Source organism: Salvelinus alpinus, chromosome 31 (assembly GCF_045679555.1).
Source record: "Salvelinus alpinus chromosome 31, SLU_Salpinus.1, whole genome shotgun sequence".
In the NCBI taxonomy this organism is placed as follows: domain Eukaryota; kingdom Metazoa; phylum Chordata; class Actinopteri; order Salmoniformes; family Salmonidae; genus Salvelinus; species Salvelinus alpinus.
The window spans coordinates 18,723,130-18,866,871 of record NC_092116.1 but is presented as its reverse complement, the minus strand read 5'-3'; the positions used below and the strand labels follow the sequence as shown (position 1 = coordinate 18,866,871).

General features: G+C 44.5%; 8 protein-coding genes, 2 long non-coding RNA genes and 1 pseudogene across 13 annotated transcripts in view; 7 read left to right on the top strand and 4 right to left on the bottom strand.

Moving 5' to 3' along the window:
- Positions 1-1,294, top strand: part of LOC139561902 (lysine-specific demethylase 6B-like) — a 47,396-nt gene extending 46,102 nt beyond the window's left edge. For both annotated transcript variants that reach the window (XM_071379315.1, XM_071379314.1), the window contains exon 20: positions 1-1,294. This exon is cut by the window's left edge and continues 308 nt beyond it. The gene's annotated coding sequence lies outside the window, so the exon portion shown is untranslated.
- Positions 1,295-5,129: 3,835 nt separating this feature from the next.
- LOC139561348 (transmembrane protein 88-like) lies at positions 5,130-12,647 on the top strand. Its single transcript, XM_071378376.1, has 3 exons — positions 5,130-5,623; positions 8,102-8,503; positions 11,426-12,647. The coding sequence occupies exons 2-3, from the start codon at positions 8,108-8,110 to the stop codon at positions 11,711-11,713; spliced, it is 684 nt and encodes a 227-aa protein (XP_071234477.1). The 5' UTR covers positions 5,130-5,623; positions 8,102-8,107; the 3' UTR covers positions 11,714-12,647.
- Positions 12,648-34,924: 22,277 nt separating this feature from the next.
- tm4sf5 (transmembrane 4 L six family member 5) lies at positions 34,925-43,013 on the top strand. The gene is made up of 6 exons (XM_071378004.1): positions 34,925-35,452; positions 36,719-36,799; positions 37,033-37,175; positions 40,098-40,236; positions 40,766-40,819; positions 41,768-43,013. Exons 1-6 carry the CDS (start codon positions 35,279-35,281, stop codon positions 41,783-41,785), a joined length of 609 nt encoding a protein of 202 aa, XP_071234105.1. The 5' UTR covers positions 34,925-35,278; the 3' UTR covers positions 41,786-43,013.
- A 16,144-nt stretch (positions 43,014-59,157) lies between these two features.
- On the top strand, positions 59,158-68,607 carry LOC139561833 (uncharacterized protein C17orf114-like). The gene is made up of 3 exons (XM_071379134.1): positions 59,158-59,520; positions 65,766-65,868; positions 67,100-68,607. The coding sequence occupies exons 2-3, from the start codon at positions 65,784-65,786 to the stop codon at positions 67,267-67,269; spliced, it is 255 nt and encodes an 84-aa protein (XP_071235235.1). The 5' UTR covers positions 59,158-59,520; positions 65,766-65,783; the 3' UTR covers positions 67,270-68,607.
- LOC139561831 (N(6)-adenosine-methyltransferase subunit METTL3) lies at positions 68,452-75,184 on the bottom strand. Its single transcript, XM_071379129.1, has 11 exons — positions 74,783-75,184; positions 74,312-74,505; positions 73,267-73,722; positions 72,843-73,018; positions 70,574-70,787; positions 70,132-70,319; positions 69,867-69,905; positions 69,661-69,769; positions 69,448-69,513; positions 69,168-69,280; positions 68,452-68,989 (listed from the first exon to the last, which is right to left on the bottom strand). Exons 1-11 carry the CDS (start codon positions 74,883-74,885, stop codon positions 68,878-68,880), a joined length of 1,770 nt encoding a protein of 589 aa, XP_071235230.1. The 5' UTR covers positions 74,886-75,184; the 3' UTR covers positions 68,452-68,877.
- Positions 75,185-75,395: 211 nt separating this feature from the next.
- LOC139561832 (tetratricopeptide repeat protein 5-like) lies at positions 75,396-83,937 on the top strand. 3 transcript variants are annotated; one of them, XM_071379132.1, is made up of 10 exons: positions 75,396-75,549; positions 76,118-76,271; positions 77,127-77,338; positions 77,782-77,932; positions 78,188-78,279; positions 78,417-78,473; positions 78,616-78,762; positions 79,044-79,258; positions 82,596-82,740; positions 83,495-83,937. In XM_071379132.1, exons 1-10 carry the CDS (start codon positions 75,487-75,489, stop codon positions 83,612-83,614), a joined length of 1,356 nt encoding a protein of 451 aa, XP_071235233.1. In that variant the 5' UTR covers positions 75,396-75,486; the 3' UTR covers positions 83,615-83,937. The 3 variants fall into 3 exon arrangements, with proteins under 3 accessions (XP_071235233.1, XP_071235234.1, XP_071235232.1); XM_071379133.1 differs by having other exon boundaries at positions 75,397-75,549; positions 76,118-76,250; XM_071379131.1 differs by having other exon boundaries at positions 75,412-75,549; positions 78,625-78,762.
- Positions 83,938-90,647: 6,710 nt separating this feature from the next.
- On the top strand, positions 90,648-98,568 carry LOC139561222 (sal-like protein 2). Its single transcript, XM_071378183.1, has 3 exons — positions 90,648-91,098; positions 92,893-96,212; positions 96,413-98,568. Exons 1-3 carry the CDS (start codon positions 91,023-91,025, stop codon positions 96,668-96,670), a joined length of 3,654 nt encoding a protein of 1,217 aa, XP_071234284.1. The 5' UTR covers positions 90,648-91,022; the 3' UTR covers positions 96,671-98,568.
- Positions 98,569-100,365: 1,797 nt separating this feature from the next.
- LOC139561263 (Y+L amino acid transporter 2-like) lies at positions 100,366-113,795 on the top strand. Its single transcript, XM_071378248.1, has 10 exons — positions 100,366-100,661; positions 102,395-103,045; positions 108,430-108,555; positions 108,775-108,919; positions 111,157-111,280; positions 111,477-111,580; positions 111,790-111,886; positions 112,313-112,462; positions 112,913-113,096; positions 113,432-113,795. The coding sequence occupies exons 2-10, from the start codon at positions 102,541-102,543 to the stop codon at positions 113,506-113,508; spliced, it is 1,512 nt and encodes a 503-aa protein (XP_071234349.1). The 5' UTR covers positions 100,366-100,661; positions 102,395-102,540; the 3' UTR covers positions 113,509-113,795.
- A 706-nt stretch (positions 113,796-114,501) lies between these two features.
- Positions 114,502-126,331, bottom strand: LOC139561264 (mitochondrial inner membrane protein OXA1L-like; annotated as a pseudogene).
- Positions 126,332-140,643: 14,312 nt separating this feature from the next.
- Positions 140,644-141,426, bottom strand: LOC139561671 (uncharacterized). The gene is made up of 2 exons (XR_011672183.1): positions 141,178-141,426; positions 140,644-141,083 (listed from the first exon to the last, which is right to left on the bottom strand). It is a non-coding gene; the product is annotated as an uncharacterized lncRNA (long non-coding RNA).
- A 106-nt stretch (positions 141,427-141,532) lies between these two features.
- Positions 141,533-143,742, bottom strand: part of LOC139561672 (uncharacterized) — a 4,169-nt gene continuing 1,959 nt past the window's right edge. The window contains exons 2-3 of the long non-coding RNA XR_011672184.1: positions 141,726-141,901; positions 141,533-141,562 (exon numbers count right to left, since the gene is read on the bottom strand). This is a non-coding gene — a long non-coding RNA (uncharacterized lncRNA). The remainder of the gene's footprint in view (positions 141,563-141,725; positions 141,902-143,742) is intronic.

Genomic DNA, 143,742 nt, shown 5'->3' with positions numbered 1-143,742 from the left:
AGCTACCATTGTAAACAAGCAACTGGGTGGACGGTTGTCATCAATGGCATGAATTTGTGTTATTTCCGGATTTCTTAAAACAAATTGTCGTCTTGAATACTGAAATGTGTAAATGCTGTTTGTATTTTTTTGTGGGGTGCTGTTTTTTTTTTTTTATAATTTATTTTCCTTTTTTTTAAGACTAGATCAGCCTAGATATATACCACATTGGCCTTGTGACTTGTATTTAGAAGATAAATAAGATGGAAAATACTAATAATAGAGAGATGACATTTTTCTAAAAGCATTAAGAATAAGAAGACACTTTTTGTTTGGAATGCTTCGAAACATACGGGTTTTAAAGACAATTTTGTTTTTTAGTTCTTGTCTTTCTGACTCTTGTATGTGTTGTAAATTTTGTGTTTTTACAAATGTATAATGTTTATTTCCTTAGGAGAGAGAAAGAAGGCAATTGTCACACCTCTTTAGGAGTACATCAGGTCTTTGTTTTAATGAATTGTTTCCATTTTTCATTGTGATTAATATTTCAGTTGGTGTAATAATTAATTGTGTTGTACCTCTGATTTCATTTTGTTTAGAGTTTTTTTTTTTATATACAGATTTATTCTTTTTTTTGGGGGGGGGGTTGTACATTGTTCTTTTTTTATTTAAAATGTGTCTCGTATTTATTGGATGTCAATGTTCTCCCCTTGTTTTTATTAGGGTTGTACAAGTTTGAAAGGTTTTTTATGGTGATTTCTAAGTCCTCTGTCACAACTGTGTTACAGGAGGACAACGTTTTCTCTGGTGCTTCTTCTGGTTCTATATAATAAATGATATTTCTAATGAATATAACTTACACCTTCCCCTGTAGTTGCTAGGATACACAGCTGAGGTAGAAAATTGACTAACGGAATACTGTCTTTGTAATGCGTGAAAAAAACAAAACTACATTTTCTGTACATTTTTCTTTTCTTTTTTTATCTGAGAAAATGTAATTTAGTTTTTCAACCTTTTTAGGGGCCTTTAGATTACATGAATGATTTAAATAATATCTGTTGGAGTATTGACAGCTCTCTGATGAACAATTTCTTATTTTTATTCCTTAAGATGAGAATTCTATTTTTCCTGTTCCAAAATACCTTTTCTTTTCCTTCTCTTTGTGGTCATTCATTTTAAACTGCACTGTTTAGAGAATTCACAGACACACACACACATACACAACAAACTGAGCCAGACATGTCTTAAACACTTTGTGAATTTATGTGACATTACTATGACTATTATTAATAAATAAATGCTTTTGATGAAGCCACATTTGCATATATTTTTTTGTAACTTTAAAATTAAATTGAGGGTACTCACCTCAGCTGAACCGCTAACAGTCACATGAGTTGTTCTTGTCTGAAACAGACCACATCTCTTACCAGATACCACCACCAATTGGAAATCACCTAATGTAAAGAAATGTAACATCCCAGTTAGTCAATCTGAAAATATACATACTGTAGGCTACTGTGGGCTTGTAACTATAAAATCTAGTGTAGAATCTAGCATTATAAATTAATGAAAAAAGCCCTCAGGGTTACCCATGAGCATTTGGCCTGTCCAATCTGAGAGAAAAAACCCTGCTTGACTGTTTACTTGCCTAGTTAAATAAATTAAAAAATAAAATATATATAATAATAATCCATCTATGGTGTTTTTGAACATCCAGCTCATCATCTTACTTCCTGCCTGCGGCTGATTGGCTGACAGACTGACCACTGACGTGGGTGTGAGGGGATGTGAGACAGAGGAGCGGATATCTTCTATTTACGCTTTGGCCCCATATACAATAACAACCCAAACCCTCATATCGCTCGGCTGTCGCAACATATGCCTGGCACTTGCAGAGGTCGCTTCATTCAAGACAATCACTAACAGTTTTGTTTGACGTGTATGTGTGTGTTGAAAAAATAAAAATCGGTGTTAACACTGGTTTCCATATGGTGAATCTCATCCAAGGTAAACTGAGTGAGGAAGCAGGCCCTAACCAACAGCAGTGTCATACAGATAGCAGACAGGGCAGGAAATAGCAGGGAGCAGCACACAGGACTCAATGACAAAGTAGAGATTTCAGTTTCTCTCCCCTGATCATTTCACTGACAGAGACAACTCTATAGTACGTGTGAATTATTTCAGGGGATAGGAATGGACTACCGCTGAATGGTGGTGAAATAGCCAGTAATTGTTTTGACATCCATGATTACGGATGCTGATTGATCTAATACAATCAGGAGACTTCAACACAGACATATACACAACATTGAGGGAGAACGAAGTAAAAAAAGCAAAGGCCGCTCATATTCAAAATCACCAAACACATAACCACCAATCCAGCACCGATCTGGTCCTGTACCTAATCTTTCTCTATTGGGTCCATCTAATATCAGTTATTTCAGAATAATGATTCATTCTTGCCTCATCAGTGGAAAGCGATGAGAGACAGAATGTCCGTGTGTCCCGTCCTGTGACCCGGGGTGAAGAGATCAACAAGGGGTCAAGGACAGAGGAACGCTGGACAGACCGGAGGATATCCTGCTTCCATAGGAAGTCGCGTCCGGCGTCCACAACGCCCTGATATCGACCGCCATGATGAAGATGTGTGTGGGGTTATTAATAAACATAGCCGATGCTCCGACTATGAAGTAAGCTATTATTAATTTACTGTTATTCAGATGGTATCAATGCAATATATAGATTGTTATGTGGATATATACCTTACTTGAAGACGTTTCTTCAAGGTTTCCCTCAGTGAATAGGTTCAACACGGCACACTCGGAGAGGAGTATTGGCAAATATTGGCAAAGAGTCTCCATAAGACAGTCCAATACGGAGTTGGTTGGACAGACTCACAAAATGCAAACATTACAATTACTCAATCAACCTGTGTGATATCAGAGTTGTGTGGTTTCATGCTTGACTATACTCCTCACCACAGATGCAACAACAGTTCGTTTTGGAAGCTATTTCTTCTTCTCTCACTCCCTCCGTCACTCTCTTTCTCTCAGCAGCACGTCTGATTGCATTGCGTAAAACCACATCCCCGTCTTCCACCCTCCTCCCATCCCATCTACTAATTCATCTTCCACTTCTTGCACAATCCAACATTAACAAAGTAAACCATAGGCCGTGTATGACATAAACACAGATGCAAATCAGGCTCTTGGGTGTACAGTACAGTCGGAGATAGAAGATGGTACGGATGAGGCATTTTTCTTATTTCTTTGCTCTGATAAGCATTATATCATCTAACAAATGACATCAACATGTAAAGATCAGTATCTCTAACTCAGCTATTTCAGCCTGTTTTGATCGCCTCTGTCTCTCTAACCCCATTTATGCCTGTTTCTAACTTGCGTCTTTTGTCCTGATCTCGTCCACATTCTGATTGTGCCTTCATTTTTTATATTTTTTTTGGGGGGGGGGGGGGGTTACCACGGCAACTATTGTAGTTATCTAGTGAACTTGCTAGCTTACACGACCTGTCAAAAGTTTTAGAACACCTACTCATTCAAGGGTTTTTCTTTATTTTTACTATTTTCTACATTGTAGAATAATAGTGAAGACATCAAAACTATACAATTACACATATGGAATCATGTAGTAACCAGAAAAGTGTTAAAAACATTGAAATATATTTTATATTTGAGATTCTTCAAATAGCCACCCTTTGCCTTGATGACAGCTTTGCACACTCTTGGCATTCTCTCAACCAGCTTCATGAGGTAGTCACCTGGAATGCATTTCAATTAACAGGTGTGTCATCTCGAAAACTTTTGACCGGTAGTGTACTTCAATGGATTTGGGAAATAATTGCTGACCAACTCAAAGGAGAGAAGAGAGAAAGAAAACACAGAGAAAAAATACAGAGAGCGGAGAAAATCAGATTAGCCAACAGTCTCTCTGATTCCTGTGATCTGTACTCGCTCTCTTATCAGTTGAGAAATAATTTTTCTGCCCCTCTCTTGCTTATAACCCTTTCTTCCTCCCTTGTTCCACTGATCCCTCTAGTTATCTGTCTGACCCGTGATTCCTAATATTGTTATTTTTCAACATAAGAGAACACCAGGTTGTGACATCACTCTCTAGACCTTGAAACATCTTTTACATCTCTGTGACACGTAACAGTTATGCCATCCATCCTCTGTTCCTTTCATTCTCTATCTGGGGTCTTGACCTTTCTCAGCAGGACCCATCCCTAAACACTATCAGAGCTGAACTGGCCCACCCATCCCCACCCTGTGTGAAGCTGCTCTCTCTCAACACTATCTCCCACTGCTACAGACTCATGGGTTTTGAAGAAAGGGAAAGGGGGATACCTAGTCAGTTGTACAACTGAATGCCTAGGGTTAGGGCTAGGGTACGGCTAGGGTTAGGGTTGGAGCTAGGGTTAGGTTAAGGGTTTAAGCTAGGGTTAGAGTTGGGGTTGAGCTAGGGTTAGGGTTGGGGTTGTGGTTAAGGGTTAGGTTTGGGGTCAGGGTTCAATTAAAGGCTAGGGTTGGGGCTAATAGTGTAAGTAAAGTGTCATACCAAAATGTGTTACAGTGTACTTACAGAAATCTTTGTACAATAACAAAAGCACTGTAATGTAGATCTTTATATAAGTTAGTCTAACCAACCAGGGTTGTGATCCTGTCTGTAACATGGTGGGGATGTCAGGGGCACCGTGTAGCCTCTGCTCCATCCCTGACTGCTGATTAGACCACAGCGACACAGCAGCTCTTTAAATAAACACTCGCTCTCTCTTTCTCCCCGTCTCTCTCTCGCTCCCCCTCTCACTCTCCTTCTCCCCTCTCCCTCTCTCCACATGCTCCATCACTTCTCAGGTTATCAGAGGAGCTCCAACCCCAAAGACCCCCAGAGTGCTACACACAGTTAACAGATGGAACGAGAGAAGAGATGTGGGTGCTCTGCAAGCACTGGGTATAGTAGTTAAAAGGGAGATAGAGGGAGGGGAGTGAGTGTAACGGGCACAAGCACTCGATGTAGTAGTTAAGAAAGGGAGTGGGAAAGAGGGAGGGGAGAGAGGGAGGGAGAAGTGAGTGAGTGAGAGCGGGAGAGAAAGGCATCCCTCTAATTCCTCAAGAGGGGCTCTTGTATCAAACAGAGAAAGAGTGAGAATAGGAGAAGAGGAGGGGCAGACTGACGGTGGGAGGTACAGAAGTTTGGGATGATTCTAAGGAGCTGAGACCCAAAACGTTGAGGCTGAAGTAGTCAAATGCAGTCAGGGAGAGAACAGCGGACGAAAAGCGGACATATCCCTGACGCACCCACGACGAGTGGAAACAGCAGGAGATCACCACTACGGCTACAGAAGGCCAACATACCAGCATACCACTACAATACAAGCTGGTCCCAACTTCATTGACAAGAGTGTGAAGGAATCTGAACTGATGCATAAAGGACTAGAAGCGTGAGAACCGCAAGGGGAGATTTGAGAGAAGACAGGAGAGAGAGAGAGAGAAGTTGTTAAAGTGTGTGAACATTGTCCACCTGCTTGTATACGTGGTTAAGAGAAGGAGGGAGAGTTTCAGTGTAACTTCAAGAAGAGAAGAGAACCACAAGGATCGGAGAGAGGCTCTACCCTGCTCCACGCAATGTGAGTGAGAAACCACAGCCACAGAGAGGTTGAATTAACTAAAACATTCTTTTCAGATGATTTCTAATCTAATATCTATGAAAAACGTTCACAAAAGCATTTTAAAATGACAATTCTTGTTATCATCACTGATAATGAAATGCGTAGATAACGTTTCAGACAGGGGTTACATGTATGCAACTGCCAGCCAAAAGACAATAGAATAATAGAACAAAAGAGCTTCTGAATGTTCTAGATTAGAACGTCAGAATATCTGAAGGACCATCTTGAATGTAGTTCAGTGCTTTATTCGTAACCACAAGCTAGAGAGGAAGCTCATTTGAAAATACCAGTCATTTCTATAGCGTTAAGATCAAGTGTCTCCATGCTTATGAAAAACAATCAACGCCTCATAAAAAGAAAAAAGCAAGCCAAGTACAGTGTGTAAAACAGATGGCCAAGTAATGGCCAAGTGTAGGCCAAGTAACGGCCAAGTGTAGGCCAAGTGTAGGGCCAAGTAACGGCCAAGTGTAGGCCAAGTGTAGGCCAAGTGTAGGCCAAGTCTTGGCCTTATGTCACAATGAGTGAACTAGTTGGACTCTTCCTGCACCCCCGACCTTAGACCTGAACAACAACACTTCACTAACAATGGGAGGTTGACGTAGAACACGGTTGAGGTAACGACGTCTGGCAGCGACACATCTCAAGTGGACCTCTTTCGTAGCGTGGTTGGGGTCAGGGTTAACAGTCGGATGAGGTATGCGGGTGATGTGTATTTGTTGGGTAAAAGTAAGAAGGGGTGGTTAAAAGAAGATGAGTACCCACGTATACCCTATGTCTCTGGCCAGGAGTTTATCATGGTCAGGAAAAACTCGTTCAGATTCCGAGTGTTTAATAGTCACATGTACAGAGTTGCAGGTGTGATTGCAGGGTACAGTGAAAATCTTGGGCTTGGAGCTCCAACATGCAGGACTAGTGAAATAAAATAAAGAAAATGGTTATAAAACAATAGAAATAGAAGTAGCACTATATACATAATGGCAACTGTGGCAGTGATGACTAAATACATGTCCATTGGGGTGGAAGCAGAGTAAAGACTGTTGAGGGGGTGGGTGGAATGACCATAGGGGGAGCAGCAGCATGATCATGGCCCTACCAATACCTAATATGTGGGTGGTTTTGTATCCTGCACCTGTGGAAGTGCTGGATGTGCCCGTACTAAAAGTACTAAGGAGAGGAAGAAGAACAATACCCATACAAACACTGCCTTAATTCTCTTGAGTGTACTTACATACCACCAACACGTATTCTCCTCTTTGCTATGGCATTAGTTTTACCCTGCACTAGTGGAATATTGCTCAATACACTTTTACACAACTTCTGAACTAACATTGTTAAGTTCTAGACCTTTCTGGTCTGCCCTGATAGATTTATCACTTTGGTGTAGAGCGGTGCTGAGCGGTGCTGAAGGTAGGGGTATTTCTGGGAGGAAGGCTGGCAACTGACCCTGGTCCATTGTTCAGGCTGGTTTGGACAACGCTTAGTAAGGGGAGGAGGGGGGGGGGGGGGGTTGCTATCCTGTCACTGTTAATGGGACATGTCAGTTAGGAGTTGTTACTTATAGCTGATTCAGGGAAACTTTCAACTTGGTCTGCGGTGTTTTGGAGTTGTTTTTACCATACTGGAAGAATCAAACAACACTTTTACAGTGTATTGAGCATAAGGCCATGACATTACTTGTACATTTTCTATTTCTGACAAGACATGAACTGCAGTTTGCAACCAGTGCCAAGATAAACAAATGCATTCAGGCACGTGCACAAGCATACACAGATGCACGCACGCACACACACACACACACACACACACACACACACACACACACACACACACACACACACACACACACACACACACACACACACACACACACACACACACACACACACACACACACACACACACACACACACAACACGTGTATGCACACACGCATCCTTTGATTCTGTCTCTTACCCTTCATCTTCATCTTATCCATCATCATCCTCTGTGCACCCTCGCCTGGCAATTAGGTTCCTTTCCTCTGGGCCAATCAGCTTTCAGATAACTATCCTGTTCTGATAGAAGATATAAGAGTTTATAGATTACGCCGTGCAGCCTGCCTTCCTCTTCCTCTAACAGATAAAGTCCTCTAACCTCCCTGTGAACTCCCTGGTTCATTCTACCTTTGAAGACTGAACCTCAGCTATGATATGTCTACGGACCATGTTTGCGATAGACATGAGTTTGAGACAGGGAGAGACTTCTGTTGCACAAATTGGCTATCAAAAAGCATGACACTGACACTATAAAGATCCACTCATGAAAGGCCAAACCATCTCACATTCGCATATGCTTGGAACAGTATTTCCACATCCGAGAAGTAGGGACCATTTTTGCTTAAGCAAACCTGGCTGAACTCTGCCCCTTCTTCCCCTCTCTCCCTCCCCTCCTCCCCAGTTGACCATGAGTATGAGCGGCACATTGGAGAAGGGGGCTCACCACCAGGCCCTTGACCTCTCTGAGGAGCTCTCTCCCCACATGCACCCCCATCATCACCCCCACCACCAGCACCACCACCACCTCCAGCACTCCAACTCCCTGGCCTCCACCGCCCCCGCGGGGACACCCTCCGGCGTGGTGGTGCCTCCCCCGTACTTTGCAGCCGAGAGCGGGGGAGGAGGGAGTGACGCTCCCCTGGAGCTGAGGGGCTCTCTGGACTGCTGGGCGTGCTCGGTGCTGGTGACGGCCCAGAACCTGGTCATAGCGGGGATCAACGCCTGCCTGGCCGGACTGGTGTTCGGACTCATCCTCACCCCGGCTATAGTGATGGTGGTGTTTGGGTTCCTGTGTCATTCTACGGTAAGGAGGGAAAGCGGTGGGGGGTGTATTCTCCTTCTCCTTCTTCTTCTTCTCCTTCTTCTTCTTCTCCTTCTCCTTCTTCTTCTTCTCCTTCTCCTCCTCCTCCTCCTTCTTCTTCTTCTCCTTCTTCTTCTCTTTCTCCTTCCCCTTCTTCTTCTTCTTCTCCTTCTTCTTCTTCTTCTTCTTCTTCTTCTTCTTCTCCTCCTCCTTCTTCTTCTCCTTCTCCTTCTTCTTCTTCTCTTTCTTCTCCTTCTCCTTCTTCTTCTCCTTCTTCTTCTTCTCCTTCTTCTTCTCCTCCTCCTCCTCCCTCTTCTTCTCCTTCTTCTTCTTCTTCTCCTTCTTCTTCTTCTTCTTCCCCTTCTCCTTCTCCTTCTTCTTCTACTATTCAGGCAGAGAGTTGTGACGCTCTCTAATGAATAACCTGAGGGAAAATTCGGTAGAAAGGTTACTCCATCTTCCAAAGTTCCTGAGTGTCATTTCAATTTCACATTCATAACTCATCTACTGTATGTGTCTGAGTGAAGGTGTGTTTGCTAACACACTCATAACATTAGAGCCTTGGGGAGGTATCGTCACGAGAAGCTAACTAGATAATAGATCAGAATAATATTAAATAATCGTATGGTATACAGAGTAGTGATATAGGCTGGCATTTCAGGAAGGACTAACTGTAAATCCTAAAACTCATAACAAAACTTTCACCACCCAGCATGAGTTTGGAAAATTTTAGCAGAAGATGAGGGTGGAGTTTGGCCCTCTGTGATGAGTTTCATAAGCAGATCAGCCAGAGAGTTTCTCAGTATTTCTCAGATGTTTAAGAACAGGGGCTGCATCCCAAATGGCACCCTATTCCCTTTATAGTGCACTACTTTTCACCAGGGACCATAGAGCTCTGGTAAAAAGTACTGCTCTATATAGGGAATATGGAGCCATTTTGGAGAGAATTTTTGAGAATCCGACTGGACAGGTCAGGAGTCAAGGGAAAGACTTTAAAGAATAGAGGGAGGTAGGGATTAGCTTGCCTAGCTGGTCCCACATCTATATGCTTTAACTAACTCCTACAAATCTAGGACAAGGCTATGTCGAAGAAAGCTTTAAACACACACTCACAGATTCACAGCCAGAATAGGAAAACATTAAGTGTGAAATGAATTTGGCACACTTGAGCTCACACACAGACAGACGCACACAGAAGCACGTGCGTGAGCACACACACACACACACACACACACACACACACACACACACACACACACACACACACACACACACACACACACACACACACACACACACACACACACACACACACACACACACACACACACACACACACACAGTCATTAGTAAAGTGGTCAGTATTTCTGTGGCCTTTTTTCCCATTCACACTCTCTGACCCACTATGACCTGTAGGGGTGGCAGGGTGGGACCCTAAAACTAGTGGGGCTAACTGGGGTCAAAGGTGTGTGTGTGTGTGTGTGTGTGTGTGTGTGTGTGTGTGTGTGTGTGTGTGTGTGTGTGTGTGTGTGTGTGTGTGTGTGTGTGTGTGTGTGTGTGTGTGTGTGTGTGTGTGTGTGTGTGTGTTGGTTCACAGGGACATGTTACAGGATTCCCCTCCCCTCTAACCAATTAGGAACCTTGTGGCACCAGATTAAGGAGGGATTAGGGTGGAGAGGGAGAGAGAGGGAGGAATGAAACAAAGGAGAGAGGTGGATGAGAAAGAAAGGAAGGAAGGAAGGAATGTTAAAGCTAGCTAAACAAGTTATCCTGATCTCGCAGTTCGTTGTCACAAAATATTGAATTACTCAAACTCTGAAAAACATTCACCAACAATTTTGAAAAAGGGGAAGGGAATATCTTCACTATTTATTTGTATTTTTCATTTAACCTTTATTTAACTAGGCAAGTCAGTTAAGAACTTAAGAACAAATTCTTATTTACAATGACGGCCTACCCTACTAAGCAGCTGCATTAAACTACATTAACTTTAACTTGCATGATTTCAGAGCTAGACACCCCAAAAAGAGCTATGAATATCAAGTCTTTTCAGAAGGTTGGCTGTGGGACAAAAAAAAACCTGACCCCCTGGCCTCAGAAAGTAGAAATAAGCATGGACATGTAGTGTTATCTGTTCACCTCCCAACCTCTTTCCCGCCATCCCTCCCTCCCTCACCCCTCTGTGCCTCCCCTCTCCCTCCCTTTCTCCCTCCATCCCCCTCCACTTGCGTATTCTGTTCTTACCACATAGAGATAAGGAAGGATGACAGCCCCTCCATTTTCCCTCCTGTGCATTCCTCACATTCTCTCCATTCTCTGCTACCACTTCTCCCTCACACTAACAACATCAGATACCACACCAACAGGCGGACATTTTAAATCTAAAGTTCCATAGATATTATTGTGATGTTTCACAGCTGTGATATAAGAATGGCAATTCATCACATTTCATCTATGGAAGGGCCCCTCCTTCTTCGTGTGTGTGTGTGATCTGCTCTGTGTCTGTCCTGACCTCAGACACACATTCCACCAGGGGCACGTCATCGTCTCCCTGCATCTCCTCCTCTCCTCCATCTGTCTATCCCCATATTCGTCCTTGACTCCTCCATCCTTCACTTCTCTTGAACATGGGTGCTGAAACCAATAACTCTCTCCATCTGTTCTGAGAAGACTCCAACAGAAAACTTTATTTGCTTCATCAGCTTGTCAGAAACTAGCTTTTTATAGCAACATTTGAGATCAATGCATTTCTGTTGCATTGACATTGCATTATTGTCATTATACAGTCATAAGAACATGATGTCAATCTCTTCATTGTTGGTGCAACACATTCTTCTGATCATGTGAAAAACAGCAACATAATCAACCAGAAAAACCAACCCTTGTCACTCTCCTCTCCTGCCCCCTCTGCTCTCCTCTCCCCAGGTGCGCCCTCAGGGGACGACCCACTACTGTTCGGACCTGCTGAGCGACGGGGGCTGTGTGGCCCTCCTGGTGGTCGGGTTCCTCCTGGTTACCCCCCTCCTGGTCCTGGCTCTGGCTGCCTACTGCCGCCTGGCGCGTCACCTCCAGCTGGGACTCTGCTTCATACCTTACTCCAGGGCCGTCTACAAGAACCTGCCCGCTACAAAACACCGTGGCCTGGGAGGGGGCTGCTGTGGAGGCAGCAGGTCTGGAGGGGAGGGAGGCGGGAAGGGAAAGGTCTGGGTGTGAAGGGGGAGAAAGGGGAGGGATTGAGGTTGGAGGAGGGTGCAAGGAGGAGAGAGGGGGGATGGAGGGAAAGAGAGAGGAAGAGGCAGAAAGAGAGAAAGACAAGGGGGTAAGAAAGAGAGAGAGGGAGAAAGGAGGGAGAGAGCGTGGGGGGAGGAAGGGCGAGCCAAGATTAGAGGAGATGGGATGAGAGGAGGGAGATGGGATAAGAGGGAGGAAATGAAAGGAGAGAAGGGAGGAGGAGAAAGAGGACAAAAACTACAGCAGCAAACTAATATCTGGGAAGACTACAGTATAGGCACCATAGTTTAAAGAACAAAGTAAACCATTCCTCTGGCCTGAGTTCAACCGAAGTAACCCCCCTCACACCACCACGCTATATGCTATCCCTTTAATGTAAAAGTTGCCTTTAAACCATTGATATATTGTGCGAAAATGTTATAGCAGACAAAAACGGAGCAGGGATTTTTACACTGTTCTAGAAGTAGAGGCAATAAATCAAGAGCAAGCATCTCAATCACACCGCAGACTACCTTTAGTTTATGCAGTGACACACTGGGCATTAATGAAGAATATATCACTGCCATGTGTCCACATTTTATAAAACATTTGAGTCATTTAGCAGGACGCTCTTTCCAGAGCAACTGGGGTTAAGTGCCTTGCTCAAAGGTACATAGACACATGTTTCACCTATTAAACACTCTGGGATTTAAACCAGCAACCTTTTACTTACCTGTCCAACGCTCTTAACCACTAGGCTACCTACACCTCTTTAAGATGTCAATAACATTGATTCAAGACAATGTCTTTAAGCATTTATACACCATGAAGGACATTTTGTGTTTAGTATAGTTTGTACATTTAATTTACTACGGTTTATGACTACTACTGTTTTTTGTACATTCCCTTTTGTCAAATATAGCCTATTTGGAATCAATTGGAGTCATTTTTCTTTTATAAAAAAAACAGAGTTCATTGTGGTTATGCATTCACACGCACGCACGCACACACACGCAAACACGCACACACACACACACATCATTATGGGTTATACACACTCCTCTACAAAGTGGAGGAGAGGTTATTGCATAAGTAAATCACAAGCAGAGCCAGTGAGTACAACTGCTTGGCACGAGGACTTCATAAACACGTCACATAAACTCGCTCCAGCTGGATATTATCACAAGTTTAAATGTGACTAATGTGTATTAGTGTCTGGATCCACCAACATAACATAACTGGGGGAGTAATGATGACGAGACGAGAGGATACTTGAATGTTATGATATAGTGCCCTCTTGTGCTTTTTCAGTGCATGACACGATGAGTGCAGAAGTGTTCCAGCAATCCTCTTCTGTTTTTGCTTCTATTTTATTTATTTATTTATGTTTGTTTTACGGCACCTGGTATTCCCAAGCAGTCTCCTGTCCCAGTACTAACCCAGTACTATGGCCACAAGCATATTTTTTTTACCCAGTTTTCTCCCCGAATTGTGACCTACTGTAATGGCTTTCGTTGGTGGAAAGAGAGGAGGACCAAAATGCAGCGTGGTACGTATCCATAATAAATGTTTAATCGAGAATGAATACAAAAAAAGAACAAGAGAATCAAATGAAAACCGATACAGTCCCGAATGGTGCAAACACTGAAACGGAAACAAGAAACAATCACCCACAAAACACAATGAAAAACAGGCTACCTAAATATGGCTCCCAATCAGAGACAGCGACTGACACCTGCCTCTGATTGAGAACCATACTAGGCCAAACACATAGAAATAGAAATACAGAACAATACATAGAAAAACAACATAGAATGCCCACTCCAACTCACAACCTGACCAAACTAAAATAAAGACATAAAAAAGAAACTAAGGTCAGAACGTGACACCTACCTGGCTGCCTACTTCTTATCACACTGCTCGCTTAACCCAGGTGTCAGCCGGAGTGACGGAGGAAGCACTGTTCGACTGACGACCGGAGTCAGCTTGCAGGCGCCCGGCCCTGTCACAAGGAGTCGCTAGAGCAGTGGTTCCCAACCCTTTAGTTACTGTACCACCAACTGAATTTACTCTACCTGGAGTACCCCTGAAGTACCCCTCATGTGCATTTTACCAGTAGGACTATCGCCTCATGAGTCTTCTCAAGTACCCCCCTTGTGGATAGACTAAGTACCCCCAGGAGTCCTAGTACCCCTGGTTGGGAACCACTACACTAGAGCACAATGAGCCAAGGAAAACCCCACTGGCCAAACCCTCCCCTACCCCGGACTGCGCTGGGCCATGTGTGCGCCTTCCTATGGGGCTCTCAGTCATGGCCGGTTGTGACACAGTCTGAGAATCGAACCAAAGGCTGTAGTGCTTTTGACCGCTGCGCCACCCAAGACCATCAGCAATTCTCTTCTGGTTTGAAATAAGCACTGGAGTCAGTTTTTTGACATATGTAATTTGTTAAATTGCAATCTAACAAATTACAGTAAGACAAGAACTTAACCACAGACACAATCTTATTGGGGTGCCAGATTCAAAAACTGTTACCACTATTCAATAGCATACAAATATACAACAAACGAGACAATGATTTCACAATATTGTCCACAATCTAGAAATAATATCAATAACAGACTTATACCAGAGTTGTCTGACAGGTCGGCTTCAAAATGAGTGTTTTCATTGAAGAAGAAATCATCGTTTTGACTAGATGGGATACAGCTTTGTCAGATTTGGCTTTTCGTGGCAGGTTAGAGAATTTACGCAGCAGGTTAGGAGAATTAGGTTAGGGTTAGGAAAAGGGTTATGCAGGGCATACACTACACAAGTTCTACAATCTTAACAACTTAGACTTGTCCCAAATCTGTCATTCTGTCCATCCTCAAGCCTAGGACGGTCTTTTTTTTTCATGACCTTATCTCTATTACAGCATATTAGATGACTGTCATTCATATTCCATTCACCCAGTTCAATGTAACATTGATAGGTTTAGGCTACTACATGATACTCATATTTTCTCTATACCCATCATGAGGTTGATACAACCTAGCCTATGAATGGCTGCGCTTGGGTAAAGCGCACTGGGTAAACCTGCCAGGTAAGTATTCTGAACAAAAATATAAACGCAACATGCAACAAACAATTTCAAAGATTTTACTGAGTTACAGTTCATATAAGGAAATCAGTCAATTGAAATAAATTAATTAGTCCCTAATCTATGGATTTTACATGACTGATTTTCAAGATATGCATCTGTTGGTCGCAGATACCTTAAAAAAAGGTAGGGGTGGATCAGAAAACCAGTCAGTATCTGGTGTGACCACCATCTGCCTCATGCAGCGCGACACATCTCCTTCGTTGTCATACACGTCAATCCAGAGCATCCCAAACGTGCTCAATGGGTGACATGTCTGGTGAGTATGCGGGCCATGGAAGAACTGGGGTATTTTCTTGTGCACAGACCCTTGCGATGTGGGGCCGTACATTATCATGCTGAAACATGAGGTGATGGCGAGGGATGAATGACACGACAATGGGCCTCAGTATCTCATCACGATATCTTTGTGCATTCAAATTGCCATCGATAGAATGCAATTGTATTCATTGTCGGTAGCTTATGCCTGCCCATACCATAACCCCACCGCCACCATGGGGCACTCTGTTCACAATGTTGACATGTGCCAACCGCCTGCCCACACACCATACACGTGGTCTCCATTTCCATGAAACATGGAACCAACACTTTACATGTTGTGTTTATATTTTTGTTCAGTATGTTTTGGGTTCCATGTAGAACCCTTTCCAAAAAGGATTCTACATGGAACCCAAAACGGTTCTACATGGAACCCAAAATGGTTCTACTTGGAATCAAAAAGGGTTGTACCTGGAACCAAAAAGGGTTCTCCAATGGGTACAGTCGAAGAACCATTTTGGAACTATTTTTTTAAGAGTGTAGTGTAAGTAGATCCAATTGAAATATCACCACCTTTAATAGTATAAAATTGTAAAGCAAATCAAATCCTATTTTAACTCGCCCTTGTGTCCTGATTCAACAGAACTGATCCCAGCCATGGAAGCTGCCAGAGCGAGGGGGGACATTGCTTACATCCGCTATGACAGGCTCATTGTCCACCCTCCCTCCCAGAATCCTGGAAGGGATGAGAGAGCCAAGCCTATGGGTCCGTAGCTTCAACCCCGCAGCACCACACACACCAATTGATTAATGGACTGCTGAATGCATATTTGTTTTACTTGCTTTGTTTGCTCTTTTCCATATTATGTCTCTCTGATAAGCTACCCAGGAAAGGGCTGAAAATAGCCCATATTAATATATGTAGCCTTAGAAATAAGGTTCATGAAATCAATAACTTGCTAACATCAGATAACATTCATATATTAGCCTTTTCTGAGACTCACTTAGATAATTCATTTGATGATACATCAGTAGCAATACAAGGATATAACATCTATAGAAGAGACAGAAATGTTTATGGGGGAGGTGTTGCTGTATATATTCAGAGCCATATCCCTGTAATGCTTAGAGAAGATCTTATGTCAAGTGTTATTGAAGTGTTGTGGTTGCAGGTTCACTTGAGACATCTAAAGCCTTTTCTTTTGGGGTGTTGCAATAGGCCACCAAGTGCCAACAGTCAGTATCTAAATAATATGTGTAAAATGCTTGATAGTGTATGTGATGTAAACACAGAGGTCTACTTTCTTGGGGACTTGAATATTGACTGGTTTTCATCAAGCTGTCTGCTCAAGAGGATGCTTCTCACTGTAACTATTGCCTGTAATCTGGTTCAGGTTATTAATCAACCTACCAGGGTGTTTACAAACACTACAGGAACAAGATCATCCACATGTAGCAATATATTTTTACTAATGCTGTAGAACTTTGTTCTAAAGCTGTATCCGTACCCATTGGATGCAGTGATCACAATATAGTGACTATATCCAGGAAAGACAAAGTTCCAACAGCTGGGCCTAAAATAATGTATACGAGATCATACAAAAGATTTTGCTGTGACTCGTATGTGGATGATGTTAAAAACATTTGTTGGTCTGATGTGATTAATGAGGAGCATCCAGACGCTGCACTTGATGAATTTATGAAATTGCTTTTCCAGTTATTGATAAACATGCACCTGTTAAGAAACTGACTGATAGAACTGTTACGGCTCCATGGATTGATGAGGAATTGAAAAACTGTATGGTTGAAAGAGATGGGGGCAAAAGGAGTGGCTAATAAGTCTGGCTGTACATCTGACTGGCTGACATACTGCAAATTGAGAAATTATGTGACTAAACTCAACAAAAGAAGAAGAAACTTTATTATGAAGCCAAGATTAATGATATAAAGAATGATGGGAAAAAAACTTTGAAGTACTTTAAATGAAATTATGGGCAGAAAGACAAACTGAACATCTTTCATCGAATCAGATGGCTTATTCATCACAAAACCATTTGATGTTGCCAATTATTTTAATGATTACTTCATTGGCAACGTGGGCAAACTTAGGCAGGAAATGCCAACAACAAACAGTGAGCCATCGTATTCATGCATTTTTTTTAAATAATGAAAAAAAGCATTGCAAGTTTGAATTTTGTAAAGTTAGTGTGGGAGAGGTGGGAAAATGATTGTTAGCGATCAATAATGACAAACCTCTTGTCATTGAAAACTTAGATGGAAAGCTACTGAGGATGGTAGCTGACTCAATAGCCACTCATGTCTGTCATATCTTTAACCTGAGCCTAGAGGAAAGTCTTTGTCCTCAGTCCTGGAGGGAAGCAAAAGTAATTCCGCTACCCAAGAGTGGTAAAGCGGCCTTTACTGGTTCTAACAGCAGACCTATAAGCTTGCTGCAAGCTTTCAGCAAACTTTTTTCAAATTGTCTTTGACCAAATACAATGCTATTTCTCTGTAACCAAATAAACAACAGACTTTCAGCATGCTTATAGAGAAGGAGGGCACTCAACATTCTCGGCACTGACACAAATGATGGATGATTGGTTGAAATAAATTGATAAGAAGATTGTGGGAGCTGTACTGTTCAATTTCAGTACAGCCTTTGACATTACTGACCATAACCTGTTGTTGAAGAAACGTACACTACCGTTCAAAAGTTTGGGGTCACTTAGAAATGTACTTGTTGTTGAAAGAAAAGCACATTTTTGGTCCATTAAAATAACATAAAATTGATAAGAAATACAGTGTAGACATTGTTAATGTTGTAGATGACTATTGTAGCTGGAAACGGCAGATTTTTAATGGAATATCTACAGTACATAGGCGTACAGAGGCCCATTATCAGCAACCATCACTCCTGTGTTCCAATGGCACGTTGTGTTAGCTAATCTAAGTTTATCATTTTAAAAGGCTAATTGATCATTAGAAAACCCTTTTGCAATTATGTTAGCACAGCTGAAAACTGTCGTTCTGATTAAAGAAGCAATAAAACTGCCTTCTTTAGACTAGTTGAGTATCTGGAGCATCAGCATTTGTGGGTTCGATTACAGGCTCAAAATGGCCAGAAACAAAGACCTTTCTTCTGAAACTCTTCAGTCTATTCTTGTTCTGAGAAATGAAGGCTATTCCATGCGAGAAATTGCCAAGAAACTGAAGATCTTGTACAATGCTGTGTACTACTCCCTTCACAGAACAGAGCAATCTGGCTCTAACTAGAATAGAAAGAAGAGTGGGAGGCCCCGGTGCACAACTGAGCAAGAGGACAAGTACATTAGCGTGTCTAGTTTGAGAAACAGACGCCTCACAAGTCCTCAACTGGCAGCTTCATTAAATAGTACCCGTAAAACACCAGTCTCAACATCAACAGTGAAGAGGCGACTCCGGGATGCTGGCCTTCTAGGCAGAGTTGCAAAGAAATAGCCATATCTCAGACTGGCCAATAAAAAGAAAAGATTAAGATGGGCAAAAGAACACAGACACTGGACAGAGATATGGATTTTCTTTTCCAACATGGCTAATTCAGGCAATGCTTCTTGTGAACAGCAAACTCAAATTTTGTGAGTGTTTTTTATAGGGCAAGGCAGCTCCAACCAACATCTGAGCAGCTCACAGATTACTGCACCTGTACATAGCCCATCTATAATTTAGCCCAAACAACTACCTCTCCCCCTACTGTACTTATTTATTTTTCTCCTTTGCACCCCATTATTTCAATCTCTACTTTGCACATTCTTCCACTGCAAATCTACCATTCCAGTGTTTTACTTGCTATATTGTATTTACTTCGCCACCATGGCCTTTTTTTTGCCTTTACCTCAAATATATCTCACCTCATTTGCTCACATTGTATATAGACTTATTTTTCTACTGTATTATTGACTGTATGTTTGTTTTACTCCATGTGTAACTCTGTGTTGTTGTATGTGTCGAACTGCTTTGCTTTATCTTGGCCAGGTCGCAATTGTAAATGAGAACTTGTTCTCAACTTGCCTACCTGGTTAAATAAAGGTGACATAAATAAATAAATAAATAAAAATCTCCAATCTCGTCTCATTGATTGGACTCCAGGTTAGCTGACTCCTGACTCCAATGAGCTTTTGGAGAAGTCATTAGCCTAGGGGTTCACATACTTTCCCAACCTACATTGTGAATGTTTCGATGATGTATTCAATATTGACAAGAAAAATACAATAATTTGTGTGTTATTAGTTTAAGCAGACTGTGTTTGTTTATTGTTATGACCTAGATGAAAATCAGATCAAATTTTATGACCAATTTATGCAGAAATCCAGGTATTTCCAAAGGGTTCACATTTTTTCTTGCCACTGTATATAGCTTCGCTATTGTTATTTATTGTGTTACTATTTTCTATGTTAATTTGGACATTTTCTTAACTCTGCATTGTTTGGAAAGGGCTCATAGGTAGACTAAGTATGTCACGGTAAAGTCTACACCTGTTGTATTTGGTGCATGTGACAAATACAATTGTATTTAGATTTACACACACAGGTCATATGGGCTATTTGAGTCTTGTGAAATGATCATATTAACTATTATAATGAGTTCTAATATTCAAATATTAACCTGTTATGGATCATATGGTAGCAATTTGACAGGGGTTTGAGAGGAACATGACGATGACCAAATCAGGACAAAAGGATAGGCCTTCATGATACTTTGTAGGCCAAACCGTTCAGATCGTTTTTTGGGATGTCTCATGGTCTGACAAACACCGCTCTAGCTCTGCCACCTTTCACCCCAGATGCGGAAGGGCGATATCAGCATATGTGGTGGATTGAGACGCAGCCCATACAAAAAAATATATATCTTTAGCTTAAACACGGATTTTAATGGGAATTTCTTTATTATGTTAATTAGATTTCCGCGGATGCGCGGAAATTGTAGGCTTAGGGGTTAAAAGGATAATAAACATTTTTATAAAAACATACACATGGCCTATACAAAGGGAACTCATAATAAACCTCAGTGTATATCAAATATTTACAAAATACAATTGAAAATACAATTATACATATATATAAAAATAAATTTACAATGAAAGGCATATCCCTTTCCATATACATTTTACACATATGATGCCCCACTTATCTATTTCGAATTGCATTTTTTTTCCTTCCATTTCTTGTTTCATAAATTGAACCAATCCCGTCGGTGACCACTTGATGGTGTCATTGACCGCGCTACATATGGCCTCTCAAAGTTTTGCCTTGATAAGGGATACTAGTTACTAATTGTAATACTTTTCCAAATGTTTTAGTTCTAATTTGGCTACCTCTTCATAATCTTTTTTTTATTTATATATCACAAATCTCTTTTTATTTTCTTGTTAACTAATGGGCTAAAGAAAATTCCCATAAAACATAGGGCATTGTTTCAATTGCAAAACCATTCTCCCTGGGACAAAATGTATTCAGGGCCAAATTATGATTTTATAATGTTGAACGAACTGAAAGACGTCTGTGTAAAACAAGCGAATTAAAATAGTTCAGTCTGTTGTCTAAACATTTTAATTGTATCAGTAGCAATTTAACATATAGCATTCTGTGGTTGATTACATGTTCTTTTACTTTGCAGACAAGCGTTTTCTCTGCCCATTCACTTTTTTCTTAAAATGTAAAGGGATCATTTCAGTTTTTGGCTTACTACTATCCCACTCCACCATGACCCTTAACCGTAAACACATAGGCAAGGTGAAGTAATGAAGGCAGAATGTCCGCTAAAAGATAGTCGCCTCACTTTATTTCCACAGTCCCAATCTTTTATTAATCGAAATGAGTTTGTATTTCCAATTCAACAGGTCACCTTTAATTTCATTTCCGAAAGATATCCCAAGCACTGCCATTGGTCCCGTGCACACATTCAAACCACATAAACAGTTCTCCATTTCCACTGTCCCATATATTTTATTTATGTTTTATTCTTGTTCATCTTCGACCCGGAGGCAACAGAGAACTCATCAATGACGTTGATTGCCTCTTTCATGCTCAGGTCGTCTAAAATATAAAATTGTGACATTTCTTGAATATCTCTTGCATGCGAACATTTCAATATATAACACGTACATAGCTCTGAGAGAGGGTCCCCCTGTCTGACACTTCGTAATTGCGTAATTATACCAATATTTACCAATATTCGTAATATTTACCCTGCTACCAACATCAGTCTACTATAAATCCCTTCTTACCCATATCATAAAAAATAAAAAAACGAAATTGTTCAGAACTCTACATAAAAACGAATGGTTTACCTTGTCAAAAGCCTTTTCATGGTCCACATTTACAGTAATAGCTGGCAGGTGCATCTCGGATGTGTGTTCCTAAATTCAATCTGGAGTGCCAGAGTGCGCTCTGGACGTTCGTAAATTCAGAACATTGTCAGATTGTCTGTTCATATTGTAATGACCCGACTAGATCATAAATGAACAATTGTCCAGACAGAGGCTTGAGTTTGCGAATTGACGGTTTATTAAACCAACTTTACACAGGCTACTGTTTGGGCCGTAGCACACGCCAAATAGATGACAGATAACCCACAAGCCAATCGTGACCTTCTCTTGTGAAGCCCAGACGTAAGAGAGAGAGAACAAAGGCTGAACCTGGTCTTAACTTCCAATGCTCCACCCCCCTGCCCAACCCCCCCTCCACGCCACTCCGCCAACCACCAGGATGCCCGGCATCAGAACATTCCAGGCATTCCCGTGATTGGCAGATAGCAGGTTGATTGACATGTCGGACCCCGCGAACACCGGGTACTGGTCAGTACAACACAACCACCTCCTAGCCTAACACATAACACACAGCTGTCTGTGCGGGTCGCTACACAGCCCCCCCACCACAAAGTCCCTCGTCCCCGAGGGAACAAACAAAGTCTCTGAAGCGACCCGGAGGTCTCCTTTGCCTGCGTGGCCGTGATGGTCGCAGAGTGCCCCTCTGGGAACCAGGGGATGAAGGCAGGGATATGGGGGACAAGGAAGCGGGAACGGGTAATACAGTCCGTGGCTCTGGGGAACCACGCGGTGACACAGGGGGGGAGACAGGGGGAGTGGGCTGTCTGGAGCCTTGTCTGCGGCACCTGAGGGTGGGTGCCTGGAGAATGTCATTGCCAGAGAGGGGAATTGTGGGGGTTCCTGGGGTTTGGGGAGAAGAGGCCCCTCTGTATGGGGCTAACCTGTCCCGGTGCAGTGCCACCTTTCTCCCCCTGGGAGGAAGCTGCACCCGGTACACAACCTCCCCTACCCTCTCCAGGACACTGCAGGGTCCCACCCAGTGACTGTCCAACTTCGGGCATCTGCCTTTTTTCCTTAGGGGGCTGTAGACCCAGACCAGCTCCCCAGCCACAAAGTGCCTTCCCCGGGTGTGCACGTCATAGTTCCTTTTCTGCCTCACACCTGCATTCACCAGCTGCTCTCTGGCGAAGGTGTGGGCTGTCTCCAGGCGGTCCTGGAGTCTCCGGGCATACTCCGGCCCCGGAGGAACATGAGGGCTATCCAGGGGCCGACCAAACGCCATCTCCGCAGGGGTGCGGATCTCTCTCCCCAGCATGAGGAGGGCAGGCGTGCAGGAGGTGGAGTCTTGGACAGCGGAGCGGCATGCCATGAGGACCATAGGCAGGTGCTTGTCCCAGTCACGCTGGTGTTTGGAAGAGACGATGGCCAGCTGCTGTCCAAGCGTTTTGTTGAAGCGCTCCACAAGGCCATCACTTTGAGGATGGAGAGGAGTAGTGCGGGTCTTGTGCATACCCAGCCTCTCACACATGGTGGCGAACACACGGGACTCAAAGTTTCTGCCTTGGTCGCTGTGGATGGACTCTGCAGCTCCAAACCTGCTGAACATCCCCGCTGTCAGGGCGTCGACGATGGTCTCTGCCTCCTGGTCAGGCAGAGCATAGGCCTCGGGCCATTTTGTGAAATAGTCCATGGCCGTGAGCACCCAGCGGTTTCCACTGTCTGTGGTGGGGAACGGCCCAACTACATCCACTCCCACCCTCTCCATGGGAGCCCCCACTGGGAACTGTTGGAGCTGAGCATGAGAGCGGCCTGGGGGGCCCTTTCTCGCTGTGCAGTTGTCACAGCGGCGACAAAAGTCCTCCACATCCCTCTTGTGCTGCCCCCAGTAGAAGCCCTGACGGAGACGGCGCAGTGTTTTTGTGACCCCAAAGTGTCCAGTCCCCACCCCCCCATGAGTACTCTGGAGCACAGCCTCCCGCAATGCTTTTGGGACCACCACCTGCCACCTCTCCTCTCCAGTAGCTGACTCCTTCCATGCCCGCTGTAGCACGCCATCAGCCAGCCGCAGTCTCTCAAACTTCGACCACAACCCTTTGGTCGCGAGTGAGAGCGCTGTCACCTCTTCCCATGGTGGCCTCACCTGCGCCTCTACCCACTGTAGCACTGGCTGTAGGTCTGTGTCCCGTCCCTGCTGCTGCCGCCATTCAGCCACGTCGACAGTCTGCAGCTCACAGCAGACAGGCCCGCTCGCCCGACACACTGTGGCACAGACACCCTCCTCTGCCCGCAGCTCTCTTTCCCGTCCCTCTCTCCGTTCACAGTGGCGGCAGCCGTCTGCAGTACAGGGCCGACGGGACATGGCGTCGGCGTTGGAGTGGCGTGCCCCTGCCCTATGCACCACCGTGAAGTCATACGGCTGAAGCTCCTCCAACCAGCGTGCCACCTGCCCCTCTGGCTCTCTGAAAGACATGAGCCACTGGAGAGCAGAGTGGTCAGTCCTTACAGTAAAGGGCAGACCACCCAGGTAGTACTTGAAGTGTTTGACGGAAGCCACAACAGCCAAGAGCTCCCGCCGGGTGACACAGTAGCGGCGCTCATGTTTGTCAAATGTTTTGCTGAAGTACGCCACCACTCTCTCCCCCTCTGGCCCCACCTGGGCCAGCACCCCACCCATGCCCACATTGCTCGCGTCTGTGTCCAGGATAAAGGGCAAGGTGAGGTCAGGGGGGGCGAGCACGGGGGCCTCGATCAGTGCACGTTTGAGGGTGTTGAACGCCTCCTCACACTCCACTGTCCAAGTGAAAGCCTTGTCCTTCGGCAGCAGGCGGTTCAGTGGAGCAGCAACGCTTGAGAAGCCCCGTACAAACCTCCTGTAGTACGAGGCCAGGCCCAGGAAGCTCTTCAGCTGACGCTGGTCGGTGGGGGTGGGCCAGTCTCTGACAGCCCCTACCTTGTCCTCCATGGTGCTGATCCCCTCCTTCCCCACTCGGTGGCCCAAGAAGGACACCTCTCTCCTCATGAAGTGGCACTTCTCGGGGTGGAGCTTCAGACCTGCGGCAGCCACCCTCTCCAGCACACGCCGTAGCGCCCCCAGGGCTGACTGGAAGGAGCTGCCATGGGCCAGGATGTCATCGAGGTATACCAGACACTGCTGTCGGGGGATGCCATCCAGCACCCTGTCCATCAAACGCTCAAAAGTAGCTGGAGCGTTGCACAGGCCAAAGCACAGGACCTTGAACTGCCAGTGTCCTCTGTTAGTGGAGAACGCAGTTTTGGCTCTGGCCTCTGGGGAGAGGGGCACCTGCCAGTAGCCACTGCGGAGGTCTAGTGAGGAGAACCAGGAGGACCCCCTAACCAGGTCCAGCGACTCATCGATACGTGGTATGGGGTATGAGTCCTTCCTGGTTACCTCATTCAGCCGCCTGTAGTCCGCACAGAACCTCAGCTTGCCCCCCTTCTTCGGAACCATGACGACTGGCGCCGCCCAGGGGCTGTCTGAGGGCTCAATGAAGTCTGCCCGCTGCATCTCCAACACAGCCTTGTCTGCCGCCTCCTGGCGTGCCAGCGGGATACGGCGGGGACGCATCTTGATGGGTCGAGCATCACCTGTGTCGATCTCATGCTGCACCAGATGAGTCTGACCCACCTCTTCCTCACTCAACGCAAAGCTGTCTCTGAATTCAAACAGCAACTGCCACAACCGTTCCTGCTGCTCGGGGTCAAGACCAACACAGTTCCTCCCCCATATCTCCCTCACTGCAGACAGTGTCCTCTCCTCTCCCATCTGGGGTAGCTGGGCTGGGGGGGTGCGGCCCGGGCTCACAGAGGGCTGTGTCATGGAGGTAGCTGGGGGAATGTAACACACCGCCGTAGGTGACAGGGGGACTGGGGAAAAGTCACACACAGCTGTGGGGGAGGGGGCGCAGCCATGAGTCTCTGCTGCTTTAACTGTTGGAGTAAAGGGTTTGTTGGGTTGAGTGAATGTGACATTAGGGGGGGCCATGGTGACTTCCGTCCCTCCCTGGAAGCTCAGTGTGCCCCTATTTAGGTCTAACTGGCAGCCTGTGCTCCTAAGAAAGTCCAACCCCAGGATACAAGGGTCCTGCACAGCCGCCACCCACACAGGATGACGCACAGTCCTGCCCCCTACTGTCAGAGTCATTATTCCCTTCCCTTTCATGGGTGCCAGCTCACCTGTGACTGTGCGGAGCTGCACAGTTGTAGGCTCACACTGAGTCCAACCTGGCACAATATCTGGCCTCACCAGGGTTACTGTGGACCCAGTGTCCACCAGGGCGGAGCAGGGCACCCCCTCCACAGTGACAGGGACATGACAAAAGTCCCCAACACAGGTCCGGCCCACCACAACAACAGGCTCCATCCGCTTGCCCTCGTCTGCTTCTGGGGGAAGTGGAGCCTTGCTTCCCCGTCTGTGCCGGTGGGCTCCTCCTGAAGATGATGGTGGTTGGGATAGAAAGCCAGGGGTCCGCACTACCCGGTCTATGCGGACCCCGAGCCGTTTCCCTGAGCTCTGTGGGACATGGGGCAATCTCGGCGCAGATGGCCTGGCTGGCCACAACCCCAGCAGACCCTGGGACCAGGGCGTGTGTTTCGTGCCGCCTGTAGCGACACAGCACGAATGAGTTTTGTCATTTCGGCCACCCAAGCAGGCTTTTCCGGCTCCGGGCTGCTCTGCCCCCCAGCTCGCACAGAGGGTGTGTCTCCCTGCACCCCCACCAAAGCCCCAGCTGAAGCCCCAGCCCACACCAGCTCCCTCTCCAAAGCCGTCTCCAAGGCTGTCTGCAATGACTCAGGATGAGCCAGCTGGGTCTGTATGCGCAGCTCCGTAGGAGAGAGCGCCTGTATGAACTGGTCCCGTGCTAGCTCGCTCTGCACGGAGGGGGGCATGTGAGCATATGCCCGCCGAGAGAGGCTCTCAATGTCATTAGCTAGCACCCGTAGAGGCTCTCCAGGCTGCCTGCGTCTATTACTCAGTTCGGAGCGCAGTAGCCCGGGCTGTACACACTGTCCATAGCGCCTCCTCAGTGCTCCCACTAAAGCACCATAATCATGCCTGTCCTCGGGGCTAATCAATATCAAACAGGCCAGAGCTTCATCCGTGAGGCATAAAGCCAACTGCAGTGCCCTTTCTTCATCCGACCACCCCCTAAAATGAGCTAACAGTTCAAACTGAGCATGAAAAGCTTCCCAATCCGCCTTACCGGAATACTTCGGGGTCTTAACAGATACGGACGCAGCCGGGAACTGGGCGCCGCCATGTTTGTTTACATCCTGAGCCCCAGATTCCTCGTCACGCCGCGTCGACGTCACCACTTCGGTCCGCCCACCAGAATCCGCGCGAAATACAGTCGACGAAGCACTCATGCCCGCTTCAGCCGCCATCGCTCTAACGTCCTCCCTCAAGCGGCCTCTGCGCTCCGACGCCCTGGCGATCTCCTCAGACAGAACCCCCGACGTCCATTCACACGCACCTCCTTGGCCATAATCGTCCCCTACCTCCACTTTCGGATTCCCTCGAAGCATTTTCAATCCCCGTTCTCACCTACGGTAGCTAGCCACATAAGTCAGCTAGCTAGCTGGCTAACTTGTATCAACGTTTTTACTTCTGACACCAATGTAATGACCCGACTAGATCATAAATGAACAATTGTCCAGACAGAGGCTTGAGTTTGCGAATTGACAGTTTATTAAACCAACTTTACACAGGCTACTGTTTGGGCCGTAGCACACGCCAAATAGATGACAGATAACCCACAAGCCAATCGTGACCTTCTCTTGTGAAGCCCAGACGTAAGAGAGAGAGAACAAAGGCTGAACCTGGTCTTAACTTCCAATGCTCCACCCCCCTGCCCAACCCCCCCTCCACGCCACTCCGCCAACCACCAGGATGCCCGGCATCAGAACATTCCAGGCATTCCCGTGATTGGCAGATAGCAGGTTGATTGACATGTCGGACCCCGCGAACACCGGGTACTGGTCAGTACAACACAACCACCTCCTAGCCTAACACATAACACACAGCTGTCTGTGCGGGTCGCTACACAATATTCAGACAGTTTCGCTCTCGGAGGTTCCGAGCCACACTGGACGCTCTGGCCGAGGAGTAGGGTTGATCCAACGTTCTGACCGCACAACGGCAAACACCCAAGCTAACTGGCTAAATTTGGCTAGCTACTTCCAGACACAAATGAGAGAACACCTCACTCTAACCATTTTACTCGCCCTAGCAGAGCTCGTTAGGCTGTTGTCATGATATCTAGATCCTTGGTGACTGTAACTGTGCTGCTGGCAACAATTTCATTACTTTTTTTGCCGACGTTTACTGACGTAAGGCTCTCCAGAGGGTAGTGAGGTCTGCACAACGCATCACCGGGGACAAACTGCCTGCCCTCCAGGACACCTACACCACCCGATGTCACAGGAAGGCCATAAAGATCATCAAGAACAACAACCACCCGAGCCACTGCCTGTTCACCCCGCTATCATCCAGAAGGCGAGGTCAGTACAGGTGCATCAAAGCAGGGACCGAGAGACTGAAAAACAGCTTCTATCTCAAGGCCATCAGACTGTTAAACAGCCACCACTAACTCAGAGAGGCTGCTGCCTACATGACTCAACTCCAGCCACTTTAATAATGAAAAATTGAATGTGATAAATGTATCACTAGCCACTTTAAACAATGCCATTTTATATAATGTTTACATACCCTACATTACTCATCTCATATGTATATACTGTACTCTATACCATCTTGCCTATGCCTTTCGGCCATCGCTCATCCATATATTTATGTACATATTGTACATTTATGTACAATATGTACATATGCTTATTCATTCCTTTACACTTGTGTGTGTATAAGGTAGTTGTTGTGAAATTGTTAGACTACTTGTTAGATATTACTGCATGGTCGGAACTAGAAGCACAAGCATTTCACTACACTCGCATTAACATCTGCTAACCATGTGTATGTGACCAATGAAATGTGATTTGATTTGACACCGGTCATATTCAACAGGTGTTGCACAGTTATTCTGCGCTCTGGCACACTCAGACGAGAGTGCTCTGAAATCCGAGTAGATAGCCAGGGTGAATTTATGAACGCACCCTATATATCCCTGAACACTCTGTGCAATTGCAAGTTCCAGGTTCATTTTCTCCCTACCACACCACGTTTGGTCTAAATCAACAACATATGGCATGGCAGAAGACATAACATGGTTTCCAAAAAAGGGCTTGTTCATGAAATTTGGCCAGTTTGATGGGTAATTTTGCTGCAGAATAGTTGCACTTTCACAAAAATTTGAAGACCACCCAATTTCATACAAATATCACAGGGAATGAAGTACCATATAGATTCTTAGCTAAGTGTAACAGTATAGCTTCCGTCCCTCTCCTCGCCCCTACCTGGGTTCGAACCAGGGACCCTCTGCACATATCAAAAACTGACACCCACGAAGCATCGTTACCCATCGCGCCACAAAAGCCACGGCCCTTGCAGAGCAAGGGGAAGAACTACTTCAAGGTCTCAGAGCAAGTGATGTCACCGATTGAAACGCTATTAGCGCACACCACCGCTAACTAGCTAGCCATTTCACATTGGTTACATAAGCATACATCTTTTCATCCAGTTAACTTTAAAGGTATTGTTGATATCAATGAAATCTAGTACTTCAAACCCACCATCAGCTCTTTGGTTTCATATTACAGAATCCTTAATTTTGCGTTGTTTATTTTTCCATATAAAGTCTAGGAAAGTTTTGTTGGTATCCTTGCTGGTTTGATCAGCTACAAATAGGGATACAGCAGGGTAGACAAAACGTGACAGACCCTCTGCTTTGGACAATATAACCCTTCCAATAATAGAGAGGTCACGATGGAACCAGTTACAGATGGATTTAGTTTTCTTGAATCTCTGAGAGAAATTGAGATGTTGACAGACAATATGTTTTTCGCCATGTGCACCCCTAAATATTTCACATTATCTTTCACTGGAATATTCTCAATAGATTGGTAAAAAATGATTTACGTATGGATAATATTTCGCATTTATTTAAATTCAGTTCCAGACCAGAAGCTGAAGAGAATGATTTGATGATATTAAGTGCAATAGCAACTTGATCCTTGTCTTTTAGAAACAGAGCGGTATCGTCTGCTAACTGAAATATTTGTATTTATTTTCCAAATATTGGAATACCTTTTAATTCAGGGTTGTTTAAAATGCTAATAGATAGTAATTCTACAACTAAAAGGAATAAGAAATCTGAAATAGGGAGTACACTACGGTGAATATGAAATATTTGAGATGTGTTACAATTAATCATAATATAAATATGAATATCTTTATAAAACATATTGATAACAGAGACAAAGCTATAGTCCCAAAACCAAAAGTGTACAGCGAATGTATAAGAAATGTGTGTTCTATTGTATCAAATTATTTACAAAAGTCGAGGAATAAAATAAAAACGTTGGAGTCAATTGAATCAGCGTCATGAATCAAGTCTAAAACGAACCTAATGTTACAGCTGATGTGGCGACCTTTCATGAAACCACTTCATTAATAAGATGGTTTGGGCCCAATTTAAGTCTATTGGCATATGCTAAAGTTATCCATTTATAATCTGTATTTAATAATGTAATAGGTCTCAAATGATCTATGAAAAAGCGATCTTTATCAGGTTTTGGTATTAAGGAAATAACCCCTTGCTCCATGGTAGTAATCATCTCACCATTAGCTAGGAATTCTTGGAACATGTTGAACACTGGTCCCTCTAAATGTTCCCAAAAGTGTAAATACAATTGTACAGAAAGACCATCTGTTCCAGGTGCTTTGCCTTTCTTCATAGATTTAAGAGCATTTCTAATCTAATATCTACTATTAAAAAACGAATCTTTCCATATGGACGTGAACTCATCAGAAATCATTGGAGCATGAGCATGGACATGTTTCATAAAAAGCTCATATTCAATCCCATTCAAATTAGATTTATACACATTTTCATAGAAAGAATACACAAAGTTAGAGATTAATTCAGGGTCTTTACACAAGGTATTGTTATTATTTAAGGCAGAAATAGAGACAGGCAACTGTGGTCAGTATAGAAGACCGGAGTGACGCGTGCAGAGTCCACACCTGACAAACACAATCTATGCGGCTCCTCTCGCCCCTGCGGTTTCCCCAGATGAACCCGGGATAATTTGCATGCGCCACTATATAAATATCAACCAAATTGTATTTCCCTCCCAGATTACCCACGGTCATCTCCCCCATAAAAACCTGTCTGTTTATCATAAAAATAGCATTTAGTTGGTAAGCGTTTCCCTCCTTTCTTTGGGTGTCGATGGTGCAAGTACAATAATTATTCGAAGAAATGTACCTCTCCAATCGATATCTACTATTAAAATCCTGCCCCGTACTGCCGAAAGACTTCCCACTATTTTTAAATCCCTATTCCCCTACAGAATACCAATCCCAGTAGAATGCACCCTGCCAACACCACCTTAACTCTCCCATCAAGAGCATCCTGACTGGTTAAATCACAGCTTGGTATGGCAACTGCTCGGCATCCGATTGTAAGACCCTACAGAGGGTAGTGCATACCACAGGAGGTTGGTGGAACCTTGGCTGGAGCTGAATAATGTGTTTGATGCCATTCCATTCCATTAGCTCCATTCCAGACAATATTATGAGCCGTCCTCCCCTCAACAGCCTCCACTGGACTGCGTACGTCCCAGTACATCACTGGGGCCAAGCTTCCTGGCATCCAGGATCTCTATACCAGGCGGTGTCAGAGGAAGGCCCTAAAAATTGTCAAAGACTCCAGCCAAGTCATAGACTGTTCTCTCTGCTAGTGCACGGAAAGCAGTATCGGAGTGCCAAGGTTAGGTCCAAAAGGGTCCTTAACAGCTTCTATCCCCAAACCATACACCTGCTAAAAAGTGAATTAATCAAATGGCTACCCGGACTATTTGCATTGACCCCCGTTTTTTACACTGCTGCTACTCACTGTTTATTTACTATGCATAGTCACTTTACACCTACCTACAGTTGAAGTCGGAAGTTTACATACACTTTAGCCAAATATATTAAAACTCAGTTTTTCACAATTTCTGACATTTAATCCCAGTAAGATTCCCTGTTTTAGGTCAGTTAGGATCACCACTTTATTTTAAGAATGTGAAATGTCAGAATAATAGAAGAGTGAATTATTTATTTCAGTTTTTATTTATTTCATCACATTCCCAGTGGGTCAGAAGTTTACATACACTCAATTAGTATTTGGTAACATTGCCTTTAAATTGTTTAACTTGGGTCACATGTTTCGGGTATCCTTCCACAAGCTTCCCACAATAAGTTGGGTGAATTTTGTCCCATTCCTCCTGACAGAGCTTGTGTAACTGAGTCAGGTTTGTAGGCCTCTTTGCTCGCACACACTTTTTCAGTTCTCACACATTTTCTATGGGATTGAGGTCAGGGCTTTGTGATGGCCACTCCAATACCTTGACTGTGTTGTCCTTAAGCCATTTTGCCACAACTTTGGAAGTATGCTTGGGGTCATTGTCCATTTGGAAGACCCATTTGCGACTAAGCTTTAACTTCCTGACTGATGTCTTCAGATGTTGCTTCAATATATCCACATAACTTTCCTGCCTCATGTTGCCATCTATTTTGTGAAGTGCACCAGTCCCTCCTGCAGAAAAATACATGATGCTGCCACCCCTGTGCTTCACGGTTGGGATGGTGATCTTCGGCTTGCAAGCTTCCCCTTTTTCCTCCAAACATAACAATGGTTGTTATGGCCAAACAGTTCTATTTTTGTTTCATCAGACCAGAGGACATTTCTACAAAAAGTACGATCTTTGTCCCCATGTGCAGTAACAAACCGTAGTCTGGCTTTTTTATGGCGGTTTTGGAGTAGTGACTTCTTCCTTGCTGAGCGGCCTTTCAGGTTATGTCGTTTTACTGTGGATATAGCTCATTTTGTACCTGTTTCCTCCAGCATCTTCACAAGGTCCTTTGCTGTTGTTCTGGGATTGATTTGCACTTTTCGCACCAAAGTACGTTCATCTCTAGGAGACAGAACGCGTCTCCTTCCTGAGTGGTATGACAGCTGCGTGGTTCCATGTTGTTTATACTTGCGTACTATTGTTTGTACAGATGAACGTGGTACCTTCAGGCGTTTGGAAATTGCTCCCAAGGATGAACCAGACTTGTGTAGGTCTAGAATCTTTTGATTTTCCCATGATGTTTGAAGGTAGGCCTTGAAATACATCCACAGGTACACCTCCAATTGACTCAAATGATGTCAATTAGCCTATCAGAAGCTTCTAAAGCCATGACATAATTTCTGGAATTTTCCAATCTGTTTAAAGGCACAGTCAACTTAGTGTATGTATACTTCTGACCCACTGAAACTGTGAAACAGTGAATTATAAGTGAAATAATCTGTCTGTAAACAATTGTTGGAAAAATTACTTGTGTCATGCACAAAGTAGATGTCCTAACAGACTTGCCAAAACTAGAGTTTGTTAACAAGACATTTGTGGTGTGGTTGAAAAATGAGTTTTAATGACTCCAACCTAAGTGTATGTAAACTTCCGACTTCAACTGTACATATTACCTCGACTAACCTGTACCCCAGCACATTGTCTCAGTACGGGTACCCCCTGTATATAGCTTCGTTGTTGTTATTGTTAGCTAGAGCCAGTGACACCGGTAGATAGTGTCCTTTGCTAACGCCGGGCGAACACCTGCCCTCACCATCGTTAATAGAACTGCGGGAAATTAGAAATGCGCACACTCCACTGGCTTCCAGTTGAAGCTCACATCCACTACAAGACCATGGTGCTTACCTGCAGAGCAGGAAGAGGAACTGTCCTCCCCACCTTCAGGCTATGCTCAAACCCTACATCCCAACCTGAGCACTCTGTTCTGCCACCTCGGGTCTCTTGGCCCTGCCACCCCTACGGGAGGACACCTCCCGCTCAGCCCAGTCCAAGCTCTTCTCTGTCCTGGCACCCCAATGGTGGAACCAGCTTCCCCCTGAAGCTAGGACAGCAGAATCCCTGCCCATCTTTCGAAAACATCTGAAACCCTACCTCTTCAGTATCTTAAATAATCCTCCTCCTCACCTCGAACCCCCCCCCACTTAACCAGCACTTGCACTTTCTATGCCTGTGATATGTGGTTGTCCCACCTAGTTATCTTAAGATGAATGCACTAACTGTAAGTTGCTCTGGATAAGAGCATCTGCTAAATTACTCAAATGTAAATGTACTCAAGTAGTATTTTACTGGGTGACTTTCAACTTTTACATTTTCTTTGAAGGTATCTTTACTTTTACTCAAGTATGACAATTGGGTACTTTTCCCACCATTGCTAAAAAGTGACACTACACATACTAAAGAGGTGTACGGTTAAGGAGAACTCAACATCCAAGGTCCTACTACCACTTCACTGCAAACCGGGCCTAGCCCAATGAAACGCAATTGTACAAACATGCAAATTCACTGCTCACAGGGTCATAATACACGGTTAATCACAGTAGGTTTTAGCCTGATTAATTAACACTCCATTTAGTATGATATGTTACATTTCATATGGTATGTATGAATTTGTGCATGTCCATCACCAATTTCATAGGATATGTTACGAATTGCAATTTGTATTATATGTTACCAATTTGCAAAACGTGCAAAATATGTTATGAATTTTAGCTAGGTGGCTAAGTGGCTAACGTTAGCTAGCTGGCAAATGTTAGCTAAGATCTGCCTTGTGTCAGTTTCTTAAGCAATTAGTTCATGATTTGGTGACTTCCTCCCTCAGCTGTCCCACGGCTTCACCACCGTATTCATCCTGTACTGTTTGGGATTTTAACATGCCTGCACTCACACCTGTCTGATGTCCACTGTCATTCACTGTAACATCACTGTAATATACAGTGAATGTCAGAGAAGGTCAGTGTATTGGATATCCCATATAGGGGCCACACTCAAGACAGCCTTTCCAGCTAAAGGAGAGCTCCCTGGTCCAGACCACAGCTGGATGTAAGTAGAAAGAGTCTCAACATGTGAGAAATGGTCGGTGTTATTAATACCCTGCACTATGACACTCAGTAATAAAGCCACATCACTGAGAACACTAATCAAACACGTCAATTGATACAACAACCATAAAATGAAAATTCTAAAGGTGACTAGTTTCCATTGATGATGTAACCTGTCAGGCAGATTAAGTTAGTTGGATTCTAGTATTTTAATGTGAATTTTGCTATCTTCTCCTCTGTGTCGTCGTTAGTGTGCTTGTGCTTTCCCCTACACATCCCTGTGAGATTGATCAGCCTCCGTTCAGTGAGGGAGAGACAGAATCCCCCGGCCAGTCCACCAACCCCCCTCTCTGTGTTAACAAACCATAAATGTCACTGATACCAACAGCCAGAGTACACACATGTGCAGGTATCAAAGGGCAATTCTAGAATTGACTCCTGATTTAGTTCTGTTCTGTTTAGTTCCATTCCACAGGCCGGCAAGGGACCTGTGTTCCGCTTCCAGTGGTCTACACCAAGAACTGAAGGGCTGAAGAGAAAGAGACGATTTATTGTCCAGCACAGTGGAATATACTGGACACAGTGGCTCCTGAGACCAACAACAGCCCCGTCATCTCAGCCTCTTCTTCCCTTCTTCCTCCTGCTGTGTGTGTCAGTCTGTCTTGATCGTGAAGTCTTTTCCCCTCCTCTTTTCTATCTACCATCTCTTCTTCAGTCTGGGTCTACTTTCCACTGTCTCTGTCATACCCTACCTGCAGTATCACTGAGCTATCTGGTGACGGAGTAAAGACAGTATGTGTTGCACGGGGAAGTGTTCTCGTCTGGTGGGCCTGATCCTGTTGCCCTCGGCGTTCGCCTGCATCATCTCCAACATCCTCCTGTTCTTCCCCGACGGAAAGCAGCAGGACAGCAGTCATGTCTCCCTGCAGGTCTGGCTCATGGGTGGCCTCATCGGAGGGGGAATATTCGTGAGTATATTGACTGAGCATAGATGGACACCTTGTAATACTCATTCACCTGTACGCTCATGGAGAAAAAAAGGTTCTACAGAGGGTTCGTTCTACATGGGACCCAAAAGGGTTTGACCTGGAATCCAAAAGGGTTCTTCAATGGGTTCTCACATTGGGACAGCCGACGAACACGTTTGGAACCCTTTTTTCTGAGAGTGTACAAAGACGACAGGGCTATAGCTGTCGTCTTGGGACAGGTCTCCCTTGTAAAAGACATGGAAACACCTGTGTAATAATGTATACATCTTTGGCTGGATCAAGGCATTTCCAGAATGTTTATATTCAGTAATAGAAGTACAATTCTGGAAGGATTTGGTATGAATAAAGATGAAAGATTATGGCAGAAAAGGAGGAAGAGGTTCCCGTTTCTACTGTATTATCACCAATGGAGAGTAACTGATTAATGGTTGACTAATTACAGTGGGGAACCTATTGTACTTCCCCACTCTATTTGTCCTCCACTCCCAGGATGCATTCATTGTGATATCAAAAGCATACCTCTCTCAAACACTACACTGAACAGAGCCACACTTGCACCAGTTCGGCAAAGGGAAGTACATGCCAGTAGTGGGAAACAGATAGATAGTCAGTTTCCATCATCACTTTTGATATGCCATGGCCAACAAATCTTTGGTCAGGATACTACCATGTTGCAGCTATCAGAATATCCACTTTGATAGCCTTGTCAGTGGAAACTATGCAATCTGTTTTATGTACCCTGTGATATAATAGTGATGATGTGATGATAAGGACGTTTCGGGGCCGATAACAGGGTGTGTCTTTATTAACAGTGTATTCATTATTACCTGGAGGAAATGTGAACAGCTCTAGTGGTTCAAGCCAACCCACTGCTGTTCTGTACTGTATGTTAGCCCTCCCTCTTACTCCCAGTCCCATCCATCCCAGTCAGTTCTTGCCCTTTGGAACGAGAGAAGGAAAATGGATACAGGATTGACAAATATTTGCGTAGAAGATAAGAGGACTCGCGTGCACTACATTCACAAACACAAATATGCACACGCATTCACGACATGCACACGTGCACGCACTCACACACATACTGGAACGTGAGCAAAGAGCTCAAGAACTACCCATACAATCAAGCGTTTTTTTTCACAGCAATATTTTCTCTGTGTTTTAGTGCATGTTGTGATAGTTGAAGTATGATGATGATATACAGCTTAGTAGAGTTCAAGTTATTCTGTCTGTCTGTGTTCTTTTCAGATGCTGTGCCCCAGCTGTTCGGCTATCAGGGCCGGGGGTAAGGGTTGCTGCGGAAATGGTTGCTGCGGAAACCGTTGCAGAGTGAGTAGGGTTTCCAATAGATAGCACAGCCACAAAGTCAAATTGGCTATATTGTCAAATTTCATGATTTGTTGGGATTGCTTTTTGGTCTTAATTTAAGGTTAGGGTTACGCATAAGGTTATCAGTGTGGAGCAGCTCGGAAGAAGAAAAAAAAGTGAAACTCAGGAAATTGATGTGAGTGAAGGAGAGGTAGAAAAGGAGGATATTAAGTATGTGTGTGTGTCTCCAACAGATGCTGAACTCTGTCTTCTCGGCTGCTTTTGGTTTGGTCGGAGCGATCTACTGCACCAGTGTCTCTTCAGCGGGACTGGCCATTGGACCTAAATGTCAGGTTGCTAGTGGAAAATGGGAATACCCCTTTGAGGACCTACCAGGGTGAGTCGCTCTCTCTTTCTATCGCTCTCTCCCTCCCTCCATCCCTCTCTTAAAGTGGGTATTAACTGCAATATTGACAACAGCCAGTTGATGGCAGAATAGACTAGTGGGTAAGTAGCAGACACCTCAACCCTCAACCCAGATCAAAATCAAATCAAATTGTATTGGTCACATACACATGTTTAGCAGATGTTATTGTGGGTGACAGCAGTGACGGCTCTAGCCTGTATGGCTCCCTGGGCGAACCCCCCTTTCAGCCCCGCCAACCCCCCATAAAAGCACCATTCTGCACTAACTGTCATTTTTATTCAGACATTTGGAACAACACAAATAAATAATCATAACATTTAAAACTAAATAAATATAAAACTATATACAAAAATAAGACTCATAAATATCAAAAAGAAGTAACAAAGACAAATAGAAACCAATTTGTGTTGATTTGGCAATCAAGAATCAGTACATTATCCATCCCCCAACACTGTCAACCAAGAGTCAAGACTAAACCAATTCACCTTGGTGGTGTGCAGACCGGTTTATATTATTCTTTACGATTTCACACAAACCCCCAAAAAATAGCAACAATATGTCTGTGAAACTATATATTCACAGTATTATGAATGAATTGTGGTTAATTTGGTAGCATTTCGTAGTGTGACTGATTTTACTAATTGCATTAGTACTGTACAAAGTTAGAGGTGCGCTTTTTGATAGATTCCCCCGCTCCCTCTACCTCGGGCTTCCAGTAGGGAGACCTGAAGTCAACCTACCCCCTCCCACCTCCCCATCTCGTACTTCTGAGTGGAAGACCTTCCCAGGCAGTAGCCTGCCTAGCTCACAAACTACAATCAGGGCGCCCACTCCGACAAGGTTAATTGACCCACAGTTTTGGTGTCGCCTATACCTACATCCGCCACTGAGTGACAGAGCATTTACCCCAAGACCAATGCAGTGAGATCATTGTAAAGCTTTTGGACATGTTTCAAGTGTTTGCAGAAGGGAGGAGCCGAGATGTCCAAGTTGTGGAAAAGATCATATTATGTGCTATAAAAGTGATGAAAATGTGGCATGTTGCAATTGTGGTGGGAACCATGAAGCCACGTCTTTCGAATGCCCCACATTGGATTTTCTTTTCACCTTGTTTTGGTTTCAACCCGTCCAGTTGGTGGCGGCAATACATCTTTTTGGGATATAGCCGCCATAAAACCCACAGAAGAAGAAGAATTTCCTGTTTGAGTTTCTGCCTATAGCTAGGGAGGATCAAAATGGAGTCGTGGTCAGATTTGCCGAGGGAGGGAGGAAAAATCTGAGTAGCAGTGGTCTAATGTTTTTGTAGAGTGAATGCTACAGTCAAGGTCTTGGTAGAACTTCGGTAGCGTTTTCCTCAAATTTGCTTTGTTAAAATCCCCAGCTACAATAAATGCATCCTCAGGATATGTGGTTTCCAGTTTGCATACAGTCCAGTGAAGTTCTTTGAGGGCCGTCGTGGTATCGGCTTGAGGGGGAGTATACACAGCTGTGACTATAACCGAAGAGAATTCTCTTGTTAGGTAATACGGTCGGCATTTGATTGTGAGGTATTCTAGATCGGGTGAACAAAAGGACATGAGTTCCTGTATGTTATCACAATCACACCATGAGTAGTTAATCATGAAACATACACATCCACCTTGCTTATTCCCGGAGAGTTCTTTATTCGTGTCTGCGCAATGTACTGAGAACCCAGCTGGCTGTATGGACAAAGACAGTATATCCCAGGAAAGCCATATTTCCGTGAAACAGAGTATGATACAATCCCTGATGTCTCTCAGGAAGGAGATTCTCGCCCTGAGCTTTTCTACTTTATTATCCAGAGACTGAACATAAGTGAGTAATATACTCGGAAGCGGGGGATGATGTGCGCGCCTCCTGAGTCAGACTAGAAGTCCACTCCGAATACTTCTTCTCCGCCGGCATGTTTTGGATCAGCCTCTGGAATCAGTTCAATTGCCCTGGAGGGTACGAACAAAGGATCCATATCAGGAAAGTCATATTCCCGGTCTTAATGCTTGTGAGTTACCGCCGCTTTGATATCCAAAAGTTATTTCTGGCAAGATTTAAAAACACAACATTTGCTGGGCTAATAATGTAAGAAATAACACACACAAAACAAAATACTGCAAAGTTGCTTAGGAGCTAGAAGCAGAGCTGCCCTATCTGTCGGCGCTATCTTGCCCTCACCCAGCGTGATGGAGAAGAGGCCAAGGTGCCACAGGGCCACATTGACAGGGGTCACACACAGGTCTCACAGGGAGTGGTCTAACAGAGTCAGTCAGGGAGCACTAGGGCTCTGAATGTTTCTTGACCACCTCAACTAAACCAGGCCCAGGCCCGTCGTTTGTCCTGGTCAGGTCACATAGTTAATAACATATCAAACAGCTAAATGGCATCATGACAGAGTTGCAACACGTTTATGGTGGAAATAATAAACAGAAGGATGTTTCGCGTTTCTGTGGTGTACATGCACGGGCAGTCAGAGTCAAAGATAATGCTGTGGTTGAAGGGAATCACGTTTGACAGCTGATTACTGAATACATGATAATGACAGATGTCTGCATTGTTTTAATTAACCTGTCCTCCCTTTTGCTACTTACTGAATAATATCTCTCTTCTCTGGCCATCTTTTCAACTTCTCCTCTCTTCACTGAACCTGCCTCTTAATCTTTACTTTCCCTCAATACTTTACTTTCTCCCCTCTGTTCATAATGTATCTATGTAAAACACATTGGACTACATCATTGCTCTAACCTTCCTTTGCATTTCCTCTCTACTCTCCCTCTCTTCCCTCTTATCCCTAAACCACTCTCATCCATCCCTGTCCCTTTTCACTCCTTTCTTCCTCCCTCCCCCCATCCCCCTCTCCCCCTTCCCCCTCCTCTATAGTGGGAACAGCAGTTACCTGTTTGACCACTCCCTGTGGGACCTGTGTGTGATCCCTGCCAATGCGGCCCTGTGGCACCTGGTCCTCTTCTCCATCACGCTGGGACTGGGGGGCCTGCAACTCATCCTCTGTGGCATCCAGGTCAGAGAATTGAATAGAACACATAGGCTATGTCCCAAATGGTACCCTATTCCCTATATACTAGTGCACTACTTTTGACCAGAACTCTATGGGCCCTGGTCACAAGTAGTGCACTATAAAGGGAATAAGGTGCATTTTGGGGCATAGACATACTGTCATAATGATGCATGTAATTTTTGCTCCTTTGCACCCCAGCATCTCTACTCGTACACTCACCTTCTGCACATCTATCACTCCAGTGTTTAACTGTTATATTGTAATTATTTTGCCACTATGGCCTATTTATTGCCTTACCTCCGGTATTCTACCTGATTTGCACACACTGTATATAGACTTTTTTCCGACTCTATTATTGACTGTATGTTTGTTTATTCCATGTGTAACTCTGTGTTGTTGTTTGTGCATCACTGCTTTGCTTTATCTTGGCCAGGTCGCAGTTGTAAATGAGAACTTGTTCTCAACTAGCCTACCTGGTTAAATAAAGGTGAAATAAAAAATAAAAAATGTAATGTATCACTGTGGCGTCCAGGTGGTCAACGGCTGCATTGGCTGTTTCTGTGGGGACTGCCGTGATGACAAGGAGGTAATTCAACAAATTCATCTGATTATCAATTGATTTGAAATGATTGTTGATTCATTAGAAGTCATTATATTATATGGCTGACCCAGTGTTTCTGCAGAAGTAATAATGCTGCTGTAACATTTGACAGTTGAGTAGAGGAGTGTTGAGTTTTTGTTCTGAAGTAAAATAATGCCATTTATAAGAAATGTAACATTTACAGTATAGCACAACATGTCTGAATAGTTGGGTAAGGGTCATGTGAAAACATTACACAGAAACCACTCTAACAAGCATACATGAAAGGTTACTATTACCTGAGTAGCATCTGATGACCCAACACAGGTAGCCTAGTGGTTAGAGCGTTGGGCCAGTAAATGAAAGGTTGCTAGATCAAATCCCAGAGCTGACAAGGTAAAAATCTGTCATTCTGCCTCTGAACAAGGCAGTTAACCCACTGTTCCTAGGCTTTCATTGTAAATAAGAATGTGTTCTTAACTGAGTTGCCTAGTTAAATAAAGATAAAAAATAAGCCTAATTTGATGGAAATACAGGCTAAAATGAATAAATCAATGGGTGGTTCAAGATTAAGCTGAGATGTAGTTGCTGAGTGAACATACAGTAAGAGCAGGCCCTGTACGTGATCGTGTTGTGTACCTTTATTCACTCACCTCCCTCGCCCTGCATCCCAAATGGCACCCTATTCCTTATATAGTGCACTATTTTTGACCAGAGTCTATGGCGCCCTAGGGAATAGGATGCCATTTCGGACACTTGCATATATATTCATATCCATTGACTCGTGTTGAATCACTGTGTCAAATCAGTGATGTATAAAATATCAAACATTAACGATGATAACAAGATCTGAATGACTCTTCTTCCAGAAACCACAAAACCCTGAATCTGAGGTTGCCTTTTTAAGAAGGGATTATGAACACATGCATAATTGTTTCTGTTTTATTTTTGCAGGATGATGGTGGATTGTGAGATGGAGAGAGAGAAGAAGTAGAGAGGACTGCCCTGCAATGCCACAGCCTATGTTCATGACAACTAGTGCTGAGCCATTAGTGCTTTTTCAGGTCGGTTCAGTTTCGGTTCGATTATAAAAAATGATGACGTTTTTTGATTTTGCATTCGATTATATAATACACTATACGTTATGTGTGTTGAATGCTGTAACAACACAGAATCAAACAATGAATAGAAGTCCCATGATGGTAGTCCATTACTGCTTATCACTTATTAACTATCATTTATTCACTTAATAAAATATTTCAGTTGTTATGTATATTACATTTGTTTTATTGATGACTTTATTATTTCATTCCAAGTCATCATCTCTGTAGAGCTGCTGTCTGACAAAATCACTATTTGAGTAGTTCTTCAAAGTAAAGAAGGCATACTTTTATGACTGCTGAATACCAACTATCATACTTAGATCATGTATTTTCAGGCTCGCGAAGCAACTGCTTTCTATCCCTCTCGATAGCACGCACGTTCTCTTCTCTGTCTCCCAGTCTTCGTGTCTTGCTCCGCACAGACCGGACAAGTTTAAGCAGGCACGCAATGGATTATGGTCATTGTAATTAATTAAGACGTTTTCTGCGCTAAACTATGTATAATATTGGCCTGTTAAAAACTACAACTCCCTATTACATCGCACAGTTCAGGCTTGATCTGATTTATCTCTACAGAAACTGCACATTGAGCTCACAGAAAAAACCCAAACTAAATGGAATTCAAATCATTTAACCGACGTCGTTCAATAAGTTGTTTAAAAAAACAAAAAAGAACCAACATTTTGGTTATTCGCTCAGTACTACTGATGACATACCAGCACCAGGACTGCCAATCACTTACTACACAACTTTTTTTTTTTTTTTTTACTTCCTATCTGCCAGGAGCTTTCCCTCTTGTGTTTGAAGCATATTGTCTACTTTTGATATGTTCAAATCAATCCAATGTGCCATATCAATCATAGTCATTGTAGTTCTTTAATCTCAAAACTGCCATGTCATAGTTGTAACTCTTGCTTCTGTTTCATGTGTTGCCCATGGAAACATCATACAGTAGTCAGTTTCTCAAGTTATTTTCCATTCTTTATTTAATTTCTTTTATTAAGCAACAATTTCTTTCACATGATATTTTGTATATTTTTTGTATAATCACATAAGTCAAAACAATACAAATAAGCAATAAAACTTTTGGGAAATTAGACATGTTTTTCTCTTATTGATCAAGTAGTCATTGGTCAAGTAGCCTATGAAGTCTTAATGATCTGGGTTCTGGTAATTCAATACTGGCCAACAGTTAATGAAGAAGGCAGACAACTGAGAAGTTCACATGTATCAAAGCCCTAACCCAACTTAACCCAGAGTTACATAATGGAAAGCAATGAAGAATCCCTTGATTAAGCACAAAAACTGTACATCCGGTAAACTCAATAGGAATGATTCACTTTAATAACTGTGATACGTAAGCAGAATCACTGGTCTGTTAAATCTGTAAATAACTGACATTAAGTTTTTGCAAGGCTGTCAGAAGCATAGGGAGAGGAAGATACTGATAGATAGAGAGGAGGGATAAAGAGAGGAGATAGCTTTCATTAGTTGTGTTAGACACAGGCAGCCAGCTCAGATGAGAGGTCACAGTGAGCCCTGTGAGTGACCGTAAGACATACAGATGGAAAACCTGATGTCTGGGGCTGGACTGGACTGGAGTGAGTTGCTGCTTTCGTGTAGTAGTAGAACAAGATCAGTTTAAGCTCATAATCTTTTGTTGCCACCGAGCAGCTTTGTGGTAATTGTTACCTAACTTTCCAGATAAACACCCTTACTAGCACTAGAAGGGGATAAATATAGATTCTTTCCTCAAGAGGAAAACAAGCTGAAAACAAGCTGAAAGAGAGCGAGAAAAACAGAGAGGCTGTTGTATGACGAAGGAATACTGCACATAAGAAAAGTCCATTGGGATGCCTAGTCAGTTGTACAACTGAAATGTGTCTTCTGCATTTAATCCAACCCCTATGAATCAGAGAGGTGCGGGGGACTGCCATAATCGACATCCACGTCTTCGGCGACCGGGGAACAGTGGGTTAACTGCCTTGCTCAGGGGCAGAAGGACAGATCTTTACCTTGTCAGCTCAGGGATTCGATCCAGCAACCTTTCGGTTACTGGCCCAACGCTCTAAACACTAGGCTACCTGCCAGGCTCCTATGTCAGGTAGCTCTGTTATAAAATAAGACTAGGCAGGACAACGTGTGTGGGGGGGAGAGAATGAAGGGAAATGGAAAAACAGAAAGAGTTTACAGAGACAAAAAGGGAAAGAGAGATGGAAAGGGGCATTCTTTGACTGCCACTTCTCATGTGACTTACACACAAACAGAATGAGGCTGAATAAGAGAAAGCCAAGAAAGCTAAAAGAGGACACGAGCTGAAGATGAGAGGGCGAGAGAGGAAGATAGAGAGGAAATGGACAAACAATTAGAAGGCATTGGCCAGTTTGGTAAGTCGATTATGAAGCCAAGACTTCTTGTGATTTATACGCATGCAAGGAGCCCTTATTTACCCATTATTTGGCACTCAACCCCTTATGACCCGAAAACATCTGCCCTACTCCCCTTCTCAATCCCCCCACAGGACCCTGACCCCGTCTGGCACAAAGAGGCAGACAGAGACATATCAGAACCAATTATTTCAACCAAAAAGGGTTATTCGGCTGTCCCCATAGGTGAACCCTTTGAAGAACCCCTTTTGATTCAAGGAATAACCTTTTTGGGTTCCATGTAGAACCCTCACCACAGAAGGTTCTACATGGAACCCAAAATAGTTATACCTGGATCGAAAAGAGTTCACCTGGAACCAAAAAGGGTTCTCCTATGGGGACAACTGCAGAACCCTTTTGGAACCTTCTTCTCTAAGAGTGCACTCCCTCTAGACTCTGATTCCCCATCTGGACTGAGGAGACAGAATGGAACAGAGCAAAACAGAACACAACTGGTTTCAACTGGTCACAACAGCTTATACACAACTCAAAAGTTTTAAAACACCTATTCATTCAAGGGTTTTTCTTTATTTTTACTATTTTCTACATCGTAGAATAATAGTGAAGACATCAAAACTATGAAATAACACATAAGGAATCATGTAGTAACCAATAAAGTGTTAAACAAATCAAAATATACTTTATATTTGAGATTCCTCAAATAGCCACCCTTGCCTTGATGACAGCTTTGCACACTCTTGGCATTCTCTCAACCAGCTTTACCTGGAATGCTTTTCCAACAGTCTTGAAGGAGTTCCCACATGTGCTAAGCACTTGCTGGCTGCTTTTCCTTCACTCTGCGGTCTGACCCATCCCAAACCATCTCAATTTGGACAAGGTCGGGGGATTGTGGAGGCCAGGTCATCTGATGCAGCACTCCATCACTCTCCTTATTGGTCAAATAGCCCTTACACAGCCTGAAGGTGTGTTGGGTCATTGTCCTGTTGAAAAACAAATGATAGTCCCACTAAGCCTAAACCAGATGGGATGGCGTATTGCTGCAGAATGGTGTGGTAGCCATGCTGGTTAAGTGGGCCTTGAATTCTAAATAAATCACAGACAGTGTCACCAGCAAAGCACCCCCACACCATAACACCTCCTCCTCCATGCTTTACGGTGGGAAATACACATGCGGAGATCATCCGTTCACCCACACCGTGTAACACAAAGACACGGCGGTTGGAACCAAAAATCTCAAATTTGGACTCCAGACCAAAGGACAGATTTCCACCGGTCTAATGTCCATTGCTCGTGTTTCTTGGCCCAAGTAAGTCTCTTCTTCTTATTGGTGTCCTTTAGTAGTGGTTTCTTTGCAGCAATTCTACCATGAAGGCCTGATTCACGCAGTCTCCTCTGAACAGTTGATGTTGAGATGTGTCTGTTATTTGAACTCCGTGAAGCATTTATTTGGGCTGCAATTTCTGAGGTCTTCCATTCCTGTGGCGGTCCTCATGAGAGCCAGCTTCATCATAGCGCTTGATGGTTTTTGCGACTGCACTTGAAACTTTCAAAGTTCTTGAAATTTTCCGTACTGACCTTCATGTCTTAAAGTAATGATGGACTATCGTTTCTCTTTGCTTATTTGAGCTGTTCTTGCTACAATATGGACTTGGTCTTTTACCAAATAGGGCTATCTTCTGTATACCAACCCTACCATGTCACAACACAACTGATTGGCTCAAACACATTAAGAAGGAAAGAAATTCCACCAAATAACTTTTAAGAAGGCACACCTGTTAATTGAAATGCATTCCAAGTGACTACCTCATGAAGCTGTTTGAGAGAATGCCAAGGGTGTGCAAAGCTGTCATCAAGGAAAAGGGTGGCTATTTGAAGAATCTCAAATATAAAATATATTTGATTTGTTTAACACTTTTTTGGTTACTATATGATTCCATATGTGTTATTTCATAGTTTTGATGTCTTCACTATTATTCTACAATGTAGAAAATAGTAAAAATAAAGAAAAACCCTTGAATGACTAGGTGTTCTAAAACTTTTGACCGGTAGTGTACATAAATCCTACATAAATCATAGAGTGTATTCGGAAAGTATTCAGACACCTTCCCTTTTTCTACATTTTGTTAAGTTACAGCCTTATTCTAAAATGGATTAAATAAAACATTTTTCTCATCAATCTACACACAATACCCCATAATGACAAAGCAAAAACTGTTTTTTAGATTTTTTCCACATTTATTAAAATTAAAAAACAGAAATAACGTATTTACATAATTATTCAAACCATTTGCGATGAGACTCGAAATTGAGCTCAGGTGCATCCTGTTTCCATTGATCATCCTTGAGATGTTTCTACAACTTGATTGGAGTCCACCTGTGGTAAATTCAATTGGTTGGACATGATTTGGAAAGGCACAAACCTGTCTATATAAGGTCCCACAGTTGACAGTGCATCTCAGAGCAAAAACCAAACCATGAGGTCGAAGGAATTGTCCGTAGAGCTCCGGGACAGGATTGTGTTGAGGCACGGCACTGAGGAAGGGTACCAAAACATTTCTGTAGCATTGAAGGTCCCCAAGAAGAAAATGGAAGAAGTTTGGAACCACCAAGAACCCAATGGTCACTCTGACAGAGCTCCAGAGTTCCTCTGTGGAGATGGGAGAACCTTCCAGAACACAACCATCTCTGCACTCTACCAATCAGGCCTTTAGGGTAGAGTGGCCAGACGAAAGCGACTTCTCAGTAAGGCACATGATAACCCGCTTGGAGTTTGCCAAAAGGCACCTGAAGACTCTCAGACCATGAGAAACAAGATTATCTGGTCTGATGAAACCAAGATTAAACTCTTTGGCCTGAATGCCAAGCGTCACGTCTGGAGGAAACTTGGCACCATCCCTACTTTGAAGCATGGTGGTGGCAACATCATGCTGTGGGGATGTTTTTCAGCAGGAGGGCCTGGGAGACTAGTCAGGATCGAGGAAAGATGAATGGAGCAAAGTAAAGAGAGATCCTTGATGAAAACCTGCTTTAGAGTGCTCTGGACCTCAGACTGGGGCAAAGGTTCACCTTCCAACATGACAATGACCCTGAGCCCACAGCCAAGACAACGCAGGAGTGGCTTTGGGACAAGTCTCTGAATGTGCTTGAGTGGCCCTGCTAAAGCTTGGACTTAAACCCTATCGAACATCTCTGGAGAGACCTGAAAATAGCTGTGCAGCAATGCTCCCCATCCAACCTGACAGAGCTTGAGAGGATCTGTAGAGAAGAATGGGAGTAACTCTCCAAATACAGGTGTGCCAAGCGTGTAGCGTCATACCCAAGATGACTCGATGCTGTAATTACTGCCAAAGGTGCTTCAACTATGTACTGAGTAAAGGGTCTGAATACTTATCTAAATGTGATATTTCTGTTTTTTGTTTTAAATAAATAAACAGTTTTTTCTTTGTCATTATGGGGTATTGTGTGTAGATGGATGAGGGAAAAAAATATTGAATCCATTTTAGAATAAGGCTGTAACGTAACAAAATGTGGAAAAAGTCAAGGGGTCTGAATACTTTCCAAATGCACTGTGTATAGGCTATTCTTGTTCAGAATAACAGCAAATGACAGAATGTTATTCTGCTATTCTTTCAACTGTCTTCCTTTCCCTCGTTTCCTTTTTCCTTGTCTTCTTTCCTTCCCCAGGGATACTATGATGCCAGCAGTCAGCAGATCAGCCACCAAAGAGCTGGTTTGAAACAACAGACCTGGTGCCCAGACCACGGCTGCTGTGGGCTGCTGTACCCAGACACACTAACTCTGACTAAGCATTGACCACCTCTATAATTACATCCATATGATTACACAAACCAGTCCTGACCCATGCCAACCATAGGGTGCCAACCCACAGAGTAGACAAACAGACGGAGGAGAACATAGACACAATGGAGCGGGACGGGACACCACAGGACAGAACAGGACAGGAAAGAGCAGGGCAGGACTATGCTAACAGGTATTATAGTGTATTGTTTTGTGTATTTGTATGCCGACTTCACAAAAGGAATTTTCATTTAATGGACAATAAAGTATATCGTATCGTGCAGAGTATGTATTCTAGATGATTCAAATATGACACTTTGGCCAAAGACAACATTCACAGTATGACCATTGTACAGTACACATCTACTCTCTCTAATATGAAAATGTTCCATTACTTATGTATCTGGGTAGATGATCAAATTCATCCATAACAGATCCTAACATCAAGCTGTTTTGAAATAGACAAGAGTCTAGATTACCTTTCAAAATGTGTTAATGTTCAAACCAACAAGACATTCTGCTTGCTTCTCAAGGATGGGCACCTGTTTTCACCTTACTGTGACTATGACGACATCAGCCAAGCCTCCATATTCTAGACATGTTTGTTAGAGTATGTTGATGCACCATAAACAGAGTTTATACAACAGACATCACATTAGTTTCGCCCCCACAGCAGCTTCATCTAAATGGAGCTCTGAGTACAGAGGAATTTGTAAATAATAAGCAAAAAGCAACAAGAGAGAAAAAGCATGTATGATATTGATCTTTGATATCATAGCTCTGGGAAACATTTCAAGGAATAGGTATTTAGTTTTAGTAAATTGTTATTTGGTTTGCTGGTTGGTTTTTATCATCAACATGTATTTGTGGTGGCTGGTAGGATCCTATATGGAATGGTTGTCTAGTTCTTGTTTTCTGTTCTATTTGTTCCCATGCCACAAAGGAAGAGCGGCGAGGATACAAGAAGAGGGGAGAGAGAGTTGGGGACTCCTAAATGGGAAGAAAGAGGGAACGGGAGGGGAGGGAAGGAAAGGGACATCATGTCCTCAACCTGCTGGACACAAGAACCAGCCGAGGGCGACGTCAACCGGCTTGTCCCCCAGGCCCCCTTATCCCGGCCCCTGCCAAAACCCACAAGAGCCTGGATGTGTGGGAAGTTGGGAACATCTTGAGGTCTGAAGGAGGAGGAGGAGGAGGGGGAGTAGGAGGAGGAGGGGGGGATGAGGAGAAGCGAGTGAGAAGAGTAAACACTTGATAGACACACAGGCCCAGACTTGATCTGACTGGTTTCGTATTTGAATTACTGACTTTGATTAAAATGTTGATAATTTGTTGATCATTGAAATTATTAGTCCCCCCATTTAGTATACTGCATTTGGTATACTGTGTAGATACATAAAAAGGCCCTTATCAGTCATGCAGTGGTGTTAGGTTTGTACAGTAGATGTATTGTAAGACAGCAGGTTGACGATGCTTAGTTGGGACCTCTCCATAGGGTGATAACCCACAGAGTAGACCTACGAGGAAAACAAAGACACTATGGAGCAGGCAGGACAAGACAGAACAGGACGGGACAGGACAGAACAGGACGGGACAAAACAGGACGGGACAGAACAGGACAGGACGGAACAGAACAGGACGGGACAGGACAGACCAGGACGGGACAGAACAGGACAGGACGGAACAGAACAGGACGGGACAGAACAGGACGGGACAGAACAGGACAGGACGGAACAGAACAGGACAGAACAGGACAGGACAGAACAGGGAGGACGGAACAGAACAGGACGGGACAGAACAGGACAGGACAGAACAGGACGGGACAGAACAGGACAGGACGGAACAGAACAGGACAGGACAGAACAGGACAGAACAGGACGGGACAGAACAGGGAGGACGGAACAGAACAGGACAGGACGGAACAGAACAGGGCGGGACAGGACAGAACAGGACGGGACAGAACAGGACGGGACAAAACAGGACAGGACGGAACAGAACAGGGCGGGACAGAACGGGACAGAACAGGACGGGACAGAACAGAACAGGACGGGACAGGACGGGACAGAACAGAACAGGACAGAACAGGACGGGACAGAACAGGACAGGACGGGACAGGACGGGACAGAACAGAACAGGACAGAACAGGACGGGACAGAACAGGACAGAACAGGACAGGACGGGACAGAACAGAACAGGACAGGACAGAACAGGACGGGACAGAACAGGACGGGACAGAACAGGACAGGACAGGGGGGAACAGGACAGAACAGGACAGGGGGGGACAGAACAGGACAGAACAGAACAGAACAGGACAGGACAGAACAGGACAGGACGGGACAGAACAGGACGGGACAGAACAGGACAGAACAGGACGGGACAGAAAAGGACAGAACAGAACAGGACAGGACAGAACAGGACAGGACGGGACAGAACAGGACGGGACAGAACAGGACAGAACAGGCGGGACAGAACAGGACAGGACAGAACAGGATAGGACGGGACAGAACAGGACAAGGTGGGACAGGATGGGACAGAACAGGACAGGGCGGGACAGAACAGGAAAGAACAGGACAGGATGGGACAGAACAGGACGGGACAGGACGGGGCAGAACAGGACAGAATGGGGAAGGACAGGACAGGATGGGACAGGACGGGACAGAACAGGACGGGACAGAACGGGTCGGGACAGAACAGGACAGGATGGGACAGAACAGGACAGGACAGAACAGGACGGGACAGAACAGGACAGGATGGGACAGAACAGGACAGGACGGAACAGGACAGGACAGGATGGGACAGAACAGGATGGGACAGAACGGGACGGGACAGAACAGGACGGGACGGGACAGAACAGGACAGGATGGGACAGAACAGGATGGGACAGAACGGGACGGGACAGAACAGGACGGGACGGGACAGAACAGGACAGGACAGGACAGGACAGGATGGGACAGGACAGGATGGGACAGAACGGGACGGGACAGAACAGGACAGAACAGGACAGGACAGGACAGGACAGGATGGGACAGGATGGGACAGAACAGGACAGGACAGAACGGGACAGGACAGGATGGGACAGAACAGGACAGGACAGAACAGGACAGGACAGGACAGGATGGGACAGAACAGGACAGGACAGAACGGGACGGGACAGAACAGGACGGGACGGGACAGAACAGGACAGAACAGGACAGGATGGGACAGAACAGGACAGAACAGGGCAGGACAGAACAGGACAGAACAGGACAGGATGGGACAGAACAGGACAGGACAGAACAGGACAGGATGGGACAGAACGGGACGGGACGGGACAGAACAGGACAGGACAGAACAGAACAGGACAGGACAGAACAGGACGGGACAGAACAGGACGGGACAGAACAGGACAGGATGGGACAGAACAGGATGGGACAGAACGGGACGGGACAGAACAGGACAGAACAGAACAGGACAGGACAGAACAGGACGGGACAGAACGGGACGGGACAGAACAGGACAGAACAGGACAGGATGGGACAGAACAGGATGGGACAGAACGGGACGGGACAGAACAGGACAGGACAGAACAGGACAGGACAGAACAGAACAGGACAGAACAGGACAGGATGGGACAGAACAGGACAGAACAGGGCAGGACAGAACAGGACAGAACAGGACAGGACAGAACAGGACAGAACAGGACAGGAAAGAGCAGGGCAGGACTATGCTAACAGGTATTATAGTGTATTGTTTTGTGTATTTGTATGCCGACTTCACAAAAGGAATTTTCATTTAATGGACAATAAAGTATATCGTATCGTGCAGAGTATGTATTCTAGATGATTCAAATATGACACTTTGGCCAAAGACAACATTCACAGTATGACCATTGTACAGTACACATCTACTCTCTCTAATATGAAAATGTTCCATTACTTATGTATCTGGGTAGATGATCAAATTCATCCATAACAGATCCTAACATCAAGCTGTTTTGAAATAGAGAGGAGTCTAGATTACCTTTCAAAATGTGTTAATGTCCAAACCAAGAAGACATTCTGCTTGCTTCTCAAGGATGGGCACCTGTTTTCACCATTACTGTGACTATGACGACATCATGAGAGTTTGAGACTAAACGGTTCTATCTGCATTTTTATCAACATGTAGTTATTGACATTTAGTCTTGTTCTGTTGAATGTTCTCTACCTATATAGTACTCTAAATACCCCAATTCATGTTAAGTTCAAAATAATATTAGATGAAAATTGCTGACACCATTTAAATCAATGAGGGTTTGGAAATGTAAAGGCAATTATCTCAGAATCATCTTTTTTTCAGCTAGAACCTTGGAGTCCCAAGCTCTGGATTCAGCCGAGCCTCCACATTCTAGACATGTTTGTTAGAGTATGTTCATGCACCATAAATAGAGTTCATACAACAGACATCACATTAGTGTTGCCGCCACCACAGCTTCATCATTTAAATGGAGCTCTGAGTACAGAGGAATTTGAGCTATGTTGTAAATAATAAGCGAAAAGCGACAAGAGAGAAAAAGCATGTACGATATTGATCTTTGACATCATAGTTCTAGGAAACAGTTCAAGGAATATGTACTTAGTTTTAGCAAATAGTTATTTGGTTTGCTGGTTGCTTAAAAAATAAAACACAATTGTATTGGTCACATGCACTGAATACAACAGGTGTAGAATGGCTACTAACGAGCCACAAAGGAAGAGCGGTGAGGATACAAGAAGAGGGGAGAGAGAGTTGGGGACTCCTAAATGGGAAGAAAGAGGGAACGGGAGGGAAGGGAAGGAAAGGGACATCATGTCCTCAACCTGCTGGACACAAGAACCAGCCGAGGGCGACGTCAACCGGCTTGTCCCCCAGGCCCCCTTATCCCGGCCCCTGCCAAAACCCACAAGAGCCTGGATGTGTGGGAAGTTGGGAACATCTTGAGGTCTGAAGGAGGAGGAGGAGGAGGAGGCGTGGAGAGGAAGAGCAGCAGGTGAGAAGAGTAAACACTTGTTCGACACACAGGCCCAGACTTGATCTGACTGGTTTCGTATTTGAATTACTGACTATGATTCAAATGTTGATAATTTGTTGATCATTGAATAGTATTAGTCCCCCCATTTAGTATACTGCATTTGGTATACTGTGTAGATACATGAAAAGGCCCTTATCAAATAAAAAATTTCATATCAAATTTATTCATATAGCCCTTCTTACATCAGCTGATATTTCAAAGTGCTGTACAGAAACCCAGCCTAAAACCCCAAACAGCAAGCAATGCAGGTGTAGAAGCACGGTGGCTAGGAAAAACTCCCTAGAAAGGCCAAAACCTAGGAAGAAACCTAGAGAGGAACCAGGCTATGAGGGGTGGCCGGTCCTCTTCTGGCTGTGCCGGGTGGAGAGTATAACAGAACATGGCCAAGATGTTCAAATGTTAATAAATGACCAGCAGGGTCAAATAATAATAATCACAGTAGTTGTCGAGGGTGCAGCAAGTCAGCACCTCAGGAGTAAATGTCAGTTGGCTTTTCATAGCCGATCATTAAGAGTATCTCTACCGCTCCTTATCAGTCATGCAGTGGTGTTGGGTATAAACAGCAGATGTATTGTAAGGCAGCAGGTTGAAGTTGCTTAGTTGGGACATCTCTCTATTCCTTATATAGTGCACTACTTTAAAACAGAGTCCTGGTCAAAAGTAGTGCACTACAGAATGAAGGGAATAGGGTGCCATTTGAGACAAGAACACACACACACACACACGCACACACACACACACGCACACGCGCACACACACACACGCGCACACACACGCGCACACGCACGCGCGCGCGCACGCGCGCACACACATTTACATCATTACATTTAAGTCATTTAGCAGACGCTCTTATCCAGAGCGACCTACAAATTGGTGCATTCACCTTATGACATCCAGTGGAACAGCCACTTTACAATAGTGCATCTAAATCTTTTAAGGGGGGGGGGGGGGGGTGAGAAGGATTACTTTATCCTATCCTAGGTATTCCTTAAAGAGGTGGGGTTTCAGGTGTCTCCGGAAGGTGGTGATTGACTCCGCTGTCCTGGCGTCGTGAGGGAGTTTGTTCCACCATTGGGGGGCCAGAGCAGCGAACAGTTTTGACTGGGCTGAGCGGGAACTGTACTTCCTCAGTGGTAGGGAGGCGAGCAGGCCAGAGGTGGATGAACGCAGTGCCCTTGTTTGGGTGTAGGGCCTGATCAGAGCCTGGAGGTACTGAGGTGCCGTTCCCCTCACAGCTCCGTAGGCAAGCACCATGGTCTTGTAGCGGATGCGAGCTTCAACTGGAAGCCAGTGGAGAGAGCGGAGGAGCGGGGTGACGTGAGAGAACTTGGGAAGGTTGAACACCAGACGGGCTGCGGCGTTCTGGATGAGTTGTAGGGGTTTAATGGCACAGGCAGGGAGCCCAGCCAACAGCGAGTTGCAGTAATCCAGACGGGAGATGACAAGTGCCTGGATTAGGACCTGCGCCGCTTCCTGTGTGAGGCAGGGTCGTACTCTGCGGATGTTGTAGAGCATGAACCTACAGGAACGGGCCACCGCCTTGATGTTAGTTGAGAACGACAGGGTGTTGTCCAGGATCACGCCAAGGTTCTTAGCGCTCTGGGAGGAGGACACAATGGAGTTGTCAACCGTGATGGCGAGATCATGGAACGGGCAGTCCTTCCCCGGGAGGAAGAGCAGCTCCGTCTTGCCGAGGTTCAGCTTGAGGTGGTGATCCGTCATCCACACTGATATGTCTGCCAGACATGCAGAGATGCGATTCGCCACCTGGTCATCAGAAGGGGGAAAGGAGAAGATTAGTTGTGTGTCGTCTGCATAGCAATGATAGGAGAGACCATGTGAGGTTATGACAGAGCCAAGTGACTTGGTGTATAGCGAGAATAGGAGAGGGCCTAGAACAGAGCCCTGGGGGACACCAGTGGTGAGAGCACGTGGTGAGGAGACAGATTCTCGCCACGCCACCTGGTAGGAGCGACCTGTCAGGTAGGACGCAATCCAAGCGTGGGCCGCGCCGGAGATGCCCAACTCGGAGAGGGTGGAGAGGAGGATCTGATGGTTCACAGTATCGAAGGCAGCCGATAGGTCTAGAAGGATGAGAGCAGAGGAGAGAGAGTTAGCTTTAGCAGTGCGGAGCGCCTCCGTGATACAGAGAAGAGCAGTCTCAGTTGAATGACTAGTCTTGAAACCTGACTGATTTGGATCAAGAAGGTCATTCTGAGAGAGATAGCGGGAGAGCTGGCCAAGGACGGCACGTTCAAGAGTTTTGGAGAGAAAAGAAAGAAGGGATACTGGTCTGTAGTTGTTGACATCGGAGGGATCGAGTGTAGGTTTTTTCAGAAGGGGTGCAACTCTCGCTCTCTTGAAGACGGAAGGGACGTAGCCAGCGGTCAGGGATGAGTTGATGAGCGAGGTGAGGTAAGGGAGAAGGTCTCCGGAAATGGTCTGGAGAAGAGAGGAGGGGATAGGGTCAAGCGGGCAGGTTGTTGGGCGGCCGGCCGTCACAAGACGCGAGATTTCATCTGGAGAGAGAGGGGAGAAAGAGGTCAGAGCACAGGGTAGGGCAGTGTGAGCAGAACCAGCGGTGTCGTTTGACTTAGCAAACGAGGATCGGATGTCGTCGACCTTCTTTTCAAAATGGTTGACGAAGTCATCTGCAGAGAGGGAGGAGGGGGGGGGGAGGGGGAGGAGGATTCAGGAGGGAGGAGAAGGTGGCAAAGAGCTTCCTAGGGTTAGAGGCAGATGCTTGGAATTTAGAGTGGTAGAAAGTGGCTTTAGCAGCAGAGACAGAAGAGGAAAATGTAGAGAGGAGGGAGTGAAAGGATGCCAGGTCCGCAGGGAGGCGAGTTTTCCTCCATTTCCGCTCGGCTGCCCGGAGCCCTGTTCTGTGAGCTCGCAATGAGTCGTCGAGCCACGGAGCGGGAGGGGAGGACCGAGCCGGCCTGGAGGATAGGGGACATAGAGAGTCAAAGGATGCAGAAAGGGAGGAGAGGAGGGTTGAGGAGGCAGAATCAGGAGATAGGTTGGAGAAGGTTTGAGCAGAGGGAAGAGATGATAGGATGGAAGAGGAGAGGGTAGCGGGGGAGAGAGAGCGAAGGTTGGGACGGCGCGATACCATCCGAGTAGGGGCAGTGTGGGAAGTGTTGGATGAGAGCGAGAGGGAAAAGGATACAAGGTAGTGGTCGGAGACTTGGAGGGGAGTTGCAATGAGGTTAGTGGAAGAACAGCATCTAGTAAAGATGAGGTCGAGCGTATTGCCTGCCTTGAGTCTCACCTCATAAAGTCACTGTGTAAACTATTATAAAACTGTCCATAGCTTAGGTTCATAACCTCTCTATGGAAATGAATCCTGTGTCAAGTAGCACTGCCTTTGTCATTGGCTTGTAACATGTTACCCTCCCTTGTTGCTTTCTGTGCCACATGTTTATGTTACAACAGTGCTATTCTTATCCTGACTGAGCGTAGTGGAATTATGATGCCAGTGCTGGCAGACGTGAAATAAATAGCTGAGGGGTCGAAGATTCACAGTGGATGATGTAAGTATTTATATCCGTTTTTCTTTTCTCCATCTGGCATCCGATATCTGATTGGTCGCCCAGCTGAGTGTATCTGATGTCACAATGAGACTCTGAGCCAATCGCGGTGTGGTTTGAGTGGAGTCCTCTTATCTCAGTTGTAGACATTTTGGATGTAATACACTAACTATAATGACTGCAGTTTGGCCGATACAGAACCTATTCTATTTCATAGATAGTGCACTAGTGTTGACCAGACTCTGTACAAAAGTAGTGCACTATGTAGGGAATATGGTGTCATTTCGGACACCGCTGTGATTACTTCAGATCAATGAAACTACCAATTTAAACAAAAATATCAAATCAAGTTTATTTTATATAGCCCTTCGTACATCAGCTAATATCTCGAAGTGCTGTACAGAAACCCAGCCTAAAACCCCAAACAGCAAGCAATGCAGGTGTAGAAGCACGGTCCATAGCTCTTCTCCTTACAAGGGGAGGAACCTGCAGGGCCAAGGACTCAGTTTACATTTTACAAACGAAAGAGGAGGGGCTTTATTCCTGCACAGAACAATGTAATTCCGGGGAAACATTGCTTGGGGGTGTTTGGAGTTGAAGAGTCTTCAGCTACTGCTTGACTGCCAACTGCCACTCCCTTGTTTGCTTCCATGTGTTATGGTCTGTGTCTCAAATGGCACCCTCATGTATTCCCTACATGCCATAGGGCTCTGGTAAAAAAGTAGTGCACTGTGTAGGGACTAGGGTATCGTTTGGGATGCAGTCCAAACACCATAAAGAGTCCATTTAATTTAGAATAAGAGCATTTTTACCTCCTTCTATGATCAGCAAACAGAGTCTGACTTACTTAGGTGAGCTAATGATTGACTAGGAGCTGGCCCTACCTGGAGACGACGGTCCACTTCACTGACGGCCGACTGCATCACACATACAGAGATAAGGGGGGAGGGAGGGAGGGAGAGAGAGAGAGAGAGAGAGAGAGAGAGAGAGAGGGAGAGGGAGAGAGAGAGAGAGAGAGGGAGAGGGAGAGAGAGAGGGAGAGGGAGAGGGAGAGGGAGAGGGAGAGGGAGAGAGAAAGAGAGAGAGATGAATGATGCTAAGGGTGTGCCATATACGGTAAAGCCACTGTAAAATGTGCAACAGGTATAGATATTACCTCAATAGACAGTGTATTGCTGATCTCAATGTAACCCTGTCTTCCGCTCTATCTGTTGCCATATAAAATAGTCATAGAACTATAGTGTCACTCTGCATGTTGCCCGGGCTACTGCTGTTCACTCTGAATTCTAATCACTCTCCCTCCCTCTGTAGTTTGTCCCAGTAACTTTCCACCAGACAGGGTAAGTCCTTTGGCCATGTCCTCACACAGTGAGACAGAAGCCCTGGCTGGATAAACTATAAGCCTGTTAAAGGTTTGCATGCAAAGCTAATAAACAAGCAATAACATAGAAATATCAACAGGTCACACATAGCTGAACAAAGACCATCTCAATGCATCAATACACTAGAGGTGATGTGGGGCCGTTCCTTTAAAGGTGCGTTTGGTTGAGCGTGACAACCCTTGGAAGATTGGCAACATTGCATCATCACATGTATGTTTTAAACTTTAGCAGCCTTTTAAGTCCCTGTTAGATAGCTGTGTGAGGGTCACGGTGAAAATACACAGCCTCCACTTCTGCATTCCTCCTCTCCTCCTCTCCACCACTCCTCCTCTTCTCCTTCGTTCCCCCTCTCCTCCACTCACTCATGCGCTCCAGAAAATGGAGTGTTTATACAATTCGTTCAGTTAGGTTTTGTTTTGACTTGATGTCCAAGTTTGTTTCCAAATAAACACTGTCACGTCACGACAGGACGCCGCGGATCCAAAGGTACCGACCTGGCTGAGAGAGAGAGATAGAGAGAAAGAGAGAGGGGGGAGGGGAGGGGGGAGGGGACTTGGAGTTGGTTATCTCTCTTTTGCTCCCTCATTCCACTCTTCTCTTTCATTCCCACTTTCTGTAATGTATCTCTCCAGTCATTCATTCACATGCAGATCACCAATTCACTCAATGCACTCATGATTATCTTCTCATCCTTATTTGTTAATTGCTTCAAATATATATAGATTTTTTTTAAATTACCTTTATTTAACTAGCCAAGTCAGTTGAGAACAAATTCTTATTTTCAATGATGGCCTAGGAACAGTGGGTTAACTGCCTTGTTCAGAGGCAGAACGACAGATATCCACTTCGTAATCCCCAATTATCCCCTACTCCCCTAACCACTGCTCTGATTAGTCTATGTGAGTGGGACTTCATAAATGCCATTTGAAAACCACCAATAATTTTTTGTTTCACTACATTTTGATATAATTTCATGGTCATACTCCATACCATGTCAATATATAGGCAGGCCTTATCAAAGACCTATGAAAGGGGAGGTGTGAAAGGAGAGGTGTGTTTGTTTACCTTCTGTTTACCTTCTGGGCTCTCTATAGGCTGTGGAAGACAGAGGAAAGGAGGTAGAAGGAGGGAGAGGGAGATTGGGGGAGCAAGGGAGTGAGGGAGGCGTGTCTCGTGGACGTGCTCCAGGGATTAGCTATTTAAAGTTCAGGCGCTCCATGCGCTCCACAAACCTGTCCATGTTGCCATCCAGTGCACGGACCAACAGCGCATTTGGAACAGAACGCTCGCTCCGCACAGAGTCTTGGGCAGTTCGCGACAGCTGGCCTTTGAACTGACATCAGATAGTCCACCAATCAAAGTTGCAAATGGTGAATTCACCATTGAATTGGAACCAGTAGTCCGATACGATTGTACAGGTAGCCTATTTGAAAATTGCGCAGTGTTCTTCAAGATCTGCAAAGTTGCAGCTACATCAGGTAGGTTATTGTGCTTCTCTTTCCGTTAAAAAGTGCGTTTTTCCAGACGTTCCTACTTTTATCATAAGCAACAATTTAAATTAACGAGAACAGTGTTATTACATTGTTATTTACTTCACTTTAGTGCACTGTTGAGGAGACATTTAATGAATTTACAGCAGAATATACAACACATAGTTAAAGACCAAAAACCAAATGTTGTTGAAAACGAACTTGCCTCTGAGAGAGAGGTAGCTGAGCTGCGGGCTGTGGGGCTATTTACTCTGCTGTTGTCGGTGTGTCTGGGTGGAAGCGTCCCATGAGAGCCGCAATAACGAGTCTGTGCGTTTGTCTGTATATAGCCTGTCTCTAATTGAGAACTGCAAGCATAAACCTTACTCAAGCTTCGGCATAGACTTACCAGTGCACATTGTTGTTCAGTGTTTTTGTTGTCTTCAATATTTGTCTGCATCATTTGGCATTTGGACCCGGGTCCGTATTCATAAAGCTCTCAGAGGAGGATAATCTAAAAATACTGACCGTAGATAAGAACTCCTTCTCTGAGATGATTCATGAATACATGGAGTCTGCATGGATATCAGAAAATACAATCTTAGTTAAAACTGACCCTTTCTACCCAACTCCAGATGACTCCGAACAATGTATTTTATGTACGACATGTTATTGAGACAGAGAATGATTTATGAATGAATAGACTTCCTGTCAGTAGTCTACTGTCAGCACTGTTTCTTCCACGGTGAAGTAAACACACCTACATTTATTATTTACATCCACACGCTCTCCTCTAGGCTTTCAGACAATCAAATTCTGGTACTGCCAGACCTGGGTTCAAATAATGTTTGAAGTATCTCAATCAATCAACCAATAAAATGTATTTATAAAGCCCTTCTTACATCAGCTGATATCACAAAGTGCTGTACAGAAACCCAGCCTAAAACCCCAAACAGCAAGCATCTCATTAATTTCACATACATTTCGAAGTAACTATTCAGATATGTTTAAAAAAAAAAGACAAGTAGTTAAATATTGGAATGTATTTGGAAATATAATTGGAAAGTATTGGCATGTACTTGAAAATACTCAAATACACAGATTAAAATACACTCCCATGCATTTAACCCAGGTATTTGAAAATAGTATTTGAAATAATTATTTGAAAATACTTTCAAATAGGCTATTTATAGGGAATGATTTGAAAATACTTTTAAATACTTCCAACAGAAGCAGCTGACTGAAAATAAGTATTTAAATAACACATAATCACATACACATGGTTACTGCTCAGTGCTCAGCAATCCAGTTGGGCATCTCGTTTTCCATCATGAGAGAGCGAGGTGGGGGGAGAGAGAGAGGTGGGGGGATAGAGAGAGGTGGTGGGAGAGAGAGAGGAGGGGGGAGAGAGCGAGTTGAAGGGAGAGAGAGAAGTGGGGGGAGAGAGAGAGGTGGTGGGAGAGAGGTGGGGGAGAGAGAGAGGTGTGGGGGGGAGAGAGGTGGAGAGAGAGATAGGTGGGGGGAAGTAGGTGGGGAGAGAGAGAGGTGGGGGGAAGTAGGTGGGGAGAGAGAGAGGTGGGGGGAAATTGGTGGGGAGAGAGAGAGGTGGGGGGAGAGAGAGGTGGGGGGAAGTTGGTGGGGAGAGAGAGAGGTGGGGGGAGAGAGAGGTGGGGAGAGAGAGAGGTGGGGGGAAATTGGTGGGGGAGAGAGAGGTGGGGAGAGAGAGAGGTGGGGGGAGAGAGAGAGAGGTGGGGGGAGAGAGAGAGAGGTGGGGGGAGAGAGGTGGGGGGAAGTTGGTGGGGAGAGAGGTTGGGGGAGAGAGAGAGGTTGGGGGAGAGAGAGAGATGGGGGGAAATTGGTGGGGAGAGAGAGGTGATGCACTGTTTAATTGAAAGCTTGGATTAACCCGTCTGGTTCTGTTGTTCTGTCACTTCATTCAACCCTGTCACGTGCACGCGCACGGAGGCCCCCTCTCTATGGCATGCAAATAACGGGGCCCCTCTTCAAGGGTAAATTGCCATTTGCCTCCTGTTATTTTGTAAGTCGCTCTGGATAAGAGCGTCTGCTAAATGACTTAAATGTAAATGTAATTCAACATTGTGAATTGGCCAGAGGGACATTTTCTAAAAAGATCTGACACAACTACAAGACGAGTTGTATTTTGAGTGAGATTGAGAAATGTAATTAGATTTGAATAGTTGTTGTTATTTCTTTCCAATTTCCATTGCTGTTTTGGAGATGGGCAAGGGTTCTAATGTGAGTGGACAGACTGGGCACCAATAGGCCTATATGTGCGTCATAGTCCATGGCAGGGAGGGACTGTACTTGGGCTGGGGCCTGCTTCTTTCAGGGGCATTACAGACCCAGGCTCACTGCCACAAATTCTAAGAATACGTCCCAAATAGCACCCTCTTCCCTACATAGTGCACTACTTTTGACCAGAGCCATATAGGTCCTGGTCAAAAGTAGTGCACTGCGTAGGGAATATGGTGTCATTTTGGACGGGCCTTAGTCTCCCATGGGGCTGAATACTTGGAATGGAGGTAGGAAAGGTTGGAAAACAGACCATCAGATTTCTGTAGAGTTTCCTCACATACTCCTTGACTTTCCTGGTTCTGTTAAATGCTGCTAACCATCAAACAAAACATTCAGGCAGGAACACACATGAATAACCTGTTGTAAAAATGGTTTTGTTGTATACAGTTCAGTTGTATGTAATCTGTCATATGTACAATATACATAATTAACTGTGGATGTGTTGAGAGTAAACTGTGGATAATCATATTGAATACACACACACACTATGAAGAATCAGTGCACGATAAGACAAACCTATGTGTATTTGATTAACATTGAGAAATCATTCAGTAGCAGCCTGAACAAGTCACTGACCAGGCAGTGTGTGAGTAAAACCATGGTTCAGGGCTGCACGTCCCTCACGTCAACACAGTACTCTTCCTTGCCCTGGCCTGGCAGGATCCTGCACTTAGAGGGAACATACACAGGAAAAAGGGACCAAAAGCTAGCTCCAGCTTGCCCCTCTCTCTGTGGTTTAGGTGGCCACTGTTCTCCTTTCTCCCCTGCTCTCTCTCTCCCCCTCTCCTCCCCCTCTCTCTTTTTCCATTTCTACCTTTCTCTCTCCCCATCTCTCTCGCCATCTCCCTCTCTCCCTCCCCCACTGGACTGGGCTGGTTGTTTTCTGTTCTAGGCTCTGTGATTGCTGTTCTCTGCCAGAGACTTGCTGTACTATAGACAGTAATGACCAGGGCCCCAAATTCCTCACCACTGACCAGGCCATCTAGTATCTGTGTGTGTGTGTGCATCTGTGTGAATGTATGTGTATGTGAATGTGTATGTGTGCGTGTGTGCATGCGTTTGTGACCCAGAGAGAGAAAAAAAGTGTGTTTGAGTGGTTTATTAATACACAAAGAATGTATTATCGCTGTGTGACTTTGGCTACACTGCAGGATTGTTATCTTTCCTGCCCAGCCTGCTCTCTTTCCCCCACTCTCCAATGTACACTACTACCCATACAATAACAAGCAAGGTTATGTTCTGTAGTCAGAGCCTCACCAATTACAGTGGTGCCCTAAACACGCATAGGAATTCCTAAGTGACTAAATTGATCAGTGACTGTCGATATGAAGAGCTGAGATTTAGGTGGGCATGGTCCAACTTTCTAAAGTTAGTGCTTGGCCAAGCAACGTGTGACTTAGTATAATGGATTCACTGTGTCTGTCTATGGGATAGGATTGCAGAGCCACACCTGAGAGAGAGGGAGAGATGAGAGAGAGAAGAAGAGAGAGAGAGATGAAAAAGAAAGGGGGGGTGGGGGGTTGGGGAAAGGGAGAGAGAAAGAGAATAGAGAGAGTTGTTTTAAGAAAGCTATTTTCGCACATTGTGACTGACTCTTAACAGAGTGGAATGGGTGTCACACTGAAATAAGTCCTCCTTTGGCCTGACCCCTATGTGTCAAAGGGGCTAACAGAGTGTGTGAGAGAGGTATCACATCTTTATGAAATGACCTCATCCCTGTGAGTTTAGAGAAAGCTGTAGCAGCCAGGAAAACACACACACACACACACACACACACACACACACACACACACACACACACACACACACACACACACACACACACACACACACACACACACACACACACACACACACACACACACACACACACACACACACACACACACACACACACACACACACACACTCCTTAACCAACAATAAGTGATAGCCAGGTCAGAGGGTTTTAGCTACAGATTGCACGTCTGCACAGTACGGTGACAGGCTTCTGTGTGGGCAAGGGTTTGCAAGGAAAGCATCAGTTTGTCAGCAGCCCCGTCACCCTCTCTTGATGTTACCTCAGATCACAGCTAAATGGAGCTCTGTGATGATGGAAGACCTTGTGAGAGGTTTTAGAATAGAAAGTAATTTGCTTGTTTCCACAGAGAGTCATTACATTTCTCTGTTCTATTCTAGGGGCTCCTAACAGTAGGTCAGTGGAACACAGGGTAAATAGCAGGATAAAAGTGTCAGTCAAACAGGGTATTTATTTTGAGATCTCCTGAATGAACAGCTATACACACGACACTGTGCTGAAAGGTTTTTACCAGACAGCTCTTCAGTCTCAGTTGAGTACCACCATTCTCTTTTATTTCTTTAACATTGTAATCAGTTGCATATTTGTTCATTGCTGTGGACAGAGGGGCTCCCCGTTTATCTTTTCTCCAAGGGCCACACAGGTAGAGTACTGACAAGACCTGAGGTTAGAATTGAATAGATGAACCATTGACCCAACAAACATTAATCTAATCAGACACACACACACACACACACACACACACACACACACACACACACACACACACACACACACACACACACACACACACACACACACACACACACACACACACACACACACACACACACACACACACAGTGATCAAAGAGCAGAGCTGTAGGCCAGAGCCGATCAAAGTAGGGTGTGCGTGCGTGCGTGCGTGTTTGACTTCAATGAGAGGTATAGTAGGGTGGGTAGTGTGCGCCAAGCCAAGATAGTCTGTCTATACATGCTAACCCTAAATATACATTGAATCTAAATACATTCAGAGTCATTGACAGACAGACTGCCAGGAGCATAGCCTCGACACATCCAAGGCATAGTCAATCTACTGCATTCAGTGGGCCTGCATACATCAATTGATGTTTGCATTTACTATGCAAATATAATTTATTGCATGAAATCCTTTCAGCGTCACTATAACTGCCTGGCTACATGACGAGAGGATGAGATCCATGGAGCTAAAGTTCTCTGACTTTCACATAGTATGCATCTTAATGCCAATTAGACATGACTTGGGTAACAGACTTGACATGACATGAGCATTATATCTCTCTATGCACATATAATCTCTCTAAGCACCTACGATGCTATATGGTATGATGGGCCAGGCATGTCTTATCCTGCCTGAGTTGTATGTGTCGTGTGACCTCTGTGTAATTCAAGCCAAGGCTTTTAATCAGCTGCTCTATCCGTCTCCCATTGACTGGATTATGTGTGTGAATGCTCGCCTGCGTCTACTGACAAGCGACACAACAGAGATTAGCTAAGCCTCATCAGTCATCATCGTGTCATGTCATTGAACACTTTGTCCCCTCATAGACTGGACCAATTCCATTATTAATTCCACTGTCCTAGTGGACTGGACGGGACTAATTCCATTATAGTTCGACCCTGTGAGTGATGATGAGGTAAAGACCCATCAGACTCATCATCTCAGTAACATCTGGTTGATAGAGGTTCATTCAGTCGGTGGCCATATACGCTTTGTGGGAGTTAATGTGTGTTTGTTTTGTTGGGTAGTTGTTGTGTTAACTGTTATCAAGGCCAGGTTAAACAGTTGGTAGTCTCTCGAGACGGCCTTAACAATCGACTAGCTGATTTGGCTCTTGTGATGAGGTTTTAATCAATTAGCTATGAATTTGCGGTTGTGGTTTAATATGTTTTGGTTTGATATGATATGCAGAAGTCAATCCAATCCACACAAACGTCTAGGGCTTTGATGTGTAATGATGTGTAAAACAAATGATGTGTAAAAGCGTTGGAACTACAAGTCAAGATAACAGAAACAGATAAACACACAAAAATCTACAGGAGAAGACTGTTTTCAATTTTTTTCTCCCCTCACTCCTCCATTCATATCTCTCTCTCTCCTCCCCCCCCCCCCCCCCCTCAGTGGTCCTCAGCTCCAGACATGGGTGTGAAGGTGCTCCAGTGCTTCCCCTGGTACAGACGCTGTAAAGAGCGATGCAAGGCTAAACAGTGCCCCCCACCTGCAGGTGAGAGAACTACAGGCTGCCAGTTACATTACATGGTAGTGCATTACATATTAGAGTTGTACATGACATTACGTAGTTAGTTACATGCAATATCATTATCACTGTCAGCCGTTACATAGTGAAAAGGGCAGACAGTGCCCCCTACCTGCAGGTGAGAGAACTACAACCTTCCACATATAGTACTTACAGTATTATATACATTAGCATTCTCAATATGTCAGAACTCCCCAGCCATTACATAGTTAATTACATACAGTATCATTATGTCAGAACTCCCCAGCCATTACATAGTTAATTACATACAGTATCATTATGTCAGAACTCCCCAGCCATTACATAGTTAATTACATACAGTATCATTATGTCAGAACTCCCCAGCCATTACATAGTTAATTACATACAGTATCATTATGTCAGAACTCCCCAGCCATTACATAGTTAATTACATACAGTATCATTATGTCAGAACTCCCCAGCCATTACATAGTTAATTACATACAGTATCATTATGTCAGAACTCCCCAGCCATTACATAGTTAATTACATACAGTATCATTATGTCAGAACTCCCCAGCCATTACATAGTTAATTACATACAGTATCATTATGTCAGAACTCCCCAGCCATTACATAGTTAATTACATACAGTATCATTATGTCAGAACTCTTCGGGGCTGTCTGTGCAGTAATAATATGCTGCACACATAATCTATGATTATCAAAAACACACATATTTGGAAGACATGTTGAAACAAGTGCTATGATATAACCAGGTATGTCAGAGTTAGCTACAGTGAAGGTCTTGCTCCGGGCTCCGCTTATGAAAGTCAATAATGAGTTTTATGTCACTCTGTTCTTCTTTTCCCGTCCACTTCCCAGTATTATAACTGTCCGTCAATCATTTAGTCATTCTTTATTCGTTCATTCCACCTACACCTTTGTAATGAAGATCCTGCTCTATTAGATTTACATCATTCGAATGTCAACGAAGTTGATATCATGTCACATTTAAGTTACGAAAAGACACGAGGGATGACGCATACCATTATGTATTTTAAATAGCATGATCAAATCATCCCTCACTATGTAGACACGTAGAGACATGGCAACAACAACAACAACATCATGAAGAAAGATGCTACAATGTTGCGTGCTACTGGTTCAATAACTCCTCTCTCCCTCCATTCCTCTGTTCCTCTGCCCGTCCTTCCTCCCTTCCTCCTCCCTTCAGTCCCCAGTGAGGAGATGAAGCCCCGCCTGTCATCCACGGTGTCGTGTGGTAGCGAGGGCGAGAGCAGCAGCAGTCTGAGTGGCTCCCAGATCTACTTCTCCACCAAGGCTCGCCTCTCCTTCAGACACCAGATGGACAGCAACTTCAACGCAGTGGACGCCACCTGCTGAATAGATCAGCCCCGATGTGCCGAGTAGTGTTCATTAAGCATCAAACGGAAGAAAAAGGACTGGAATAGGGAGGGAATACCTGGGCTTGTCTGATAAGAAACGCTCATTTTTGGTTTCCGTTGTGAAACATTTTTGCTACGGTGTACCCCAATGAATACGACCCTGGTTTACAGTGCTGGGAATGACACTTTAGTATCTACTGAGGCATCCCTCCTGTCATCATCACCATGGCCCAAAAATGAACTCTCGCCCCTCCACTATGACATCCATTATTATAGATCAACAGAACATAGAATGTAAAGGACTGAGACTTGATCTACTCAGTGGTACCTATATACTCGACGTTCGTTCTCAACTCCCCCTTCAGAAGTGACTGTGAAAGGATGGATATATCACAGTAGATTAAGTTCTTCACTAGAGAAATGCTGAATGCACTGCTGGTGTGGCTAGTAGAGATGGAAAAATGTTTACTCCATCATTACCAACCAAGTGCATCATTTTCCTTTTCTTTTTGCAGGTAAAAGACAACTGCAAATTCAAGTCTTTAAAATACTAGCTGTTGAATACAACAAGTAAATTATGCACTCCCAACTTTAAATACAGGCTTTTTTGTTTTTATCCTAACACTATCCTAACTTGCTGAGAAAAACATGGTAACTCGATTTTGATTGGTTTGGCTGATGAAGATACTAATGAGTTTGTGCCTTTTTACCTCTTTTGAACATTTCCTCAATTAAATTCAGTTTTGGTGCTGGCTGTCTTCTTCTAGTGCCCTTTTCAACTGACTGCTTGGAACGCTTCTACACTGTATTCATATCTAGAAATGTTACGTGCAGCTCTTACCTTTACTTCTGATGGCATCTTATGGGGAACAACAGTGAATGGAGGAGAAAGTCAACAGATTGTTCTGGAAGACATTTCAACAGTGTTTTGATGCTTTAGTTGGGTTCTACAACCCACCCTCTCTAACATTGAAATATTTTTCCTGCTTCACCTACTAGTTTAAGGATAATAAATACTCATGTTATTCCACTTCTAACTCGGTTTAATATATTTTTGTACAAATTGTGAAAATTATTGTACGAGAACGTAGTAGCATACATCTTGTGCTACTGTGGAAAGTTTGGAATGATGAGAAAAATGTATGTGATTTCTAATTACTGTGAAGAAAATATTGATACATTTCCAAAGTCAATGTTTTTCTTTTAATCAAAGTAAATGTAAATCAATCAAGATCCCCAAACTAGCCAGTCCTCGCTTTGTATACTGTAGTGCTGTTGTCATGGAAATGGACAAAATGTACTAACAAAGTAATACAAAAAAAAGTATATACTGAAATGTTTTTGGTGGACTCATTGTGCAGTATGTCTGATCCGCATCATAGAGATCCATAAATATTCCTTCAACCATATTTATTACAAAATGTTGTAATTGGTACAAAAAAATACATAAAAAACAGAAGGCAGTCCATCAGACACTTACTGAGCATTGATCAGTGTTTTCCCTCGGCGTCGAAGTTCATAACGTGACATAACATGACATAACATGTTTATAACAGGACAAGTAGTTGACAACGATGACCCCATGGAAGGCGTTTAGGACCACTCTCTACATGTTCTTGGGTTTGGAGATGACTCCATCTGGGTAACGTTTCTTGAAGCGAGCCACGACATCAGGGTCCAAGAGGTGAATGCCATCTAACTGATTACCAAGAGTTACCCTGAGAGAGAAAAAAGAAGGCTTAGAAAAAGAAAGAATACCCACATACCTCCTTTACAAATTCAATGAACACACACACACACACACACACACACACACACACACACACACACACACACACACACACACACACACACACACACACACACACACACACACACACACACACACACACACACCAGTTGGGTTGGACATTGTGAGGTCTGCCAAAGAGCTCAATCTTCCTGGTACCAGGTGAGAGTCTCTCAATCATTCCATAAATCTCATCTGGCTTGTGGCTGGTGGAACGCACCTGGAGAGAGAGAGGTGGTGAGGAGAGAAAGAGGTAGAGACAAAAGACAAGAATGAGAGAGAGAGCGGGAGAGGGAGAGAGAACAGATAGGGTTGAGTTGAAACATTCTAGGCTCTCGTAGGATTGGAACGGAACATCAAATAGATGAATTGTGTTTGACCCCTGACCTCTGCCACGATGACATCACAGTCCAGCCCTCTGTTGAATCCCTGGGGCTGTCCCTTCACGCCCACCTGAGAAGCACATACACATCAATACAACTGTACACACACACACAACTATACCACAATAACAGTAAATATACACAACTGACCGCACTACACTGCCCAGAGCCCACAGAGTCAGATAAGAGGTATGATGGCACACAACATCACACTCACCAAGCAGTGCTCCTTCCCATGATTTAGCCAGTGACCAGTCCTCCCGGTACGGATGATTCTCTGTAACTGGTTGGTCTTCACCCAAATGATCTCATCAACACGCTCATAGCTACGAGGGGGGAAAAGCATGGGTAAGACCAACGGTCAGATTACGACAGTTGACTTACTTACTTATTGGTCCCAAAGGTTGATGAATAAAGACGTACCCCCAAAGACTCAGACATTCTCTACCCAACTCCATAGCCCTAAAAGAAATAGAGATAGGAATGAAGACTGAACAGCATATTGAAAAAAGTGAAATATGTCAATCACAGCAACAATCAACGTAAATAAATCAAGAGTTTATGGCTTGTTATCATATAATTAACCTCTGTCAGACCCTGCATGTCCATTAGCATGCACTGTTCTTCTGGCAGCTGATTGGTCGAGTAGAAACACACTATTCCACTCATATCTGATTGGTGGAGGTACCTGCCAGTCACCCAGAGGAAGAGGAAGCCGTCGTCCTGGAGGACGGGGATGTGGAGCTTCCTCATCTCATCGTCCGTCAGAGTTCCGTAGGGCAGCTCCATGTGGATGTCCCAGGGAGGGTCAGCCATCACCACAGAGAACTTCCCCAGAATCGAAACGTCCAGGACCCGGATGTCACAACAGATCCACTGTGACGGGGGACAAAATCAGATCAGACTGGATTGAACTGCAGCGTCAGTCTGACCACTTCTGGAGGTAACTGACATAACCTATGTAGACAGATTCATTTACCTAATTTCTCCCTTTGGGGAATTACACCATTAGAGACATGTACCAAAATAAAAGCTTAGTCTTCCTCCTCCTCCTTCATTTTTATAGGCCTCCCCCTTTTCCCTTCATGTCCCTCTCCCTCCTCTCTCACTTTATTCCTCCTCTTCCTCACCTGAGAGGGGAACAGTTTCCCCACGTTGCTGTCTTCCTCCCCCTGGTGTAGTCCCACCTCCATGCCCCCAGCCTGGGGCCCCATCAGGCCCCCCTCTGCCTCTGGAGGGGCGTCGATCTCATAGTGCACGTATTTACAGGTGTCCATGTGGAAACAGGTGTTGAGGAAGGAGCAGTCTCCAAGACTCTCGTCTGTGTGCTTGTTGATGATGCGTCTGAGGGGAGAGACGACAGGGCCCAGCCAAAACAGCGGGACCAGATAAGATGCTTCAGCCAATTAAAATAGACTGTAAGTGATTAAATGGAGACATACAGCCAATCACAAGGCTGCGGGGCCAGACGGATTACCAGGACGTGTACTCCGGGCATGTGCTGACCGACTGGCAGGTGTCTTCACTGACATTTTCAACATGTCCCTGTCTGAGTCTGTAATACCAACATGTTTCAAGCAGACCACCATAGTCCCTGTGCCCAAGAACACAAAGGCAACCTACCTAAATGACTACAGACCCGTAACACTCACGTACGTAGCTATGAAGTGCTTTGAAAGGTTGGTAATGGCTCACATCAACACCATTATCCCAGAAACCCTAGACCCACTCCAATTTGCATACCGCCCAAACAGATCCACAGATGATGCAATCTCTATTGCACTCCACACTGCCCTTTCCCACCTGGACAAAAGGAACATCTACGTGAGAATGCTATTCATTGACTACAGCTCAGCGTTCAACACCATAGTGCCCTCAAAGCTCATCACTAAGCTAAGGATCCTGGGACTAAACACCTCCCTCTGCAACTATATCCTGGACTTCCTGACGGGCCGCCCCCAGGTGATGAGGGTAGTAGCAACACATCTGCCACGCTGATCCTCAACACTGGAGCCCCTCAGGGGTGCATGCTCAGTCCCCTCCTGTACTCCCTGTTCACCCACGACTGCATGGCCAGGCACAACTCCAACACCATCATTAAGTTTGCAGACGACACAACAGTGGTAGGCCTGATCACCGACGACGACGAGACAGCCTATAGGGAGGTCAGAGACCTGGCCGGGTGGTACCAGAATAACAACCTATCCCTCAACCTAACCAAGAATAAGGAGATGATTGTGGACTACAGGAAAAGGAGGACCGAGCACGCCCCCATTCTCATCGATGGGGCTGTAGTGGAGCAGGTTGAGAGCTTCAAGTTCCTTGGTGTCCACATCACCAACAAACTAGAATGGTCCAAACACACCAAGACAGTCGTGAAGAGGGCACGACAAAGCCTATTCCCCCTCAGGAGACTGAAAAGATTTGGCATGTGTCCTCAGATCCTCAAAAGGTTCTATGGCTGCAACATCGAGAGAATCCTGACTGGTTGCATCACTGCCTGGAACGGCAACTGCTCATAGTGCGTACGGCCCAGTACATCACTGGAGCTAAGCTGCCTGCCATCCAGGACCTCAACACCAGGCGGTGTCAGAGGAAGGCCCTAAAAATTGTCAAAGACCCCAGCCAGACTGTTCTCTCTAATACCGCATGGCAAGAAATTGTTTTTATTTCTTTACTTATCGATTGTCACCTAATAACTTTTTTTTTTACTTAAAAATTGCACTGTTGGTTAGAGCCTGTAAGTAAGCATTTCACTGTAAGGTATTGGTATTTCACTCTAAGGTATTGGGAACATGTGACAAACTTTGATTTGATAAGGGATGCGATCAGCACAACAACAAAATCAGGAAAAAGGAGATTTGGGGTTAAATTAAATGATGCAAAAAAGTCAGCAGGAATACGCCTCCCAAGTGGCGCAGCGGTCTAAGACACTGCATCACAGTGCTAGAGGCGTCACCACAGACCCGGGTTTGTTCCCGGGCTGTGTCACAACCGGCCGTGATCGGGAGTCTCATAGGGCGGCGCACAATTGGCTAAGCGCCGTCCGTGTTAGGGCAGGGTTTGGCCGGATGGGCTTTACACATCTCATCGCACACTAGGGATTCCTTGAGGCGGACCGGACACCAGCAGGCTGACCTCGGTGGTCAGTTGAACAGTGTTTCCTCCGACACATTGGTGCGGCTGGCTTCCGGGTTAATCGGGCAGGTGTTAAGTGCGGTTTGGCTGGTCATGTTTCGGAAGACTCATGACTCGACCTTCGCCTCGTGAGCCCGTTGGGGAGTTGCAGCGATGAGACAATATTGAAATTGGGAAGAAAAAGGGTGTAAAAAATAGTTATCAAGAATAAAACATATTTGGGAGTGTACTCTTATGGTTGTGTGTGGCAGTAGTACTGACCGGAAGTGCAGCTTGGTGCAGGGCTGGGGTGTGAACCCAGACCGCGTACACTCCTCTTTGGTCCCGTGGTCACAGAACTCCTGGACCTGAGCACGACCGCGTGAGCGGAACTTCTCAACGATGGACTGCTCTTTAGCTGTGCTGGTGTTCAGAAGCTCCAGGATTTCTCTGCTCATCTACACACACACACACACACACACACACACACACACACACACACACACACACACACACACACACACACACACACACACACACACACACACACACACACACACACACACACTTTGATTTCGCCATTGACAGTGTGGTTGAAAATGGTTTGAACATTGGGCAGTATAATAAGGTTTGTACTGATATGGTTCAAACTACCCCCAGGGTATCTCCATCTCTATCCCCTCCCTCTACCAAGGTGTGAATGTACCTTCTTGCTCTGCTGCTCCTTGGTGGACTGCTGGTTCAGGAGGCTCTCTATCTCCATGTCCAGGTGAGACGTCTGCCCTTTACTGGTCCTGCCCTGTTTATCTGCCCCGCCCCTTCCTCCTCCAGCCTTCCAATCAGAGGGCCCGGTCAGCTGGGAGGAGGAAGCCGGTGCCAGGGAGATGGAGGAAGTGGGCGGAGGGGAGGGCGGGCTCTGGAGAGCAGGGGATGAACCTGGCGGACGTTTATGGTGGGCTTGGTCCTCTGCTTTCCTCTTCCTCTGGCCTAAGGCCCCGCCCCCAATCATGGCCCAGAGTTTTGTGTGGTCCACGGAGATGACGAGTGTTGAGGAAGAAGAGGGGGAGGTGGCCACGGATGGCTGCCGGACTTCGATGAGCTCCTGGGCAGAGAACTTGAGCAGCAGACTCTGGATGCAGCCATGGGTGACAGGCACTTCAGACTGTGGAGGAGAAAATAGAAGTGGAATGAGAGAGGAAGGTGAGGAAAGAGAAAGGATAGGAAAAAGAATGTGATGCAGTTATGGGAACAGTGGCTTATGAGTGACAAAGTGATTATTCATATCCGTAGTCTTCATAAAATTTGCAATAGCGGTCAGCACACACACATACACTATCCAGACTAGGTTCATATACTATTTTAGGCATTTCAATTACTTTTCAAAACAAGTATTCAGATATTGTTTTTTCAAATAAAGGTTTAGTCGAATATTGGAATGTAGCCTATTTGAAAATACTAAAATACACTCCCATGCATTTAACCCAGGTGTGAACCCAGACCGCGTACACTCCTCTTTGGTCCCGTGGTCATAGGATTCTAACTAACTAGATGAAAATACTTTCAAATACTATTTGTTTTTTTACAAATAAACATTAAAATACTCAAATAAAAGTAGTTGTTTTGGGCTGTGTATTTGAAAATACTCAAATAAATAAATAACAAATACTCAACTCAAATACACATGTATTTGAACCCTGGTCTGATTTTTTTTTAGCAAATATTAGATCTTGGTCACAAGGATACACACTCACAGTATTGAGCTCATCGGTGATGGTCAAGGAGTCAGTGGGCAGTGAGAGGCTCAGGTCCGACAGATAACCCAGGAGTCTCTTCTCTAGTTCAGGGTCCGGGGGACGTTCAGCCTCCTCCTGTGGGGGACTCTGGAGGGCTGGTCCGGGACTCTCACTCCGCGCTGCAGCCCCTTCAGTACTGCTGCCTCCCACCTCTGCGATAAAAGAAAAGTATCAGTTGTAAATCCCATTAGCAGTAACAGTGCTTATGCAGATTAAGAACTTTGGTCACTAGTTAACGTTATTCGTTAGTATCTGGACCATATAGTTAGGTGTCCACAGACAATGCAAGCATTGACATTTGCTGGACTTTTTCAACTTTAACCATCAGCATAGAATCAAATACATCTGTGTGTTGAAATCCCTATTGTCTAATCTTATTTTCCCCATCCCGCCTTTCTAGCTAGCTAACGCGTTAGCATAAAGACACACCTGCAGCGAGTTGCGTGGGGTCTTTCCGTCGCCTCTGCAGTCTCTCTCGCAGCGAGTCCAGCTGCTTCTTGTGTGCCTGGATGTTGCTCCATGTATCCGACATTTAGAGTAGGAGCTACCGCGAAAATGAATCGAAAACGGGGCATGCAAGATCACTTAGTTTAGCGGGATAATGTGACTCCGCTCGCACTGTGTCGGACTAACAACAACAACGAATGACTGGTTCCCCCTTGTTGTTGGAGGAAACCACCAAGACAGACAAATCCAAAATCTAACAGCTAACTTTTCTATTGCAAGTAGAATTTGTCACCTCTCAGAACTCGTTCAAATAAATGTTTTACATAATGTTAGGTCGTGACAACTTTAAAGCAATCGATATGTTAAAATGAGCACAAGACGGATGTTTTTTGAAAACGGACACATTTCCGGTTTAAAAAGATCTACTTCCGGTTCAGTCTGTTCAACAACAATATGACATTTGTTGTTAGTTCATTAGCTAGCAATATGCGGTAAAAAAAAATAAAAAAAATAAACTTGAGTTTATTACTTTAAGTAAATAAGAATGGTTTAGCAAATAATAGTTTAATATTATCCAGCTACTGCATACCCCTCCAGGCCAGCAGGTGCCGTGTTGTCAATGTACTCTTCTCGAATCTCTTCTCGAATCTCTTCTCGAATTCTTCTTCCAACAACCACTGGAAAAGATGGCGGAAGTGGAGAAGGATGGTGATCCTGCGACTGACAAAGATGATTTACAGATTTTAAAAGTATTGCAAAATATTATATTATTATCACTGCATGGAATATATTGCCATAATTAAACTCGCAATTGTAATGGACGTCTTATTTAAACAGTTACATCCCACCTGTCCTTTGTTGCTAGCTAGCTCTCCAGACTCGTTACTATAACAACTGATACCAACTGTCATATTAATCGACCAAAATCTTGTGGTTGATTGTACTATCTTCTATCCGAGTTGGTTGTCTCTAAATCTGACGAGCCGTCAGCTGATTGTCGGTTAGTTAACTGTCTAACGTTAGCTTGGCTTGACTGACAGTGTCTCTCAATCTTGGCTAGCCAGCTAAATTGGCGCCTGACACGTCTAGCCATATGCAGCGATAGCTAGCTATCTTGCTGTGTCATCATCCCTCAATGCCAGTGAGCATGCATGCACTTATGCAAGGAAATCAACAGCATCAAGTGTATTTGCTGCATAGCAACACTTTTCAAAATTACATTATTGTAACCTGATCTGGCTCATCATGATTGCATGCCACGCACCTAGCTAATGTCCTTAACAGGTATCAATAACAATTTATCTCTTTCTGGATCAGGAACGAGTGGATGAGTTGTATCATTTTCGGGATCATTACTTTGAGACTCACTGTGTGGAGGATGCAAAGAGGAAACCGAGTGATGTGGCACAGGAGATGGAGAAGACACTAAAGAAGCTGGAGGAGAAAGAAGGTGAGATAACAGAAAAGAAAGGTGTGTTCTGATTTGGTAACCACACATGTAAAAATAATATACTGAGATTTTGCATGATAGCTTTGTATCCATTTGGAATTTTTTGTGTAGTTACAAATCTTTTACCACACGATTCAGTGCTCACAAAGCCTGCCTGACTAGAGAGTGATCTTTTTATGCATTATTTAATCATCAAAGACTTACATAACTAAGACTTATGGTGTCCCTCCATCTCTTCCAATCCAGAGTCATATAAGCACAGTTGTCGTCCACCAGCCTGCTGTCTCATGCGGTAGCAATTGAGCCTGGGGACGAGGTAACATAAGCACAGTGCTGACTGAGCTTAGCTTGGCATCCATTTGGCATCTAATATGTGGGGTTACATCTTTAAACAAACAGCAAAAGTCAGTTGACCAAAGCAGTGGTTCCCGCTCCCTCCCAGGGGGCAGGGGTCACCCCCTCCCCCCAAAAACGACAGAAGTAACTCAATTTCTAAATTGGGTAGTGCATCATCCGTTTTTCTCTTGTCATGTTAGTCATTGCATACCTTACAGTGCTACTTATAACTTGTCAGAAATGTACAGATCAACTAGCCCATGTCAGATAATGTTTTTCAGCTCGGTTTTTTAGCCAATAGATTTTGTTGGAGTATTCGAGTCACTCAAATATCACATGAATACACATTAGACATGGGAAAATGTATGTTAAGCTTTAAAACTGCAACATTTTCTCTATGCCAACAAGAGGGATGTGAACCGTGCTTGTGCCCATAGAAATAGACGTATGTTCTCCAATGCTGGAAGGGGGACCTGAGTGAAAAAGTTTGGGAACCCCTAGACTAGAGAATCATCTTTGTCGTCCCTTCGTCTCCTCCAGAGTCGTATAAGCACAGTGCTGAGTTCCTGCTGCTGCGGGGCCGATCCCTGGGGGTGGCTCCGGAGTTTAGCACCACCGCTGGGGAGTGCCTGTCCCGGGCCGTGAAGCTGGAGCCTGGACTAGTGGAGGGCTGGAACACACTGGGGGAGCAGTACTGGAAGAAAGGAGACCTGACCACCGCTAAGACCTGCTTCACTGGAGCCCTGCAGCAGGTTAGCAATAAGAACACAGTAATCGTGTGTTTTATTTGCATAGCTGGGCTTTTAATTCACAGACAGCATGAGTCACAAAGCTCTTCAGGTTAACTGGAGAGTGATGCCGTGCTACTGTTGTTGTGTTGAGATCAAGGTATGCAGTAGAACCTTACTGATCAAGAACAGAATGCATGTAAAGTGTTCATCACTGGTTATAGCCCTAGTTATAGGCCTACATAAACAACAGCTGTTTATCACAACCTTTCAAGCCATAACTCTACCTCTCATTGTGTGCACCTTCCTTTGTCTCTACCTTTATTTCTGTTTACTCTGGTCTGTTTTATTCTTTATTGCTACATCATTGAAATTGAACTACCCCCAAAGCAATTTCCAATTATTATTATTTTTAATGAGTGGGGCATTCTCTGGCACACATGGTTGCTTTTCTCTCTCCGTCCCAGAGTAAGAACAAAGTATCTCTGCGTAGTCTGTCCATGGTGCTGAGGCAGCTGCCAGGAGGGGGCGGTGATGAGCAGGGGAAGAGGGTGCTGGAGAGCGTGGCCATGGCCAGGCAGGCTGTACAGCTGGACGTCACCGACGGCACCTCCTGGTGTGAGTATGATGGATAGTCTCATAACAGATTCACATTTTACAGTGGTTAGGAGTTCAGAGAATTAAAGTGTGGGGGACACGGCCGGGGTTAGTGGGGGTGCATATGCATACATATGTTGTGTGAATAGGTTTGGCTGTAATTCAGGATCTCCAAAGAGAGGATAAAAGAACGTACATGTTGGTATTAGAAAACGTCCTCTAGTACTGAGTGGATAGTGGATGATGTATTGATGATGTATTGGTGTATGTTGACAGACATCCTGGGGAATGCCTATATCTCCCTGTTCTTCACCTGCAGACAGAATCCACAGATGTCTCAGCAGGCTCTGAGTGCCTATGCACAGGCTGTGAGTACACACACAAACCAAACTCAGTTGTATTTACAAAGCCTGACAGAATAGTATGAGTGGGTCAATTAGAACGTTGTGCAATAATCATTGTTAAGCACTATATAATTCCTTCCCTCCTCTGTTCTCTCTCTCAGGAGAAAGTGGACCGAACAGCAACCTCCAACCCCGATCTGCACTTCAATAGAGCCACGGTAAAACATTATTGTTGGCATGTTCTGATATGATTCTTATAATATGCGTGTGGTAAATTACTTCAATAATTCCATTACACAGAAAAATGCATAGAAAAGTTAACTGAAGCTAATGATCCATGCCTGTGTCTAACCCCTCCAGCTGTTTCAGTATGAGGAGATGTTTGGGTCTGCCCTGGGCGGGTACAGTCGCGCTGCGGCCCTGGACCCTGCGTGGGAGGAGCCTCCAGAGAGGGAGAGGCAGCTACTGGAATACCTGGAGAAACTCACAGCACTCACAGAGAACAAGGTAGAAACAGGAGAACCCCACACATACACACACATACATTTACACACATTCATATAGATGAACTGGACAGGGCACATTAGTCTCCAATCTACATCTATCAGCAGTTCATGTGATCTGTATAGGATATAAACTTAATAAAATATACAAACACATTTCTTGTCAACTCCAGCACTAATGCAAATGTGTATCAGATATAATTATAAATCACCAGTAGGTGGCAGCAGAGTCCTATGCTTTTCCACTGATAACAGTGTCCTACTCTTTTTCTTTCACCCCTTCAGGGGAAGGTGAAGGCCCGGCGCCTGCGAACAATGCTCTCCAACCTCAGCCCGTTGGCCCTGGGGCCGTGCTCCTCCCCTCAGTTCCGCTCCCCCGCAGGCCGCGTTGGGAGCCTGGAGCCCCGGACCCTGTCTGCCCTGACACACGGCCACAATGCTGGGGTGGCTGCCCTGGGAAAGGTGGTGTTCAGTCTGGCCTCAGAGGGACGCATGGCCTTGTGAGTTCCCCTTCCTCTAATGTTGGACTACTATCTGTAATATGGAGTCTGCTGTGTACTTTATGCGTGTGGATCTCTGTGTGTGAGATGTACAGTTGAAGTCAGAAGTTTACATACACCTTTGCCAATTACATTTAAACTCAGTTTTTCCACAATTACTGACATTTAATCCTAGTAAAAATTCCCTGTCTTAGGTCAGTTAGGATCACCACTTTATTTTAAGAACGTGAAATGTCAGAATAATAGTAGAGAGAATTATTTATTTCAGCTTTTATTTCTTTCATCACATTCCCAGTGGGTCAGAAGTTTACATACACTCAATTAGTATTTGGTAGCATTGCCTTTAAATTGTTTAATTTGGGTCAAACGTTTTGGGTATCCTTCCAACAGCTTCCCACAATAAGTTGGGTGAATTTCGACCCATTCCTCCTGACAGAGCTGGTGTAACTGAGTCGGGTTTGTAGGTCTCCTTGCTCGCACACGCTTTTTCAGTTCTGCCCACACATTTTCTACAGGATTGTGGTCAGGGCTTTGTGATGGCCACTCCAATACCTTAACTTTGTTGTCCTTAAGCCATTTTGCCACAACTTTGGAAGTATGCTTGGGGTCATTGTCCATTTGGAAGACCCATTTGCGACCAAGCTTTATCTTCCTGACTGATGTCTTGAGATGTTGCTTCAATATATCCACATAATTTTCCTGCCTCATGATGCCATCTATTTTGTGAAGTGCACCAGTCCCTCCCGTAGCAAAGCACCCCCACAACATGATGCTGCCACCCCCGTGCTTCACGGTTGGGATGGTGTTCTTCGGCTTGCAAGCCTCCCCCTTTTTCCTCCAAACATAACGATGGTCATTATGGCCAAACTGTTCTATTTTTGTTTCATCAGACCAGAGGACATTTCTACAAAAAGTACGATCTTTGTCCCCATGTGCAGTTGCAAACCGTAGTCTGGCTTTTTTATGGCGGTTTTGGAGCAGTGGCTTCTTCCTTGCTGAGCGGCCTTTCAGGTTATGTCGATATAGGACTCATTTTACTATGGATGTAGATACTTTTGTACCAGTTTCCTCCAGCATCTTCACAAGGTCCTTTGCTGTTCTGGGATTGATTTGCACTTTTCGCACCAAAGTACGTTCATCTCTAGGAGACAGAACGCGTCTCCTTCCTGAGCAGTATTTATTTATTTATTTCACCTTTATTTAACCAGGTAGGCTAGTTGAGAACAAGTTCTCATTTACAACTGCGACCTGGCCAAGATAAAGCAAAGCAGTGCGACACGAACAAGAACACAGAGTTACACTTGGAATAAACAAACATACAGTCAATAACACAATAGAAAAAAGTCTATATACTGTGCAAATGAGGTAAGATAAGGGAGGTAAGGCTTATTGCCATAGTGGAGAAATAATTACAATTTAGCAATTAAACACTGGAGTGATAGATGTGCAGAAGTTGAATGTGCAAGTAGAGATACTGGGGTGCAAAAGAGCAAAAACATAAATAAGGGTATGGGGATGAGGTAGTTGGATGGGCTATGTACAGGTGCAGTGATCTGTGAGCTGCTTAAAGTTAGTGAGGGAAATATGAGTCTCCAGCTTCAGTGATTTTTGCAATTCGTTCCAGTCATTGGCAGCAGAGAACTGGAAGGAAAGGCGGCCAAAGGAGGAATTGGCTCAATTTCACATTGACCAGTGAAATATACCTGCTGGAGCGCATGCTACGGGTGGGTGCTGCTATGGTGACCAGTGAGCTGAGATAAGGTGAGGCTTTACCTAGCAAAGACTTATGGATGACCTGGAGCCAGTGGGTTTGGCGACGAGTATGAAGCAAGGGCCAGCCAACGAGAGGATACAGGTTGCAATGGTGGGTAGTAAATGGGGCTTTGGTGACAAAACGGGTGGCACTGTGATAGACTGCATCCAATTTGCCAAGTAGAGTGTTGGAGTCTATTTTGTAAATGACATCGCCGAAGTCAAGGATCGGTTGGATAGGCAGTTTTACGAGGATATGTTTGGCAGCATGAGTGAAGGATGTTTTGTTGCGAAATAGGAAGCTGATTCTAGATTTAATTTTGGATTGGAGATGCTTAATGTGAGTCTGGAAGGAGAGTTTACAGTCTAACGAGACACCTAGGAATTTGTAGATGTCCACATATTCTAAGTCAGAACCGTCCAGAGTAGTGATGCTGGACGGGCGGGCAGGTGCTGGTAGCGATCGGTTGAAGAGCATGCACTTAGTTTTACTTGCATTTAAGAGCAGTTGGAGGCCACGGAAGGAGAGTTGTATGGCATTGAAGCTCATCTGGAGGTTAGTTAACACAGTGTCCAAAGAAGGGCCAGAAGTATACAGAATGGTGTCGTCTGCGTAGAGGTGGATCAGCGAATCACCAGCAGCAAGAGCGACATCATTGATGTATACAGAGAAGAGAGTCGGTCCAAGAATTGAACCCTGTGGCACCCCCATAGAGACTGCCAGAGGTCCGGACAACAGGCCCTCCGATTTGACACACTAAACTCTGAGAAGTAGTTGGTGAACCAGGCGAGGCAATCATTTGAGAAACCAAGGCTGTTGAGTCTGCCGATAAGAATGTGGAGATTGACAGAGTCGAAAGCCGGTATGACGGATGCATGGTCCCATGGTGTTTATACTTGCGTACTGTTGTTTGTACAGATGAACGTGGTACCTTCAGGAGTTTGGAAATTGCTCCTAAGGATGAACCAGACTTGTGGAGGTCAATTTTATTTCTGAGGTCTTGGCTGATTTCTTTTGATTTTCCCATGATGTCATGCAAAGAGGCACTGAGTTTGAAAGCAGGCCTTGAAATACATCCACAGGTACACCTCCAATTGACTCATGATGTCAATTAGCCTATCAGAAGCTTCTAAAGCCATGACATAATTTTCTGGAATTTTCCAAGCTGTTTAAAGGCACAGTCAACTTAGTGTATGTAAACTTCTGACCCACAGGAATTGTGATAGAGTAAATTATAAGTGAAATAATCTGTCTGTAAACAATTGTTGGAAAATGTACTTGTGTCGTGCACAAAGTAGATGTTCTAACCGACTTGCCAAAACTATAGTTTGTTAACAAGAAATGTGTGGAGTGGTTGAAAAACAAATTTTAATGACTTCAACCTAAGTGTATGTACACTTCCGACTTCAACTGTACCTTTTTCTGCATGTTTGGGGTGATGGAAGTAAGTTGCTGTCTACATGCCCCTTTGTTTGAAGGTGTATGAACTGAAGGGCTATAATACTGTATGTTTTGCCTTGCTGGGGTACATTTGCTATGGTGGATAGACAGTGATATGATACTGTGTCTCTCTCTGTCTCCCAGTACGTTCGGCATGGTGGACAGTGAGGAAACATGCTGCGTGGTCATGGTCTATAACACAGCAGACAACTGGGGAGTTCTGATTGGAGACTCTGTGGTCATCCCGGAGCCCCAGGTCAAACACCACAGTGTAGCACACAACGACCAGGTTAGTGTGTCTTTCTCTACAGCTTACATCTTTACACACTTTTTACTTACACTGATTGTGATGTAATTCTATCTACTTTAGCTGAATGCACTGATTTTAGGTGTCTCTGAATTTGAGTGTCCTCCTTCCTCATAACTCGAATTAGATTTTTTTTAAATGGCATACAATGAGCTCTACTGTGATTTTGGCAGTGCATGGCCTGACGGTCTAAGTCTCAGGCCCTGGGAAGGAACATTTTAAAGGCCCATCTCCTGGCTTCGGAGGGGAAATGGGGAAGTTTAAGCTAATATCCTGTAATTCTACATATTTTGCCATGAGGCAGAGAGAACTTTGCAGTTTTAAAGCTTAAATGACTGTGCATTTAATAAATTTTTATTTTGGGGGGGCAATTCAAGAAGTACTGAGTTGAAAAATGTATAATTGGGGGAGTACTGTAGATACCAATATCCCTGTGAGCCTTCCAAACCCGTGTTAGCCAGGGTTAAGAACGAAAATTGGAGATTAATAATATTACATAATCTAAACTTATTCCAAGGATCCCTTGGCCAAAATGTTTAAACTGTTGTTTTTCATCATATTCATAAAAAAATAAAAAAATATATATCATGTGTGCATACATAGCCAAAGACAGACTCCCCCTGTTAGACTTAATTATAAAAACTGACATCACTTGAACTCCACCAAGGCTACTACAGATCTAGGTGGTCTCTTCATTTCTGATTTTCCAATCTCCTCTCTCCTGGCCCTGCTGTAGACGTTTGACTTCCGCAGTATACGAGTGGACTCCCCTCTGCTCCTCATCGTCAACGGCAAGAGACAGAACGTCCAGGCTCAGACTGCAGCCTCAGTCAGCTACAAGCCCCAGAGCGAATGAGAGAAGGTGGGATGATAGAGGGGGGGGCAGACAGGAAGGAGCGTGAAGAGCCTGTGTGCCTTTTTTTTATTTATTTTTTTATATCTTAGTTTTGTAAATAGTAGATCCTTGTTTGTTAAATAGTCTTTAGGAATACACTGTTTGTACATATTTATAAATATTTTTGTTTGTATTTTGTTAAAGTGGGAGGGAGGCTGGGGGATTTTGTAAATTACTGACTACTAATATGATAATTAATTGTGGTGAAAATGATGTCAGACATGGGTTCAAGACATTAAAACAAACATGTCTCCAATGTGGACATGATTTAAACTTTTGCTTTATCATTAGCTTATGTAGTTGATCATCTTTCACCGTGATGTTAGTCAAACCTGCCATAGTGAAAAGTAACACTGTCATGCTGTATTTTATTGAAAAAGAAGTGCAAACATTAAGTTGTGAATCAAAGTAACTTCTGGTAACAAAAATGCAACCACTAAACTACAATATCAAACTGTTTTGTTGGATGCTGATTGGCCGTCACAGACACACCTATGCCTGCTAACATGATCACCTAATCTCCATAAGAATATCATGTTTATGTTGTTTTCCGAATCATCTCGTATTTATATCAACCCCCACACGATTTCCCCTTACTTCTAGTCTACTATTTAGAATGGTACAGCGGGGGTTAATATAAGCCTCGATGTCTGCCTATCCGAACTCGGAAACAACGTTTCACTTTTGAATGTCGATCTCTGTAGCTTGCCAGTACCATACATAGTGAACGGTGCCCAGACGGGGCAACTTTTTCTGAGCCCGTCGAAATCACGCATCAACGTCATTATTATTTTTTATTTTATTTAACTGGACATACTGTATCATATCCAAGTAAATGCCAATAGAAAAAAGCTCAAACAAAGGAAAATGCAGCTATTGTACTGTCATTCCCGGTTTAATGTTTGACGTGACTGAGGTAGTTGAAGTTGGCTAGCTAGCTAGCAAGTGACAACAACGTTATCTAGCCTGCATAGCAACCATTTTCTTTAAAAATTAAGACCAGTCGTTTTGCATAGCAACTTTGCAAAAAGAATTACGTTTAAACGACTGGTTTGCGTCTGTCGCAATATGACCAACATAACTAACAACCACATTTTTGTCCGGACTATATCTCTTCTGCTGGAAGAATTAAATTCTATGAATTGATTTACACCATTTACCTGTGACTGTATTCATGATACAGCACTGCTTCTTGTGCCTTATTGCTTAGATGCAGACAGGTACCAAACCAGCATTGTCTCAGTATTAGAATAAGAATGAGTCTATTCTATTAATTCTAATCCTGGAATTCTAATTCAAGTCCCAGTAATTTTTGAGGAAGGTCCCTGTCTCTGGCAGGAGAGCTCAACTGGAAGGTCTTGGCTCCAGGGAGAAGAGGTGCATGTCTCCCTCGGGCTCATGCCCAAGAATGGAGGACTCCTCCGGGGAGAGGGCTTTCTGATCACCCCTGGGAAACAGGTGGGAGGTGGTGAACTGAAGCTATTTTTGTAAAGTTGATTTTCCCCTTTCATAGACAGTACACTAATTATGCCCTGTTTTGTCTCAAATACCGCTCAAAATGCTTTCTCTGTCTCTTACTCTTTGTATTGTGTACCCACTCTTCTCTATACATCCTCCACTATGTCTTCATTACAAATCCTAACTTGAGATCCGCTTGCACAAGTTCTGTCAACTCTTATAAGGACATCAGTGCCTGAATTCATGTGAAAGCCTGAGTGTTTGTACATACTGGTTTCTAGTTATGTTTCAGGCCTATAGTATATCACTAGATCTCTCTCTTGATTCCCCCCCCCCCCCCCCCTCCCTAACCTGTGTTGAACTCTGTGGGTCTCTGTCCCCCACCACCATGTTACGCAGTCTCAGCGAGTCATTGAGGCCCTGTAGCTTCTGGTACAGCCTGTTCCTCTCCATCAGATGCTCTGACACCTCACTGTTCTTCCTCTTGTACTCCTCCATCACCTGGAAAAGACAAGGGAACTGAGGGATACCAGGGAGGTGGAGGGAGGAGACTGCGTGAATCAGGCCTTCATGTTTGAATTGCTGCAAAGAAACCACTACTAAAGGACATCAATAATAAGAGGAGACTTGCTTGGGCCAAGAAACACGAGCAATGGACATTAGAACGGTGGAAATCTGTCATTTGGTCTGATGAGTCCAAATGTGAGATTTTTGGTTTCAACCGCTGTGGCTTTGTGAGACGCAGAGTAGGTGAACGGATGATCTCCACCGTGGAGGAGGAGGTGGGATGAGGTGCTTTGCTGGTGACACTGTGATTTGTTTAGAATTCAAGGCACACTTCACCAGCATGACTACCACAGCATTCTGCAGCGATGCGCCATCCCATCTGGTTTGCACTTAATTGGGACTATCATTTGTTTATCAACAGGACAATGACCCAAAACACACCTCCAGGCTGGGCCTCTCGAGTTGCGCAGCGGTCTAAGGCACTGCATCGCAGTGTTGGCGGCGTCACTACAGACCCGGGTTGTATCACAACCGGCCGTGATCGGGAGTCCCATAGGGCGGCGCACAATTGGCCCAGTGGCGTCTGGGTTAGGGAAGGGTTTGGCCGAGGTAGGCCATCATTGTAAATAAGAATTTGTTCTTAATTGACTTCAAATGTATTTATAAAGCCCTTCTTACATCAGCTGATATCTCAAAGTGCTGTACAGAAACCCAGCCTAAAACCCCAAACAGCAAGCAATGCAGGTGTAGAAGCACGGTGGCTAGGAAAAACTCCCTAGAAAGGCCAAAACCTAGGAAGAAACCTAGAGAGGAACCAGGCTATGAGGGGTGGCCAGTCCTCTTCTGGCTGTTCTGGGTGGAGATTATAACAGAACATGGCCAAGATGTTCAAATGTTCATAGATGACCAACAGGGTCAAATAATAATAATAATCACAGTGGTTGTCGAGGGTGCAACAGGTCAGCACCTCAGGAGTAAATGTCAGTTGGCTTTTCGTAGCCGATCACGTTCAGAGTATCTCTACCATTCCTGCTGTCTCTAGAGAGTTGAAAACAGCAGGTCTGGGACAGGTAGCACGTCCGGTGAACAGGTCAGTGTTCCATAGCCGCAGGCAGAACAGTTGAAACTGGAGCAGCAGCACGGCCAGGTGGACTGGGGACAGAAGGGGTCACCAGGCCAGGTAGTCCTGAGGCATGGTCCTAGGGCTCAGGTCGAGAGAGTGAGAGAGAGAATACTTAAATTCACCCAGGACACCGGATAAGACAGGAGAAATACTCCAGATATAACAGACTGACCCTAGCCCCCCGACACATAAACTACTGCAGCATAAATACTGGAGGCTGAGACAGGAGGGGGTCGGGAGATACTGTGGCCCCATCCGACGATACCCCCGGACATGGCCAAACCGGCAGGATATAACCACACCAACTTTGCCAAAGCACAGCCCCCACACCACTAGAGGGATACCTCCAACCACCAACTTACCATCCTGAGACAAGGCCGAGCATAGCCCCCAATGATCTCCACCACAGCTCAATCCAAGGGGGGGGGCACCAACCCAGACAGGAAGATCACGTCAGTGACTTGCCTAGTTTTACAAAAATAAAGGCTGTGTAAGGGCTATTTGAACAAGGAGAGTGATGGAGGGCTGCATCAGATGATCTGAACTCCACAATCACCCGACCTCAACCCATTTGAGATGGTTTGGGATGAGTTTGACTGCAGAGTGAAGGAAAAGCAGCCAACAAGTGCTCAGCATATGTGGGAACTCCTTCAAGACTATTGGAAAAGCATTCCTCATGAAGCTGGTTGAGAGAATGCAAAGCTGTCATCAAGGCAAGGGTGGCTGCTTTGAAGAAAATATATTTTGTTTTGTTTTAACACTTTTTTTGGTTACTACATGATTCCGTATGCATTATTTCAAAGTTTTGATGTCTTCACTAGAAAAACCCTTGAATGAGTAGGTGTGTCCAAACTTTTGACTGGTACTGTATATACATTCCTTTGAATTCATGGCTTGGTTTTTGCTCTGACATGCACTGTCAACTGTGGGACCTTTATATAGACAGGTGTGTGCCTTTCCAAATCATGTCCAATCAATTGAATTTACCACAGGTGGACTCCAATCAAGTTGTAGAAACATCTCAAGTATGATCAATGGAAACAGGATGCACCTGAGCTCAATTTCGAATCTCATAACAAAGCTTCTGAATGCTAATGTAAATAAGGTATTTCTGTGGGTAATGTTTTTTATACATTTGCAAAAATTGATTTGTCATTATGTGGTATTGTGTATAGATTGATGATAATTTTTTATTTATTTAATCTATTTTAGAATAATGCTGTAATTTAACAAAATGTGGATTAAGTCAAGGGGGTCTGAATACTTTCTGAATGCACTGTATATATGGGGGATTTGAAATGATGCAGACAATTACATTTTTTTATTTTGTATTTTATTTAACCTTTATTTAACTAGGCAAGTCAGTTAAGAACCAATTCTTATTTACAATGACGGCCTGGGACGGGGGCCTGGGGTTAAAAAATACTATATAAATATAGGACAAAACACACATCACAACAAGAGAGTCAACACAACACTACATAAAGAGAGACCTAAGACAACAACATAGCAAGGCAGCAACACATAACAACACAGCATGGTAGCAACACAACATTATCAACAACATGGTAGCAGCACAAAACATGGTACAAACATTATTGGGCACAGTCAACAGCAAAACGGGCAAGAAGGGAGAGACAACAATACATCACACAAAGCAGCCACAACTGTCAGTTAGAGTGTCAATGATTGAGTCTTTGAACGAAGAGATTGAGATAAAACTGTCCAGTTTGAGTGTTTGTTGCAGCTCGTTCCAGTCGCTAGCTGCAGTGAACTGAAAGAGGAGCGACCCAGGGATGTGTGTGCTCTGGGGACCTTTAACAGAATGTTACTGGCAGAACGGGTGTTGTATGTGGAGGATGAGGGCTGCAGTAGATATATCAGATAAGGGGGAGTGAGGCCTAAGAGGGTTTTTATAAATAAACAACATTGATGGAAGCTACAAGCTATCTGCAGGATTAAAGCTGATCTACCCCCTAAAAAATAAATAAATAAAAAGCTACAACTCTATAAAACTCTCGTTGTGCACGGCAGTCAATAGGTTTAGCTATCTTACCTGTTTCAATGGCTGAAAGTCGAACCTTTGAGAAATGTTTTGATGCTGAAAGTTTACTAGCTAGTTAGCTACACATCTTGCAATGGGCTTAATGAAAATTCTGATTGGCTAGCTAGTCATTTTAAGGGACCAGTCAAATAGGCCCTTTATATAAGAAAATGCATATTTCTTTCATACAAAAGTTTTTAGACTTTTATGTAGTAGTACTAAATGAACAAAAAGCAATACCATTGTATTAATAATAAAAAGGATTAGCTTTGTGAAGGAAAATGTTATGTTTGTGCTCTTCTAATAACCAATTCGACTGGGTTCATGCAAGTGACTGATTGATTGTGCTTCGGAGGAATCCTCACTCTCAGTATAAGCAATTTGGCAGTATGCCCAGAACATTGCTTTGAGAATAAATAGGGATATCTCAGTTTCAAGGTCTCAGCTTGGAGAGAACAAGCCTCATGAGGTATTGGTCGATCACATGCAGGAACCAAACGTTAATGATGAATTAATGATGAATAATGAATCATGTAAATCATGCTAATATAACTTGTCTGTGTAAGCGGTATATCAGAGAACTAATGGGACTGCCCCGGCAGAGCTCCCGACTGACTTGTACTATGGTGCATTTAAGTTTGTTGGAACCTGTCCAGCTTGCTGATAATAAAGAATGATTAATTTAATATTGACTTCAGGTGTCCCTGGTGGTAATTTCCACGACAGTGTTCAATGGTGTTATTGTTTTTTTTTGCATTCATTTTTACTAGTTGTATTTTTTTGGTAGATTTTTACACACTTAATTTATTTAATCGACAGGTGATACTACCCTTTTGGTGCATTGGTTTAATGCAGGCAAATCTTTGTGCACTCATTGTTTTAATGCAATTAATACAGGCAATCATTTTCTTTCCATTTAATTAACCATTTGCCTTTCTTTCCTGTCCTCATGCATTGAATAGGACATGTCATGTACAGTATGGGAGACACCTCCTTAATTGTTTTTCCTTTTCTCCCTCTCTGTCTCTTTTTGTATCCCTCCTCCACATGTTACGGGACTAACATCAGGGGGAGGAAGAGGGGCATTGTGCCAGAGCAGCACTGGATCCAGGAGTTCAAATTGAGAGAGAAGAGATGCTCACTCAACTGTGTCCAGTGCGCCATTGTCGCAGATTCCCATCTCTGCTTTTTAAGTAGAGCTCTGCCTGCGCACAAGAACACTGGCAGAAGGATGGGTCAGTGTGTAGGATCACATGTAATGGAACACATGCATGTTCTGATGCGGAATGGATGGAAACGCCTCAACATTCTCACACCACCTCTTTGTTGATATTTAGCCATATGTAAATCAGTGTGCAAATGGGAACCATTCATTCGGCAATGGTGGACATATAGACAGTCATGAACCCCCTTGCCCTCCATGTGAATATTTAGCATATAATGATCATATATATTGCAAGCAATGATAAGGCTATTATTATTTCCTTGTCTCTTGACCACTTGTTGAGTATTAAAGGATAAATTACCCAAAATAAAAATAGCAATTCATGTATGTAGGCCTATTTGTTTAATATTCAGAATTTGTTATTTATTAATTTATGCTAAACTTTTTTTCTATCACTTAATTCCCCAAATGGTATGCTTAAAATAATTCATTATCGGCAAAATCTCAGAAAGCTCGTCAACAAATTCTAGTTGAATGGGTTCAAACAGCATGTACCAAGTAAAGTCATATGCTACTTTGATTTATTCATGTGGATTTTAACACCCAGGATGATCTTTGATTGAGAGTTTAGTGATGGCGTGGAGAAAATACGCAAAACACAGAGAAAGGGGAGAACCAGGGAGTCTGTGTTCCGCGCCATTGAAATGCAAATATCATTGAGGAACAAGAAGAGGTTGTGTGTCTGTGTGTCTCTGTTTGTGTGTGCCTGCGTAGGGGAGCGGGGGAGGTGTGGCGCAAGTTTTGGACAGCGAGAGAGACTACTTTAGGAAAACAGCCACACACGCACTCTCCGCAGCTCATATGACGGCGCATTTATAGGGATTTCTGCCCCTCTTTGATTTCTTCCATGCAAGGGACCAACGAGCTATACCGTTGTCTAGATGCCATTTAGAAATTCAAAATTTCCTGAAATGTGAGTTTGGATTCTGGAACGTGAAGCCTACAAGTGCGTAAAGTGGCCAGTGTTATTTATTCGGCGAATGCCCCCCTTCTCTCAGTCTCCTCGTGAATCATGTCACGCCGGAAGCAGAAACGACCGCAGCAGCTCGTTAACTCGGACCAGGGGGGCACGCGGATACTATCGCACGGTGAGAAAAGTTTATTATGCTTATTCTAAGGCATGCGTCTGTTTTTTCCCCCTAGGATATTTCCCATAGTTCTATGAATGAATCAACAAGCAAAGTTACAGGTCGGAATTTACAACTATGATGGCGTGCAATAGGGTTATCAAGGTAACGTTATACGATGGCTTTGTTTGCAGTAACTGCAGTTAAAATCCTGCTAGGTAGTAGGCCTTAAGTCAAAGTTAGTTTATTTTGTTACATTTTATATGTAAATACCTCAAATGTTTCCTTTCACATCTAAAAAGTAATTTTACTCCGGTGACCAATCATCAGTATATATTGATATGTGTATCTCTGTGCTTTGTTTGCATATTTTTTTTAATTGCAAAAAGTAATTTGCTCTTGCAATAAGTTCGTTTAGTGGACTGCAATCTGGTGTAGCTCTGCAATGGGCCCGTAGTGGAGTCCCAGGTACTTGAGGGTTGGCCCTGTAAACTTTTTCCTGTGGCCTGGATAATAATATCCATCTGTGACCATTTTCCTGTGATGTTTAGTCCTCTAGGAAACTAACAGGCTGCTCAGGGCTGACAACTGGAGGTCTTTCATTACTTAGACGACAGTCTCCCTATTCATCAACAATAAGGCTGGATCAGTGGGGGGGGGGGGGGGGGGGAGCTGGAGGGGGTACTTTTGGTAAAGATCTCTCATTCTCTCTGCTTCTATTCTCTTTTCTCTATGCTTTTCTCCCTCATGTTTCCTTTCCTCCTTGTTCTCCCCACTTTTCTACACTCTCAATGCTCACTGAATGCTTCCCTCTCTACCCTCCTACTCTATTGACTTGATGTGTTAAATGCATTTTAGAGGGGGGATGCAGAATGTTTGCACCTTCACTTGCATATAACATTTTCCACACCTTAGAAAATACAAATGACTTTCATAGAAGTTCTACAGGTACATTTCCATAGAGGTGAACTTGTTTTAAATAAACTTGTTTTGCACACTTTGATGTCTGTGAAGAGAACCAAGCTGGACTATTTAGCAGCAGCTACTAGTACAGTCATCCATTCCATCACCATGTCCCTCTGGGAGGGAACAGTTAGTCTTCCATTGTCCATACTCCCCTCCCCCTTCTTTTCTCTCGCTCACTCTGTGCTCAAGATTCTGAAAGAATTTGACCCCAGAGCTCTAAAGGTCAGATGAGTAGACCAATCACAAGCCTCTGGACAGTGCCCAGTACCCTTAGTATGTCCTGACCTCTGACCCCTGATGTGACGTCAGGGGGGGGAAGGGAGAATAGGTAGATGAAAGAAGTGAACTGCTGCAGTGAGGGGCGGGTTAAGAGGGGTTATGGGTTGTCTCGAAAATGGCCATTGTCCGTTTAAACATGTCATAGCAGCAAGGTGGTCTGCAAGCTTTTGTGTGGTAAGAATACATTTGGAGAGTTATGCTCAGGGAAGAGGATGTGGACAGAAGACAAGATAATATCATAAAGAGGGAAAGACTCTGTATGTTTCTAGACTATTAATCAATATCTGCTAATGCATTGCTTTACAAGAGAAGACTGCAACTTTAAGCTTGGGATTTAAATATGAAACAATTGTTGTAATCAATGATTACAGTTAAAGGTTTGGACTTTGGGACTTACTTTGACCCCCACTTCAATCCAATAGAGCATGTAGCCTTGCACCAAGCCTTTCATGGTTCTTATGGGGACTTAACAGCAATGAATTTGGTCATGAAACTGAACTTTCCATTTGGTGGAATAGAGTGATGAAGGTGCACTAGTCTTAATTCTTATTTTTCTCTCTCTGTCCATAGACGACCAGCTGTTAGCCAAGTCACCTTCCACGTCTCTGGGCTCTGAACTGACCTTCTCTGGGTCCTCATCGTCGTCCCCCACCTCCCTCGAAGATCACCAGCCCCCCCTGGCCCCTCGGTCGTCACCTGGGGGTCTCCACGGACCCTCCCTCCCCAGTGAGAGCTCTTCGCCCCCCCACTGGCCCAGCCACATCGCCCCCTATACCACCACCTCCCTCCCCAACACCCATTCATCCCTCTCTCCAGACTTCCCTCACCCCTCCTTATCCTCGCAGACGCAATCCCTGCCACTCAACCTCAATCAGACATCAGGCCACTGCCTCTCCCACCAGGCCCACTCCCACGCCACTATGACCTCACCACAGATGGGCAGCTCTGCCACCACCACCACTACTTCCTCCTTGTCTTCCTCCCTCCCTCCCCGCCAGGAGAGCACCAGTCCTGGGCATCAGAATGGCTCCAGCCCACTGGTGCCGGGGCTAGGCCAGATCCAGGTGCCCCTGACCCTGGCTGTGGTCCTGGAGGAGCTGAGGGTGCTGCAGCAGAGGCAGATCCACCAGATGCAGATGACTGAGGAGATCTGTAGGCATGTTCTCCGGCTAGGAGGTGCCATCTATACCCAAGACACCTCCCAGGCTGGTAGTGGAGAGAACCACCAAAGACCCACAGCAGGATCCCCCTCCCCAACACACCATTCCTATTCAGTACCTGTCCCATCCTCGGCCTCCCCTCTCCTGGCCTGCCTCCCCTCCCTCCTCCCTCAGCCCACCGTCTCCAAGCCCAGCCTCTCCTCTCACAGTAATGGGACCAGAGCATCACAATCTACCTCGCCCTCCACCACTTGGAGCTCCTCGATAGCATCCTCCGTGCATCCTCTGTCCCTGGGTCTGCCCCCGCGCTACCTCCATGAGAAATCCTCCAACACCTCCCCGTTCGGCCACAGTAACGGGGTCAGCTTCCCCACCCCGCCCCTCCCCACCACCAGCCACTCCCAAGACCACCTGCTGCTGTCCAGCTCCTCCTCGGCTGGGTCCTCATCTGCAGTGCGTCCACAGCATGCTTGTAAGTTTTGTGGTAAGGTCCTGAGCAGTGATTCCTCGCTACAAATCCACCTACGCTCCCACACGGGGGAGAGGCCCTACCTTTGTCCGGTCTGCCTCAGCCGTTTTACCACCCGCGGGAACCTCAAGGCCCACTTCCTCCGCCACCGTGAACAGAACCCGGAACTGTCGCTCTCGCTGCTCCCTCCGGCTCTGGAGCAGCCCGCCCCCGTTGCCACCACCGCAGGCCAGAGACGCAGGAAGCGCCGGGCGGAAGACGAGGAGCCGCCATTCGGTGGCGTGAAAGGAATGACCGAAGGAATGGCGCTCAGTTTCCTGTCCGGGGCGTCTCCTCGGCTTTCCCCTTCATCTATGCCTATGCCACCCAGTATGGACATGGCGCTGTTGTCCACGGCTCACTCCCTGCTACAGCTGAACAGGGCCTCCGCTGCAGCAGCCAGTGCCTCGAGTAGTGTGTTACCTTCATCATCATCCTCATCCTCCATGGGTGGCCAGTTCAAAGGGGTGAAGCAGCAGAGGTTTGATGAGAACACACCTCCACACTCCACCATACATCCAGGCTCTCCCTACTCCCAGCTGGCCCACTTCCCCAAGATTCTCTTCCCCGGAGGACCCTCACCCCACCACCTCGCCCTCCTCTGTCCCCCAGGGTCCCACACCACTGCCTCTCATCTCACCTCCCCCCACACCCAGCTCCCCTACCCTCCCTACTCCAAACCCCAGACGTCCTCGTCCTCCACAACCTCCTTCACCCAAACCTCCGACACCTCAAAGTTGCAGCGGCTGGTCATGAAACTGGAGAAGCAGCACCAGGGAGGGGGCCAGTCGTCCTCCTTTGGCCCAGCAGACGGCTTTTTCTCAAACAGGGACACCCACGGCCACGACCTGACCACCAACTCCTACCGCAGGGAGATGATGGCAGCCCTGGGCCTCAACCCCAACCCTGGGGCCATGGTGAGCAGCAACAGCCAGGCACAGGATCTCCCTGGATCCACCAATCCCGCCCTGTCTCCTAATCAGTGTGGGGTGTGCCTGAGGGTGCTCTCCTGCCCCAGGGCCCTGAGTCTCCACCAGGCCACCCACCTGGGTGAACGCCCCTTCCCCTGTAAGCTGTGTGGACGCTCCTTCTCCACTAAAGGAAGCCTGAGGGCCCACCTCGCCACCCACCGCGCCCGCCCGGCCAACTCCCGCACCCAGAACTCCTGCCCTCTGTGCCCGCGCAAGTTCACCAACGCCCTGGTGCTGCAGCAACACATCCGCATGCACCTGGGGGGTCAGATACCCCCGGGGGGAGAGGGGGAGGAAGGTACAAATATGGCCCAAGAAGATCCCACCGATCTGAGCCAGATGACCACAGACTCTCGATCCAAACCCTGCCTCCAAGGCCTCCACCCCCTGGCCTTAACAATGACCAGCTCCATCTCTAACCCACTGGTCAGCAACATGGACTCAGGGGGTCCAGCGACCAAGGAACCCCATGCAGCTGACCCGAGCCCCCATATAGAGGGGGAGTCTGAACCCTCCCCCTTCACGGCCAGCATTAGCCCACCTCTGACCCATAATCCCTCCCCAGAAGACCCCATGCTCCTGGGGGAAAGATCTGAGTCTGACGACGGCCCTGCTGGAGCCTCCATAGAAAACTCGCAAGACTCCCCAGCTGACCTCTCTAACACCAGCCCAAGTAGGCGACCATCCTTGACCAGCTCCCAGCCCACCTCAGCGGTGGAGGGTGATGTAGAGGTGAAGGAAAACGTCCCTCTCGCCCTCTGTGTCCACAGACCGGGTGTGGATACTGATAGTAGTAGGTCAGGAAGGCTCACTAACAGCTCTAGGTCGACCACAGAGAACCAGACCAACTCTCCAGATGGACTCCTCCTCAGCCTTGAATCTGAATCCAGCCCGAACTCCCCTGCCACCCTCAACCCCTCCCCCACGCTCACCCTCCCTGCCAGCCATAAAGCAGCCCAAGAGCCAGCTGCAGCCCAAGAGCCAGCCCCCCAGGCCTCCAGTATTACCCCACAGGAGCCCAATCCTGAAGGGGAAATGGCCCCATCTGAAGGGGAGAGCGAGGGCACAGCACCCAGTGATACCTCATCAGTAATGGTGCCTGAGAGTGAGAAAGTGACTCCTAGCTCCACAGAGGAGAGTGATAGGGCTCCAGAGGAGGCCTCCCAGCTAGCCACCCCAGCATCAACGCCCTCCAAACCCTACTCCTGCACTCTGTGTGGGAAGGCATACGCCAGCCGCAGTGGATTAAAGGTAAGCATAAGAATAAGGATGGATCGTAATTAGAACCATACGTTCCAATGGATATACAGAACACTTGACGGAAGCTAAATTGTGATTCTTGAGCTTTGTCTATCCCTCATGTTTTACTGTGTTTTCATGCTAGCAAATGTATTCTAGTTAAAGTAATTGATCACTTAACCAATACCATTTTTCTGTGTTTCCATCAACAGGGACACATGAAGACACACCCTGTGTTGACCAACGTCCCCGCCGAGACCAACGTCCCCGCCGAGACTTCTCCTTCCGCCACCCTGACCAATGACACTGTGGAGGATCAGAGTTCTTTCTCAGCCAATGGGAACAGTGGGGAGCAGGATGAAAAGGAACGGCTGGCCAAATCTCCTGAGAAACTCGTTACCTTAGAAGATCAGCCAATCACTGCTGGTTCTGGGGAGGAAGCAGAGCAACCTGCGGACACTACTGAGTAAAATGGCATATGATTGGCTGCTGAATGGTGTCAGCCAATTTTTTTTTATTTTATTAAAGGCCCTGACAAGGGAATGTATTTTCATCACAGAATTAGAATTGATTCCATAAAGATTGATTCTTATTCTGTGTAATTTTGCTACTAGTCAGTTGGGTCTATTTTGTCTATAATAAAATGTTAGATTGTTGTGAAGTACTAATTCAGTCAGCATCTCGGCATGGTTACGATACCACCATCTCAAAGAACACGAAGAGGCCTTATTTGACGATACGATGTCACAGAATTCTCTTGTAGTGTAACGGCACACAATGAAGTTTGTGTGTTGGATCACAATAGAATAGATAAGCAGGGATGTATGTTTTAGAGAGCAGCTAGTTCTAGTCAAACATATGAATGAAATGTCTATTTGGAATGGGAAGGAAGTGAAGGAGAAATAGGTGAAATATCACTCTAGGATATATGGTACGAACGCCATACCAAGACAGGCCAGTGTAGTAGTGGCAGTTTTCTTGTATACTGAACAGAAATATAAATGCACCGTGTAAAGTGTTGGTCCCATCTTTCATGAGCTGAAATAAAATATCGTGGAAATGTTTCATATGCACAAAAAACCTTGTGCACCTTGTGCTGGGGACAAAAGTCCACTTCAAAATGTGCAGTTTAGTCACAACACAATGCCACAGATATCTGAAGTTTTGAGGGAGCGTGCAATTGGCGTGCCGACTGCAGGAATGTCCACCAGATCTGTTGCCAGATAATTTAATGTTCATTTCTCTACCATACGTTGTTTTAGAGAATTTGGCAGCATGTCTAACCGCAGAACACGTGTAACCATGCCAGCCCAGGACCTCCACATCTGTCCTATTCACCTGTGGGATTGTCTGAGAACAGCCATCCGGGCAGCTGATTAAACAGGAGTATTTCTGTCTGGAGCAAAGCCCTTTTGTGGGGAAAAATAAATTCAAATTTGCTGGGCCTGGCTCCCAAGTGGATGGGCCTATGCCCAGTCATGTGAAATCCATAGATTAGGGCCTAATTTATTTCAATTGACTGATTTCCTTATATGAACTGTAACTCAGTAAAATTGTTGGATGATGTGTTTATATTTTTGTTCAGTATATATATTAACTGTGGTTGCTATGTGTATGTTTATTTACATTATTTTTTTTTACAGACTTTTCACTTTTTAAACTGTCTTGCTGCTGGACTGTTTCAATGGAGTTGCACTGGCTTTGTACATTGCTGTCCATACATCCATTGAAACAGTGATGATGAAAGTGCGGATGATACTGACGATGATTGTTACACTGACCAGTCTGTATATACAATGTATGTTGGCAATCCTGGTTCCTGCTGTTATGATTGACCATACAGCAGCAACTTTTAGACATGAACAACAATGCGCTATATTGGTGATTGTAATCGGTTTATCCATAATTGATTGGATGTCTCTGCACAGGGACGTATTGAAGTAGCCTGGAATTCAAACAGATGGTGCTATGCTTCACTGTTGTGAAGTTTGGGTACCAGGCTATAATAAACCAACTGAACTTCCCAAAGACCAGAATGAATTATGTCTGATAGATTTACATCCTCCCTCCATGTCTTTTGTCTCTCTACCTCTAACATCTCTTTTTCTCCCTCGCTCTCCTCCTTTTCCCTTTCTCCTTGTCTCTGTCCTCCACTTCCCTTTCTCTCCTCCTACCATCTCTCTCCCTCTCTCAAAGCACTTGAGAGTTCAAGTTTTTGGCTGCGTCCTACATTAGATTGGTTTAGTTTTTGTACTTTTTTTTAGCCTTTGTATGGTTTTTCCCAACCATTGTTTTTGTAGTTATGATAACACGTGCTTCCCAATTTTTGATGTAAAAAATAATAAAATGATGGTGATGGAGGAAAGAATTGCTTTTTGGTTGTTGTCAGTGTGTCTGGCTTTGTGTATTGTTTGTCACAGTCTGTCTGGTCTCAGTCCATTCATTGGTCTGTTTATGTATTCTGCTTCCATGTCAACATGTTCTGTATGTCTGAGTGTACTCTCGCTGTTTGCCTTGGTGCTCTGTGTCTGACTGTCTGCCTCACAGATCCTTTGTCTGGGCGCTATAGCCGTCTACTTATTCTGCCTTTTTTTTGGCTTCACTTTCTTTTTATATGTACCAGTTCCTTGGTTCTGTGGTGTGTGTCTGTTTGCTTGCATGCATGCATGTGTGTGATATGGATAATCAGTGCTTGTGTGATTGAGAGTGCAGCTGTAGAGCCCCCCCCCCACCCCACATCTTACTCTGTCATACTCGCTCTCTTTCATTTTCTCTTTCATTTTCCCTCTCTCTGTCCTCCCCCTCCTAGTGTAATAGTCCGACACACAGGAAGCTCTAATCCTCACACAATGATAGCCCTCATCCCCCCTATGCGACTGCGAGCGGGACAGGGGACAGCACACACAGAGACCTGGGCCAGCTGTCTCCAAAATGGCCGCCCTAATCCTCCAACCACCCTTCTCACTAGCTAGGGCTCCCAAAACCATGACAACCAGTAACCAAGGAGAAGAATTTGGGAGCAGAAAGGGGAAAGAGACAAAGGGCTGAAAAGCCATGCCATGTGTGAGAAGTTCATCCATGTGTTGGAGTGAGACAGAGACATCAAAAAAGGGTAGTTAGAAAGTGAGGCAGGGATGATTGTTGGGTGGCTGGATTTGAGAGGGAAGGATGGGGGTGTATGGAGTGATTACAGGTGTGGATTAGGGTAGTGTACTTGATCATCAAGCTGTCGATGGCATACCTAAAGATATTCATCAGGTGCTTCATTAGTATCTTCACAGGAACGTCACAGTGTGTTAATGGGAAGCCTTTTAATATAATCCATTTACGATCAATGATCCTGAACAATGTGAAGTGTCAAAATCAAATGTTCCAAAACGAATGTTAATTGATTGATTGTCTAGATGCTGAAATTGGTAATTTAATTGTACGTTTAGAACAAACTCTGCCAATCAGGAACACTGAACACAAAAGCAAAATACCACAATAAGCATAATGACGTAATGAAGCGCTCAAACCGTTCATTTGCCAACGTTGGAGGCGTGAAGCAAATAATGACCACAGGAGGGGGCTGTGTAACAGATTTTGGGATTCTTCATCAATTCCAACTATTCAATGCAGAGATCTCCTTATGTGTCGTAACTCATGAGGTACTCATACGTCAAGATTGTTGACCATAACATGATATCATCGGTGTTTAAAAACAACTATATTATCAATAATAATACAACAATAACTTAGGATAGTGATGCAATTCTAAGTGACTTCGAGTCCTCAAGATCCTTTAAATCATTTCTCAGTGATTAATCATGCATTCGAATCCCACTGTTTCCCTCCGCGCCAGATGATTAAACGAGGAAGAAGAATCGTCATCAACAACAATGCCTAACATAATAGCCCAAAACTAAAGCAATCACCACCAACAACAGGTAGGCTAAAACAACAACCAAAGGGCCATGTTGATTTGAATTGCCACAAAAGAAAGAATGTGTGAACTTGTGAATAGCCCAGCGTAAACGTGATCAGGCCTGTTAATGCATTAATCAAAGTGTTAAGAAGCAATTCATTTGACAGCGAAACCCATTGTCAGAGCCCAGACAGTGGTATAAAGTCAGTCCATCCCTCTCTCCCTCTCTATCCCTCCTCCTCTTCCACCTGTCTCCTTGGTAGCTGCTGGGTCAAAAAGCAGAAGTTCATCAGCTGATCGGCCTGTGCACCTTCAGACTCCGACAGGAAGGCGAGCCATATCAGAGCAGAGAACGCGGCGTGACGGGCAGAGAGGGAAGGTCATCAGTGGAGAGCGACAACGCGCACAGAGAGCAATAGTGAGTAAAACAATGAGGGATGCGCAATTGACATGAACGTTCTATAAAAACCTGCGACTCAAAGGCTTTAGAGAAGAAGTGCAAGAAGACCCCCAAGGGAAGGAATCCAAGTTCACCTATAGCGCATCTGGAGAAGGTAAGACCCCTGAATTAAATTGGCGTCTATCCTAACATACAGTAACAATGCGAGGTTTTACATTTGTATTATATATTTCAAATATAGAGACTGTCGTTTGGCTGTAGTAACTGTACATTTGACTCTCTGTTCAACATGTGTTTTTCTCTGAGGAGATAGGTCTTTACACTACAGATTAACTTCTAATGGCATTCCTGTGTACCCTTACTAGCCCCTAGTCATCAATAAAATGTGCTGTGTCAACTCTGCAGCTTTGCCAGCTTCGCAATGAATAAGCTCCGAGTTGGCCAAAAGATTGCTGCCAGCTTGTCATATTCTGAGAGAGATAAAAACAGAGGGAGAAACAAAGAGGAAGGGATTTCAAATATGATACAGCAACCTTGAGTGGTATATGATAGTCAATTTGAGTAGCCTACTTATCTTACCATTCTTGGACCTTGTATCTGACTCCAACGCCTACTGCCCTGCCCTTTGTAATCACTTGCAGAAGGCTGTCCTTCATAATCACTTCTTTTGAACTGAACTCACATGCCAGGGGTATCAATCTATCTGCACTACTTCTCCATCTCTCCCCTTCTCCCCCACCCGGCGTCTCACCCCTACTTTTGCAGCGACAATACTGGTCCTACATCTGTAGCCTACCTCTCTACTGTGTTCATCAGATCTCCCTCTTCCTGATCTTTCTGATATATCGTTGGTTGATGTAACTGGACCTGTGTTCACTTTCTGTGTCAGGATAGTGCTTTTCTCTCCCTGTGATATGACTGCCTATGATTGACTTGTTGATGCATTCTCATTGTGTTGTGATGGATTTTCTCCAGAGTCACACAGATCTTGTGATAAACTGTAGACCCCTGCGCAGCCCTGTCCCCTCACTTAGTGTGATGTGTGTGTTGTTTTGTTCAGGTCCTGACTGAGCATGTGTGTGATATTCAGTATGGGCACTAAGACATCATGTGTCTAGTCATTCAAACTATTCTATATATGCTGCTGAAGGCAATGAACTTTAAAAAAAATCTGACGGTTCCGTTCAGCATGCTGCTGACTCCTAGCGAAGTGTCTCTGTGTCTCTGTGTGTCTGTGTTTCTGTGTCTCTCTGTGTCTGTGTCTCTGTGTGTCTGTGCCTCTGTGTCTGTGTGTCTGTCTCTTTGTGTGTCTCTGTGTGTCTGTGTCTGTGTGTCTGTCTCTCTATGTGTCTGTGTTTCTTTGTTTCTGTGTGTCTGTGTGTCTGTCTGTCTATATGTGTCTCTGTGTCTCTGTGTGTCTGTGTGTCTGTCTCTCTATGTGTCTGTGTTTCTTTGTTTCTGTGTGTCTGTGTGTCTGTCACACTGTAGAATACTTACAGTAAATGATAGACTAAATATCACAGTGACAGCCAGTAATGAACGTTACAGTGATGTCAGGCTGTTTGTCTTTCTCTCCCACTCTGTCAATACACTCAAGCTTAAAAGGCTATTTACCGAAACCACTAATGGCTCCCAAATTGCCATCTGTGAAATCCAATCCAATAACCAGCAGCAGTGTGTGTGTGTTATAACATTTGTGTTATTTTGCAATGAGTTAAGTTTAGCTTCATGTTTTACAAATGTAGCATACAGACCAACATTTATGTAAAAAACTGTACTGTTTTTTATGTCCCAGTTGATGACTAGGCCCATATAGACAGCAGCTTGGTTCCATGGCAACAACTACACACTCTCTGATAACACTTTTTACGTCTCTTTCCTCCACAGATGTCACCAGAGGGACCCTCATAGCTGGAAAACAACTTTAACTCAGCTCTTACAACCAATCCTCTCCTCTGACTGATTGACAGCCGACCTGGTCCAATCACTACTCACTTCCCCACATCCCCTCCAATCACCACACCTCCGGCGCAATGGCATCCTACAGCCCCGCCCCCACACAAGAGCCCGCCACCAACGGCGGGTCGACCTCGCTCAAGTCGGGCGGCTCAGGGGGCGACAACGATTCCATGAAGCTGAAGAAGGAGATCTCTCTCCTGAACGGCGTGTGTCTCATCGTGGGCAACATGATCGGCTCGGGCATCTTCGTCTCGCCTAAAGGAGTCTTAATCTACAGCGCCTCCTACGGGCTGTCGCTGGTAGTGTGGACCATCGGCGGTATCTTCTCTGTGTTCGGGGCCCTGTGCTACGCCGAGCTGGGGACCACCATCACCAAGTCAGGGGCCAGTTATGCTTACATCCTGGAGGCCTTCGGAGGGTTCCTGGCCTTCATCAGGCTGTGGACTTCCCTGTTGATCATAGAGCCCACCAGCCAGGCAGTCATAGCCATCACCTTCTCTAACTACATGGTGCAGCCCGTCTTCCCCACCTGCATCGCCCCCTATCTGGCTAACCGCATGCTGGCTGCAGCCTGTATATGTGAGTATTTTATAGTCATTGTGTATGGAGAGGTTTTGTTCGTGTTGGTGCAATACTGTTCCACTGTAGGCCTCTACCATGGTTAGGGCCCTGAGTTTTTCCTTACCGATGGAAGTGATCAGGTATGTGTGTGCAAGGACTTTGCATGCAAACAATGATGTGTGTGTGTGTGTTCATACTCCCGTGAGTAGCGAACAGTGATGTGTGTGTGTGTGTTCATACTCCCGTGAGTAGCGAACAGTGATGTGTGTGTGTGTGTGTTCATACTCCCGTGAGTAGCGAACAGTGATGTGTGTGTGTGTGTGTTCATACTCCCGTGAGTAGCGAACAGTGATGTGTGTGTGTGCTCCTCTCTTTGTGGAAAATGTGGGAAACGAAACTAAATGACACAGCATACCCAAGTCAGCACCTTAGCAACAGAAGGGAACACGAGAAAGGTTGAAAAAGGAACAGAGAGGGGAGAACAGAGACTACAGACACCAACAAGTGTTTCCTGTATAAGACAGAGAATAGGGGAATTGACTAAATTTCAGGATAATTTAGCAACATTACAAAGCGTCAGTGTGACCAGATTAAACTGCTGGCAATGCTCATTACTCATGACAATAGAGTACAATAATGTAGTGTAAATTGATCATTTATAAACCACCAAAGGAAGCAAGGAAGAATAGAGATGAGCAAGGAATGTAGAGAGAGGGAAGGAGGGAGTGTTGTCATGGATATTGTTCTAACAGATTAGAAGAAACCTGGACCTCTCAGCACAACCACTAATAGTCATATTATTACTGTGGGTTGATAGTCATATTATTACTGTGGGTTTGATAGTCATATTATTACTGTGGGTTGATAGTCATATTATTACTGTGGGTTTGATAGTCATATTATTACTGTGGGTTGATAGTCATATTATTACTGTGGGTTTGATAGTCATATTATTACTGTGGGTTTGATAGTCATATTATTACTGTGGGTTGATAGTCATATTATTACTGTGGGTTTGATAGTCATATTATTACTGTGGGTTTGATAGTCATATTATTACCGTGGGTTGATAGTCATATTATTACTGTGGGTTGATAGTCATATTACTACTGTGGGTTTGATAGTCATTAGTAAGTACAGTATAAGCCACTACTGGAACAGATTGATGGAACACATAGAACATGAGAACAACCAGATGGAAACCTGGGTCAAAGAGACGGAAGTCATGGACATAAACAGAATACCACTGCTACTACAGCAACAAGATAGAACACTGTTACGAGTCTTACTAAAAATCAAATCAAATCAAATGTTATTTGTCACATACACATGGTTAGCAGATGTTAATGCGAGTGTAGCGAAATGCTTGTGCTTCTAGTTCCGACAATGCAGTAATAACCAACGAGTAATCTAACCTATCAATTCCACAACTACTACCTTATACACACAAGTGTAAAGGGATAAAGAATATGTACATAAAGATATATGAATGAGTAATGGTACCGAACGGTATAGGCAAGATGCAGTAGATGGTATCGAGTACAGTATATACATATGAGATGAGTAATGTAGGGTATGTAAACATAAAAGTGGCATAGTTTAAAGTGGCTAGTGATACATGTATTACATAAAGATGGCAAGATGCAGTAGATGATATAGAGTACAGTATATACATATACATTATATTATATTATATTAAGTGGCATTGTTTAAAGTGGCTAGCGATACATTTTTTATCAATTTCCATCAATTTCCATGATTAAAGTGGGCTGGAGTTGAGTCAGTATGTTGGCAGCAGCCACTCATTGTTAGTGGTGGCTGTTTAACAGTCTGATGGCCTTGAGATAGAAGCTGTTTTTCAGTCTCTCGGTCCCTGCTTTGATGCACCTGTACTGACCTCGCCTTCTGGATGATAGCGGGGTGAACGGGCAGTGGCTCGGGTGGTTGTTGTCCTTGATGATCTTTATGGCCTTCCTGTGACATCGGGTGGTGTAGGTGTCCTGGAGGGCAGGTAGTTTGCCCCCGGTGATGCGTTATGAGGACCTCACTACCCTCTGGACAGACTTACGGTTGTGGGCAGAGCAGTTGCCATACCAGGCAGCCTGACAGGATGCTCTCGATTGTGCATCTGTAGAAGTTTGTGAGTGCTTTTGGTGACAAGCCAAATTTCTTCAGCCTCCTGAGGTGAACAGCATTCTCACATAGGTATTCCTCTTGTCCAGATGGGTTAGGGCAGTGTGCAGTGTGGTTGCGATTGCGTCGTCTGTGGACCTATTGGGGCGGTAAGCAAATTGGAGTGGGTCTAGGGTGTCAGGTAGGGTGGAGGTGATATGGTCCTTGACTAGTCTCTCAAAACTTCATGATGACGGAAGTGAGTGCTACGGGGCGGTAGTCGGGACAGTTCTGAGATAAGCTTTCTCCTTCAGGTTCTAAAACATCTCTCAAGTAATAAATATCACTCATTCATCTAATTACAATCCTGACACACCCACATCCACACACACACACGCTCTCTTAGATAAGCAGTGCTTTAAGGAATGTGAATGTGCTGATAGCTGCTAGGTAAAAAGGTAAAAGTCCTTTTACTTTTACTTCAAGACTCTGACCCCAGGCTAATAGCTAATGACAGCTCAGTCAGCATGGCACAGAAGTGAACTATAACCACAGCTCTAGGATCAGATTAGCCTACACCCCATCCTAACTTTAACCATCAACCGGATGGAAAAACACCTGATCTAGTATCAGTGTTTAGAGGCGTTAGAGGCAACTTCAACATACTTCACAGCCATGAGAAGACCGGAAACACCTCCAGGTAGAAATGAACTATAACCACAGATCTAGGATCAGATTACCCTACCGTCAACCCTAACAGTGATCCTGTATAAATGGGTAGGAGTTCTGCGTACACCACAGGACAGAGCCCAAACATGGCAGCTGGCAATCTTACCCCTATTTTGAAACATTCTATGGAGTGCGTCCCAAATGGCACTCTATTCCCTATGTAGTGCACTGCAGTTGACCAGGGCCCATAGGGTAGTGCACTACATAGGGAATAGGGTGCCATTTGGGATATAGTATATGGTCTCACCACACATCTGGACCAGATCTAGAGTAGCCTAGAGAACCGACCTGATCCACACCCTCCCACCCTTCTAGCCTTTCACTGTCAATACAACCACACCTAGGACATCTGTGTGGCCCGCTACACTGTCAGTTCTCTATTAGTCCGGATCACTCACTGTCTCTGTCTGGACCGGTCTGAACGGAGAGATATGTTATGTTTAAGGAGACCTCCTATTGATAAGAGACTGTTATGATCCATGGCCTCATAACTGGGGTAAAGGGTTATGATCTTTAAGGCTTTGTCCTCCGTTTGGGGGAGGAAGGGAAACGTTACTCTGGTAGATAAGTATTATCCTCATTTCAGGGGAGATTGGTGGACACAGTGTCATGGCCCGCTCTTCATTTGGGAGAAGAAGGGAGAGATGGTGACTGTTATGATGATCAATGATGTACATAGGCCTTCATCCATCTCTGATTATGATTATGATCTTGATATTTGGCCTGACCATGTGACCGCACCAGGAAAACCGCAGGGCCCTAGTTATGAACCTCTTTTTATGTGGGGAAGGGTGATGTGTGTATGTACTGTGTGTGTGTCAATGTATATATTTGTTTTAACATGAACATTCACTTGAGTTGTAGATGTGAACTTGAGTGTTAATCATTTAGGTAAACACTGTATGGTAGATATCATTACGGCTACTTAGCATTACAGTAATGCAGGAAAATATTGTTGAGGAAAATGTTGGGTATACCAGAGGCTTATCAAACATTATGCAGTGTGAGGGATATACTCTATATATAGGCGCTATGTCCAAAATGGCACCATATTCCCTATTTAGCGCACTACTTTTGACCAGAACCCTATAGGCCCTTGTCAAAAAGTAGTGTACTAAATAGGGAATAGGGTGCCATTTGAGATGCTAACATAGTGAAGAGAAGATACATAGGATATTATTAAATCTCAGTGAGTGGGAGGACAGTGGGAGGACAGTGAGAGAACAGTGAGCATTCAGACCTCCATGCTGTGACTATCTGAACTGAAGTTTATGAACTTAAAGGAACAAACACTGATAAAGACATAGAGAGAGAAAATATGATCTGGAAAACATGCTGGACTAGGGAGCAGTGGAGTACAAGGACACAGTTAGAAACTCAGTCTGTATCTGTCAGCCAGTCAGCCAGCCAGCCAGCCAGTCAGTGTGTCATTCAGCCAACCAGTCAGCCTGCCTGCCTGCCAGCCAGTCAGCAATTCAGTCAGTCAGTCAGCCAGACAGTCATTTTGTAATTCAGCCAGTCAGTGTGTCAGTCAGCCAGTAAGGCAGTCAGTCAGCCAGCCAGTCAGCCAGCTAGTCAGTGTGTCAGTCAGCCAGTAAGTCAGTCAGCCAGTCAGTAAGTCAGTCAGTCAGCCAGTCAGTGTGTCAGACAGCTAGTCAGTCTATCAGTCAGTCAGCCAGCCAGTCAATTTGTCAGTCAGCCAGCCAGCAAGCCAGCTAGTCAGTGAGTCAGTCAGTCAGTCAGACATTGTGTCAGCCAGCTAGTCAGTCTATCAGTCAGTCAGTCAGTTAGTGAGCTAGACAGTCAGCCAGTCAGTCAGACAGTTAGTCAGTCAGTTAGTCAACTAGACAGTCAGTTAGTCAGCTAGACAGTCAGCCAGTAATTCAGTCAGCTAGACAGTCAGTTAGTCAGCTAGACAGTCAGGCAGAAATTCAGTCAGCCAGACAGTCAGTTAGTCAGCTAGACAGTCAGCCAGTAATTCAGTCAGCTAGACAGTCAGTTAGTCAGCTAGACAGTCAGGCAGTAATTCAGTCAGCTAGACAGTCAGTTAGTCAGCTAGACAGTGTCAGTCAGACAGTCAGCTAGACAGTCAGTCAGTCAGACAGTCAGCTAGACAGTCAGCCAGTCAGTCAGTCATTCAGCTAGACAGTGTTAGTCATTTTACTAATCTTTTATAGAGGTCTTTTAATAACCCGTAGCACTTTATCTGGGTACTCCTTTACCCCCTCTTCTGTGTCTGACCCTATTTCTCTTCCTCCTTTCCTCCTCCTCCTCTCTGCCTATGTCTCTATGTGCTGCGCTCAGCTCTTGAACCTCTGTGGAAAACAACCTCATCGACTGCTGTAGTCAGCAGCCTCATTTCCTCCAGCTACATAGACTCTGAAATTAGAACACACACACACGTCAGCGTGTGTCTGAGCGTGCGTGTGTGTGTGCGTGTGTGTCTGTGTGTGTGTGTGCGTGTCTGAGCGTGCGCGTGTGTGTGTGTGTGTGTGCGTGTGTGTCTGTGTGTGTAGTAACATGTAGATCTGAATGTCTAAATGTTTGTATCTCCCCTCCAGGTTTGCTGACCTTTGTGAACTGTGCCTATGTGAAGTGGGGGACGCGTGTCCAGGATTTCTTCACCTACGCTAAGGTCATCGCCCTCATCGCTGTCATCATCACCGGCCTGGTCAAGATAGGACAAGGTACTGATGCTGCCAGGATGGCCCAAATATTCAACCATCCACTCACTGTACTGTACTGTACTGTACTGTACATTCACAGAAACAGATATGCCCACTGTGAACACTGACACAGTCCTATAGTTGTTGTACATACAAACATATTTATCTGTAGTATTTACATACATTCATTTACGTATGTGTAATAATACAGGATATTGTGTGTGTGTGTGTGTTCCTCAGGTCAGACGCAGAACTTTGAGGGTATGTTTGAGGGCTCGTCCACGGATCCAGGAGACTTGGCTCTGGCCCTGTACTCTGCTCTGTTCTCCTACTCCGGCTGGGACACACTCAACTTCGTCACCGAGGAGATCAAAAACCCAGAGAGGTGAAGGGTGGGAAGAGAGGGAGGGCAGGGAGGGAGGGGAAGAGTCACTAGTACTAGTGGACAAAAGGCTATACTCTGTAGTATACATGAGAATGAGGAGTAGTGAAGGAGTAGAGGACGAGTAATAATTTGTGTAGTAAATGTAGGTTAAGGGATATAGAAGGAGTAAAAGGATGAGAGAAGATCACAAATGGCGCCGGAGGGGATGGCTGCCGTTTTACAGGCTCCAATCCAACTGTGCTATTAAAAAAAAAAAAATCACATTGTTTGTAACTTATTTTGTACATAATGTTGCTGCTAGTGTTACTTTTTAGTTTATTTTTTACTTTAGTTTATTTAGTAAATATTTTCTTAACAATTTATTGAACTGCATAGTTGGTTAAGGGCTTGGAAGTAAGCATTTCACGGTTTGTTGTATTCGGGCGCATGTGACAAATACAATTGGATTTGATTTGAAGAAGGAAGAAGGAGAGGGGTAGATGTAGGAATGATGGAGTGGTTGTGATTAAGCAGAGAAAGTGGAGTAATAGTGATTGATGAGGCAAGGATGGGAAGTATGGAGAGGGATGACACACTGACTGAATGGGTAGTCAGGTGTTTTAGGCGGGGGAGGGCGGGGCAGGGCTGGAGGCTCCTCATCTCCTGGGGAAGTATTTAACTGAGCCCCTTCGCTCTGATTCACACAGCCAAACACTGATCAAATGGAGCAGGACAGACATGTGATTGGATCACAAGCTACTTCCAGGAGCTCTCAGGCAGATTATGTGACCAACAACCCCACCTCCCCGTCCTCCTTCCTCTGCTCCTCCACCTCCCTGTTCACCTTCCTCTGCTCCTCCACCTCCCCGTCCTCCTTCCTTTGCTCCTCCACCTCCCAGTCCACCTTCCTCTGCTCCTCCACCTCCCCGTGCTCCTTCCTCTGCTCCTCCACCTCCCCGTCCACCTTCCTCTGCTCCTCCACCTCCCCGTCCTCCTTCCTCTGCTCCTCCACCTCCCCGTCCTCCTTCCTCTGCTCCTCCACCTCCCCGTCCACCTTCCTATGCTCCTCCACCTCCCCCTCCTCCTTCCTCTGCTCCTCCACCTCCCTGTCCACCTTCCTCTGCTCCTCCACCTCCCCGTCCTCCTTCCTTTGCTCCTCCACCTCCCCGTCCACCTTCCTCTGCTCCTCCACCTCCCCATCCACCTTCCTCTGCTCCTCCACCTCCCCGTGCTCCTTCCTCTGCTCCTCCACCTCCCCGTCCACCTTCCTCTGCTCCTCCACCTCCCCGTCCACCTTCCTCTGCTCCTCCACCTCCCAGTCCTCCTTCCTCTGCTCCTCCACCTCCCCGTCCACCTTCCTCTGCTCCTCCACCTCCCCGTCCTCCTTCTTCTGCTCCTCCACCTCCCCGTCCTCCTTCCTCTGCTCCTCCACCTCCCCGTCCTCCTTCCTCTGCTCCTCCACCTCCCCGTCCACCTTCCTATGCTCCTCCACCTCCCCGTCCTCCTTCTTCTGCTCCTCCACCTCCCCGTCCTCCTTCCTCTGCTCCTCCACCTCCCCGTCCTCCTTCCTCTGCTCCTCCACCTCCCCGTCCACCTTCCTATGCTCCTCCACCTCCCCCTCCTCCTTCCTCTGCTCCTCCACCTCCCCCTCCTCCTTCCTCTGCTCCTCCACCTCCCCGTCCTCCTTCCTCTGCTCCTCCACCTCCCCGTCCTCCTTCCTCTGCTCCTCTACCTCCCCGTCCACCTTCCTCTGCTCCTCCACCTCCCCCTCCTCCTTCCTCTGCTCCTCTACCTCCCCCTCCTCCTTCCTCTGCTCCTCCACCTCCCCGTCCTCCTTCCTCTGCTCCTCTACCTCCCCGTCCACCTTCCTCTGCTCCTCCACCTCCCCCTCCTCCTTCCTCTGCTCCTCCACCTCCCCCTCCTCCTTCCTCTGCTCCTCCACCTCCCCGTCCACCTTCCTCTGCTCCTCCACCTCCCCGTTCACCTTCCTCTGCTCCTCCACCTCACCGTCCACCTTCCTCTGCTCCTCCACCTCCCCCTCCTCCTTCCTCTGCTCCTCCACCTCCCCATCCACCTTCCTCTGCTCCTCTTACTTCACCCCATCCTTGCCCAAGAGGGTCAACTCTTGACCCGTTCACTCAAACCCCTGGATGTATCACAGCCACTTCACTCTCTTCTTTCTTGGTGTTTTTCTTCTTCTTCTTCTAAATCGAAGTGTCTCTCTGTCTCCCCCTGGTGTTTGTTTGTGTGACTTACAGGAACCTGCCCCTGGCCATCGCCATCTCCATGCCCATCGTCACGGTGATCTATATTCTGACCAACGTTGCCTACTACACCGTGCTGCCCATTCCTGCCATCCTGAACAGTGACGCTGTGGCTGTGGTGAGTTCCCTTCGCATAGAAATATACTGGAAATAGAACAGACATTATCCTATACCATGTAGATTAGGATAGTCATCACGTCAGATGTATACATTTCTATCTGCGTATCCTCTCATTGAGCCCTAAGTGACTTTGTTATATGATGTACTTTAAGTGTTCTGATTGGTCTAATTTGAGGCCTGTTGTTGTCCCTCAGACGTTTGCAGACCAGGTGTTTGGCGTGATGAACTGGACCATCCCTCTAGCGGTGGCTCTGTCCTGCTTCGGAGGACTCAACGCTTCTATCCTGGCTGCCTCCAGGTGAGTTAGAATGACACCGTTCTGATGCCGGTCTTCATCATCATCGCTATCACGGATAATCTCCTCATTATTGACCATGTGATCTGACCGGAAAAAAACAATGGGCCCTATAGCCTTTAAACTAATTGCCCTACACACGATAACCTGTGTGTGTGTGTGGTTCCTCCATTATCAGTGCTCCAGTGAGGTGTGTTTGTGTGTTTCTACAGGCTGTTCTTCGTGGGCTCCAGGGAGGGCCATCTCCCAGACTACCTGTGCATGATCCACATCACCCGTTACACCCCTATCCCCGCGCTGCTCTTCAACGTCAGTCATCCCGCTAAGCCACTGTCTTTGTGTGTCTTTGTGTGTGCGCGTGAACGTCTGTCTGTCTGTCGGGAACAATGTACATTTCCATTTTTTTTTAATGAGTGGTTATCCTTGTTCGGTGTTTGGTCTCAGTTCTGTGTCAACATTCTGTTTCTGCGTCTACCCAACATTCTGACCCATTGTTTTGTCTGCCCCAGAAATCTGTTCTCAGCATTCTATTATTTTAACCCAGTGTTCGGTCTGCCGCAGAGTTCCGTCTGTCTGCAATCTCAGCATTCTCTTTGTCCGTTCGTCCACATAGTGTTCCGCTATATCTACACTTTCTATGAAATAGAGTTTTTGTATAAGGCATGTTGTCCATTGTGCCCTGTACGATGGATATTGACATCGTGCTGTTGCTCTGAATATGTCTCTGCTCTATAGGGTGCCATGGCATTGGTCTACCTGTGTGTTGAGGACATCTTTAAACTGATCAACTACTACAGCTTCAGCTACTGGTTCTTTGTGGGCCTGTCTATCCTGGGACAGCTGTACCTGCGCTGGAAACAGCCAGACAGAGTCAGACCCCTCAAGGTAAGACAAAGGGGAATTCCACAGTAACAGAATGATAGTGCTAATCAGATTTTTCTCTTTAAAATATATGTTAAATAAATACCATGGATTGCAAAGTTAAACAAACCATACAAACGCACAAGGACGACTTTTAACAATTCCCACTGAAAATGTTACAAAAACACAGTTACTTGAACAGTGCAGATGCAATGTTTGGTTACAGAATGACGACACAAATAGTCATGGAATTGCCCCAAACATCCAACACAAAACACTGAGGCCTATAAACACATTCAAAGGCAAAGCTTCGTTAGTGTTTTCATGTATGAAGCATTTATACTGTAACTCACAATGCGGTTTTGTATGTGTGATCTCTTTCACTGTTTGACATCAATACCAGATCCTGTTTCATATAGTTGTGTAATAACTCTTCTTCCCCATTTCTCTCTCCCTCCCTTCCTTCTCTCTCAGCTCAGTCTGTTCTTCCCGATCATCTTCTGTTTCTGCACCCTGTTCCTAGTGGTGGTTCCCATCTACAGTGACACCATGAACTCTCTGATTGGCATTGGCATCGCCCTATCAGGAGTGCCAGTCTACTTCCTGTGTATCTATACTCCCGCCACCAAAAGGCCCATGTGGCTCCGCAAGTTCTTTGGTAAGAATCAGATGAATGTATAGTATAGTTTAGTATAGAGTTGGAAAAATCTGGTGACTTTCCCAAAATCGCCAGGTTTTCAGGAAATCCTGGGGGATCTTCCAAGCAGGATTTCTGGAAAACTGAGAATTTTGGGGAAATTGCTGGAATTTTTCAACCATAGTTTGGTATGACATGAGTGGCGAGACGAGTAGGTACATTATTTTGTAGGCCTAGAAAACAATACTTATTTTCTACATTCTTCGAACAAAATACTTTCTCATGCTATCGCTAGTGTCACATTGATGTATTTGAAGGGTAGGTCACTCATCCTCTCTCATCTTCTCCCTCCCTAGCCAACTTTGGTCTGTTGATTCAGAAGGTGTGCTATTCTGTTGTGACCGAGTTAGACGTCATAGACAAGTTGGAGTGAAGATATTAAAACCAACCAACACACTGCTGCCGCCGCTATCTGAAGACGCACAAAACTAGGGGCTCAACGACACCACCTACTGGCCAGTATCGCCCCCTGCTACCAATCAGAGGGCTGAGTCAAACAGCAGCCATTCATTGGACCAAATCTCTGACCAACCAATCATTGTCGTATGTTCATTGGACTATGGGGTCGTTCTACGGCCAGGATGACACTCCAGTTGCCTCTGACAGAGGACATTCCACACACTACAGAAGAATTAAAAATAAAATATTCCTGTTCTCAAATATGTTTATACTCAAATACGGATATTTATGATCTCTGATGGGCTTCCTGTGTAAACGCAGCCTAATACTGATCTTTTACTGATGTAGAAAGATCTGTGATTGGTCAAAAGACCAATTAGTGGAGAAAAAAATATATCTGAATTGGGCTGCCTGTGTAAACAGCCATAGTGGCATAAGTCACTACTGATACCTCTGAAGTCATATCAATAAGGAAACAAGAGATACTGAAGACATATGTAGGAAAGTAATAATTACTGAGGGTTAGTTTGTTGTATGTGGTTAGGCGAGAATAGTGGTAGCTCTAGCCACAATTATTTTTGGGAAATGTGTTATATTTGTCCTATGTAAATGTCCATCCCACCTGCAGCTTTTAAGATTTATTTTGAAGCAAAGGGCTATATTTTTTAATCAACCTATTAAGAATAATCTGTACTCAACATGTGAATTTAAACAAAGGGGCGGTAAGGGGAGGGGGTTGGTTGAGTTGATAAATGGTAAATAGTTTAGAATGTATTTATAATAAATTACTAATGGACATTTTAAATGACTTGATTCTGTCAATTCCCACCATGGATATGTACAATACAAACTCCAGTTGTAGCAATTCCCTTGCTGTCATGCCAATGGATATAATGTAACAATACCGATTTCAGGTTTTCAAATAAGAATCCAGGTTATCATAATGTAAACAGACGTTATAAGGCAACAGAAGTTAGCTCTTTATTTATAATATTACATTTATAAACGATAAACCCTCCGTGCCCACGTCCTCTACCAACCCCCCTCAATGAATATGTACACATGATTCATTGGGCTTTCAAACTGTCTGTCACTCTTCTTCAATCAGTCTCCTCCCATGGTCTCTCTCTTCTTACCACCGGTTGCCGGGGCCGTTTGTTTTGCTTTGGCTGCCTCGGTTGCTGTTGTTGTTGCTGTAATGGAAGGTGTTGACTGCTGTAGAAGGTTGTGGGTGAAGGTCTGCCTCAGTGGACCTGGTTGGAGAGGACAGCACAAAGAGAGAGAAAGGCATGAGGTGAAAGGAAAACCATAAACCCACTCCAATATTCACAGATTGAATTAATCAGTGAGGTACATGTTAAAATGCAGGTCAGCGTTTTTCGTCATGAATCCTGTTCTGGAGGCAGCTCTGCAGAGTGGTCACTAGCTGGCACAGCCACAAAGTTATAACATCTGATTTGAAACCTGGCCACACTATTAATTTAGGGTTAGGCATTAAGGTTAAGACCAAAAATATAAATTTTTACTTTATATTCAATTTTGTGGGAAATCGCTCAGTTCTGCCTCCAAGACAAGACTCATGACAATAAACGTCAACCTGCTGTTAAAACATTCAATTTAGGAACTAAATAAAATAGATGTAAATGTAGGAAATGGCATTGATCTGAAGAAAGGGGTGGCAGTAAAAAAATTAAAAGGCACCAGTGTCTTACCTTTAGAAGCGATGTCCAGGTGGCTCTTCATCCTCCTCTCCCTCTCCTGTAACTGCTGGGCCAGTTGAGCGTTCTTCCAGCCTATAGGAGGGACAGCCTCTCCCTCTCCTCTAACTGCTGGGCCAGTTGAGTGTTCTTCCAGCCTATAGGAGGGACAGCCTCTCCCTCTCCTCTAACTGCTGGTCCAGTTGAGCGTTCTTCCAGCCTATAGGAGACAGCCTCTCCCTCTCCTCTAACTGCTGGGCCAGTTGAGTGTTCTTCCAGCCTATAGGAGGGACAGCCTCTCCCTCTCCTCTACCTGCTGGGCCAGTTGAGCGTTCTTCCAGCCTATAGGAGAGACAGCCTCTCCCTCTCCTCTAACTGCTGGGCCAGTTGAGCGTTCTTCCAGCCTATAGGAGGGACAGCCTCTCCCTCTCCTCTACCTGCTGGGCCAGTTGAGCGTTCTTCCAGCCTATAGGAGGGACAGCCTCTCCCTCTCCTCTAACTGCTGGGCCAGTTGAGCGTTCTTCCAGCCTATAGGAGAGACAGCCTCTCCCTCTCCTCTAACTGCTGGGCCAGTTGAGCGTTCTTCCAGCCTATAGGAGGGACAGCCTCTCCTCTAACTGCTGGGCCAGTTGAGCGTTCTTCCAGCCTATAGGAGGGACAGCCTCTCCCTCTCCTCTAACTGCTGGGCCAGTTGAGCGTTCTTCCAGCCTATAGGAGGGACAGCCTCTCCCTCTCCTGTAACTGCTGGGCCAGTTGAGCGTTCTTCCAGCCTATAGGAGGAACAGCCTCTCCCTCTCCTGTAACTGCTGGGCCAGTTGAGCGTTCTTCCAGCCTATAGGAGGGACAGCCTCTCCCTCTCCTCTAACTGCTGGGCCAGTTGAGTGTTCTTCCAGCCTATAGGAGGAACAGCCTCTCCCTCTCCTCTAACTGCTGGGCCAGTTGAGCGTTCTTCCAGCCTATAGGAGGGACAGCCTCTCCCTCTCCTCTAACTGCTGGGCCAGTTGAGCGTTCTTCCAGCCTATAGGAGGGACAGCCTCTCCCTCTCCTCTAACTGCTGGGCCAGTTGAGCAATCTTCCAGCCTATAGGAGAAACACCCTCTCCCTCTCCTCTAACTGCTGGGCCAGTTGAGCGTTCTTCCAGCCTATAGGAGGGACAGCCTCTCCCTCTCCTCTAACTGCTGGGCCAGTTGAGCGTTCTTCCAGCCTATAGGAGAGACAGCCTCTCCCTCTCCTGTAACTGCTGGGCCAGTTGAGCGTTCTTCCAGCCTATAGGAGACAGAAAACCATGTTTTAATAGGGAGCAAGACACTATGTCCGAGAGTGAAAAGGAACAAAAGAAAGAGGAAGAGACAGGGAGGCAAATAAGAGAAAGCAAGATAGAAAGACAAATAACCAGAATATATCCAACCAAGAAAGAGAGGAGACTATTTTCACAGGTGACTCCATGACACACCCCCACCCCTTTCCATCCGTGACACCACACCCACCCTTCTTGATGGTGTCGATGAAGCCTTCGTTCTGGGGCAGGGCGGAGACCGGGTGTTTGATCCTCTCGGGGATCCTCAGGTTCTGTCTGACCAGTGGGTGTTTGAGCAGGGCCACCTGGGCCAGGGAGAAGCAGTTGGATGTCATCCAGTATGTAAACACCGCCTGGGAGAGAGACACACAAATGGGAGATTAACAGACCAGCTCTTTGATGCTCAGACAGGGTCATACTGCTACAAGCGTGTCTGCTGTTTAAAAATATATACTTTTTAAATGTCCAATTGGATGGTTTGAAACAGAGGGGGAGAAGAGTAGGAAGTGTGGACATGGGGATAAAACCCAGGTCTCTGGTTGGGAGGAGCTACAGAGCCTTCAGAAAGTATCAACACCCCATTGACTTAGTCCACATTGTTGTGTACAGCCTGAAGTCACATTGATTAAATATCAACAATTCTCACCCATCTTCACACAATATCCCATAATGACAAAGTTAAAATGTTTCAAGATATTCCTGCTAATGTATTGAAAATACAGAAATATCTCATTTACATAAGTATTCACACTCCTGACTCAATACTTGGCAGCGATTACAGCTGTGAGTCTATCTGGGTCTCTAAGAGCTTTCCACACCTGGATTATGCAACATTTGCACATTATTCTTCAAGCTCTGTCAAGTTGGTTGTTCATTATTGCTAGACAACCATTTTCACGTCTTGCCATAGATTTTCAAGTAGATTGAAGTTAACTTTAAACTCAGCCACTCAAGAACATTCACTGTCTTCTTGGTAAGCAACTCCTCAGTGTAGATTTGGCCTGGTGTTTTAGGTTATTGTCCTGCTGAAAGGTGAATTCATCTCCCAGTGTATGTTGGACAGCAGACTGAACCAGGTTCTCCTCAAGGATTTTGCCTGTGGATAGCTCCATTCCATTTCTTTTTTAATCCTGAAATATTTGTTTTATTCTGTACAGGCTTCCATTTCACTCTGTCAAGGTTAGTATTGTGGAGTAACTACAATGTTGTTGATCCATTCTCAGTTCTATTACAGCCATTAAACTCTAACTGTTTTAAAGTCACCATTGGCCTCATGGTAAAATCCCTGAGTCGTTTCCTTCCTCTCCAGCAACTGAGTTAGGAAGGACACCTGTATCTTTGTAGTGACTGGGTGTATTGATACACCATCCAAAGTGTAACTAATAACTTCACCATGCTCAAAGGGGTATTCAATGTCAGATTGTTTGTGCCATTTACCAACAGGTGCCCTTCTTTGCGAAGCATTGGAAAACCCCCCTGGTCTTTGGGGTTCAATCTGTGTTTGAAGTTCACTGCTGGACTAAGGGACCTTACAGATAATTGAATGTGTGGGGTACAGAGATGAGGTAGTCATCAAAAAATCACACTATTATTTCACACAGAGGGAGTCCATGAAACTTATTATCACTTAAGCACATTTTTACTCCTGAACTCATCTAGGCTTGTCATAACAAAGGGGTTGAATACTTGACTCAAGACATTTCAGCTTTTCATTTTTAATTCATTTAGAACAATTTCAAAAAACACAATTCCACTGAGACATTATGGGGTATTGTGTTTAGGCTAGTGACAAAACATCTCAATTTAACCCATTTTAAACACAACAAAATGTGGATAAAGTAAAGGGGTGTGAATTCTTTCTAAAAGGCCCTGTATGTGACCAGCCAGGATGGTTACGGCTAGAACACAGGCTCTGCATGACCCTGCTGTTTTTATCTCAATGAGACTAACCTTGAGAAATAAAGGTAGAATAACAAGGAAATAAACAAAGTATCCCCATACTGCTGAAAGCCTTGTCAACCACACTACCTTGTTATTATTTTGAGAGGAACAGGTTAGCATACTGGCTCCATAATGCCAAGCCAGACAGATACACTTGTGACACTGCAGTTTTTAATCTCAACACGACTAACCTGGAAAAATATTAAAGATTAAATCACAACGAAATGAACAGAACTATTCCAGAGCTACTGCATACTTGTTGTTTGCGGAAGACGCATGTCATAATATGATATTGCCACAGGGGGGTGCAATAAATAAGAGAGCGACCGACCGTGGGGAAGTTGATGGTGAGGGGGAGGTTGACGAAGGGCATGATTCTGAACACTGTCTTCATGGCTTTCAGGTTAGGGTTATCCACACCAGACTCTGCCCCCAACTGAGAAGACAGAGACAGACAGGTGGCTGTTATTCAGGCTCAATACTGTTAATACTATGCAAATATTATTCATACACTTACATTCAAATATTTCAATATAACATTTATAAAACAAATGTATTGTCTGATAAAAAAAAGCTATTCTTCCAGGCTCAACACAGGTGAATAATATTTTCCCCAGACACGTCTTCTTCCCAATAGCCTGGGGACAGGGTTATGACCTGACTAAACTTAGATAAACTTACCTCCAGGATGGCAAACATTGTTCCGGTCACAGCGATGGGGAGGACGTAGAAGGTGTCTGCTGCTGTGAGGTCTAAGAACCACAAGCACCCTCCTGTCTGCATACTGGGGACAGGGAGGTAGGACATCTGAGAGCAATGAAGAACGAGATGAAGACTGGAGTCTGGAAATAGAGAGGTGGGATTAGTCTTGGGTCCTAAATACTAGATTCCATTAATAATCTTCTTTCTCCTTGTTCACTACATCTCCTAAATCAAAAAGCATTGTATTTTGAGGAGGTATGGGCTATAGTGGGAGTTTATGATATTACTTCTATAGCAGTTATTTTCTTTCCAATCAGTGGAGAGAAACTGAGAGTGGGAGCTTTAACTGACCTGCACCAGAGGGACCAGGAAGCCACGGAGAGGGTTGACGTCATGCTTCTTCTGGAAAACGGTCAGGTCAGAGTACGCCTTAGCAACTAGGAGAAACACAGAAATATTACCTCACATGAGAAACTGAGGGAGACGTCACACACTACAGCAGGGATAATCAAGTAGATATTTTCTTGAGCGGATGGTCAGCGGGCCAAAACATAATTACAAATCATTTGTAGACTGCAAATTGACCGCAAGAAGCCCAAACAGATATAATAGACTAAAAACAATCCTTTCAAACCTTGCTTACATTTGTATACAATCACATCTCTCTCTATATTATGCGTGGCAATATTTTGGAACAGGTATCCCTCCCCCCAAAAAAATAATAACTTGGAGCTGATTTGTTGGGATTTTGTCTTTTATGTACAGATCAAGCCTAGCCCCGGACTAAAAAGCACTTTCAAAAGGAGATTCTCCATTGAAAATGTTTTTTCTAGTATAGGACCAGGCTTCATCTCTATCTGGGAAACCAGCCCTAAAAGTAGAATAATGAAATGAGAAGAGTAGAGCAGCAAAAGAAGGGAACAGTTACAATGGGAGATGAAAGGGGGGATAAATACAGAGGGATGATACAGATGAGTCATGAAGTGGAAGTTAGTTGAGGAGGAAAGAAGACGAACAGTCAAACTTGTTTCCGCTCCGTTTGGCCTCGTTCATCTTGTTGGTGAATTTGGTCATCTCTGGCATAACGTTGTTCAGCTTGGCCGCCACCCTCTGACCCTTCACGATGACCGGGAACACCATGATGCGGGCCAGCACTGTGCCTGGGTGTGTAAGAGAGAAACATCACTACATTTCAAGCTTCTCTAACCCTGGGAAACTCTTCTCCACCTCCTTCCTGCGGATGACTGTCAACCACTTTGGAATAAAATGGATGATGACATCCCCTACTCATTCACTCAGCCTACTCACTCACCCAGCCCACTCATTCACTCAGACCACTCATTCACTCAGCCCACTGAGCCCACTCATTCACTCAGCCCACTCATTCACTCAGCCCACTCATTCACTCAGACCACTCATTCACTCAGACCACTCATTCACTCAGCCCTCATTCACTCAGCCCACTCATTCACTCAGCCCACTGAGCCCACTCAGCCCACTCATTCACTCAGCCCACTGAGCCCACTCATTCACTCAGCCCACTGAGCCCACTCATTCACTCAGCCCACTGAGCTCACTCATTCACTCAGCCCACTGAGCTCACTCATTCACTCAGCCCACTGAGCTCACTCATTCACTCAGCCCACTGAGCTCACTCATTCACTCAGCCCACTGAGCTAACTCATTCACTCAGCCCACTGAGCTCACTCATTCACTCAGCCCACTGAGCTCACTCAGCCCACTGAGCCCACTCATTCACTCAGCCCACTGAGCCTACTCATTCACTCAGCCCACTGAGCCCACTCATTCACTCAGCCCACTGAGCTCACTGAGCCTACTCATTCACTCAGGTTGTTGGGTGGCCGGACATCACTAGTCACAGGATTTGATCTGGAGAAAGAGGTGAAGGCTTAAGGTAGTTCTGTGTGAGTGGGCTCAGTAGGCTGACCACTTGACCCCATCCCCTCCTCCAGACCATCTCTGGAGACCTCTCATTCCTCACTTCCCTCATCCCTGACCACTAGCTGCATCCCCTCTGACTTCAAGATGGCCAGAGTTGCTCCCCTCCTCAAGAAACCAACACTCGACCCCTCTGACGTGGAACTATAGACCGGTATCCCTGTTTTCTTTCCAACACACTGTGCTGTCTCTGACCAACTCTCTGGTTCTCTCTTCCAGAACGATCTTCTAACCAGTCATGCTTCAAAAAGCTCACTCAACTGAAACTGCAGGTAGCCTAGTGGTTAAGAGTGTTGAGCCAGTCACCGAAAAGTTGCTGGTTCAAATCCCTGAGCTGGCAAAGTGGAAAAACCTTTTCTCTTTACACCAAGTCAATCGGCTCTATCATTTTACCTTTATTTAACTAGGCAAGTCAGTTGAGGAAAAAATTCTTATTTTCAATAACAGCCTAGAAACAGTGGGTTAACTGCTTTATTCAGGGGCAGAAAGACAGATTTTTACCTTGTCAGCTCGGGGATTCGATCTTGCAACCTTTCGGTTACTAGTCCAACGCTCTAACCACTAGGCTACGCCGCCCCTGATCACATCCTATCATACCTGCCGCCCCTGATCACATCATACCTGCCGCCCCTGATCACATCATGCCCGCCGCCCCTGATCACATCCTATCATACCTGCCGCCCCTGATCACATCATACCCGCCGCCGCTGATCACATCATACCCGCCGCCCCTGATCACATCATACCCGCCGCCCCTGATCACATCATACCCGCCGCCCCTGATCACATCATACCCGCCGCCCCTGATCACATCATACCCGCCGCCCCTGATCACATCATACCCACCGCCCCTGATCACATCATACCCGCCGCCACTGATCACATCATACCCGCCGCCCCTGAACACATCATACCCGCCGCCCCTGATCACATCATACCCGCCGCCCCTGATCACATCATGCCCGCCGCCCCTGATCACATCATACCCGCCGCCCCTGATCACATCATACCCGCCGCACCTGATCACATCATGCCCGCCGCCCCTGATCACATCATACCCGCCGCCCCTGATCACATCATGCCCGCCGCCCCTGATCACATCATACCCGCCGCCCCTGATCACATCATGCCCGCCGCACCTGATCACATCATGCCCGCCGCCCCTGATCACATCATACCCGCCGCCCCTGATCACATCATACCCGCCGCCCCTGATCACATCCAATCATACCTGCCGCCCCTGATCACATCATACCTGCCACCCGTATCACATCCTCACATGGTCTCTCCTATCATTGCTATGCGGATGACACACAACTACTTTTCTCCTCCCCGCCCCCTTCTGACACCTAGGTGGCGACATCTTTGCGTGCCTGGCAGACATCTCAGCTTGGATGTTGTGCTTGGACCCGTGACCCTGGACAACACCCGGTTGTTCTCTGTAAACAAAGCAGTGACTCGCTCCTGCAGGTTCATGCTCTACAACATTCGTAGAGTACTACCTTTCCTCACACAGGAAGCCGCGCAGGTCTTAATCCAGGCACTTGTCATCTCCCATCTGGACTACAGCAACTCTGTTGGTTGGCTCCTCGCATGTGCCATCAAACCCCTGCTACTTAACCGGAACGCTGCATCCTGTCTGGTGTTCAACCTTTTTAAGTTCTTGCATGTCACCCCGCTCCGCCGCACACGCCACTGGCTTCCAGGTGAAGCTCGCATCCACTACAAGACCTTGGTGCTTGCCAATGGAGCAGCAAAGGGAACTGCCCCTGCCTACCGTCAGGCTATGCTCAAACCGTACATCCCAACCAGAGCACTCCGTTCCGCCACCTCTGGTCTCTTGGCTCTTCCACCCCATGGGCAGCTCCCACTCAGCCCAGTCAAAGTTATTCTCTGTCCTGACACCCCAATAGTGGAACAAACTTCCCCCTAACGTCAGGACAGCGGAGTCCCTTCCCATCTTACAAAAATATCTGAAACCCTACCTGTTTGAAGAGTAAATTAAATAAGTCACGGTGCCCCCGACGGCTCACTCAAAAAAGAACAAGGCACTCGTCTTTTCCTACTTGCACTGACTTTGTTGATAAATACTTTGTTGAGGGAAAATGTACTTGATACGATTGTGATGTGTTGTCTCACCTAGCTATCTAAAGATGAATGCACTAATTGTAAGTAGCTCTGGATAAAAGCGTCTGCTTAACGACTAAAATGTCTCACCTACAACAATAGCTCCCCACCACGGCACCCCCATGTCCACATGCATGAATTCCAGTAGGTTTTGGACCAGGCCCACGGGGGTGGCGCTCCCCAGGCCCAGCTCTGATTTGCTCAGCTCTAATCCCACCCCCTGCAGAACATCCACTACAGTTGGTGCAGCCTCAAACACCTGCTCAGTGATTGGCTGTGTGTTTATAGAAGCGGAATCTAAGACTATGGTGCTGGGGGTGGATGCTTCCAGCACTGGAGATGCCGTGGGAAGGGTTTCACTTGGGATCTGAAAATATAATACCTCTTTCACAAACCAGGTGGAAGGATTTCCAAAGGGACAAACTATTATGCCACAGGAAGTGTCTTGGATTTTGACCACATTTTTCAAGGTGTAAACACCAGAGCATGGTTTAACGTAAAATAATTTGAGAGAGGATCAGACTAGTTACTGTATTTCACATTGACACCGACTCACCTGTGAGCTGTTGTGCCTGACAACCACGGCACTGACCAATAAGAACCTCCCATTGTGACGTCGACCAAGAACAGCTCTAGTCGATGGACTCTTACATTCTACTGCTGTGTGAAGATGGGACCTCTGTAGAAGGGACACACAATAACAAGTTAAAATCAGGTGAAGATGCACTACAACTTTCTAATCCACTTTACTTTGTGGCTTATTGTAGGATAGGATGACTTAGACAATGCAGCATGATGACACACATGCAAAAGTCTGTTTCTAGCCAAGTTAGCTGTATTGTGGTTTGGTTTCAAATGGTCAGACCACCATAATTGTATCACAAATCTCAAGACATATTGACTTTGGGGCAGATGGAGGTGCACAAAGTTATTACTTACTTGTCATGATCATGTTTAGGCCAAGGTTTTCTATCATAGATCTAAAACTACATGCCACACACAGGATATAATATTGTAGCTACGTATGTATGCATAACATTGATGTTATCAAGGCTGTATCTAGTTAATGTTAGTTAGCTAGTTACTGGCTGATATGGGATCAGAAAACCAGTCAGTGTCTGGTTTGACCACCATTTGAAGAGATACAAACAGGCACAGACATGCATACACACGTACACATGGATTTTGTGTTGTAGATATGTGGTAGTAGTGTAGTGGCCTGAGGTGTTGTGAATGTATCGGTTTTAAAATGTTTTAACTGCCTTAAATTTTGCTGTACCCCAGGAGTAGCTGCAGCCTTGGCAGGATCCATAATAAATACAAATGTCTCATACAGCACGACAGCTCCTTCGCATAGAGTTGATCAGGCTGTTGATTGTGGCCTGTGTAATGTTGTCCCACTCTTCAATGGCTGTGCTAAGTTGCTGGATATTGGCGGGAACTGGAACATGCGGTCGTACACGTCGATCCAGAGCATCCCAAACATGCTCAATGGGTGACATATCTGGTGAGTATGCAGGCAATGGAAGAACTAGGACATTTACAGCTTCCAGGAATTGTGTACCGATCCTTGCGACATGGGGCTCCGCATTATCATGCTGAAACATGAGGTGATGGCGGTGGATGAGTTGCAGGACAACAGGCTTAACATGCTGACCAAACCACGCGCAAGTAGATTTTGTCCACCCACATGAGATCAGGACACGCAGGTTGAAATATCAAAACAAACTGAACCAATTATATTAATTCAGGGACAGGTCAAAAAGCATGTAACATTTATGGCAATGTAGCTAGCTAGCTTGCTGTTGCTAGCTCATTTGTCCTGGGATATAAACATTGGGTTGTTATTTTACCTGAAATGTACAAGGTCCTCTACTTCAACAATTAATCAACAGATAAAACAGTAAACTGAATTAGTTTCTAGTCATCTCTCCTCCAGGCTTCTTATGTTTGACTTTATATGGCGAGCAGTGTGGTCAGCATGTAAAGATCTCATCACGGTACCTGAGCATTCAAATTGCCATCGATAAATGCAATAGTGTTCATTGTCTGTAGCTTATGCCTGACAATACCATAACCCCACCATAGGGCACTCTGTTCACAACGTTGACATCAGCAAACCGCTCGCCCACACAACGCCACACATGTGGTCTGCGGTTGTGAGGCAGGTTGGACTTACTGCCAAATTCTCTAAAATGGATGTTGGAGGTAGCTTATGGTAGAGAAATTAACATTCAATTATCTGGCAACAGCTCTGGTGGATATTCCTGCAGTCAGCATGGCAATTGCACATCCCTCAACTTGAGACACTTGTGGAATTGTGTTGTGTGACAGAACTGCATATTTTAGGGTGGCCTTTTATTGTCCTCAGCACAAGGTGCACCTGTGTAATGATCATGGTGTTTAATAATCAGCTTTTTGATATGCCACCATGTCAGTTGGATGGATTATCTTAGCAAAATCAGAAATGCTCACCAACAGGGATGTAAACAGTTTTTCACAACATTTGAGACAAATAAGCTCTTTATGCATATGGAAAATGTATGGGTTCTTTAATTCAGCTTATGAAACATGGGACCAACAGTTTACATTTTTGTTCAGTGTAACTAACATGTCATACATAACTGTCTGAACATGACAACTTGTGTATGCAGACAGTTGGACCCGGACTGCTACCAACAATGTTATAGCTTTGCAAACATACGTAGCTGCAATCTTATATCCTGTGTTTCCTGTGTTTGGCATGTAGATATTTGATATAAAGGTGTAGGCTAATTCACTTAACGTTAGCTCAACATTGACTCAAAGTCACAGAGCCATGCACGAAGTCGGGCGTGCTGTTTAGAATCGCTGTTAACGCTTGCTGTCAGACTAACACATGAATTCAACAGCACAAAGACATGAACAAGTCAAACCTGGTTCCATCTCTCTGTAAATGAATGGTTCCCCGGACTTGGTCTTCCAGCTTGTCTTAAAAAACATATCGTTAGCGAAACCGGAGTGACCCAACTCCTGATCGCAGCCATGTTGGAATGGTTAGTGAAACAACTGCTGGTACGGAAAGTATAAATGGACAAACCACGTGATCCAAAAAATTAATGATCAAATAGTTTAAAAATGTATCTAAACTAGCTAAATAATTGGTATATTTTACTCACATAAAATATATGTAGGCCGATATGGATCTTACTGTTAAATAATTCAAATGTATTGAAACGTTCAAAGAGAAAGACAGTAGGTATAACGTTATATGTTCAAGAGGCTAATTTAGTTTGTTTTCTCTCTTATCTGTCAATTTTTTTGTCAAGACTGTTTTTAATCTGTAACTTCCCTGTGTTGTAGTATGAAGATATTATGATGGAAGTCCTCTATTACAACGAACTACACTAAACAAAAATATAAACGCAACATGCAACAATTTCAAAGATTTTACCACAGAACAATGAGACAGATATTTCACCAGATGTATAAATGTGAAGCATCCACTTGGCGTTTCCATTCACTACCAAATATGGTAGCGAGAGGAAGCCCAGTGGCCGGTAGTGGGAGAAGATGGAAAGAGATGGATTTTGGCAGATATTCTGCACATTTTCTCATCGATAAAAAATTTGATCTCAGTAAAATGTTCTATTTCCAAAACTATAATCTGTTACGAACAGAGTGCACTAAGTCTTGTAGACTTTACCCTTTACCAAAGTTTCAGAAAATTGCGTTGTTTAGGACAGCAAAGGCGAATTTAGTTATTGCGCACTTCACAAAGTGGGCGTTCCCTAATGGAAATATGCAAATACACTCTAGAACGTATCAATAGGATTTCGCAAGCTCAGGCTTGGCTATGCCCACCCCCGTGCCTGTTCTGTCCACTCTGACTCATTTGTTGCCATTTGAAATAACAGGCTATCTTTGGTTAGTTATACAAATCTTTGATTTTACTGAGTTACAGTTTATATAAGGAAATCAGTCAATTGAAATAAATAAATTAGGATTAATATATAAATTAATATATGGATTTCACATGATTGGGAATTAAAAAAGGTAGGGGAGTGGATCAGAAAACAAGTCAGGATCTGGTGTGACAACCATTTGCTTCATGCAGCGTAAAACTTCTTCTTTGCATAGAATTGATCAGGCTGTTGATTGTGATTGTGTTCATTGCCCGTAGCTTATGCCTGCTCATACCATAACCCTACCACCACCATGGGGCACTCTGTTCACAACGTTGATTTTGTATTATTCAACATTTTCAGCGGGTGCTGCAGCACCTTCAGCACCCCTACTTCCCGCGGCTATGGACATACTGCCAAATTCTCTAAAGCGATATTGGAGGCAGCTTATGGTAGAGAAATGAACATTCAATTATCTGGCAACAGCTCTGGTGGACATTCCTGCAGTCAGCATGCCAATTGCACGCTCCCTCAAAACTTGAGACATCTGTGGCACTGTGTGGCAAAAGGGCACATTTTAGAATGGCCTTTTATTTTCCCCATCACAAGGTACACCTGTGTAATGAACATAATGTTTAATAATCAGCTTCTTGATATGCCACACCTGTCAGGTGGATGGATTATGTTGGCAAAGGAGAAATGCTCACTAATAGGGATGTAAACAAATTTGTGCACAAAATTTAAGATAAGTAAGGTTTTGTCCGTATAGAAGATTTCTGGGATCTTTTATTTCAGTTCATGAAACATGGAACCAACACTTTACATGTTGCGATCATTTTTTTTGTTCAGTGTACATTGAAAAATAGCTCTGGTAACTTGTTATTACTATGAGCCTGTCAAATGAAGGCCTCGGAGGGATCAAAATAGATTTTAGAATCATTAGGCCTATATTTGTTTAAGTAGGCCTTACATCAATCATAGATGTCAACCAAGATTCTGATGTCATAACGTTTGCAGTGTAGTTTACCATAGACTGGAATATATTTAAACTTCTGAATGCAAAATTCATTAAGGGAAAGGGGGATACCTACTCAGTTGTACAATTGAATGCCTTCAACTGAAATGTGTCTTCCGTATTTAACCCAACCCCTCTGAATCGACATCCACGTCTTCCGCGCCCGGGGAACAGTGGGTTAACTGCCTTGCTCAGGAGCAGAATGACCTATTTTTACCTTGTCAGCTCTGGGATTCGATCCAGCAACCTTTTGGTTACTGGCCCAACGCTACCTGCAGCCCATTAAGCCATATAGACTAGCCTAATAATGGCGCATTCAATGCCGTCTCATAATTATTTATTTTTGTTGCCTACATAAGTACTGCACTGGCTTTAGTTATTTGTATACTTTTTGGCTTAAGGGAAATTTGAGTGCTGTGTTTCAAGGATCATTGACAATGAAAAACATCAACAACGACTCCGCACCTGGCTGTGCTTCTTATATCAGGTTTCAAGCAAGACATCTGTCAAACACAGACCCAACTGTAAACAGACCGAAGGAAATCATAGTTGAAGGAAAGAAACCATATGTAAACACAATTAAGGATAGGCAACACTATTAATTGGATAGGCTACATTCAATATCCAAAAAGTAATATATATATTTAGGCTGCAGTCGAACACAGCACAGTAGGTCACAATAAACAATGTCACTGGACATTCACCGTTTCCCAATAATAAATGTACATGAAGATTCACCAATTGCTCCATATTGCTCCATACACTCACCTTTGACAAATCTTGACCAGACCAACAGAGCAATGGCATGATACTACAAAAGGTATGCAACTCTGAGAGCTGGAGTTTCATTTAATTCCTATAAAAAGGTTGAAATATTGAGCTGCGGTTATATTAACGAGGTCATATAAAATCTGACTTTAAAAATACTTAAGGACACATGTCAATTTGATTTTATTGTAAAAGGGTCTTAACATAAATATTCCATCAGTTATATTCAACATTGGTTATGGGGTGTGCCTACCATGGGGTGTGCCTACCATGACTGGAATGAGAGCTATGTATCTCTTAGTTTCTGTGCCAGATGGGTGTAAAAGTATTCCTACACTCTTAAAAAAAGGGTTCCTCTGCTGTCCCCATAGGAGAACTCTTTATGGTTCCAGGTAGAACCCTCTGGGGAAAGGGTTCTACATAGAACCCAATAGGGTTCTACCTGGAACTAAAGGGGTTCTACCTGGAACCAAAAATGGTTCTTCAAAGGGATCTCCTATTGGGACAATCGAATAACCCTTTCAGGTTCTAGATAGCACCTTTTTTCTACAAGTGTAGGAGCCACTACCTCAGAGCAGGTTATGAAATATGAGCTGGCAGTCATCAGCCACTCAGGTGTGAGCATCAGGCACACAAAGCAGAAGTTTTTCATGCAGAGAACATTCTTGCAGCCGGTCTTGTCGTGCTCCACCCGTTGGCCACAGGTAGGGCAGGCACGAATGGCGGGACAGTCGGAGACCCCCTGTACCTGGTGCAGAGTGGTGGTTTTGCAGTTCCAGGTCCTGGTTGATGCAGCCATCGTTGTCAGAGCCGGGGGTGGGACCTTTCCACTGCTTTGCATGGAGATGAGTTAATATATAGAGATTAATATTTGGTATGGCTACTGATATAGACTATGCCTACATAGCTAAAACCATGTCTAAACAATGAAAGACCACTGAATAAAACTAAGCTTAATGTAATGAATCCAAGCTTACTTATTTTATTGCAGACTCTCTCTGTCTGCTCTCATGTCCTTTAGCAGTGTTTGGAGATATGCTTTTTTCTCACTTCACATCATTCTTTCCCACCTCTATTCTCTTTGTAACAGACTGAAACTAGTTGGCTAATGTAGCTGTTAGTGGCCATTGTTAATGTCACTTTCCATGAGATCTAACGTTCAATTGGCAGTTCGTTTTGAGTAACTTTGTGTCCCCAATGGGGCGTAACAGACTCAGTCATATGTTCAATTCCTATTCTATAGTTGACCATTTTTCTTCTATACTCTTGAATTCCTCTTCTACATTGTTGAATTCCTATTCTATACTCTCCAATTCCTCTTCTATACTCTCAAATTCCTCTTCTATGCTTTTCAATTTCTCTCCTATTGTCATCGCTGCCTCTTCCAATGTTGTCTACCCATGTCTTCAATTCCTCATATATTCTCTTCCATTCCATTAGGATTATTTTCTTCAATTCCTCTTTTATTGTCTTCCATTCCTCTTTCATTATCCTCAATTCCTCCTCTATTCTCTTCCATTCCTCTTCCATACATTTCAATTCCTCTTCTTTTTTGTTTAATTCCCCTTGTATTGGTTCATCTGGAGCACATGCTTAGAATTCCAGGGGGAAATGGATTCATACATTTGACTGTAATTGGTCAGAAATGAAGGATACATATTTCAGTTTAGCCAAGGAGAATAAACATTTAGGGCCACAAATCTACATGGATCAAACAGGAGCTGTTGATGCCAGGATAACTGAAGACATCAGTACCAGGATCCTTTAAGATAAGTGGTAAGGGTTGACTGTATGACAGTGATTTTAAAAAGTCTAAAATAGTTAACTTACATTTATTGTACATAAGCAGATATGCACTCTGGGATCTATTGGAATTAGAAAAAATAATATTAGAATTGTAATTTTACAAAGAAGAGGGCATGGGAGTTTGGCATGCTGTTCTCTGGAAATGTGGTAGGTTTGCAAAGGAAACACACCCACACACACACAACCTGACGACATGGAAAAACACTGACATGTTACCTTTCATTATTCATGAGACTGATTGATTGTGGGTTGGGCTGGAAGAGAGGTGCCGTATATATTACAAATAGTAAACAAATATATGGCCTCGGATGGGTATGGAACTACTGTATATTGAGGAAGTGGGGTCTATGGGTGGTGTTTTATTACATTCTGATGAGACATCTTTGACATCATCTTTGACATCATCTTCGACATCATCCTTAACATCATAATTGACATCATCCTTAACATCATATTTGACATCATCCTTAACATCATATTTGACATCATCCTTAACATCATATTTGACATCATCCTTAACATCATATTTGACACTGAAACAATCAATATTCAATTCAATAAAAATAAAAAAATCTTACCCGTCTGACTTGTGTCATCAAAGACACAAGTCAGTTGTGATCATCATGGGACTTGATTGTAGCCGTGTAATGACCACCTATTAGACTCCCCACATGGTCCACAACCGCATAGAGTTCATAGTCACAGTTCGGTTCAGACATTGGATAAATCAAAAGGACCAATAAGAAGGAGAGTAATAACGGAACCTTCTGGTTTCCTTTTATACTGCTGCTGTTCTCTTAGCCTAACCTGACTGAATTAATATACAAATGTGTCGCCTATTTGAGAATGTGTGTTATGAAAGCACGTGTCAAATACAGAAAGTATCTCTAAATACCTTTTGTCTGTAACATGTGAGGAATGTCCACACAGCAGTCCTTTTTGACATATGACTTACTGTGGAAGTCAAACTCAAACCTCTTGAGTAGTGGAGTTAGAATCTCTGGGTGATGTACCATCTTACATACCTGTAGACACAAAACAAACACTTACTATCAGTCCTGATTAATATAACCACTAGAAGGAGACAGTGTTATACAGTGCTACTACCTTACATAGTGAAAAGCATGTTATCTTTTGGTACAATTATTAAGGATATTGATTGAGTATTCCAAATATCACAACTCACAATGTTTGCATGTGTTTTCTCATCGCATTGGTCACAGTACATCCCACTGATGGTTGAAGACTTGAAAAACTTCTCAAACCCTTCCCTCTGAAACACAACACAGACAGTTTACAATCATTCTCTGCTCCATCAAAAATGTTAGAAATGACTAAAATACTTGTAAGTGTATTTACCCTACCACACTGTAGTTTCCTTCCATTGAAAGGGGCAGTGTCCAAAATGGTCCAGTTTCATCACTGGTCATATGACCTTTAAAAGACGTGGTAGTTCGTCCTAAATGTCCTTTGAAGATCTAAAGCCAAAAATATGTAATATGTAACATATAGCCTTGCCATGTCAAACATGTTCAGTTGCAGGTTTTTGTCCAAAATCATCTCAGTATAATACATGATAAAGTACCTGAGACACATAAGGATTGACCTTGCTTAAAATCTCAAAATATTCAGCAGCATCACGTTGCGCGAACACTGGGTGGAAAAAGATATGACGAGTCAAACCAATCTTGCGGTAGGTCATATTACAAAGGATATACGTTTCAATAAATTAATATGATTATTTAAATGCTATGAGAGCACCTGTATATTTATCAATGTTACATAAAATACAATTCTCAGCAGGATATCTACAGTAAGCTCACCATTTCCAATACCCAGTAAGGATGCCATGTCTTTTGTGTGAGGTTCACTTGTCTTTAAAGTCGTAAATAGGTATTTCAGGTGAAAATCAACAGTCTTCTGATCTGGACCACAGACCTCCTCTGTGAGGAGAGATGTGAGATCTTTAGCTTCTCTATTTATATGATCATTCTCTTTAAAGATATAGATTTTTAGATTGTAATCATTGTGTTAAGAGGGACTAAATCCAGTGCAGAAAATGTCAATATTCAAACCTTTCCACAGCCTCTCTGAAGTCCTTAGTCATGAAGAGGACCTGCAGCACACTGTTCAAATAACACATTGCCCCTTGATTATATAAGCCATTGTTGTCTCAAATAAGAAAAGAATGAGGAATGATTGTAATACTATAACTCATCCACCTCAGTGTGTCAGCATGTAGGCCTATAATGGCTCGAACTTAATTGCTAACCTAATATGAGGTCAAGTTTAATTTAAAACCTCTTTACAATGCTGTTATCACATCCTTTCTTCTTTGGACGATTTTCCTAGGAATTATTTTTTTCATTTTCCATGTCCGAATAATCTTCATAAAAGTTACCAAAAAAAATGCATGTTATGGAGAAAACGTTCACAATCTGTAAGATGTACGTTATACCACTTAATTTGGAAGAAGACATACTTTAATGACATTAACTGTCTTAGCCATACCTTATTGTAAACAAATAGGTTAATAATAAAAACATTATTATTACAACATTAACAATTATAAAATTATACAAATAATTATAACAACAACAACACTAATAAAATAATTCAACAATAATTGTTATAAAAATCAAGTTACGTAGCTCACATTATTATTATTATGAGCATATTATTATTATTGGTGTTTTTATTAATAGGCTTACCATTATTATTATTTTTAACCCTAACCTTCCCCCTAACCCTCAGAGGTCTTGAAAAAGAAGGGTCAACACTGCAAATATTGACTCTTTGCATTAACTTCATGTAATTGTCAATAAAAGCCTTTGACACTTATGAAATGCTTGTAATTATACTTCAGTATTCCATAGTAACATCTGATAAAAATATCTAAAGACACTGAAGCAGCAAACTTTGTGAAAATTAATATTTGTGTCATTCTCAAAAATTTTTGGCCACGACTGTATACATGATTTGATTACTCCATTACTGTTTCATGTAGGCAACATTTGACCACTGTAATAACACTGCAAAAAAAAACTAAGGCCTACCATCAAATCAAAATCGATTTCACAGATTTTTCAGCGCAATGGCAGATCACTCAACAGACCCAGCTTCGAGAAAGAAGCTGACGGACATGGCTTTTCAAAATTTCACTTTCGATTTAGATTCACTTTACCTCACTTACTATCTAAATGGAGGACCCAGATGTGCCTATTCCATACGACCTTTTTTAAAAGAAAATATAAAGAGATGTTATTAATAATTCATATACAGTGGGGAGAACAAGTATTTGATACACCGCCGATTTTGCAGGTTTTCCTACTTACAAAGCATGTAGAGGTCTGTCATTTTTATCATAGGTACACTTCAACTGTGAGAGACAGAATCTAAAACAAAAATCCAGAAAATCACATTGTATAATTTTTAAGTATTTAATTTGCATTTTATTGCATGACATAAGTATTTGATACATCAGAAAAGCAGAACTTAATATTTGGTACCGAAACCTTTGTTTGCAATTACAGAGATCATACGTTTCCTGTAGTTCTTGACCAGGTTTGCACACACTGCAGCAGGGATTTTGGCCCACTCCTCCATACAGACTTTCTCCAGGTCCTTCAGGTTTCGGGGCTGTCGCTGGGCAATACGGACTTTCAGCTCCCTCCAAAGATTTTCTATTGGGTTCAGGTCTGGAGACTGGCTAGGCCACTCCAGGACCTTGAGATGCTTCTTACGGAGCCACTCCTTAGTTGCCCTGGCTGTGTGTTTCGGGTCGTTGTCATGCTGGAAGACCCAGCCACGACCCATCTTCAATGCTCTTACTGAGGGAAGGAGGTTGTTGGCCAAGATCTCGCGATACATGGCCCCATCCATCCTCCCCTCAATACGGTGCAGTCGTCCTGTCCCCTTTGCAGAAAAGCATCCCCAAAGAATGATGTTTCCACCGCCATGCTTCACGGTTGGGATGGTGTTCTTGGGGTTGTACTCATCCTTCTTCTTCCTCCAAACACGGCGAGTGGAGTTTAGACCAAAAAGCTCTATTTTTGTCTCATCAGACCACGTGACCTTCTCCCATTCCTCCTCTGGATCATCCAGATGGTCATTGGCAAACTTCAGACGGGCCTGGACATGCGCTGGCTTGATCAGGGGGACATTGCGTGCGCTGCAGGATTTTAATCCATGACGGCGTAGTGTGTTACTAATGGTTTTCTTTGAGACTGTGGTCCCAGCTCTCTTCAGGTCATTGACCAGGTCCTGCCGTGTAGTTCTGGGCTGATCCCTCACCTTCCTCATGATCATTGATGTCCCCTGAGGTGAGATCTTGCATGGAGCCCCAGACCGAGGGTGATTGACCGTCATCTTGAACTTCTTCCATTTTCTAATAATTGCGCCAACAGTTGTTGCCTTCTCACCAAGCTGATTGCCTATTGTCCTGTAGCCCATCCCAGCCTTGTGCAGGTCTACAATTTTATCCCTGATGTCCTTACACAGCTCTCTGGTCTTGGCCATTGTGGAGAGGTTGGAGTCTGTTTGATTGAGTGTGTGGACAGGTGTCTTTTTATACAGGTAACGAGTTCAAACAGGTACAGTTAATACAGGTAATGAGTGGAGAACAGGAGGGCTTCTTAAAGAAAAACGAACAGGTCTGTGAGAGCCGGAATTCTTACTGGTTGGTAGGTGATCAAATACTTATGTCATGCAATAAAATGCAAATTAATTACTTAAAAATCATACAATGTGATTTTCTGAATTTTTGTTTTAGATTCCGCCTCTCACAGTTGAAGTGTACCTATGATAAAAATTACAGACCTCTACATGCTTTATAAGTAGGAAAACCTGCAAAATCGGCAGTGTATCAAATACTTGTTCTCCCCACTGTATATCGCCTCTCTCACACACACAATTTTTTAACGAAGCACAACATTTGTGTCACATAAAAGGTTTAAGAAATTGAGATTATAGAGCATGTAGCGAATGTATTGCTGAAAAATGTCTGACATATAGATAGCTCAGATTAAGTCAATAGTCTTGATAAAAATGCATGAAAAATAAAATGACAGAAGAGAGCAAGAAAAGAAAATTCAAATCTGCCTTCTAGTCACATACAGTAAATACCCAATGTTTATTTTGAGAATTACATATAAACAACATTCACTTTTCATCCTTTGGTTTCGAGATCACAACTAGATTGTAAAGTCAACCTTTGCAAGTAGCTCTATATCAGAAATAAACATTAGCTATTATCAGACATCCTGGCACAGTAGGCTAGGTAGTGGAAGCAGCAGGTGGTTTCATTCTGCCCATTCTTCAGTCTCTCCATCCCCAAGGCCAGTTGCGTCATCACCAGCTGAATGACAGATTGGTTCTGGTAGTTTTATGTGTCTTGGGGATGAGCTCTCTGAGCTCTCGGATACATTCTCACTAATTTTGAGATTCAGCTGCAGTACTGTCATTTGGCACTGGCATCTGTTGATCTGTATTGCTCACAACCACTAGTGATTTGTGATGAATCTTTATAAGCCCACATGTCTTAAATAATCCCCCTCCAAACCTCGACGCGTGTTGATCCATCAGTCTGTAATTTAAAACCATGCAAAGGTACCAACTCATGGACAGTTCACCCACAACATGAAGTTAGATTGCTCTTTACCTTGAAATAAGTTTGGTTTGTTTAAATAGATCGTTTTTTTAACTGTTACAAATTGTTTTTCTATTTGTGCAAATAAACTAAACTAATAGCTACACTCCGCTAGTTTATGGCCAAATCATTATCAGTATAATGTATAATTAAGCATTATACAATGGGTGGGTCTAATCCTGAATGCTGATTGGTTAAAACTGCATTCCAGCCAGTGTCTATTTAAGCAGTAAGGCCCAAGGGGGTGTGGTATATGGCCAATATACCACGGCTACGGACCTGGATACAGCCCTTAGCCGTGGTATATTGGCCATATACCACAAACCATTGAGGTGCCTTATTGCTATTATAAACTGGTTATCAACGTAATTAGAGCAGTAAAAATAAATGCTTTGTCATACCCGTGGTATGGTCCACAGCTTTCAACCAATCAGCATTCAGGGCTCGACCCACCCAGTTTATAATCCACAAATTGCCACCGGTTAAAGCTATGACAATGAAATACCTATTCACTCTGTTCCATCTTACTGTGCAATCCAGTCTCATCAGCCCAGCCAGACAATTTATAAACTTGATCTCCACTGTAAAAAGCATCTAGACATTATCTCCCATTTCTTTTAGACTAGCGTTTGGTTTTCAACAGTGGAGATTTGTATGAACCTTGCTGTCTGTCTCTCCGACATTTGCAACATTTTTTCAATATTAAAATTCAATCTCCAGTTTTCCCATAGTAATGAACTTGTCTGGGTTGGAAGTTGGGACTAGACAGAAAGGCAGGCAGCTTTTCTCAGCCAGTTGAAGTCAGAAATCAGCTGGCATAAGTTTTATGGATATATACAAAGAAATGTCAATAGGAAACAGGTCAAACGAAACGAAATGCAGCTAGTTTGATGTTTTTCTAGCTTCAGTTTCAAGTGATTGTTTTAGCTGTGTTGTTGACTAGCTCCTCTGAACAGCAGTGTCCTGACAACTAGAGAGCACATTTTCTATGCCAGGCGAAATTGTGCATCATTAGCTCATTGTTATGGATGTATCTAAATAAATGTCACTAGAAAACAGCTTAAACAAACGCAAATGCATCTACTTTTCTGTTATTCTGGCTGCACTGTTTGACATAACTGTGTATTCCGTAATTGGCTAACTAGCAAGCAAGGGATCTGAACGTTGCCAGCCAGTATGGCAATGGAATATTTAGAACAAACGACTGGGTCGCGTCCATAGATACAGAACAAAAAGACTTCATGACAGGGTCGCGCCTCTGACAACCTAACCGATAGAATGAATGACCAGCTGGCTTTGGTAGCAACCCTAGATTTTTGTTGGAACAATATCTGTGAAAGGATTAAATAGTATGAATAAATTCATAAAAATAATGTTTTTAATGAAAATATGTCAATCATTATTTGAATATGTTGGTAATGTCGTGGAAATATTCAGTCAATCATATTTCTCAAATACCGGACCCTGTGAGTTCAAATAGACTTTTAAACCCAGATTTGTCCTTCGGATTGCCAGATGGTGAACTGTGATTCATCACTCCAGAGAACGCGTTTCCACTTCTCCAGTCCAATGGCGGTGAGCTTTACACCACTCCAGCAGACGCTTGGCATTGCGCATCTTAGACTTGTGTGACGTTTCTTACAGAGGCAGTTTGGAACTCAGTACTGAGTGTTGCAACCAAGGACAGACGATTTTGACGCGTTACGTGCTTCAGCACTTCTTGGTCCCGTTCTGTGAGCTTGTGTGGCCTACCACTTTGCTGCAGAGCTGTTGTTGCTCCTAGACGTTTCCACTTCACAATAACAGCACATACAGTTGACCATGCAGCTCGAGCAGGGCAGAAATTTGACCAACTGACTTGTTGGAAAGGTGGCATCCTATGATGGTGCCACTTTGAAAGTCACTGAGCTCTTCAGTAAATCCAATCTATGGAGATTGCATGGCTATGTGCGTGATTTTATTCACCTGTCAGCAACGGGTGTGGCTGAAATAGCCGAAACCACTCATTTGAAGGGGTGTACACATACTTTTCTATATATAGTGTATAAGTCAGGCAGAGATATCTTTTGGGAACAATGTTTAATAATGAAATATCTAACTTCAATATATTTCTTGTACCACTGTTTGAAGGCATCAAACATTTGTAGTATAAATGTCTATTTTACAACCAGACAAAGAGTAGAAATATCAGTGTTATATTTTTAATCATCTAGCCTGGGAACCAGCTTGTTAGCTAACACATTCCACTCCTTGTACTATGTGTCATATGCCAACGAGCACGACAGGAGTGCCAAGGATGGGAATGATAGCTAACCAGACTGGTAACCATGCAGGCTGTCATTCATCTGCTCCATTTTTTGTCATATGCAGTGGCGGTTCTAGCTTGTATGGCTCCCTGGGCGAACACCCCCTTCCATTCTGCACTAACTGTTTATTCAGACATTTGGAACAACACAAATAAATAATCATAACATTTCAAACTATATAAATATAAAAATATATACAAAAATAAGACTCATAAATATCAAAAAGAAGTAACAAAGACAAATAGAAACAAATTGTAGTATCTAAAAAAAGAGAATCGAATTATTACACTATTACCCTATTGCTAACAAAAAACACAAATAAAACTAAATCGCACAAATCCTATATCACACAAATACACAAATAGAATAACACACTTATAAAGAAGAGAATCTGATTATTACACTATTGCACTTCAAATAAGAAATACACAAACTAAATTGCACAAATAATTGCATTAATAATTGCATTTGTACTGTACAAAGTTAGAGGTGGTCTATTTTTTTATTTTTTTATTTATTTTATTTTTATAAATTTTATCCCCTTTTCTCCCCAATTTTCGTGGTATCCAATCGCTAGTAATTACTATCTTGTCTCATCGCTACAACTCCCGTACGGGCTCGGGAGAGACGAAGGTCGAAAGTCATGCGTCCTCCGAAGCACAACCCAACCTAGCCGCACTGCTTCTTAACACAGCGCGCCTCCAACCCGGAAGCCAGCCGCACCAATGCGTCGGAGGAAACACCGTGCACCCGCCCCCCTCGCGCACTGCGCCCGGCCCGCCACAGGAGTCGCTGGAGCGCGATGAGACAAGGATATCCCTACCGGCCAAACCCTCCCTAACCCGGACGACGCTAAGCCAATTGTGCGTCGCCCCACGGACCTCCCGGTCGCGGCCGGCTGCGACAGAGCCTGGGCGCGAACCCAGACTCTGGTGGCGCAGCATAGCACTGCGATGCAGTGCTCTAGACCACTGCGCCACCCGGGAGGCCCCAGAGGTGGTCTATTTGATAGATTCCCCCGCTCCCCCTACCTCGGGCTTCCAGTGGGGAGACCTGAGGTCAACCTACCCCTGACCCCTCCCCATCTCGTACTTCTGAGTGGGAGACCTTCGCAGGCAGTAGCCTGCCTAGCTCACAAACTAGAATCAGGGTGCCCACTCCGACAAGGTTAATTGACCCACAGTCCCACACAGTGACATGATATCATTGACGTGACATGCAAATGAGTGATAGAAAACCGATCGCACAAATCTCACCATTCCGAATTTTTTTTTTTGTGCGGTCGCCCCGTGCCGCCCTCGGCAAGATGCCGCCCTGGGCGGCTGCCCATGTCGCCTATACCTAAATCCACCACTGGTCATATGCCTAAGAGCATGACAAGGAGTGTCAAGGATGGGAATGATATCTAAACAGACTGGTAACCATGCAGGCTAACCACCATCATTCATCTGCTCAATTACTTGAATTGTTGCCAAAGCACTGTTTACTGATATTCCCCTGGGATCCCAGATCCTGGTACCACAGTCAGCTGTGCCTGTAAGTGTGTAAAGGAACTTAAGGGTGTGCCCGTGTGCTTGGGTTGGTGTGAATTTGGGAGGGGTAGGCAAAGGGGTTTGGTTATGGGTCGGCGAAGAGGTAGGTCTGTAGATGGAACTGGAATGTGGAGCTTTTCTGACATATGGGGAGGGAATTCCAGTGCCAGGGTACAGGAAACCAGAGGTTGGACTTCTTGTAAATGCTAGAAAGTGAGAAGTCAAATGTACTGATGTTGACAAACAAAGCCAAGTGACTTTCCAGGGAATGCAAGCCTGCCTCCCTTAGTCATATCTCATAGTCCGTCCTGTGTGTATGAGGGCACGGTTGCGTTGTCATATTACAGCCCCAAAAAATGTCAATGGTTTTAGCAGAGCTGGAGTTCTCCTGCCCCCAAGAAACCAAATGAACGCTCTGCACCTTTATGTGACATTTATTAATAATTTATTGATGTCCATTAACATGACTTAAGCACAACAATTATTTCACATTTATTGTCATACAATACAGCAAAAACAGATACATGCTTTATCGGTAATAGACACGAGAAAAAGTAAAGACCGTAGTCTAGTTTGTTAGGCGGAGCAGCACAGGGGAACCCAAGAGCAGACTCAGACAAGGAAACAGGGATGAATGAACCAAGATATTTATTGTAACACAGGGAGAGATGGAGTGCAGGCCCGAGAAAGCTCGGATGGGTTGTAGGAAACCAGATGTGGAGGCTGAGGTTGGAGTGAGCTGGGTTGGGACAGGGTAAACAGGTCCTGAGGGGAATCCAAGGGAGTGGTAGTGAGCTGAATCCAGAATAGGGTAGCAGGGTGGTGAGATGTGGAACAGGAGACAGGAACCAGAGTCAGAGCGGCAAAACTGCAGTGAGAGGATAAACAGCATTAGGCATGGAAACAGGCACAGCAGGATACAAGATCTTAAATAATAACAAATAGCTAGAACATTGACTGACTGAATAAAGATTACGATCTGGCAGAGTGGAAGTGGCAGGACTGAGTATTTGAAGAGGTCTTGATTATGGAACGGGTTGCAGCTGGTGGGGATTTGCTCTGACTCCAGCACACCTGTCTCCAACCACACAGAGAGAGAGAGGGAGGGAGAGGGAGAGAGAGTGTACTGGGGAGTGGCTGCAGGTCAAGGAGACACCAGATGAACACTAGAGGGCGTGGCAGAGCAGATGTGCCATAGTGGATGTTCTACCTATTTGTCAAGCTCTCCGCCCCCCGGTAACTGCACCACTGAGTGAATTATAGACTTGTCCTGGATCCCATAGTAGGTGAGAAGACGTGAGTCCTCCAGAGTCTTGCTTGTGTATATCAGCTGCAGGCTCTGCAGATCTACGTAAAGAGGAGAACAATACCAAACATCATAAAAACATCTCCATGTTATGAATATCATTGTAATGACTAGTTGTCTTTGTCATCATGTTAACACTCACATCAGGTTTATGGTTTCAAACCTTGCCACCAAACATTTTCCTACCTAAAAACATTTTCCTACCTACCTAACCCCTTCACCGTCGGTAGCTTTTTAAGAATTTTCTCTTTCAGCTTTAGTACTGTCATACAGTTCCACTCTGCCTCATTTCCCACGTCGATTGCCAGTCTCTCCCCTCTGGTTCCACACACCATGACCTGGTAGATCTTCGCCATTTTGCTGAATATGCCTGCAAGCTTCTGTAGCGGGTGTTTTTAACATGTAAGAGAAATCCAAATGCTTTCAGTTTAGTTACATAATGATTTATATCTTGGTCAGTGCTTGAAGTGCAATGAAATGGTGCCAGTGCTCATTTTGTTTCCTGGAACTTAGTATGTAGGTGTTGACTATATAGGCCTATTAGAGACAATATTCTATAAGAGGTGTTAGTAGTAACCCAAGTAAACAATACAAAATTAGAGAAGCCAGTGCAGATAAGAGGAGTTGGACTCATTCTGTCATGAGGAAGTAGATCTGCCTGCGAAAAACAGTCACCCTCAACCCAAAAGGGAATTTCCTCTTGGTCTAATGTTTAGACTTTTAAAGAGTAGAGTCCCATTAAATGTTAATTGTTTTATCAAAGTAATTAATTTTTAAAGCAGTCTCACTGAGTAGCCAAAAACTAGGTTTCCATCCAACTGGTGACAGATTTCCATTTGAATATTCAAAGATTTGCATAAAAACAGATGTGTTTCCATCACATTTACTTGTTGTGGATAAAAGGCTATGCATACTGATATACTGATATAGTGCACATAAAAATACCTTTTGCTGTTAAATTCCCATGTACCAAATAAAAAATACAAGTTAAATTCTACTGATGTTGCGTAAGGCTACATAGTGAGTGTCCCACTTTGTTATCTACATTTGGCACTTGCACTCTAGCCAACAGCTCACAGATACAGTGTGGGTATACTATAGCCTACATGATGAGATTATTATGGACAAAAGAGAGAGATTATTTGTATAGGTCAAACAGCAGCAGAGCATAGATAATCATGTCACAAGAATAAGACCCTCGATATTTATTGGAAAGGAGCATCAAGCTCATCACCTGCTACTTTCACCACCCTGTGAAGTTCATCATAACTTATTTCATCTGTAGCCTCATAAACTGCATGGTTTCCCGACAACTCGTCATCCCATGACTCCAAGTTTAGTTCGATATGATGTTTATTAAGTCAGTATTAGGATCCCCATTAGCCGCTGCAAAAGCATTAGATACTCTTCTTGGTGTCCACATGAAACACAACATAATACAGAACATTATTAGTCAAGGACTGAACTACAAACATTTAAAACGTCACACATAGCCTACCGTCTTTGCTGCACATGACCAAACAGCTGGGCAGTAGTGCCACAAAACGAAGGTCTGTAGGACCTGTCTGGTCGACTGAGCTTAATAGATCTAATTGAGGTTCAGCATTGAGCAAGTGATTTGCCCCAAAAAATGAAGTTTTCTGCGTAATTTTTTTATTTAGCACGATGTAAATCCATAACACGTATGTTTTTTTCAGCAATAGGTTATGATTAATGACGTCAAAAGCTGCACTGAAATCTAACAAAACAGCTCCCACAATCTACTATCAATTTCTTTCAGTGCCGAGCATGTTGAGTGCCCTTCCCTATAAGCATGCTGAAAGTCTGTTGTTAATTTGTTTCTGTAAAATAACTTTGTATTTGATCGAACAAATGTTTTTCCAAAAGTTTGCTAAGCACTTGTAACAGGCTGATTGGTCGGCTGTTTGAACCATTAAAGGGTGCTCTGCTATTTTTGGGTAGTGGAATGACCTTTGCCTCCCTACATGTCTGAGGGCACACAGCATCTTTTAGGCTTAAATTTAAGATGTGGCAAACAGGAGTCACAATGTATTCCACGACCAACCTCAGCAGTTTACCATCCAGGTTGTCGGTACCAGGTGGTTTGTCCTTATCTATAGATAGCAACAATTTTCACCTCTTCCACACCCACTTTGTGGAACTCAAAATTACAGTGCTTGTCTTTAATTATTTGGTTCATTATGCATGAAAATGAAGGCTC

What these genes read in the sequence shown, in the direction of transcription:
- LOC139561831 (XM_071379129.1), bottom strand. Translation starts at nt 74,885, where the DNA reads ATGTCGGATACATGGAGCAACATCCAGGCACACAAGAAGCAGCTGGAC. An exon ending in AGGAGCAGCAGAGCAAGAAG is followed by an intron (nt 73,019 to 73,266) that starts GTACATTCACAC and finishes GTGTGTGTGTAG; the next exon opens with ATGAGCAGAGAAATCCTGGA. An exon ending in GAATGTCTGAGTCTTTGGGG is followed by an intron (nt 69,770 to 69,866) that starts GTACGTCTTTAT and finishes CCCCCCTCGTAG; the next exon opens with CTATGAGCGTGTTGATGAGA.
- LOC139561263 (XM_071378248.1), top strand. Translation starts at nt 102,541, where the DNA reads ATGGCATCCTACAGCCCCGCCCCCACACAAGAGCCCGCCACCAACGGC. An exon ending in TCCCCGCGCTGCTCTTCAAC is followed by an intron (nt 111,887 to 112,312) that starts GTCAGTCATCCC and finishes TCTGCTCTATAG; the next exon opens with GGTGCCATGGCATTGGTCTA. An exon ending in ACAGAGTCAGACCCCTCAAG is followed by an intron (nt 112,463 to 112,912) that starts GTAAGACAAAGG and finishes CTTCTCTCTCAG; the next exon opens with CTCAGTCTGTTCTTCCCGAT.
- tm4sf5 (XM_071378004.1), top strand. Translation starts at nt 35,279, where the DNA reads ATGTGTTGCACGGGGAAGTGTTCTCGTCTGGTGGGCCTGATCCTGTTG. An exon ending in GCTGCGGAAACCGTTGCAGA is followed by an intron (nt 36,800 to 37,032) that starts GTGAGTAGGGTT and finishes TGTCTCCAACAG; the next exon opens with ATGCTGAACTCTGTCTTCTC. An exon ending in TCATCCTCTGTGGCATCCAG is followed by an intron (nt 40,237 to 40,765) that starts GTCAGAGAATTG and finishes TGTGGCGTCCAG; the next exon opens with GTGGTCAACGGCTGCATTGG.
- LOC139561833 (XM_071379134.1), top strand. Translation starts at nt 65,784, where the DNA reads ATGGGTGTGAAGGTGCTCCAGTGCTTCCCCTGGTACAGACGCTGTAAA. An exon ending in ACAGTGCCCCCCACCTGCAG is followed by an intron (nt 65,869 to 67,099) that starts GTGAGAGAACTA and finishes TCCTCCCTTCAG; the next exon opens with TCCCCAGTGAGGAGATGAAG.
- LOC139561222 (XM_071378183.1), top strand. Translation starts at nt 91,023, where the DNA reads ATGTCACGCCGGAAGCAGAAACGACCGCAGCAGCTCGTTAACTCGGAC. An exon ending in CACGCGGATACTATCGCACG is followed by an intron (nt 91,099 to 92,892) that starts GTGAGAAAAGTT and finishes CTCTGTCCATAG; the next exon opens with ACGACCAGCTGTTAGCCAAG. An exon ending in CCAGCCGCAGTGGATTAAAG is followed by an intron (nt 96,213 to 96,412) that starts GTAAGCATAAGA and finishes TTCCATCAACAG; the next exon opens with GGACACATGAAGACACACCC.
- LOC139561348 (XM_071378376.1), top strand. Translation starts at nt 8,108, where the DNA reads ATGAGTATGAGCGGCACATTGGAGAAGGGGGCTCACCACCAGGCCCTT. An exon ending in GGTTCCTGTGTCATTCTACG is followed by an intron (nt 8,504 to 11,425) that starts GTAAGGAGGGAA and finishes TCCTCTCCCCAG; the next exon opens with GTGCGCCCTCAGGGGACGAC.
- LOC139561832 (XM_071379132.1), top strand. Translation starts at nt 75,487, where the DNA reads ATGGCGGAAGTGGAGAAGGATGGTGATCCTGCGACTGACAAAGATGAT. An exon ending in CACCGACGGCACCTCCTGGT is followed by an intron (nt 77,933 to 78,187) that starts GTGAGTATGATG and finishes GTATGTTGACAG; the next exon opens with ACATCCTGGGGAATGCCTAT. An exon ending in CAGCACTCACAGAGAACAAG is followed by an intron (nt 78,763 to 79,043) that starts GTAGAAACAGGA and finishes TCACCCCTTCAG; the next exon opens with GGGAAGGTGAAGGCCCGGCG.